Source organism: Plecotus auritus (genome assembly GCF_963455305.1).
Source record: "Plecotus auritus genome assembly, chromosome: 7".
NCBI classification, from domain to species: Eukaryota; Metazoa; Chordata; class Mammalia; order Chiroptera; family Vespertilionidae; genus Plecotus; species Plecotus auritus.
In genome coordinates this window covers 178,208,970-178,352,283 of record NC_137774.1, presented here as the reverse complement: position 1 = coordinate 178,352,283, position 143,314 = coordinate 178,208,970, and the positions used below count along the sequence as shown (strand labels likewise).

Below are 143,314 nucleotides of genomic sequence, written 5' to 3'. Positions count from 1 at the left end.
CAGGACACACGGTCGCCAGGACACCTGATCTCCAGGACACATGGTCTCCAGGACACCTGGTCTCCAGGACACATGGTCTCCAGGACACCTGGTCTCCACACGGTCTCCAGGACACAGGGTCTCCATAACACCTGGTCTCTGGCTCCGTGAGACAGGAAGGGGAGCTGCAGGCTGGAGGGACCCGTCAACCTGGCATGGGGACACAGGCAGCTTCTGGGACAGCTGGCTGCACTCCAGGTCGACTCCCCAAGACCCTGAGCCCAGCCCATGCTCTAAAGTGAGTGAGACCTTTAAATTTTAGGCGACAAAAAAGTATTTAACCTTTTCCAGATTAGCAATACATTCACATTTTAAGAGACATACAATTCCAATGAAATACATGTTCATTAACAGGTGCCAGGGGACACAGTGCCCGGGAGACACGGTGCCCGCACGGGAGACGGTCCGAGGCAGGAAGGTCCGAGGCGGGAAGACCGTGAGCGTCAGCACACCGTGTACTCCGAGGCCGGGAGTGACTCATGTGGAATCTGTTCTCAGAGCTGAGATGCTACGTAAGCCCAGAGCAAGCATCACTGTCCCTGCGGCATCACTGTCCCCGCGGCATTGCTGTCACCGTGTTTCCTGAGAGCCTTTGACACATCCCTGCCGCCTGATCAGGGGCACAGGCGGCTCAGCCGCTCGCTGACTCAGCCCCGGTCACCGGCAGAGTGGACGCTCTGCCCGAAGCCGGTGCCTGGAGGGAGGCCCGTGGGGCCGTGTCACCCACGTGATGTGACGCAGGTCCTTATGTCCCAGCCGTTTATCTGTCACCCCCGCTTCCTGCTGCCCTTGTGTGCCTGTTGCTAAGAGCCCTTCTCTCCCTGTTCATTTGCTGCAGGTTCATCCGGCAGCTTTGAGTGAAACCACGAGGGTGCCGGGAGCTGTCGCACACGCGGGCTCTCAGCTAATGAGGGTGACACAGAGACACGCAGAGATCATACAGACACACAGAGATGACACAGACACGCAGAGATTACAAAGAGACACACAGAGATCATACAGACACACAGAGATGACACAGACACGCAGAGATGACACAGAGACACACAGAGATCATACAGACATGCAGAGATGACAGACACACAGAGATCATAGAGACACAGAGAGATGACAGAGACAGAGATGACAGAGACACACAGATCATACAGAGACACACAGAGATGACAGAGACACACAGAGATCATACAGAGACACACAGAGATGACAGAGACACACAGAGATCATACAGAGACACACAGAGATCATACAGAGACACGCAGAGATCATACAGAGACACACAGGATACTGAGGGAGGCTCACAGCCCCTCGCAGCCGCATGGGGCCTGGCGCATGGCCGGCTCGCTGCCCCGTTATCACGTTCCCTGCGGGGAGAGAGGAGGGGGCTCGGAGACGGGGTGGGCGGGGAAATGGGGGGGTCGTCACCAGGTGAGAGAACGCGGTGCCCAGGGCGGCCCACAGACGGAGCGTGCTCTGTGGAACCTGAGTGTGCACACACGTTAGTTAGGGCCTTGGTTAAGTTACAGAATTGCCATCAGCAGGTCTGGGTGGGGCCTGAGCGCCTCCATGTCCCCGCGGCCATGATGGCTGACCCAGGAGCAAGGAGCTGCGTGCTCACTGGCAGCTGCTCCTGATAAACCCCGCTGTGCCCCGACCCGTGAGGCGGGAAGGGGAGCTGCAGGCTGGAGGGACCTGTCAGCCTGGCGGGGGGACACGGGGGGCTTCTGGGACAGCTGGCTGCACCTTCGCCGTGCCCGCCTGCCACTGGGGAGGTTCGGGGGGCAGGCTAGGGCTGAGCGGGACCCAGATGGGAGCACTGCACCGGCATCCCGCCCCTCCCGTCTTCCCCGTTCTCCTCCTCGTTCCTCTCTTCCCCTCCAGCTCACGGCTGCCACCCACCTCCCCCTTTCCTCCTCCGCTGCGTCGGTGTGTGGCTCCCATCGCCACGGCTCCCCCGCTCCTCTCTGGGGGAGGGGGCACCCACACCCGATGCGCCTGCCCTTTCTGTAGCGAGTCTGCCCACGTCTGCTCATCGCCCCGGGGGGGTGGCAGCGGGGGGGCGGGCATCCTGCCTGAGCAGCGGTCCCTCAGCCGACCTCGCAGCCATGGTCCCCGGACCTGCCTCTGCCTCCACTTCCCTTAGAGGAGGTCCCAGCGGACGCCAGGACAGACCGCCCTGCACAGAGCTCAGCTCGGAGACGGGCCAGGCCTGGCCTGGTCCTGCCGGTCACCATAGCCTGGGGCAAGCCACTGGCTGTCCCGGTCTCTGTCCATTCACTGGCCAATGGAGACGACGCCGGGATCACGGCGAGGACCGAGGACGCCCCGAGGCAGCGCGTGGCCGCTCGCTGACGCCGCAGCTGTGGCTGAACGCCTGTCCCCCGCTGAGCGGACACTGACCGTGGGGCGGCGAAGGGGCCGGCGGACTCTCCACGCGGGACAGTGCGCTCCCCCCACGGCAGCCCGGCCTTCTGCGCGCTGCCCTCAACCCTCCTTGATGAACATGCTGCACTTCAACGCGCAGCCGCGGGCGAGGAGCAGCAGGCCGGACGGAGCCGTTCACACGCGAACCCCAGGGCAGGGCCTGGGCCGCCTCCCTCGCACGGCCCGAGTGCTCAGCGCTGCACAGGCCCACACACCTCTCAGTGTTTCCTCGTCCTGTCTTAGTGCTGTTCACCTACACCCGTGGTCGGCAAACTGCGGCTCTTTGGCCCCTGGAGTGTGGCTCTTCCACAAAATACCACGGCCTGGGCCAGTCTGTTTTGAAGAAGTGGCGTTAGAAGAAGTTTAAAAAATTGGTCTCTCCAAAGCAATTTCCATCGCTGTGCTGTTGGTATTTGGCTCTGTGGACTGATGAGTTTGCCGACCGCTGGCCCACACGATACACTGAGGTGTTCACGTGACAGGTCAGCACCAGCCGGCGTTTCCAGGGTCATCGCCGGCTCACGGCCCAGGACGGAGCCTCCGGCGCCTGGCGCCGGCTCCTCTCCGGTGATTTTGTTGGTGGTTTTCCATCTGGATGTCGGATCCGTTCGTTGCTCAGGGATTGGCGGGAAAACGCTGCCTCGCCCCCATTTTCAGGGTTTTCTTTTTTTTTTTTTTTAATATATTTTATTGATTTTTTTTTTTTACAGAGAGGAAGGAAGAGGGATAGAGAGCTAGAAACATCGATGAGAGAGAAACATCCATCAGCTGCCTCCTGCACACCTCCCACTGGGTGTGTGCCCGCAACCAAGGTACATGCCCTTGACCGGGATCGAACCGGGGACCTTTCAGTCCGCAGGCTGACGCTCTATCCACTGAGCCACACCGGTTTTGGCCATTTTCAGGGTTTTCGGTGCCGGTCATTACGGGCAGTTACGACCATCCTGCTGAGAGCGGGCGGCGGCGGCGGCGGCCGTGCATTTCCCAGGAGGCAGGACTTGTCCGAGGACTGGAGATGCCCAGGTCCAGAGCCGAGCAACGGCTTTTGGAAAGCGGGATGTCGTGTGGAAGCAGAAACGAACCCAGAGCTAAAATATGAAGAGGTCCAGGGTGCCTGCTGCTCCCGTAAGCGTGAAACGGCTCTCCCACGCAAAGGGCAGCTTCGTGGGTGCTGGGAAGAGTCACCGCTGACGCCTCAATGCTTCTCGTTTTTAAGCTGTCTCCCTGCGGGCCTGTGAGTCAGCGACGCCATATCACAGATGATTCAGATTCAGAAACCCGCTCTCCGCATTTAAAGACACGTGACTTAGAGCAAGGTGGTGAGAATTCTCCAAATAATTCAGAGTTCCCGGAAGAACGTCTGCCTTCCACCCCTTATTTTATCATATCACAATTATTTGCTGTAATGACCTCCCATTATTAATACCATGTTGTCTTTCCGTCCCTTTAAGACAGAAAACGCACCGGCTGGTTGCTAACGAGCAGCCGCCCATGGACGCAATCGGCAGCCGGCAGGCCTGCAGGTGGCACAGGAGGACCCACAGCTGTGAGCACAGGGACCACAGCTCACTCCTGTGCTCTATGGATGGACGACTGCACCATCTTCCACACGAACAACTAACTGTTCCGTCAAGAAACAACACACACAGGTGAGCCGGAGGGTGAACGCCACCCGAGGCCTCGGAACAAACCTGCGACGCGGGCTGTGGAACCCATCGCCCTGGGAGAGATGAACCCAGTCACGAGACACCGCGTCCGTGGTCAGAAGCAAATCAGAGCCCCGGCCCGTGGTGCCCAGTGGTTAGAGCGCTGGCCGGTGCACCGCCCTGTACCGGTTTGCTCCCCGTCCCAGCTGGGCGTGTGTGGGAGGCAGGCAGCCGATGTCTCTCTCACACCCATGCTTCTCCCTCCCTCCCTCCCTCCCTCCCTCCCAATCTCTCTGAAAAGCAACGGGAAACACCCCCCAGGGTGCAGGCAGCGTCTGGACCACCTCCACGACAAAGAAAGAGCGACCCTCGCTGTTTGGGGTTTTGGATCCGGAAACCACACGTTCGTGGCCAGGGAAGGGATTGACAGCTGTTTAAAGATGCCGACCAGCCCTGACCAGTGTGGCTCAGTGGATAGAGCGTCGGCCTGCGGGTTCAGGGGTCCCAGGTTCGATTCCGGTCAAGGGCATGTACCTTGGTTGCGGGCACATCCCCAGTAGGAGGTGTGCGGGAGGCAGCTGATCGATGTTTCTCTCTCATCGATGTTTCTGACTCTCTATCCCTCTCCCTTCCTCTCTGTAGAAATCAATGAAATATATTAAAAAAAAAAAAAAAGATGCTGACCAGTCAGGCACGTGAAGGGAACTCACCCCCCCCCCCACACACACACACACACCCCACACACATACACCCACACACACACACACACACATACACCCACACACACACACACATACACCCACACACACACACACACACACCCCACACACACATACACACACAGAGAGACACACACACACCCCACACACACACAGACACACACTGCACACACACACACACACACACACACACACACACACACACACACGGCCATGTTGGGGCTGTCGCTGTCACAGGGTTCAAGTGGCCGAACACGAGAGAATACACACACAGGGGTCGGTGAGGCCTGTGGAGGCTCTTGCTGGGGCCCACGTCCAGGCGTCCGGCCTCCCCAGCTGCCACGGAGCCTCGAGTGAGAATGTGCTTCCCACGCGTGAGGGGGTGCTCAGCCGGCCGACGCCCCCGGGAGAAGGCCCGTCTGCCTGCGGCTGTGCCTCCCTGGGCCCCAGCGTCGGGCCTGCCCACCCTGGGGAGCCGGCACACTCCGGGCGGGGCGGACACGTCCACAGGAAGATGCACGTGAGACATTCTGCCGGGACCGGGGCAGTGACCTCCACACCACGTACCGTCAGTCAAGGTCAAAGTGCTTGAGGTTCAGTTCACACCAAACACGTTTCTCCTCCGAGCGTGCGGTCACAGATCCCTGCCAATGCCGCCACCCCGGCCGGGAGGCACTGGGCTTTATCTCTGAGGAGGAGAGGAGGGTGGACCTGGACGCGTGGCCGAGCCCCGGAGGGGAGCCACTTCCGGCCTGCGTGTCCGGGAGCACGGAGCGGGGTGTTTAGAAGGATCGGCACCAACAGGCAGAACCGCTTCCATCGCTTTCGGTCCACAGTAAACAAAGCGTGCTTTTTCCCTCCGACACTTTTGGGCACTGCTCATTAAACGGCCGTTAAAATGCACAGAAGTTACATGCATCTCAACAGCGTGGTGCCCCCAGCATTCCGTGGGAAATGGGAGCCCCTGCGGGCCGTGGGCTCCTGCATGTCTCCGAGCAATTTACGTCCTAGGGGCGTCTAACGAAGCTGTGAGAACTCCTCTCTCGTAAACCCTGCAAACTCAGGGCTTAAGTGCTTTAATGAGCGCATTAATAATTCACTCTAAATTACCTTTCGCTTCTCGGCGAGTTTCTGTTCCAACAGGGTTATTTTAAACAATTCTCTCAAAGAGAGCTCAGGGATGTTTTAAAAAGCATGTTTTTATTGATTTTTTTTTTAGAGTGAGAGGAAGAGAGAAGGAGAGAGAGATAGAAACATCCATGAGAGAGAAATATCTCCATCGGCTGCCTCCTGCACACCCCCTCCTGGGGATCGAGCCCCCAACCTGGGCATGTGCCCTTGGCCAGAATCAAACCGTGACCTCCTGGTCGACAGGCCGATGCTCAAACCACTGAGCCACGCCGGCCTGGCTTTAGGGATGTTTTTTTTTTTTTTAAATAAGAGATTGTAAACCTACAAAAGTAAATCAATCTTGCCATATTGCTGAAAATGAAACTTAAAAACGGTGATTCTCGACCCTTGGTCAAGGTCCAGTAAAAGAAAGTGACCCTTATTTATGGACTGAACTGTGCCCCCAAATTCCCGTGCTGAAGCCGTAACCCCCACGTGCCTGTCCCTGGAGACGGAACCCGTAGGGAGGCCCCAAATGGAGTCGCTGATGCTAAGCCCCACGTCACTACACCGAGACGTCATTTCAGTTCCCACACTCCCAGAAATGGCAGCTCAAAGCCAAGCAGTCGGGAATCTTGCCCGATCATCGGCCCCGTGGACCCTCCAGTGCCCGAAGGAAATGACCCTGAAAAACCCCCCCTTTCTCCCTTTATCGGCATAGCTCCAGGCTGCTGCTCCCTTCTGCCCGGAAAAGCCTCTCACTTCCCACGGCCCTCAGCGCTTGCTCTCTGAACGCTGCCCGATCCGAATCGGTTTGCTCACCTCAAATGGAGGGAAAATATCTGCAAATCTCAACCAGAACTCTCACCACTCAACCACAAAAAGACAACCCGGTTTTAGGATGGGACAAGAACGGGAATAAACATTTCTCCAGAGCGGTACCCCGACGGACAGGAAACGTGAGAAGATGCTCCACGCCACCAGGAAAAGGCAAACCACAGGAGCCGCCACTTCGCACCCACAGGAGACGATCGTTTTCCAAAAATGACCACATTCCAGAAACTAGAGCCCCAGCACGCTGCTGGTGGGATTATTGAACGATCCCACCTTCGGGAAAAGCCGTTTGGTGCTTCTCCATAAAGGTCGTCATCGGGAGGTGATGGAGACGAGACACCCATTTTCTAACAAAGAAATAAGGGTGCCCACACCTGTTCAAGGAATAGATATTCTTACCGGGAAAGCATGCCATTCACTGAAGAGTTTTCTTTTTTTTTTAATATATTTTATTGATTTTTTACAGAGAGGAAGGGAGAGGGATAGAGAGTTAGAAACATCGATGAGAGAGAAACATCGATCAGCTGCCTCCTGCACACCTCCTACTGGGGATGTGCCCGCAACCAATGTACATGCCCTTGACCGGAATCGAACCTGGGACCCTTCAGTCCGCAGGCCGATGCTCTATCCACTGAGCCAAACCGGTTTCGGCGAAGAGTTTTCTGAAAGACATCTTAATCAACTATTAATATTTCTCCTCTGCACTGTGTATCCTTCTAAAGAGGTATCCAAGGAAGGATCAAAATGATGCTATGATTAAGAGGGATTAAAATTCATCAAATTAAAAACAAAAAAAGGTAATCATAAAGTTACCTCGGCCCAGAAATGCTGCCCCGAGATACAGGCCCCCAAGCGTTGAAGGCGGGTTCTCAGATACACATCTGCGGGCGGACGGTCCTATCAGCGCTATTCACAGCGGCTGTTCAATGAGCTTCGGCAAGACGAGAGAGTTCTAGGGAAGCTCACGAATGGGAGCATACGCAAAACGGCTGAAAGGTCCCCTAAAAACAGCTACGGTGGTGAGTTGCACGTTATGTGTGTTTTACCACAATTCATTGTTTAAGTCAACACGCTGGTTTCAACCTCTCGTTTTAAACCCCTTCCTCATTTCAAGAAGCATTCTGGAAACATATCAAATTATTTAAGCGAAAAATAAGGATTCATTTCAGCCGACTGAGCGTTTCTACACGCGTCTTTGTCTGAACCAACCGGGAACCCGTGTGACTTGCCGTTAGCCCCCCGTGAGCTCCGCCTCGGCCTGGGAAAGCACAGCTCACTCAGGCTGCATCCCCGACGAGGTGGCGGCAGAGGCAGACCGCGTGCACAGAGCACAGAGCTGAAGGTCTCAGGGAGATTTATTTCCAGAGAAAATGAGATTCTGGCTCAGATCTTTTCTCTACGACCTGACCCGAAAATGGAGAGATGACAGACCCCGATTTATCTCCTTAAATCCCTTAGAGCGTCCTCTGCCCCCACCCCTCCGCCCCTCCCCTACCCCCCCCCACACACACACACACACGTGGGGTGTTCATGGGAAGCCAGGTGCTAGGACTGCAGCCTCGTTGTCATGGTAACACAGTTTATTCCGAGCAGCTAGAATTGACATATTTTTAGGATTCTCAAACAAAAGCCCCTAATTGCTTCACACAGACTCGAAGAAAGGTTAAGGCTGGAGTTCATAAGGATCGAAAATGCAGCCGCAGTTCCAAAGGCCCACTTTGTCCATAAACACCAGACTCGGCACCTGAGACACTAACCAGACCCGGTGTGCGGCTCCCAGGGCCTCGCCACGTCCCCTGACAGCCGGGAGGAGGACAGCACAGGGGTACCGACCCTCACAGGCTCCGTAAGGAAGCTCCCAGATCCCAGGTCAGACGCGCCTTCTCCGTCCCACTGTGGCCGCCCCAGCCTGCCACACACTCACACCTGCACACTCACACACTTGCTCACACTTACACACTCCATTCATATGCTCTCACACTCACACACTCACACTAACTCACACACACACTTGCACACTCCCATTCATATGCTCTCACACTCACACTCACACACTCACACAAACACACACACACTCACAAACACCTGCACACTCACACACTTGCTCACACTTACACACTCCCATTCATATGCTCTCACACACACACTCACACAAACTCACACACACTTGCACACTCACACACTTGCTCACACTCCCATTCATATGCTCTCACACTCACTCATACATGCACACAAACTCACAAACTCACACTTGCACGCTCACACTCCCATTCATATACTCTCACACTCACTCTCACACACTCAAACACTCAGTCACACTCATACACTCATATACTCACACACACAGCCACACACTCACACACATTCACTCACACACACACTCGCACACTCACACACTTGCTCACACGTACTCCCATTCATATGCTCTCACACACACACTCACACAAACTCACACACTCACACTTGCACACTCACACACTTGCTCACACTCCCATTCATATGCTCTCACACTCACTCATACATGCACACAAACTCACAAACTCACACTTGCACGCTCACACTCCCATTCATATACTCTCACACTCACTCTCACACACTCAAACACTCAGTCACACTCATACACTCACACTCACAGCCACACTCACACATTCACTCACACTCACACAAACACACACTCACACACTCACACTTGCACACTCACACACTTGCTCACACGTACTCCCATTCATATGCTCTCACACTCACACTCACACACTCATACACTCACACAAACACACACTTGCACACACACACTTGCTCACACTTACACACTCCCATTCATATGCTCTCACACTCACACACTCACACCTGCACACACTTACTCCCATTCATATGCTCTCACACTCACACACTCATACACGCACACAAACTCACAAACTCACACTTGCACACACACTCCCATTCATATACTCTCACACTCATTCACTCTCACACACTCACACACTCACACACATTCACTCACACACACACACACTCATACACACACACTCATACACACACACTCACTCACACTCACACTCACACTCACACTCACACGAGCACCTCTCAAACAGGTCCCTCATCCTCTCCGGGCTGATGGCCTCCCAGCAGACAGGTGTGCTGAGCCAGGACTGGCTCTTTCATGCCCTCCGTGGCGTGTGCACGTGGGAAGGGGCTCCTTCACAACGCTCACTCACACCAGGAGGAGGCGCCCCCCCGAACGGCCGCAGGAGGAGGTGTGGACGCGTGTGAGTACCACTCAGAGCACGTTCTCACCCCCCAGGCCTCGCCGCCTCCCCAGGCTCCCATTGCCAGGGCCGGGAGACGGTCAGTGCTGGGACCCGCGCCGGCCCTGCCCAGGCCTCGGTGCGGGAGCGGCGTGGAGCACCGGGACTCGGCGGGGCTGGCTGCTGCCTGCTTGTCCGCACTGTGCCTGAGACTCAGGGGCCTGCACTGCCCAGACTGAACACCTCGCTCTCGCAGTTCCGGGCACGGCGACCTCCGAGGTGGACAGGCGTGTTCCCCGGAGTTGGGGAGACGCCTGAGACTCAGGGGCCTGCACTGCTCAGCCTGCCCTCAGGGGCCGCGTCCTAGCTCTTAGAGAGAACGACAGCAGGTCGCTCGTGGAAAATACCCCGCCCGCCCAGCTTCAACCCAGGCCCCCCGGAACCACCTGCGGGCAGGGCCCGACCAGAACCCTCCGTCGCTCCCGGTTGAGACGGACGCACCCGGGAACTCTCCGCGTGGAGAGCCAGGCCGACAAGCAGCTCTCTTTACACTTTCGCCAACCGGGCGCTGGCTTTGTTTCCGAGAAAGCACTTCGGATCCCCAGCTGCCGAGCAGCTCCCCTGGCGCGTGGGGCCTCGCTGTGCAGAGCCTCCTGCCTGTGTGCGGGACAGGCGGGGCGGGCGGGGCGGCCACCCCAGGGACCGCGTTAACGGGCCAACGCCCCGGAAGGCTCTGGCGAGTTCGCTGCCCACGAAGACACAAAGTTAAAAAATAAAACAAAAGCTAAGAGGCCCTCTGGGCCTCTCCCGACAGCTGCTCGGCTCACCTCCAGGGCTCTCCTGGCCCAGGGCCTGCTCACCGTGCGAGGCCCCTGGACTGAGGCACCGTCTCTCTCCTCTCCGCCCTCTGCTCCGCCTCGGCGCTGGCCGTCCAAAGGCGATCCTGCTCAGCAGAGGCCTCCAGCCGCCCTGGGGTTGGCCCTGCGCCTGCAGCACAGCAGCCTGTGAGGAGCCAACTGGCTTGGCCTCCAAAAACCAACCCGAAGAACGTCCTGCAAGCGCTGGGCGGAGGAGGGGGAGGTGGCGGAGGAATAGGGGGAGGGGGGAGGGGGAGGGGAAGGGGGAAGAGGAGGAGGAGAAGGGGGTAAGTAGGAGGAGGAGGAGGGGGAGGAGGAGGAGGAGGAGGATGAGGAGGAGGGGGAGGGGGAGGAGGAGGGAGAGGATGAGGAGGAGGAGGGGGAAGGAGGAGGAAGAAGAGGAGGTGAAGGAGGAGGAGGAGGATGGGGAGGAGAGGAGGAGGAGGATGGGGAGGAGGAGGAGGAGGAGGAGGAGGAGGAGAAGGGGGTAGGATGAGGAGGAGGAGGCGGAGGGGGAGGAGGAGGAGAAGGGGGTGGGATGATGATGAGGAGGAGGAGAAGGGGGTGGGATGAGGAGGAGGAGGAGGGGGAGGAGGAGGAGGAGGAGGGAGATGATGATGAGGAGGAGGGGGAGGATGAGGAGGAGGAAGAGGAGGTGAAGGAAGAGGAGGAGGAGGAGAAGGGGGTAGGATAAGGAGGAGGAGTGGGGAGGAGGAGGAGGAGGAGGGGGTGGGATGAGGAGGAGGAGGAGGAAGAGGGGGGAGGAGGAGGAGCTAGGGAGATGACAGACGCACAGGACCTCATGAAGTCACATGGCGAATCGCTGGTAAGTGCAGACCAGGCACAGTCAAGGCCGGAAGAAGGGTCTGTGATGACGGGGTTCTGTGTGACGATGGTGAGGTGCAGAGGCCCCCTCACCAGACACGGGAGCATACGCCTCCTCTCAGTCACGGGGAAACAACGCTACCGACGCACTTGTAACCGGATCAAAGCCGAAAGGGCTCGGCCGGGCCCTGGGGACTCTCCTGGAACAGTGTGAGCTCCCGGCCCCCTCCGCCTGGAGGCAGGAGCGAGCACAGCTTTAAAGCCCCAGGACGGTTCGCTCTTAAAGAACCCACTCGTTTCTTAGCTTCACGGCTCCCCGCATCCTGGGAAGGCTGAGGGTGCCCAGCGCCTGCGTGGGGGGCTGGGATCCTGGGGAAGGAGCTGTGGCTACACGTGACCCCACGCCGCTCCCTCGGCGGTCTCACCGGTCACCTCTGCCAGGCCCAGGCCAGAGCCCCTGAGCATCCCCGCAGCTCCCTCGGTCCCCTCACGCTCATGTCACCGCCACCCTGACTGACTGGTCACGTGGAGGGAGACCTGGCACTTTCCCCATGGGGCCTCCTTGTTCGGACTAAGAGCTGCAGCTGGATCGGGTCAGCAAAAGCCAGAGGAACAACACGCCTTGAGGAGCGGGTCTCCCGGAAGCCACACCCTGGACTGCGCTGCCTGCAGCCCGCACACAGGAACCGCTTCCACCCGGGGCGGGGGGGGGCAGGGTGGGGGGCCACACCGCTTCGGGGGGAGGCCTGCTCCTTGTGGTGCCTTCCTTGTGCTCTGACTTCCTGCGAGAGCGAGCGGAGCACCGAGTTTGGCAGGAAATCTCTCCTTCCTTCTCCAGTTTCCTCGGATTTTGCAGACGTTGGCCCTCAAACACACAAACCAGACAAGCCCACCGGTCACCGTCCTTGGCCTGACCACGAAGAGACAGAGCAGCTCTGTATTCTCGCCGTCGTCTGTCGTCGACAATCGCAGTCCCCGAGGCGGGGAACCAGGTGAGAGCCGTACACCAGAACAAGGACCGTTCAGGCCGCGTGTCTGCGAGAAGATCCGCGCTGATGCCCGCGGCCTCCAAGCCCCTGTGTGCCGAGCACAGCTGAAAGCACAGCACTCCGGCCTCGCCTTAAGTCTCAGGCTCCTACCCCAGCGGTCGGCAAACTCCTTCGTCCACAGAGCCAAATACCAACAGGACGACGACTGAAATTTCTTCGGAGAGCCACATTTTTTAAACGTAAACTTCCTCTAACGCCACTTCTTCAAAATAGACTCGCCCAGGCCGTGGTATTTGGTGGAAGAGCCACACTCCAGGGGCCAGAGAGCCGCGTGTGGCTCGCGAGCCGCGGCTTGCCGACCACGCCGCGGGCCCCGCCCACGCCGCTTCCCAGCCCTGCCCCGTCTCCGTGGGCCCCGTTCCTGGCTCAGACCCCATGGGCACTGGCCATGGAACACAAGCACGCATTTTCACCTGAGCGGTTTTCTCCTTGAAAACCAACAGTCGCTGGCACCTGCAGTCATCCTAACTCCCTCAGGCTCATCCCAGCGCTACCACCGCTTACCACTACGCTGAAACATACACAATGGCCTTTCGTGTAGGTCAGACCAAGAGCGATCCGTTCTGTACCATTCCACACAGTCCAGCTTCACGGCTGCCTCGCCCTCTGGAAAAAGGGATTTCAACCGCTGCTTGGAGCGATTCAGGAGAGAGAAGGCTCTGGCCGCACCGTGAACCGTAACCCGAGCGGCAGGTAGTGAATGCGACGCGCTTCTCACACGTCCGTGGGCAACGGACTCGCCCCAGAGCTCGTGAAAGCGCACCTCCCGCTTCAGAGGCTCCGGGACGGGCCCGGGACTCTGCATTCCCCCCCAGGCCCACACGATGCGGGGGCTGCGCCCGGGACCGCGGTGTGAGCAGCGGGTGTTAGAGGAGCCCCTCCCCAGGCCCCTCCCTCCTGACCTCCCCGTGGCGGCGTCCGGATGAGGCCCAGGTACTTTTACGTAACAAACACCTGAGGGGGAGTCTCACCAGCAGGAACGTGTGGGAAGCACCTCGGGAAGACAGGTGGGAACCAGGTTCCACGGGAGTCCGTCCGTGGGGGAAGAGCTGTTTCAGCGGAGAAGCTGGAAAGGACTTCCCAGAGGAGCCCCGAGGGGCAGGTTCTGGAAAACGGGGGGACTGACTCTGGGGAGGAGTGGAGAGTCCAGAGCAGAACCGGAGAGGGCGGGCGCCGAGGGAGCTGGGCTACGGAGCCACGGAGCGGGGCCAACGTGCCTGGTTTACGGCGTTCCCTTCGCTGAGCCCCACGGCTGCTGAGCATCCTATCTAATAAAGAGGGAATATGCTAATTGACCATCACTCTGTCACAAAGATGGCTGCACCCACAGCTGAGGCCAAGTTCCCATAAGGAGCCTTAACAAGCAATCAGCAGGGACCTGAGGCTATGCCCTCCCCCGCCCCTGTGGGGCTTGACAGGGGACCTCAGGCCGCACCCCCCGCCCTGGCGTCAAGCTGGGGGACCTCAGGCTGCACCACCCCCACCCCAGTGCCAGGCCAGGGGACCTGAGACCATGCCCCCCACCTGGCAGGGCTTGACGGGGGACCTCAAGGTGCCTTTCCCGTCCTGGTGCTGGACTAGGGGACCTCAGGCTGCTCCCCCCAACCCCAGCACCAGGCCGGGGGACTTCAGGCCGTGCCCCCCACCAGGTGGGGCTTCACAGGGGACTTCAGGCTGTGCCCTTCACCCCGGCACCAGGCCAGGGGACCTCAGGCCACACCCCCCGCCCAGCTGGGCTAGACAGGGGACCTCAGGCCACACCCCCCGCCCCAGCACCGGGCCAGGAGACCTGAGGCTGCGCCCCCTGCCTGGCTGGGCTTGACAGGGGACCTCAGGCTGTGCCTCCCACCCAGCGGGGCTTGACGGGAGACCTCAAGTGCACCCCCAGTGCTGGGTCGGGGGAACTCAGGCTGCGCCCCCACCCAACGGGGTTTCACAGGGGACCTGAGGCTGCGCCCCTCCACCTGGCGGGGCTTGATGGAGGACCTCAAGGCACGTCCCCCACCCCGGTCTGGGCTGGGGGACCTCAGGCCACACTCCCCGTCCTGGGCCCGGGCCAGGGGACCTGAGGCTACGCCCCCTGCCCGGCAGGGCTTGACAAGGGTGGGACTGGCCTGGTCTGGATCTACCCCAATGCGGGGGGGTGGGGGGGGGTGCGGCCAGGTTGGGTCTCACACGATTTGCATGTGGGTGGGCAGGGACTTGACTCTGGATCCCGTGATGAGCCCCAGACTCTGACAGGAGGAAGGTTTTCATATACATTTTACTAATTTTCTTTCATCTCTGACACTTCTATTATAGAGGAAGGGCAAATAGCAATATTAAATTATTTCCTCTAATTAATCCCCTTTCAATGTGCACGAATTTCGTGCACCGGGTCACTAGTTTTTTATAAATTGAAGAATTGAAGGCAAGGCACACACACACACACACACACACACACACCCCACCAGCACAGAGGCCCGGGCCTAGCTTCCTGCGGTGGGGGGGTCTAACCAAACCCGCAGTGGATCCGAGGAGTTCCTGTCTAGGGTGCCAAAGGGGAAGAGGCCAAATAGCAAGTCAAGGTGCCAGGGCCTCACTTTGAAGGAAATCCGAAAGGCAGCAACCATGTCTGAGCAGAGGGGAGTGCTGACCACAGCGTAGCCGTCCCATGACGGAGGCCGCCTCCCAGCCCCACACTCGGTCCTGCGAACAGTCTCCGGCCCCGTGAGAGGCACAAAGGGTCCCCAGACAGTTCTGCACATTAAACCTCATGTTCTCGCCCTGACTGGTGTGGCTCAGTGGATAGAACGTCGGCCTGCGGACTCAAGGGTCCCAGGTTCGATTCCGGTCAAGGGCATGTACCTTGGTTGCGGGCACATCCCCAGTAGGGAGTGTGCAGGAGGCCGCTGATCGATGTTTCTCTCTCATTGATGTTTCTGACTCTCTATCCGTCTCCCTTCCTCTCTGTAAAAAATCAATAAAATATATTTTTAAAAAAATAAACCTCCTGTTCTCGGTAACATGAGGCATCTGATACAATGTACCCTCTTCCATTCCCTTTCCCACACCCCCGCCCCCACGTGGCTGAGGCCATGTCCGCACTCCGCGGACGTACTGCAGCCACCTGCTGGGTCCCTAAGTAATGCCTCGGAAGGGAGAGAGCACCCACCTGCCCGGCCATGTGCGCCCCGCACTGCTCACCTCACACCAACGCGCCAGCACAGGCTCATGATCGCGTTCATCCCACAGAGGAAGGAACCGAATCTCCGGGGCGCAGCCGCCTGCCCGCAGCCACACAGCAACTGGCAAAACCAAGAACGGAACCCCTTTTGGTCCAGTCCGGGGGCTCGCATCCCCAGGCCGCCCCAAAGGGCAGTGATGCGCCTCTTTCCGGGCAGCTAAGTCCAATGAATGAGAAGCCAGAGGGACCGAGCCCACGGCACGTGCTTGCGGGCCGGTCCTCGCGGGGACTCCAGCACCTCGGGCGCCGCGGTCCTCCCGGGCGTCATGCTCTCCCAGCCCCCACGGTCACGGGCGCGTGGCCACCTGCTCCCCTGCAAAGGGCTGGGAGGCACCGCGTGGGCGCTGACCCCGCCCTGCGTCCCAGCGGAACCCAAGGAGGAGCAGCACCCACCTGGAGGCAACACTGAGGGATCCCGGCCGGGCATGCGCATCGAGAGGACCACTTCCATCACAAAGCCCGTGATGGCTGTCACTCCACCAGGAAGGCAAATGCGAACTGTTTTTTCCTGATCACGTTTAGACATGTTTTATCAGCGAATAGTGACGTCACGTGCCTGTCCACATGAACGAGTTGCGGGTTTGGGAAAATACCCATGAACTTACTTCCTATGTGGTCCATATGCAGGTTCTCCTTCAGCTGCTGCGGGACCAAACGCAGCCCCTTTAGATAAACTCACTCCCGGCTATAGAGCCCTGGGGTGCGGAGACACCGATGACACGTGACCTGGCTCAGGCGGGTTCACCACAGCCAGCCAATCAGAGCCTCGCGGGCTGGCTCCGTGCACCACAGCCAGCCAATCAGTGCCTGCCTCGCGGGCTGGCTCCGTGCACCACAGCCAGCCAATCAGAGCCAGGCGGGCTGGCTCCATGCACCACAGCCAGCCAATCAGAGACTCGCGGGCTGGCTCCGTGCACCACAGCCAGCCAATCAGAGCCTCGCCGCGTTGACACGCGCTGCCTGGTGGCTATTGAACAGATCCCCGCAGACCAAGGAAAAGCTGCTTCACCACGTCCCTGCTCTCGTTCACGTGTCGCCCTGGTGTTTGCCCATCAGAGCTGGTTGGGGTCAGACTGGTGGTCACCCAGGGGCAGGTCCGACCCCACAGACCTCCCGATGACCCCACAGCACACGCATGAGACGGGTCGTCTGAGCCAGGCCTGGGGTCCAGAGTCGCGTGTCTCCAAACTCGGAGCTGCCCCGCTAACTGGCGGGGACCTTCGCCAGGGGCGGAGTTAACCGTTCGGAGCCCCGCTGTCTGTTTTCTTCTTAGGGTCAGAATAGGGTCGGGGCGAGGAAAGTGGAACCGAATGGGAGTGTCTCCACGCTCGGCCTTCTTTGCTCACAGCGTGTCTCTCTTGCAGCAGCCTTAACAGAATGTCCTCCCTTCCTTCCTTCTTTCCTTCCTCCCTTCCTCCCTCCCTCCTTCCTTCCCTCCTTCCTTATTTCCTCCTTCCTTCCTTCCCCCTCCTTCCTTCCTCCTTCCTTCCCCCTCCTTCCTTCCTCCCTCCCTTCCTCCTTCCCTCCCTTCCTCCCTCCCTCCTTCCTTCCCTCCTTCCTTATTTCCTCCTTCCTTCCTTCCCCCTCCTTCCTTCCTCCTTCCTTCCTCCTTCCTTTCCCCTCCTTCCTTCCTCCCTCCCTTCCTCCCTCCCTCCCTCCTTCCCTCCTTCCTCCTTCCCTCCCTTCCTCCCTCCCTCCTTCCTTCCCTCCCTCCTTCCTTCCCTCCTCCCTCCTTCCCTCCCTCCTTCCTTCTTTCCTCCTTCCTTCCTCCTTCCTTCCTTCCTTCCCTCCTTCCTTCTTTCCTTCCTACCTTCCTCCCTCCCTCCTTCCTTCCTTCCTTCCTTCCTTCCTTTCTTCCTCCTTCCTTCCTCCCTCCCTCCTTCCCTCCTTCCTTCCTCCTTCCTTCCTCCCTCCCTCCTTCCCTCCTTCCTTCCTTCTTCCTTCCTCCCTTCCTCCTGCCCACTCTGGGCCCAAGTGACAGTTTCACTGTTGACATGGAAGCAGAAGGAGGACCGGAGGAACAGCCTTAGGATTAGGTTCCGGGCCCTGAATAAGCGGTCCACACACGCACAACTCACGACTCACACGCATGGCGTTTCAGGATGCAGGTCTAGAGAGGGAGCGGTCTGAAGCCCACCGGACGTCGTGGGTCCAGGAGGGCTGCCTCTCTCTCCGCTCATTCTTCACCCAGGAGAGGCCATGCCTTCCCCGGAGATGCTGGAGAACTAGCCGGACCCAACAGGCTGCGGCTCACCCAGGAGGTGGCATCGCGCCTGGGGTTTCCCTTGCTTTTCACAGCCACCCCCATGTGGGGGGATGAGCATGTGTCAAAGGCCCCAGAGCCGAGTTCTGGGGAAGTGTGAGGAGGCAGGAACCAGCAGGGCCAGGTTCGCGAGAGGAGCTGCTCGTTCTGTCCAGGGAAGGTCTCCCCAGAGGAAATGCCCTTTCCACTCGGATGAAAACCAGAAATGGCGGAGGCTGCTCCTTAAAGACCTGACTCCAGGTTCTGTGACCCAGAGACCGCGTCTCCTGCTCTGGGGACAGCCTGCCCGCTGCCCAAGCCCTTTCCGTCCAGCGTTTCTCCACAGCAGCGGCTCCCATCGAGCACAGAAGTGACAAACCCCTTAACCACGGCGGCCCCCGTTTCCTGGAGAACAACACGAGGGGGGAAGGGGTGTCTGCGGGTCCCAGGGAGCAGAAGCGCGTTCGGCTGGAACCAGACAGTTCACAGAGTTTCACGACTCCAGTCCCAAACGCCACATGGGGAGGAGCCTGGGTTGGTGACACCCCTCGTGGGGGTTGGGGGGCTGGGGGCTGGGGGCAGGGACCCCGCTGACTGCAGGGACTGGAGAGAGAAGGAAACAGCGCTGCTCATGTAGCCGATCTCGTTCTTTCTGGGCCTGTGACATCCACTTCCCCTGGGGCCCATGGGGGCGTCTCGGGAAGAGACGAAAGGGAGACCATGTCCCTATTTCTCCAGAGTGAACAAGTGTGGGTTTCTTCCTTTAACAGGAACAACGAAATTGTGTCCAAAGTTTCCCTCTCAGGTCTTGAGTTACCTTGAAATGTGGTGGTTCTGTATAGACTTAATAGTCCAATTGTCCAAAGATTTCTCCTGAGCTGCTATTCAAAGAAGCACAAGGTCATCAGGGAGAAGCCCAAGGTCATCAGGGAGAAGCACAAGAGAAGCCCAAGGTCATCAGGGAGAAGCCCAAGGTCATCATGGAGAAGCACAAGGTCATCAGGGAGAAGCACAAGGTCATCCAGGGAGAAGCACAAGGTCCAAGGTCATCAGGGAGAAGCACAAGAGAAGCCCAAGGTCATCAGGGAGAAGCCCAAGGTCATCATGGAGAAGCACAAGGTCATCAGGGAGAAGCACAAGGTCATCCAGGGAGAAGCACAAGGTCATCAGGGAGAAGCATAAGGTCATCAGGGAGAAGCCCAAGGTCATCAGGGAGAAGGAGGGTGGAGGGAAAGGTCAAAAAAAGTGCATCAATTGGAGAAGCCCAGCCAACGTATCTCCACGGTGACCGGATTCCACGAGCCCCGAGCGAATGCCGTGACGGGTGGGACGAGGAAGATCGCCAAAGCGGAGGCAGAGGAGCATTCTTCCCGAGCTTGGCAAGACGCCCCGGGGGCCCCATGTTGCTCGAGCCCCCTGAGCCGACCCCTGAGCCGACTTTTTCAATGAGGCCCATCCTTTTTCTGTTTTTTAATCCTCACCCGAGGATATTTTTCCATTGATTTTTTTTTTTAGAGAGAGTGAAAGAGAAAGGACAAGACAGAGATGTCCATGTGAGAGACACACATCCACTAGTTGCCCCCTGCACGTGCCCCGACCAGGGCCCGGGCCGGGGAGGAGCCTACAACCGAGGTACATGCCCTTGACCGGAATCGAACCCGGGACCCTTTGGTCCACAGGCCGATGCTCTATCCACTGAGCCACACCAGCCAGGGCAAGGAGGCCCGTCCTTGGGCGTGTATCCAGGAGCCCGGTTTTAGCAGGAACCCCGCTGAGCCCAGTTAGAGGTCTCTCCACCCCCAGAGCCTGACCTGTCCGCCCTCCCCCTGTGGCATGGGACCACCCTGGCTTCCCTCAGCTGGAACCTGGGGGAGTCCGTTTAGCCAGAACCCCTTAGCCCCGGCCCCTCATGGTGGTTTTCCATCCCCTGACCCCCACCGTGCTCCGGGGCTACGGATTCCCCCTGGACCCGCTGTGTTCAGACTCGAGCCCATAGGAGAGACCTAGTCGAGGTCCCTCTTCCCTCACTGCCACCGTCTTGAATAAAATCGGGTTCTACCACGTTAGCCACTGCCCACTCTGGCTCTCCTTTGCCAGCCCGTCCCTTCCGCAGGCCTGGGTCTGTGTGGTGGTCTCATTTAGGTCTCTCCCACCTGCCCCATAAGGTCAGGTACGGTTTCCCTCTGTTTTGCTCAGTTCCCAGCACCGCAATAGGCTCTCCGTAAATATTTATAGAGGGAATGGAAGTCCTTGAGAAGAAAAACACGGTGACTCTCCAGACCGAGGCAGGAAATGAAACGTGGGAGTCCGTCAACGCAGATGCGAGCTGCGTCCCCTTACTTCTCCTGCAGCCGTGTCCACACCACCACAAGATGAACCTGAACCAGAGCCGGACCATGTTGTAGGCTGAGTAACAGCCCCCAAATACGCAGTCCTAACCCCTGCGGCCCCCTGCCTTACCAGCAAGATGGACTTCGCTGTGCGATCAAGTTGAGGGTTCGAGATGGAGGCGGTACCTGGATGTTCGAGGTGGCCCGAGTGTAGTAATCGCAGGGCCCTCCAAGAGGAGACAGACGGGGGGGCCGACAGAAAAGAAGGAGGTGGGTGATGGCATGCAGAGGTCGGAAGGTGCTGCCAGGATGGTGGTGAAGATGGAAGAGGGGACACCAGCCCAGCACCGTGGGGAACGGGATCTCGAGAAGCTGGAAAAGGCCAACCCCATCCCAGCCCCCGAGTCTCCCGGGGAGTGGGCCAGCCAAGCTCGGGTTCGGGGCCGTGAAACCGACTTGGGACTTGACCCCAGACTCTGAGAGAACAGGTGTGTCTCAGCCAGGAGGGGGTGTGACAGCAGCCATGGGAACGGAGGCAGACCAAAAACACCATCTCTCGGCAGCAGCCACAGCCTCGGACACAGTGCGGCTTTGTCCAGTGGTACAGGCACCGCTCTGCCAGGCCCTCTGCGTTTGGGCTTTTTATAAATATACTAGAGGCCCGGTGCACAAAATTCGTGCACAGGTAGGGTCCCTAGGCCTGACTGGCAATCGGGGCCAATCGGGCCTTCTGACTGCTGGCCGGGGCCTCCCTTTTCCAGCTGCTGGCTGCTGACTGGGACTTCCCTTCCCCAGCTGCTGGCCAGGGCCTCCCCCGGCTGCCAGCTGCTGCCTGGGGCCTCCCTTCCCTGGCCGCCGGCTGCCAGCCAGGGTCTCCCTTCGTTCCACACCATCCCCTGGTGATTAGCACACATCATAGCGAGTGATAGAACTCCTGGTCTCCCAGTCCAACTCCTGCAGGGATACCTTGCATATTAGCCTTTTATATATATAGATTTTTATTGATTTCAAAGAGGAAGGAAGAGATAGAAACATCAGTGATGAGAGAATCCTGGATTGGCTGCCTCCTGCACGCCCCCCCCCTACTGGGGATCAAGCCCACAACCCAGGCATGTGCCCTTGACCAGAATCGCACCCGGGACCCTTCCGTCTGCAGGCCGACGCTCCGTCACGGAGCCACACCGGCTGGGCTGTGGGCTCTTTGATGCTGAAATCGCGTCTCTGAGGGAAGGGCCCTGTAGACCCCGCTTCACAGGGTCTATGGATGAGCACATGCAAGTTGGAGGAAAACCAGAGTGTGTTCGGCCGACCTCCGCCTTCCATGTCTACAATGCACAGGGCTCTTTTATGCTTGGACATTTTGGGGAATGGGGAGCGGTGAGAGCCCCCAGAGGCAACTCCGTTACAACTCCTCCCATCTGTTCCCATCATATCCCTCCTCCAGAGGGCTGTTCCCGACAGTCCCTGCTGGGCGGCTGGAACCCCTGAGTCACAGATGGAGGGCGTCCGGCAGGCCCATGGCAGAGCTGGGCACGGAGCCAGGGGCAGGGTGGAGGGTGGACAGGCGGGGACAGGAGCTCCCACAGCGGTTCCCGCCACACCTGCCCCGGGAATGGCTGCGTCTGGAGGCCGCCGGCTGGCGTGGCTCAGGGGTGGAGCATCGACCTATGAACCAGGAGGTCACGGTTTCATGCCCCGGGTGGGGCGTGCAGGAGGCATCCAGTCAGTGATTCTCCCTCATCATTGATGTTTCTATCTCACTCTCCCTCTTCCTTCCTCTCTGAAATCGATAAAAATGTATTTTAAAAATAAATATTTTTTTAAAAGCTTGATGCAGTGCACCCCCAGGGATCCTGGTGCCTGACTGGAGGCCACCCTGAGCACCCACATTTCTCCGAGGTCCCCAGGCAATTCCAACACAGCCACGTGGAAAACCACTGTTCTAAATACTAGTTTCAAACCAGTATTAACCCTAACCCTCACCCTAACCCTAACCCTAACCCGACTTCGAGGCGAGAACCCACTGTCTCCACAGTCTCCCTCCTCCATCTGCCTCCTTTACCTCTGCTCTTTAGAAACTGCAGGTCAAGTCCCACCCACACCAGCAGGGGGGACGGGGGTCATCTGCCCAGTGCAGTGTGGCCTGGTCAGGGGTCGTCTGCCCAGTGCAGTGTGGCCGGGTCAGGGGTCGTCTGCCCAGTGCAGTGTGGCCGGGTCAGGGGTCGTCTGCCCAGTGAAGTGTGGCCGGGTCAGGGGTCGTCTGCCCAGTGCAGTGTGGCCGGGTCAGGGGTCGTCTGCCCAGTGCAGTGTGGCCGGGTCAGGGGTCGTCTGCCCATGTGGCCGGGTCAGGGGTCGTCTGCCCAGCACAGTGTGGCCGGGTCAGGGGTCGTCTGCCCAGTGAAGTGTGGCCGGGTCAGGGGTCGTCTGCCCAGCGCAGTGTGGCCGGGTCAGGGGTCGTCTGCCCAGCGCAGTGTGGCCGGGTCAGGGGTCGTCTGCCCAGCGCAGTGTGGCCGGGTCAGGGGTCGTCTGCCCAGCGCAGTGTGGCCGGGTCAGGGGTCGTCTGCCCAGCGCAGTGTGGCCGGGTCAGGGGTCGTCTGCCCAGCGCAGTGTGGCCGGGTCAGGGGTCGTCTGCCCAGCGCAGGGTGGCCGGGTCAGGGGTCGTCTGCCCAGCGCAGTGTGGCTACCTCAGGGTCAGCAGCTTGGACCGTGAGGACTGATTCGTTTCTATTCAAACATCTGCTGACGGAGCAATTCATCTACGAGCTCCAATCTGTCTTCCGACCAAAACAGGTGAAGAGACGCTACCGTTCGGACGCTTCGCAAGCATCAGCGCAGACGACCCCTGACCCGGCCACACGTGCGTTTTCTTCCTGACTCGTTCGTGCAGCGACAACAGAATGCCACGCACAGCGGGAGGGAGCGTGCCTCTCCCAGCGACGCCCGGGCCACAGCCAAGAGGAACACAGGGGGCCTTGTCCTCGCGTCTCTGCTCCCCACCTTCTGAGCGAGACGCCCAGGGACTGGGAACAGTCAGCAAACGGCGTGGCAGAGGCCCGGGAAGCCAGGCTGCTGGGTCCGGAGCAGGAATTAGGGGGCGAGCTGACCCGGGCCCGTCCCGGTCACCGCGGCCTTGGCTGACCCTCAGGCCTCAGCCCCGGCACCCACAGTGCTGTGTGCCTATGGTGCAGCCAAGGCCATCAAAATGCCCCGTGGAAGAGGGGGGACGTTCTCCGGGGGCCCCAAAGCCATGTCACGGCTGGGAGACCCCTCAGACTGTCTCCCTGGGGCCCGCTCCCCACGGGGTCTCTCTCTCTATGGCTGTTCAGCTGTGGGTGGAGGTCAGTCCTCGACTCGGTGAGAGCTTGACCCAGCAGTGTGAAACATTCAATTAAAACGTGACTGTCACCCAGCCCACGTGGCTCAGTGGTTGAGCGTCAACCTATGAACCAGGAGGTCAGGGTTCAATTCCCGGTCAGGGCACAGGCCGGGGTTGTGGGCTCCATCCCCAGTGGGGGGCGTGCAGGAGGCAGCCGATCCACGATTCTCTCTCATCATGGATGTCTCCACCTCCCTCCCTCTCCCTTCCTCTCTGAGATCAACAAAAAGATATTTTTAAGTTGATGTAAATTTGAGTGCGAAGACGGGAGAGGGGGACTTGCTTCTCCCTTGAATAGAGGCCGGGACTCCCAGCCCCCACGGAAGAACGCTGCTGCCCCCTAGGGCTGAGGCGGGACCCAGGAGCACATTCCAGTCCCGGCTCTGACAGGGGGAGGGGTGTTGGGGCCCCCGCTCGGCTTAACCTATGACCCGGCCTCTCTGGTCAGACCCACCTTCCTGCTCACCCGTTCTCTGGATCACAGCAAGTCAAGGGAAGTTCGAGGTAAACTGTAAACCAAGGCAATTCTTTTGTGTTTTTTAAATACGAAATTCTACAAATGAAGTCGACGCTGATGAAATGGGGTGTAAGAGCAGAGTGGGAAGAGGGGCTCGGCGCACCGCCCAGCAGGGGCTGGAGGAGCTGGGCCTGGGCTGGAGGGGGTCAGGGCCCCGGCGTTAGAGCTCCCCTAACATGTCGTCATTCAGCCTATGAATCTGGAAGATCCAAGTGTTCGTAAAGGTCAGGTCCAACATATTCTTTTAAAGCGGCCCGGCCGAGTGGCTCCGGGGTTGAGCGTCGACCTACGAACCAGGAGGTCACGGCTGGATTCCCGGTCAGGGCACAGGCCCGGGTTGCAGGCTCGATCCCCAGTGGGGGGCCTGCAGGAGGCGGCCGATCCGTGATCCTCTCTCATCATGGATGTTTCTCTCTCTCTCTCCTCCCTTCGTCTCTGAAAGCAATAAAAAAACTTCTTTTTAAAGTGAAATTGGTGGAGTCAGGTTTCCCATCAGAGCAGCGTTTGAGAAGGAGGAGTTAAACTCGGTGGAGGAAATGGACCCCAGGGCAGAGGGGGCGGAGCGGCTGTCCGCGGCTGCTCCCCCCTCCGGCCTCCTCCCGTCTGGCTTGGCTTCTGCGCGGCACACCCGTCACCAGAGGCTCCCCGAAGCATGTGGGTGGCCTAATTGCAGTGACTGCGGGGGGCCGGGCGGTAGCCCATTTTCTCTTTACGAGGAAGGCCCCCGAGGGATTTAACAACCATCGTCATCATTGATACCGCGAAGGCAACGCCACCCAGACATGCTGGGCCGGGGTGGATGGGACATGGGTGGGGCCGGCGGTGCCTTTAAATCCCTGCCATCAGCCCGGGGCCCCATCCGCAGGCCGCTCCGGCCTGGCCGTTCCCTCGCACCAGCGTCCGGCAGTCACTCCCCGCTCACCTGCCACCGGCCTGGCCGGCACTATGTCCGACGGCGAGCTCTCGGCCTTGGTGGTGGACAACGGGTCTGGGGTGTGCAAGGCCGGCTTCGGCGGCGACGACGCCCCCCGGGCCGTGTTCCCCTGCATGGTCGGGCGGCCCCGGCACCGGGGCGTCATGGTGGGCATGGGGCAGAAGGACTCCTACGTGGGCGACGAGGCCCAGAGCAAGCGCGGCGTCCTGACCCTGCGGTACCCCATCGAGCACGGCGTGGTCACCGACTGGGGCGACATGGAGAAGATCTGGCACCACACCTTCTACAACGAGCTGCGCGTGGCCCCCGAGGAGCACCCCGTCCTGCTCACCGAGGCCCCCCTGAACCCCAAGATCAACCGGGAGAAGATGACCCAGATCATGTTCGAGGCCTTCAACACCCCCGCCATGTACGTGGCCATCCAGGCAGTGCTGTCCCTGTACGCCTCGGGCCGCACCACGGGCATCGTCATGGACTCCGGGGACGGGGTCACCCACACGGTGCCCATCTACGAGGGCTACGCCCTCCCCCACGCCATCCTGCGCCTGGACCTGGCCGGCCGGGACCTGACCGACTACCTCATGAAGATCCTCACCGAGCGGGGCTACAGCTTCACCACCACGGCCGAGCGGGAGATCGTGCGGGACGTCAAGGAGAAGCTGTGCTACGTGGCCCTGGACTTCGAGCAGGAGATGGTCAGCGCGGCCGCGTCCCCCTCGCTGGAGCGGAGCTACGAGCTGCCCGACGGGCAGGTGATCGCCCTGGGGAGCGAGCGGTTCCGGTGCCCCGAGGCCATGTTCCAGCCCTCCCTCCTGGGCCTCGAGTCCCGGGGCATCCACGCCGCGGCCTTGCGCTCCATCCTGCGGTGCGACGTGGACATCCGCCGGGACCTGTACGCCAACACCGTGCTGTCCGGGGGCAGCACCATGTTCCCGGGCATCGCGGACCGCATGCAGCAGGAGGTGGCGGGCCTGGCCCCCGGCACCATGAAGATCAAGGTCATCGCGCCCCCCGAGAGGAAGTACTCCGTGTGGATCGGCGGCTCCATCCTGGCCTCGCTGTCCACCTTCCAGCAGATGTGGATCAGCAAGCAGGAGTACGACGAGGCCGGCCCGCCCGTGGTGCACAGGAAGTGCTTCTGAGGGCGTCCCGCCCGCGGTCCCCGGCCCTGTCCCCGCCTCCGTGACGGCACCGCCTTTGTCTGCGCCGAGGGGAGTCCAGGCCTGCCGCGTGCAAACCTCAAACTCAGCTCCACCCTGGCCGAGGGGCCCCGTCCGGCTGACCACAGGGCCTCTGTCCCCCCCGGAGGATTCCACGGAAATCGGGGCGAGGAGAGGGCCCCGGGGAAACGCTCTGTCGCCTGGAGAACGAGCATCTCCCAGCTTCCACGCTGGTTCTCACGGGACACAGAGCAGCAGCGACGTTGTGAGACGCGCTTCCGCGTAGCCAGCAAGTCCCGGGTTCAGAATTGGTGCTTCCGATTTATTTCACTTCTTTGTGCAGAGAATGCGCGATGTGGGTCAGTAACATCCATCCGCACGCGAGCACCAGGGAGGTAAAGGAGCTGAGGGTCCGATGACCCGGCGACCTGGCGGGCGGGTGTGATTCCCCGCCCCCCGCCCCCCAGCGGTCGCTGTCGTAGGGGCTCCATCGCTCCGTCCTTCCTTCTGACTAAAGCAGCATCATGAGAAGCAGTGTCCCCTCTGCTCCTCCATCAGCAAAGTGCTCGGCGCGGGGTGGAGATCCGCTGCTGACTGGCCTCCGTTCTGCTCGTAAAGCCGTGGGCCTCGCTTTTACAATAGGGAGACACTTCCTATCAGACAGCGACACAGCACTCTATCCGGACGTCCTCGCCGGAGAGCACGGGTCCTGGGTGGTCTCTGTGGGCCGTGACGTGGGGGTTTCTCATCTCAAGAACTTCACGGAAGGTCGTGTCACTGCTGCACCCCGTAAATCAGGGGTCCTCAAACTACAGCCCGCGGGCCACCTGCGGCCCGCCGAGGACATGGATCCGGCCCGCCGGGTGCCGCTGCCTGTCCTGCTTAGCAGCCGACTCGTCCCGGGCCCTCCAACGGTCTGAGGGACAGTGAACTGGCCCCCCGTTTAAAAAGTTTGAGGACCCCTGCATCATAAATTCTAGTCCCAGTAGCCATGCTGGTGTCGTCCCTGGGAAGATTTTGGAATAATTCTGCTTTCTTGTCCAGTAGCTAAACTTCCTTACGCAGATGCTCACACCTTAGAAAATACCACTGTGTCTTCTCTTAATGTCTGAAAATTTCTAATGAATCCAGTGATCATTTTCAACCAATTTCAAGTCCTAGTGCATTTATTTCAATATATGCCATGATTTCTGGTCATCTGGGTATCAGCGTCATTTGCGTTTTTCTGAAATTTTGAGATATTTGGGGGGTTTGCTTATTAAGGAATCATCAGATTCTTTTTTTTTAAATATTTTTTATTGATTTTTTACAGAGAGGAAGGGAGAGGGATAGAGAGCTAGAAACATCGATGAGAGAGAAACATCGATCAGCCGCCTCCTGCACACCTCCTACTGGGGATGTGCCCGCAACCAAGGTACATGCCCTTGACCGGAATTGAGCCTGGGACCCTTCAGTCCGCAGGCCAACACTCTATCCACTGAGCCAAACCGGTTAGGGCAGAATCGTCAGATTCTTAAGAGGAAAGAATTTCTTTTTCCTTCTAGGTGGGAAACAGAGCTGTGTTTTAAAACTCTACATTGGAGTTTTTAAGCATTTTTTCCTTAAGATAAAGTCATTCATTCAAAGTGATCATTCTGCACCTGCTGCGTGTGGTCACGTGCACACGAGGAGGAAATTCTTTTTAAAACGCGCGGTCGCCGGTCAGGTCAGGTTACACATCGCTGCTGCTCTCGGCGTGAAGGCTGGCGTCCGTGGGCGAACTGGTCTCCGGGTAATTAATGGGCAGAGGTGACAGCGACAACGAGAATGCTGGCCTGGATGGACCGGCTGCGGCATCTTCTCCACGCAGAGCAGTTCCCACAAACATCTGACCTACATCCTCACGTACCAGGAACACGTCCCCCCGCCCCCCAGGAAGCTCCGGGCAGAGGTGCGGGGTCCAGGAGAGACCGCTGAGCCCGCCTCAGCAGGTGGAAGTGAATTCCCTACCCCGTGGTCGGCAAACTGCGGCTCGCGAGCCACACGCGGCTCTTTGGCCCCTTGAGGGTGGCTCTTCCACAAAACACCACGGCCTGGGCGAGTCTATGTTGAAGAAGTGGCGTTAGAAGAAGTCTAAGTTTAAAAAATGTGGCTCTCCAAAGAAATTTCAGCCTAGCCGGTGTGGCTCAGTGGATAGAGCGTCGGCCTGCGGACTGAAGGGTCCCGGGTTCGATTCTGGTCAAGGGCATGTACCTTGGTTGCGGGCACATCCCCAGGAGGAGGTGTGCAGGAGGCAGCTGATGGATGTTTCTCTCTCATCAATGTTTCTCTCTCATCGATGCTTCTCACGCTCTATCCCTCTCCCTTCCACTCTGTAAAAAAGCAATAAAATATGTTAAAAAAAAAAAAAAGAAAGAAATTTCAATCGTCGTACTGTTGATATTTGGCTCTGTTGACTAATGAGTTTGCCGACCACTGCCCTACACAAACACATCCAAACCCAGGGCCCCTGGGTATTCTCCTGTCGGTCAGGAAAAGGAGGAGGAAGGGGAGGGAAAAGAAGAAGAGGGGGGGGAGAGAAAGAGAGAGGGGGGGGAGCCAGATCAAGAACCTCTCAGTGAGTGCTGGCTGGTGTGGCTCAATGGTTGGTGCCGTCCCGGGCACCAGAAGTTTGCCGGCTGGATTCCGGGCCGGGCACACGCCCAGGTTGTGGATTCGATCCCCAGCAGGGGGCGTGCAGGGGGCAGCTGGTTAAAGTGTCTCTCTCCCGCTTCCTTCCTCTCTAAAAAAAAAAAAAAAAAAAAATCAATAAAAATGTATCTGAAGGACTCTTTCCGTGAGCACCGCAGCGTATTCAGCTCTTCTGACCCGTTCACGTCCCTGCTGGTTTTTTTTTCCTAAACTCGGATCTGCTCCAGAGCTGAGCGCCAGGCCTCTGGCGCCCTATGGCCCAGGCACAGTCGCGGGGAAGCGTGTCCCTCCGGGAACCACGCGTAGGGCCTTCCCGAACTTGCCAAGGCTCCTCGGAAACTGTCTGGAGGGAGGGCCAGGCGTGCGGCGTGCCCAGCACTGCCTCCAGGTGCCCACAGATGCCACGGAGCGTGGCGGACCTACACGCACGTTCCGCAGAGACTGCTCGTTAGAACTAGTGGATACGTTCAGACTCCCTTCGTCAACACCAAAGGGCTTGTGTGGGCCATAAATGTCCTTTTCAGGCAAACACCCTAAGTACTGAAGCCACAGAGCCTCCTGGAGCGGCCGCCCTGCCCTCCGCCCTCCAGGCCGCTGCCCCCCACCCACCCCCCCGCATTGTCGTTTGAGGCTCAGCTAAACCCGCCCACACACACACAGTGTGACAGGTGACAGACACGCATCCAGGCTGTGCCGACACCCGGAAAACGGAAACCTTTTACTGAAAGGCTATCTGACGACACTACGACCTCTCCCTGTCGGTCCCCGGGCCGGAGTCTGGCTCCTGCGGGAAGGGCTGGGTGCTGCCTCCGGGAGGGGCGTGGGGTGCGGGCGGGTCAGGGCAGAGGCCCAGCCTCGGGGTCAGGCCCGCTGTGTCCCCCCCCCAACCCCTGGCTCTGCCGACCTGGACACGGGAAGCCGCTCACGTTCCCGCACTTGCTTCTGCCTGGGAAACGGGCCGAACACTGCCTGCCTCGTGGCGTAGACCCCGTGGGGGGCGTGCGGGAGGCAGCAGCGATCGGTGACTCTCCCATCACTGATGTCTCTCTCTCTCCCTCTCCCGTCCTCTCTGAAATCAATAAACATATTTTTTTAAAAAAAAGAACTGCTAGGTCCCTGCAATCCACGTGCCCCCCACCAGTCGCTTGCCCACTGCTCCCCCATTCTGTTCCACAGCATCATCTGTCACTCTCCCCGAGACGTCACGGGCACCCCAAAATGAACGAAGCACTTTTCCCGGAAGGGGATTCTCGTTGGACGGACACAGCGTGTACCAGCCCGTGACCTCCAGGAAGACGCAGCACCTGCCGAGGGCGCGGGCGGGTCTCCCCGGGGGACGCACTCCGATCAGGGCACCCCCTCTCTTTCAGGGCGCCACAGGGTCACCCCCTCCTTCACGAGGAGGCCATGTTGCTCCTAACCAGCTGTTCATGCTCTGCGTCTGCTTATAGCTGTGTTTCTCCCTCCTGCTTATTTATTCTCTAAGACAAAGCCAGCCAGCACGGCCGCCTGCCGGCCTGCACCCCCGGCCCGCACCCCAGGCCCGCGCCCTCGGCCTGCACCCCCGGCCTGCACCCCCGGCCTGCACCCCCGGCCTGCGCCCCCGGCCTGAGCCCTCGGCCTGCACCCTCGGCCTGCGCCCTCAGCCTGCCCCCTCAGCCTGCACCCCCGGCCTGCGCCCTCGGCCTGCACCCTCGGCCTGCACCCCCGGCCTGCACTCTGCGCCCTCGGCCTGCACCCCCGGCCTGCACCCCCGGCCTGCACCCCCGGCCTGCGCCCCCGGCCTGAGCCCTCGGCCTGCACCCTCGGCCTGCGCCCTCAGCCTGCCCCCTCAGCCTGCACCCCCGGCCTGCGCCCCCGGCCTGCACCCTCGGCCTGCACCCCCGGCCTGCACTCTGCGCCCTCGGCCTGCACCCCGGCCCGCACCCCCGGCCCGCACCCCCGGCCCGCACCCTCGGCCCGCACCCCCGGCCCGCACCCTCGGCCTGCACCCCCGGCCCGCACCCTCGGCCTGCACCCCCGGCCCGCACCCCCGGCCTGCACTCTGCGCCCTCGGCCTGCACCCCGGCCCGCACCCCCGGCCCGCACCCCCGGCCCGCACCCCCGGCCTGCACCCCCGGCCTGCGCCCTCGGCCTGCACCCCCGGCCCGCACCCCCGGCCCGCACCCCCGGCCCGCACCCCCGGCCCGCACCCCCGGCCTGCACCCCCGGCCTGCAGCCTCGGCCTGCGCCCCCGGCCTGAGCCCTCGGCCTGCACCCTCGGCCGGGTGAAGAGGAAGTGCTCTGTCGGGGTGGACGTGAGCGGACGTTGGCTGGCACTTTCTAAAGCTCTCGGTCTCCACCACAGACCCTCGGCAGGGGGTCCGAGGGGTCTAAACCCCGACACCAGGCCCCGAGAGGCGGGCAGACGCATCCTGGCCGCCGAGGTCCCGCCTGGGCCCCGGAAGCCAAGCGCAGGGCCCAGCGGCGAGGGAAGGGGCAGGTCCGGGTTCTGGCTCCGCTCTGAGCACCTCCGTGAGGACGCCGGGCCCTTCCCAAGCCTCAGACGTAGTAACGACCCTGCACGCGGGAGGGCGGCGCAGGCCTGGAGGTGGCAGGAGCATCGAGAATACTTGCCGAACAGGCCGTCCGCCGCAGACCCGCATGCTCCTCCGTCTCTCCCTCTGGGCCGTGAGGAAAGTTCAAGAGCAGCCGCCACCCCAGGCCCAGCGCCCAAGCCCCAGCCCGAGGCTCCCAGCCCTGCGCTCTCGCCCACCCCCTGGCTCCCGGCAGGGCTGGGGGTGTCCGTACACACGGGGATCCCCGGCTCCAAGAACAGGCCCAGCGCCTGGAGGGTGCCTTCTGGAGGCACCCGGCTCCCCTCCCGTTATCAGCACGAAGGGTGCCCAGCTCGGCGGAGGAGACGCTGGGTGAAAAGGCTGTGGTACGTCCCCGCCTCGGATACTGTGCAGCCGCCAAGAGGGACCCTCACCCTTGGGGACAGCATGGGGGGACCTGGGGGTGTTGTGCTGAGTGAAATGGGCCAGAGAAAGACAAGCGTCACATGATCTCACTCATCCGTGGGGTCTAATGAACAAAATGAACAACCAGCAACGAAAGACCCGAAGCAGGAGGCATGGGACGGACGGACACACCTCGGTGTGGGGTGGGGGGGCGAGGAGAGAGAGACCAAAGGACTCACACACTTACAGGCACCGCCCTCGGACACGGGCACAGGGCGGTGAAGACCGGGGGGAGGGGCGGGGGAGGGAGGAGGGGGGAGGGGGGGAAATGGGAGACATCTGTAATACTATAAACAGTGAAAAATACACTTAAAATCTATATATATATATATATATAAAAGCGGGCACAGGGCGGTGAAGACCGGGGGGAGGGGCGGTGAAGATCGGAGGGAGGGGCGGGGGGAAATGGGAGACATTTGTAATACTATCAACAGTGAAAAATATACTTAAAATCTGTATATATATATATATATATATATATATAAAAGCGGGCACAGGGCGGTGAAGACCGGGGGAGGGGCGGGGAGGGGGGGGAGGGGGAGAGGGGGAGGGGGTAAAGGGGGGACATCCGTAATACTATCAACAATAACGAACACATTCCAAGAAAACAGAGTGAGCCAAAACCGGTGTGGCTCAGTGGATAGAGCGTCGGCCTGCGGACTGAAGGGTCCCGGGTTCGATTCCGGTCAAGGGCATGTACCTCGGTTGCGGGCACATCCCCAGTGGGAGGTGTGCAGGAGGCAGCTGATCGATGTTTCTCTCTCATCGATGTTTCTAACTCTCTGTCCCTCTCCCTTCCTCTCTGTAAAAAATCAATAAAATATATTTTAAAAAATAATAATAAAAAAAAAAAAACAGTTCTCAGTTTTAAAAAAAAGAAAGAAAACAGAGCGAGACGCTGGAATCCATCCGGAGCGAGGAGAGCTCTGGGGATGCCCCTGGGAGAGGAATTCGGCGTTTGGCTCCCTTTGACCAGAGATGAGGGCAGCCCCGCCCCTTCCTCCATGGTCCCCTGCACGGATTCCAAAGGAAACAGAGCAAAACCCGGCACATGGAAAACGGTTGTTTTCCGTGGAAAATAAACAGCAGGGGTCACCGAGGAGCGGGTGTTTCTGGCGATTCTGACGACGCTGGACCCGTGGCCTGAGGCCTTCGCGTTCCTCAGGGAGGCCCGCAGGCCGGAGGCTCGCTCGGAGACCAGGATGGACAGGACGCTCTGCTCCCGCCACACCCCCCCGGACACTCACTAAGTGACCAGACCCTCTCCTCCCAGCCCCAGGCAGAGGCGGTGCCCCCCACGCCCGTCCTGGCCAGCGCTGCCTTCCCCGCGCCCACGCCCACCGCCTGCCCCCCGGCTCTCTTCCCCCAACGCCACCCCAACCCACCACTTCCTTTTATTGATGGTTTCAGAGAGGGAGGGAGGGAAGCATCCGTGATGAGAGAATCATGGACCGGCTGCCTCCTGCACGCCCCCCACTGGAGATCGCGCCCACAACCCGGGCCTGTGCCAACTGCAAGTTGAACCCTGACCTCCCGGTTCACAGGTCGACGCTCACCCACCAAACCACAGCGGCCGGGCTCATGGCACCCTTAAGCTCAGCCCTGACGGTGTCACTGAGCCGTGCAGAGCCCTTCCGGGGCCCCTCCTCCCCGCTGAACTGACACGTTGGCCCCCACGGCCACTCAGCCTCCAGCCAGTACGACGGCCCCCGTTTTCCTGACCCACCGGAAGGTTCCCACATCCCTGTTTCTGTGACTACGTGTTTGTCCGCGTCCCACCTCAGATCCTGTCACTCAGCAAGACTCGGGAGACCCCGACACCCCGCTACCCCATCGCTCCTCCCTCCGGCCCAGTGTGTGTGCCTGTCCATTTGCCTGGGACGGCGCTGCTCCCCCACCTAACCCAACGGGTTGCTCTGAGCTGAAGTGTGTGAGCCCAACGAAGCCCCAGCACCTCGGGGTTCCGTGCGAAGGTCTGCGAGGCGATCGAGCCACAGGGAGGTCAGGAGGGCGGGTGCTGGCCAAGGGCCACCCGGGTCCTTGTGAAAAGGCAGGATTTGGACAGAAACAGAGAAGACGACGTGAGGAAGCGCGGGGGAAAGGCGCGTGTGGCCGAGCGACCGTCTCTAACCATGGACACGGACGGCCGGAATCGCCCAGAGCTGGGAGAGGCTGGGAGAGGCTGGGAGAGGCTGGGAGAGGCTGGGGGAGGCTGGGAGAGACTAGGAGAAACTTGGAGAGGCTGGGAGAGGCTGGGGGAGGCTGGGGGAGGCTGGGAGAGGCTGGGAGAGGATGTGAGAGGCTGGGAGAGGATGGGGGAGGCTGGGAGAAGCTGGGGGAGGCTGGGAGAAGCTGGGAGAGGCTAGGAGAGGATGGGGGAGGCTGGGAGAAGCTGGGGGAGGCTGGGAGAAGCTGGGAGAGGCTAGGAGAGGCTGGGAGAGCCTGGGAGAGGCTGGGAGAAGCTGGGGGAGGCTGGGAGAGGCTGGGAGAGGCTTGGAGAGCCTGGGAGAGGCTGGGAGAGGCTGGGGGAGGCTGGGAGAGGATGTGAGAGGCTGGGAGAGGATGGGGGAGGCTGGGAGAGGCTGGGAGAAGCTGGGAGAGGCTTGGAGAGCCTGGGAGAGGCTGGGGGAGGCTGGGAGAGGATGTGAGAGACTGGGAGAGGCTGGGTGGGGGTCAGTCCTGCCCCCAGTCCTCAGAGAGGGTGTGGCCCGCCCACACCTGGGCTGCAGGTGGGGCTGTAAGCCGAGGCCAGACCCCGCCCACACTGTTCTCTTCCCGGGCCTCTGGCGGCTTGCTGCCTCTCCCTCATTCCTGGTGCACTTTCTCTCCTTCCTTTCTCTTTCCACACCAGGGACTGGCTACCTCAGGCTTCATATCCCACTCGCAGCCCACACTTGGGGGGGGCGGGGGGTCCCTCAGCCCGGCCTGCACCCTCTCGCAGTCCAGGAGTCCTCGGGGGATGTCCGACAGACGGCTTAGGCCCGCCGCTGCGCTCGCCAGCCGTGAGCCCGGCTTCTGGCTGAGCGTCGCTCCCCGTGGGAGCACGCTGACCACCAGGAGCAGCTCCTGCGTTGAGCGTCTGCCCCCTGGTGGCCAGTGCGTGTCATCGCGACCGGTCGTTCCACAGTTCAGTCCATTTGCATATTAGCCTTTTGTTATATAGGATTGGTGTTACTTACCTATGAATGTATTTCTACTTTAAAAGCAACTCCAACCATTCCCCCGATGGTTGTAAAAGAAACACCCACGTTACCACCTTTATGCCTTAACTCACACACGTCTGGCCCTCCCTCCGGGGGTGTCACCGTAACATCCTACGTCACTCAGCCCCTCTCACCCACCCAGCCCAGCATCTTTAACGGACCAACCGGAGGGATCTTCCGGAGGATCAGCAACCCCTGGCCCCTCGGAGAACCGGCCCAGCCTCCACGCTCAGGAGACCAGCCTCGGGGTCCTGTGAGCTTCACAAGCCAGAAAGGGCCGGAAACCCCACCAGCAGAGAGACGAAGAGGGAGGGAGGGAGGGAGAGAGGGAGGGAGGGAGGGAGGGAGAAGAAGGAAGGAGGGAGGGAGGAGAAGGGAAGGAGGGAGGGAGGGAGGGAGGGAGGGAGGGAAGGAGGGAGAGGGAAGGAGGGAGGGAGGGAGGGAGAAGGAAGGAGGGAGGGAGGGAGGGAGGGAGGGGGAGGGGAAGGAGGGAGGGGGAGGGAGGGAGGGAGAAGAAGGAAGGAGGGAGGGAGAGGGAAGGAGGGAGGGAGGGAGGGAGGGAGAGGGAAGGAGGGAGGGAGGGAGGGAGGGAGGAGAAGGGAAGGAGGGAGGGAGGGAGGGAGGGAGGACGGAAGGAGGAGAGAGGACTGGGCTTCGATGAGTTAAAAGCTGGGCTCTTGGGAGACCCACCCTCCCGGGACTGCTCACGGGCTCTCTTCCTTCTGATTGAGGCCAAAACAAAGACAAAGAGTTGGCTCTCCACTCAGGCTAAAGGCTGTTTCCACGTTCACTGAACAGAACCTGGCGAAGATAATAAACACGCGAAGAATAAATGCTCTATGTGGCGTCCACGTCCTCCCCCGTTACCCCCGAGCCGAGGACAAGGGCCCTTTGTGAAAACTCCTGTGGGTGCAGCGTCTCCAGGAAAACCCTCTCCCGAGTCCGAGCAGCACGGCGCTCCTCCGTCACAGGGACAAGGCTGCGCCCCCAGTGCCAGGGGAGGGCACAGGCCTCCCAGCTCCGGTGGGGGGGATCCCTTGTCTCCTGACCCCACCCCCGTGAAGGGGCCTGGACACCCACCCCCCGTGAAGGGGCCTGCACACCCACCCCCCACGAAGGGGCCTGGACACCCACCCCCCACGAAGGGGCCTGGACACCCACCCCCCGTGAAGGGGCCTGGACACCCACCCCCCGTGAAGGGGCCTGCACACCCACCCCCCACGAAGGGGCCTGGACACCCACCCCCCGTGAAGGGGCCTGGACACCCACCCCCCACGAAGGGGCCTGGACACCCACCCCCCACGAAGGGGCCTGGACACCCACCCCCCGTGAAGGGGCCTGCACACCCACCCCCCACGAAGGGGCCTGGATACCTACCCCCCACGAAGGGGCCTGGATACCTACCCCCCACGAAGGGGCCTGGACACCCACCCCCCGTGAAGGGGCCTGGACACCCACCCCCCACGAAGGGGCCTGGACACCCACCCCCCAGGGAGGGGCCTGGACACCCACCCCCCACGAAGCGGCCTGGACACCCACCCCCCACGAAGGGGCCTGGATACCTACCCCCCACGAAGGGGCCTGGACACCCACCCCCCGTGAAGGGGCCTGGACACCCACCCCCCACGAAGGGGCCTGGACACCCACCCCCCGTGAAGGGGCCTGGACACCCACCCCCCGTGAAGGGGCCTGGATACCTACCCCCCGTGAAGGGGCCTGGACACCCACCTCCATGAAGGGGCCTGGACACCCACCTCCATGAAGGGGCCTGGACACCCACCCCCCGTGAAGGGGCCTGGACACCCACCCCCCGTGAAGGGGCCTGGACACCCACCCCACATGAAGGGGCCTGGACACCCACCCCACATGAAGGGGCCTGGACACCCACCCCCCACGAAGGGGCCTGGACACCCACCCCCCGTGAAGGGGCCTGGACACCCACCCCACATGAAGGGGCTATGCTACGATGGAGTCCAGGCCGCCACATGGGGTCAGAAGAGAGCATTTCCCCAGCACCCACCCCCCTCCCTCCTGTGTGTGCTCACACCCACACCCCTCTCCCTCCTGTGTGTGCTCACACCCACACCCCATCTCCCTCCTGTGTGTGCTCACTCCCACACCCCTCTCCCTCCTGTGTGTGCTCACAGTCACACCCACACCCCCTCTCCCTCCTGTGTGTGCTCACACCCACACCCCCTCTCCCTCCTGTGTGTGCTCACACCCACACCCCCTCTCCCTCCTGTGTGTGCTCACAGTCACACCCACACCCCCTCTCCCTCCTGTGTGTGCTCACAGTCACACCCACACCCCCTCTCCCTCCTGTGTGTGCTCACAGTCACACCCACACCCCCTCTCCCTCCTGTGTGTGCTCACAGTCACACCCACACCCCCTCTCCCTCCTGTGTGTGCTCACACCCACACCCCCTCTCCCTCCTGTGTGTGCTCACTCCCACACCCCTCTCCCTCCTGTGTGTGCTCACACCCACACCCCCTCCCCCTCCTGTGTGTGCTCACACCCACACCCCTCTCCCTCCTGTGTGTGCTCACACCCAGGCACCCCCCCACACACCCTCTGGGTCATGCAGATGAGGCAGGAGGGCTGACAGGTGGTGAGGACGCCCGGGGATGCGAGAGCTGAGAGGGAGCCCTCGGACCCCACCTTCTCCGCACAGCACCCCAAGGACAGGCGGTGCGTCCCCACAGAGCAGCTGGTCAGGGGCTACGTAGGGACCAGGGCTACACGGGCTCCGAGCTGTTGGGCTGGCGGGCGTTTCGGTCCGGATTCGGGGAAGAGGATGGAGGCTGGGGGGAGGGGGCAGACGTGCGGAGTCAGAGGAGAGAGACCCTCCCCACGGAGCCGCCTCGGGTCAGTGCGGCTCTCAGACGCCAGGAGAGGGGTCACCCTAAGCCCAGCGGCAGCTGTGGCCACTGTCCATGGAGCCAGGCGTCCGCGCGGCCCCGGGGCCTCCCACGCCTGCCGGAGGCACTGAGGATACTGGGGTCTTTGCCCAAACATCTCCAAGACCCGCTGGGGGGCTACTGTGGCCCCCCAAGTCCGTCTGCCGAGCAGGGACTGCACGGCGGCCGTGTGCCGACACCCCAGGGCGCACGTGTGAGGGGTGGACAGACGCAGGAGGCGCCCGGGCGTGCCCGCGGGCCGCAGGGGTGCTGGGAGGGGAAGTGGGGGGCTGTCCGGGGACCGTTCTCCACGCCCCACGGCAGGCGGACGCTGAAAAGTCAGCTTCAAGCTGGCCCTGGCCTCCCCGTTCACCTCGAGGTGTGTCCTCGCCACGGCGTGTTCCTCGGGGCGGAACAGGGTCCCGTCACGCCCGTGGCCTGGCCCGAAACCCTGGGAGGACCTGGGCGTCCGCTCCGGCTCCTCCGCGGGCCCCACCCGGGTGAGGAGAGCCCAGAGGTTCCCCCAGGAGGAAGCAGACCCTCGGGCTGGACGTGAGGGCAGTGGGCTGCCCAGGGCCGTCCCCACCCCGTGCCCCGCCGAGCAGCTGCTGAGCAAGAGGTTCCATCAGGTTTCAGCTCAGGAACCAAGGGAACTGGTGCTCGGACAGAGAGGGTGCGGGGCTCTGATGGGGGGAGGGGGATGGGGGCACACAGAGGAGGCCTGGGGGGGCACACAGAGGAGGCCTGGGGGACACACAGAGGAGGCCTGGGGGGGGGATACACAGAGGAGGCCTGGGGGGGGATACACAGAGGAGGCCTGGGGGGGCACAGAGGAGGCCTGGGGGGCACACAGAGGAGGCCTGGGGGGGGCACACAGAGGAGGCCTGGGGGGGAATACACAGAGGAGGCCTGGGGGGACACACAGAGGAGGCCTGGGGGGGGATACACAGAGGAGGCCTGGGGGGGGATACACAGAGGAGGCCTGGGGGGGCACAGAGGAGGCCTGGGGGGCACACAGAGGAGGCCTGGGGGCATACACAGAAGAGGCCTGGGGGGGCACACAGAGGAGGCCTGGGGGGGCACACAGAGGAGGCCTGGGGGGGCACACAGAGGAGGCCTGGGGGGGGATACACAGAGGAGGCCTGGGGGGGGGCACACAGAGGAGGCCTGGGGGGGCACAGAGGAGGCCTGGGGGGCACACAGAGGAGGCCTGGGGGGGGCACACAGAGGAGGCCTGGGGGGGAATACACAGAGGAGGCCTGGGGGGACACACAGAGGAGGCCTGGGGGGGGGGATACACAGAGGAGGCCTGGGGGGGGATACACAGAGGAGGCCTGGGGGGGCACAGAGGAGGCCTGGGGGGCACACAGAGGAGGCCTGGGGGCATACACAGAAGAGGCCTGGGGGGGCACACAGAGGAGGCCTGGGGGGGCACACAGAGGAGGCCTGGGGGGGCACACAGAGGAGGCCTGGGGGGGGATACACAGAGGAGGCCTGGGGGGGGGGCACACAGAGGAGGCCTGGGGGGGCACAGAGGAGGCCTGGGGGGCACACAGAGGAGGCCTGGGGGGGCACACAGAGGAGGCCTGGGGGGGGCACACAGAGGAGGCCTGGGGGAGCACACAGAGGAGGCCTGGGGGGGGATACACAGAGGAGGCCTGGGGGGGATACACAGAGGAGGCCTGGGGGGGATACACAGAGGAGGCCTGGGGGGGGGATACACAGAGGAGGCCTGGGGGGGGGATACATAGAGGAGGCCTGGGGGGGGCACACAGAGGAGGCCTGGGGGGGATACACAGAGGAGGCCTGGGGGGGCACAGAGGAGGCCTGGGGGGGCACAGAGGAGGCCTGGGGGGGCACACAGAGGAGGCCTGGGGGGGATACACAGAGGAGGCCTGGGGGGGATACACAGAGGAGGCCTGGGGGGCACACAGAGGAGGCCTGGGGGGGGGCACAGAGGAGGCCTGGGGGGGGGGGCACAGAGGAGGCCTGGGGGGGCACAGAGGAGGCCTGGGGGGATACACAGAGGAGGCCTGGGGGGGCACAGAGGAGGCCTGGGGGGATACACAGAGGAGGCCTGGGGGGATGGGGGCACACAGAGGCCTGGGGGGATACACAGAGGAGGCCTGGGGGGATGGGGGCACACAGAGGCCTGGGGGGGATACACAGAGGAGGCCTGGGGGGGATACACAGAGGAGGCCTGGGGGGGATACACAGAGGAGGCCTGGGGGGGGCACAGAGGAGGCCTGGGGGGGGCACACAGAGGAGGCCTGGGGGGGGCACAGAGGAGGCCTGGGGGGATGGGGGCACAGAGGAGGCCTGGGGGGATGGGGGCACAGAGGAGGCCTGGGCTCCGCAGCCGCCCCGCTGCCCTCAGGGAGAGGGACCCGCCACCGGGAGCCCCGAGCTCGGCCGCCGGCCACATTCTTCTGTGATTAGCATGAGGGTTCCCGATAGGTACGTGTTTGCGCTGCCGAAACGGCTCCAAAAGTAATAGAAATGTTACCGCTTATCGCTCCCAGCAGGGAGAACAATAGGGAATGTGAACGCGTGTCTGGGGTGGGACCCGCCTACCGCCGTGTCTCACGGAGCCATCACAGCCCGGACGGCGTCCATCGGCACGCAGGGGTCGGCCTCCCACGGGGCAGCGCCGGAACCCACAGGGAATACGGGCCCGCAGCGCCTGGTGTGCCCGAGACCACGGCCCTCTCGTTCTCACGTCGGGGCAGAGGTGCTCCGAGCAGTGCGAGGCAGGGAGGGGCCGGTTAGGGCACGAGATAAACCACCTCGAGGAGAGGACGAGGGAACCTCAACACGGGCAGGCCGCAGGAGGCAGAGGGGCTCACCGACACGGCGACGGGCCTTCGAGGACACAGGGCCGGCTGCCGGGCCGAGGCGCTGGGGACCCAAGAGGGGGGCGAGGCTGGGCGAGGAGCTCGGATGTCGTATTAGAAAGGAGAAAACCACCCAGGACACGGGCCTAGGTGGCAGGAGAAGGGGTGCCCTGGGGGAGGGACCAGGGACCCGAGTTTATGTTGGGGCCGATGCTCAGGGGGAGCTGAGCCGTGGGTGTGGGGCTCCAGGGCCACGAGGGGAGGACAGAGTGGGGGCCGTGGGTGTGGGGTCCTGCAGAATCGGGATCGGAGATGAAACCACGTCGGCAACTGCATGACACGAGGGCGAGGGGAGCAGAGCCCGGCGGACGGACGGACGGACGGACGGACGGACGGGCGGGCGGACGCAGGCTCAGTCGCTGCCGCGAAACGGGAAGGAAATGGAGCCGAGGAGCTCAGAACAGACACTGGTCGTGGAGAGCCGGGGAGGCCCAGGAGGTCACGGTTGGATTCCCGGTCAAGGGCACAGGCCCAGGTTGCGGGCTCGATCCCCAGGGAGGGGCGTGCAGGAGGCAGCCGATCCATGGTTCTCTCATCACTGATGTTCCTCTCTCCCTTTCTCGCTGAAATCAGTAAAAACAATAAAAACACAGAAGCCAGAGGGCAGCCCAGTGAGAGGAGGAAGGAGCCCTCCTCTCGGGCCCCCCCCCTCTCTGGAGACCACCGGTCAGAGCTGGAGCCGGTCCGCAGGCTGTGATCAGCCAGGAACTGGGAGCCGCGAGCGAGCACCCCGCTTCGGAGACGTTTGGCACAGAAGGGACGAGGGCCAGCGGGCAGCAGCCAGGGGCACCGAGGGCGATGTTAGCAGCAGGAACCCCGGCCAGCACCCAGCACGCCAGGCGGCAGGTCACGGGGGCCGTCCTGGACCCGGGGACAGCAGACCGCGCCGGCCTTCCCGGCCTCTGGGCAGGGGCCAGGTGACCCCACATTCTCCAGTCGCACCCCCGTATCAGGCTGATTAGACCCGAGCGCCTGGAGCGTCTGGAATGCGCCTGGCTTTTCTCAGAGCGACGCCGACAAGCAGAACAGGCCTCCGGAACCGAGGCCGGCCGCCCGTCGGAGGGGAAGGCTGGCCTGGACGGGAACGGCCAAGCGTCCCCGTGGGTCGGTGGCAATGGGGCTCCACAGCCTCGCGTGCCGTCGGCCGTCAACAGGAACTGGGCACGCAGGCCCCCTGATGATGGTCCCGGGCGGCACCCCCCGGGGTGACCCCGACAAGCTCCCCAACCTCTGAGCTCCCGTCTGCTCAGGTGAGAAGGAGCATCCCTCCGTGGCCCGTCAGCAGGTGGGAGGTGGCGAGCGGGCAGTTACAGAGCTCACTCCGAAATCACGTGCAGGGATTCCTTGGTGGCACGTGGGGAGAAGTAACACTGTACTCCTCGTGGGACATTCTTAGACGCTTCTCTCCAGTCTTCCTTCCAGCCCTAACCGGTGTGGCTCAGTGGATAGAGCGTCGGCCTGCGGACTCCAGGGTCCCAGGTTCGATTCCGGTCAAGGGCATGGACCTTGGTTGCGGGCACATCCCCAGTAGGAGGTGTGCAGGAGGCAGCTGATCGATGTTTCTCTCTCCTCGATGTTTCTAACTCTCTATCCCTCTTCCTTCTTCTCTGTTACAAAAATCAATAAAATATATTTTAAAATAATAATAATAATAATAAAGTCTTCCTTTCAGTGAATAAAAAACATCAGGATTCTTCCCACTGATCAGGGGACTTTAAAATGTTTGAGGTTTTGTTTCAAACGGTCTGACAAAAGGCTTTGTTTCTTTCGTGTTTTATGTGGGTAGAGAATTGACTAGCAGGGGACTGACGGATGCAAGCGAGCCGTTGTGTTTGATGAGTTCATTCCAATTTCCTGACTCACTTACAGCTTCTTAATTCCGTCTTCTCCATTTACATTTTGGAGTTCTAAGTACGTTTCTATAGAGAAAACCTGTTTTTTTTTTATGGGAGCATTGGGTGGCCAAAAATAGGAAAATCAGTCTTTCATTTTAAGTTCAAAGAATTGGCAATCTTCATTCCTATGAGAGAGAGACAGGGAGACAGAGAGACAGAGAGAGACAGAGACAGAGAGACAGAGAGAGAGAGAGAGAGAGAGCGAGAGAGAGAGAGAGAGAGAGAAATTAGAGAGGGCTTAGGTAGGATGGAATACCTAGCAATGAAAACTGAAATAACTGATACAACAAATTTAAAACGAAGACTGCTTAAGATTTAAATAAGTATATTTATGCCCGCAGCCCTGGCCAGGTGGGTCAGCTGAATGGAGCATCGCCCCGTACAGGTGGCGGGTTTGAGTGAACCCGGTCAGGGCACACGCCTAGGTTGCCTTCGATCCCCAGTTGGGGCACCGATAAGAAGCAGGCCGTCGATGTTCCTCTCTTTCCCTTCCTCTCTCTGAAAGTCAATGAACACATATCCTCGGGTGAGGATTTAAAAGGTATTTTTAAATTTCTTAAGTATAAGCAGGGCCCACTGAACAGAACACAGCGGCCTCCTGGTTCCAGAGGGGCCGGTGGACGGGTGGGCTACGTGGGGGCACAGCTGTGAGGACACGGAACAGTTTGTGCTTGCCTTCCTAGTGACTAATTACCGGACTGTGTACGCATGTTGCCACTAAGCCTACTTTTTCCCACCCCTGTATATCCCGGCACTTAGCCGGAGGCCGGAACACAGCAGGTTCTCATAATTTTTTTTTTATTTTTTTAAATATATTTGTATTGATTTCAGAGAGGAAGAGAGAGAGAGAAACATCAACGATGAGAGGGAATCACTGATTGGCTGCCTCCTGCACGTTGGACTGAGTCCGCCACCCAGGCATGTGCCCTTGACCAGAATCGAACCTGGGACCTTTCGGTCCACAGGCGGACGCTCTGTCCACTGAGCCGAACAGTCTAGGGCTCATCACTTTTTAAAAGGACGCCGAGTTCCAAAGGAAGAGGGATTCCGGGGAAGGCGTGGCTGCCAGCGCTGAAGGAGGTTGCCGGGCGTGGGGGCGCCGCAGCCCCCCTGGGACAAACGCTGACCACAGGCTGATCCTTAACTCTCTCCCGTCTTTGCTTGCAGTTTTGTCTGCAGACGAACCATTTCTAGGCAGCCTACCAGCCCATTCCTCCGGGGTCTCCTGAAATGCCTACAGCTGACGGTGCACAGGCGACAGGATGGAAGGAATTCGTCCAGAGGGTACCTTCCTCCCTTAAAGATAATGTCTCGGGTCACGAACCCGCCCTTTGCCGCGCTGGGATGCTTTGGACCAGGGGTCCTCAAACTTTTTATTTATTTTTTTTTAAATATATTTTATTGACTTTTTACAGAGAGGAAGGGGGAGAGAGAGGGAGTTAGAAACATCGATGAGAGAGAAACATCAATCAGCTGCCTCCTGCACACCCCCTACTGGGGATGTGCCCACAACCAAGGTATGTGCCTTTCACCGGAATCGAACCTGGGACCTTTCAGTCCACAGGCCGATGCTCTGTCCACTGAGCCAACCCGGTTTCGGCCTCAAACTTTTTAAACAGGGGGCCAGTTCACTGTCCCTCAGACTGTGGGAGGGCCGGACTATAGTTTAAAAAAAAAAAACTATGAACAAATTCCCATGCGCACTGCGGGCCCGGGACACGTCGGCTGCTAAGCAGGACAGGCAGCGGCACCCGGCGGGCCGGATCAATGTCCTCGGCGGGCCGCATGTGGCCTGCGGGCCGTAGTTTGAGGACCCCTGCTTTGGACCAATGGGAACTGCGTTGTCTTCAGCATTCAGACTTGAAGGACTTCCTGCTTGAAAGGGGCCGTCTGCATCGCCGGACGGGGGGCACGGTGAGGGGGGTGGCCGGCCTGGGCTGACCTGCTCCGTGCTGACCTCCCCACGCTCCCACGGGCATTTACTGAGCGTCTGCAGGGTGCTCACTGCTCTCCCACTGTCCCCCAACAGCCCAGTGGGACTCACAGATAGAGCCCCCCCAGGACACCCAGGAACGCCTGGAGAATCGGGGTTTGTACCCCGGTGCCTGACCCCAGGCTTAGTGTAAGCACCTGTGTCACTGCAGCTGTGGCTCTGCGACGAGGAATTCGGGGCCGAGGATTCTCCCACCTCCTGCCCCTTCCTCGTGCCCGTGACCCCAGGGCCCCTGGGCTGCGAGGCAGCTCGTGCCCACCCCACCGGGACCTGGGCCGTCATTTCAGCGGCCGTGTGGCCAGGCCCGACACGGAGAAGTCCAGAGCACCCCCCCCCCCCAATGTAGGCCGGAGAGGAGCCATGCCTCCCCACCCGGTCCCTCTTCCCCAGGGAGTCTCCCCGTGAGCCCACGGTCCCGGGACGAGGCCACCTTGCCCCGTGTTCGCCGCGTCTGCGTCTTTGCTGCCTAATGCTCCCACATTGCCCACGTGCCTGCCCGTGGCCGTGGCGGGTCTCACATGTAATCAGTAGCTACAGGACACGTGCCCGCAGCTGCCTGCTGTGTGAGGTCCCATTCGGGTCAGGAGGGGGCTGGCCTGTCCCGCGCACAGGCCTGGAGGGCGTCCTTACTGGACACAGGAGGCGCCTGGACACGGGCCTTCCTCAGACCCTCCCTCAGCCCCAGGCAGGGTGCAGGGTGCGCCCCAAGGGACTCGGGGAAGGTTCCCAGGGGAGTTACAGCCGAGCTGGGCCCTGAAGGACGAGGAAGGGCATTCACGGGGGAGGGAACGGCATGTGCGAAGGCAGGGAGGCAGGAAACAGCCTGCCTGGTCTGGGAACTGTGGGAGGGCCATGGAGCCCAGGTCCAGGAAATCTGCTGGGTGAGGTTGGGGTCCCAGAACCCACTACCTGGACCCTCAGCCTCCTCAGCCTCCTTTGCCCCCGGCTGCCTGGTCAGGAAGAGCCGCCCCCCCCCCCCCCGCCGCCCCCCCTCCCCCCACACACACCCCTCTTACCTGCACAAAGGGAGGCTGTGAAGCTGGAGAGAGGGATGAGGAAGGAGGGGCCAGTCGGTGTGTATTTTGGATGGCTTCTCAGAAATCTCCTCCTCCTCCCCCTCTGACACCATGGCAACCAGGTGGCAGCTGGGGGAGCCGCCTGTGAGCTGGGCTGAGTGGAGGGGGAGGTGGGCTGGGGGGAGCGCCCTCTGCTCCCCTCTCTGAGCCTCAGTTTGGCCTCTAGAATATGGCACCACATGGCCCCGCCCCCTTGTGCTCAACCCAGGTGCCCCAGGAAGCGGAGGCCCAGGCTGGACTCAGGAGGGGGAAGGCCGGGAGGGGAGGGCGGGGCTGGGGGGCCTGCACCGTTCTGCAGCTGGGGGCTCGGCCCTGAGCCACGTGGCCTGCGCTGCCCACCCAGCAGCCTGCCTGGTGCGCCCACTGCACGGTCACTGCCCAGGAGCCCGGGGAGCGGGAGGCAGGGCCGAGGCACAGACACAGGGATGGGGCTCCCTGGGAGCCCGACAGGGAGGTCTAGGGGTCCCCCTGCGGGCACAGGGCTCAGCTGCTCCCAGAACCCGGTCAAAGCCCCAGGAGGAGGGGCAGGGAGGGGTCCGTGTCCTGGGGCTGCTGCTCCCATGACGACAGACTGGCCTCCACCAACAGGAACACGTGCTCTCCCTTCTGGCCCAGAACCTGAGGTCAGGGTGTCAGGGCTGTGCTCCCTCGGAGGGCTCCAGGGGGTCCTGCCTGCCTCTCAGCTTCTGGGGGCTCCTGGCAGCATCCCTTCCATCTCCACGTGGCCCCGCGCCCTTGTTCACGTGGCCCCGCCCCCTTGTTCACGTGCCCATTCTCAGGTGATCACGTGGCCCCGCCCCTCGTGACGATCCCGGCACGTGTGCCAGTTGTGAGCGGAGCCTCTCCTGTTGGCGGTGCCAAGGCTGAGAGGGTGAACCCCTAAAGGAGAGGCCTCTTCAGTGGAGCCCAGCACCTTCCGGCCCCAACTGGAGGCTCAGGGGAACAGGGGCCCGGGGTCTCTGCCTCACTCCACACAGTGCAGCCCCGTCGCCCGCACAGCCGCTCCCCCCAGCAACTTCCGGTCCGGGCATGACCTGTGTGCTTCCTCCTCCGTCCACTTTCGTCATCAGAGAACTGGGCCCGGGAATGTGAAAAGCCAATCACTGTCTAATGCAGCCGTGGGCAAACTAGGGCCCGCGGGCCGGATCCGGCTGTTCTATCCGGCCCGTGGAGCCGAAAGAGCGGAGGGTTCTCTTGCTCTCCCCTCCGCTCCTTTCCTTTGAATTTATATTAGTTCACACAAACACTCCATCCATGCTTTTGTTCCGGCCCTCCGGTCCCGTTTAAGAACCCATGGTGGCCCTCGAGTCAAAAAGTTTGTCCACCCCTGGAATGTCTTACACGGTGTTTCCCGTATGCAGGGTGTGTTTTATTCCACTTTGTGTCCTCCTTGCAAAAACTCACTGAGGTGTTTTTTAAATATGTTTTTATTGATTTCAGAGAGGAAGGGAGAGGGAGCAAGGAACATCAATGATGGGAGAGAATCCTTGATCGGCTCCTGGGGATGGAGCCAGCAACCCGGGCAGGTGCCCTGACCGGAATCGAACCCGGCACCCTTCAGTCCGCAGGCCGACGCTCTACCCACTGAGCAACACTGGCCAGGACTTCAGTGAGTTTTTATAGCAATTTTCCAGGTAAAGAAACTGGGGCTCAAAGAATTCTAGTTCTTTAAAATATATATTTTATTGATTTTTTACAGAGAGGAAGGGAGAGGGATAGAGTTAGAAACATCGATGGGAGAGAAACATCAATCAGCTGCCTCCTGCACACTCCCTACCGGGGATGTGCCCGCAACGAAGATACATGCCCTTGACCAGAATCGAACCTGGGACCTTTCAGTCCGCAGGCCAACGCTCTATCCACTGAGCCAAACCGGTTAGGGCAAGAATTCTAGTTCTGACCCAAGTTCCCACATGCAGTAAAGACTCCAACCCAGTTATATCAGAAGCACCGCCGTTGTCCCTAATACAGTGGTCTGCAAACTGCGGCTCACGAGCCACATGCGGCTCTTTGGCCCCTTGAGTGTGGCTCTTCCACAAAATACTACGGCCTGGGAGAGTCTATTTTGAAGAAGGGGCGTTAGAAGAAGTTTAAGTTTAAAAAATGTGGCTCTCCAAAGGAATTTCCATCGTTGTCCTATTGATATTTGGCTCTGTTGACTCATGAGTTTGCCGACCACTGGGCTAATACATTCTCTCTGTAGTTAGTAATAGAACTCAACCTTTGGCGGGGCACATGGCCAGCCAGGCAAAAAGACTACATTTCGCCCTAACCGGTTTGGCTCAGTGGATAGAGCGTCGGCCTGCGGACTGAAGGGTCCCAGGTTCGATTCCGGTCAAGGGCATGTACCTTGGTTGCGGGCACATCCCCAGTGGGAGGTGTGCAGGAGGCAGCTGATCGATGTTTCTCTCTCATCGATGTTTCTAACTCTCTATCCCTCTCCCTTCCTCTCTGTAAAAATTAATAAAATATATTTTTAAAAAATACTAATAATAAAAATAAAATTAAAATAATAGTAATAGTTGGGAATAGCAGACGGGAGCCTGGCCGGAGCCTCACTCGAGAGGCCCCAGGCTCAACACCCTCCTCCACACCTGCATGCCCTGCCCTGAAGCTTTCAGGAACATGCAAGGCCTCAGCTTACCCCGCAGCTTCCGCGTCCCACACGCCTGGGTCGGGAAGGCGAGTGCGGCCCGCGTTCCTTACACGCAGCACACGCCGCCCCGTGCCTGTGGGTCTCTGTCCGGGGTCTAGTTCTCCTCTCTGGGGAAGCTGCTCGGACACTCGGCGTCCTCCGAGTCCCCACAGGACCCGGTGCTCGCCACAGCATGAATGTGACTGCACTGAAATAGTCGGTTTGCTCCGATGTCTTCCCCATTAAAATGTAAACTCGCCCTGCCGGCGTGGCTCAGGGGTTGAGCGTCGACCTATGAACCAGGACGTCACAGTTCGATTCCGGTCAAGGGCACATGCCTGGGTTGTGGGCTCTGTCCCCAGTGTGGGGCGTGCAGGAGGCAGCCGATCCATGATTCTCTCTCATCATGGATGTTTCCATCTTTCTCTCCCTCTCCCCTCCTCTCTGAAAGCAATATAATATTTTTAAAAAATAAAATAAAGTGTAAGCTCGGAGGTGCCGAGACAGGGGGCTGGTGGCTCCGTGCGGGGCCGGCTCACATGTCAGGCCCAAGACGCTTTCTGGCCTCAAGTCTTCTATTGCCATGGCAACGGCCACTCTCTGTTTTCTGAAAAGTGGTTCATAATTAGATTTGGGAGAAAAGAAATTCTATTTCCAACTTCAATTCAGCTCACTCCGATCTCTGATAACACCATCCTGGGTGTTCTTCCTGGAAATTCAGAATGTCTTGGGAATGAACATCTGTGGAGAGGTGGGTGGTCTAGATCCGTGGAATCTACCCAGACCCGGGACCGGGCCTCTGCGGTATGACTGTGACGTCAGGATTCGCGTTTCAGTGGGACGTGGTCTCAGCAAACAAGCCAGAACTTGCATAAGAAAGCCTGCATGGCCCAGCCAGTGTGTCTCAGCGGCTGAGCGTCGTCGACCTAGGAACCAGGAGGTCACCGTTCGATTCCCGGTCAGGGCTCATGCTCGAGTTGCGAGCTCGATCCCCAGGGGGGGGACATGCAGGAGGCAGCCGATCCATGGTTCTCTCTCATTATTGATGTTTCTGTCCCTCTCTCCCCCTTCCTCTCTGAAAACAATAAAAATATGTTTTTTTAAAAAAAACACAGGCTACCAAGTTAAATTTAAATTTCAGGTGAGCCCTAACCGGTTTGGCTCAGTGGATAGAGCGTCGGCCTGCGGACTGAAAGGTCCCAGGTTCGATTCCGGTCAAGGGCATGTACCTTGGTTGCAGGCACATCCCCAGTGGGAGGTGTGCAGGAGGCAGCTGATCGATGTTTCTCTCTCATCGATGTTTCTAACTCTCTATCCCTCTCCCTTCCTCTCTGTAAAAAAATCAATAAAATATATTTTTAAAAAAATAAAAAAATAAATTTCAGGTGAACATCAAGATGTTTTCAGGACGAGTGTGTCCAAAATGTTGCATGGGACATGCTTACACTAAAAGTATCCCGTTGTCCACCTGGACTTCCCATGTCACTGGGCATCCCCTGTGTTACCTGGTCACCCTGGTCCCTGGGACCTGCCTCCCGCCTTTGCCCGCTGGCGGATGGGCAGCCTGTCGCTGCCTGAGTGCGTGCACCAGGTGAGCAGCACGCGGTGGCCAGGCCTCGGGGACAGAAAGCAGGATTCCTGGTTCAGTGGGATGTGGTCTGAAGCACAGGCCTGACCTTTTCCCCATTAGGCAACGGCCAGGGCGTCTCCCGGATCCACCTCAGCCCTGGCCTCGGCCTGGGGCCAGTGCTCGTCCATCTCCACCGCCGAGCTCTCCGTGGCCCGACGCCGGGCGGAGGCCCGGTGGACGCGTGACCCCTGCTCGCTGGTCACTAGATGCAGAGATGTCCCCGAGGGAGCTGGTGGCCGCGGCGTCCCCCGCTCCCGGTCCAGGCGTCTGAGATGGTTTCCGGGAACGGAGGCCGTTGTGAAACAGGCGCCGCTGACCTTTCCTGCAAACCCGTCCCCGGGTCACTCGACAGCCCGATCCGCCAGTGAACGCCGTGGGAAGAACGAGGCAGCCTCCACATCCACCTGCAGGAACGCAGTGCGTCCGGGCTCACGTGCCCCGGGCGTATCGGTCAGCTACCTCTGCCTCAGTTTCCCCACCTTTACGCAGGGACACAATTCCGTGCGCCGCTCGCACACACAGCCGTGAGGGTTGCGGGTGACACGTGTGGAAGGGCTGGCACAGGGCCTAACAGTGCAAAGCCCGCCGCCACTGCCCGCTGCCCGCCTGCCCGCCTTTACCAACCGCAGCTCACGCTCACTTCCTCCTCAGACCTCCCCACGCTCAGAATCGGCTTTCTGGACCGGAGGCTGGAGACCATTCCGTGTATCCCGCACGTGTGGGGCTGTGCGTGCACATACTACTGGACACGGAAAGCCCGCGTCCCACACGACCACCTGGCGCTGGGAACCTGCACACGCAGGTGAGCACATGACCCTCGAGCGCCACGTGTGGACGGGGCGGGTGCCGTGAGGACTGAGGCTTCCAAGAAGCATGTTTTCATTGCTAACCCCGGAGGCAAACACTGTTCTCTGACGTGGTGTGGCTAACACAGAGAGCACGCCCGGCCGCACGGCTCAGGGGCTGAGCATGGACCTGGGAGCCGGAGCTCACGGTCAGCACAGGCCCGAGCTGCGGCTCCACCCCCGGGGGGGGCGTGCAGGAGGCGCCGATCCATGATTCTCTCTCATCATGGATGTTCCTCTCTATCCCCGATCCATGATTCTCTCTCATCATGGATGTTCCTCTCTCCCCCCGATCCATGATTCTCTCTCATCACGGATGTTCCTCTCTCTCCCTCTCCCTTCCTCTCTGAAATCAATACAAATATATTAACAATAAATAACTTTAGCCCTAGCCGGTGTGGCTCAGTGGATAGAGCGTCGGCCTGCGGACTCAAGGGTCCCAGGTTCGATTCCGGTCAAGGGCATGTACCTTGGTTGCAGGCACATCCCCAGTGGGAGGTGTGCAGGAGGCAGCTGATCGATGTTTCTTTCTCATCGATGTTTCTAACTCTCTATCCCTCTCCCTTCCTGTCTGTAAAAAATCAATAAAATATATTTTTTAAAAAATAATAAAAAAATAAATAACTTTAAACAAATAAATTTCTATTTTTCTCTTTCTCGCTTACATCCATGCAGCTGTGACCGTGAACGTACGCAGACACGGGGCGGCTTTCGTTATCAATCCAAATCCGCCGGAGATAACCAAGTCTCGCCGTTTCCCTGGTGGGTTATTTGCTGTTTTGCGTTTGTTTGTGTGTTAAGCTGCCCACACGTTTACTGACAACTAAAAATGTCAACTTTCCCCACAGAAAGCCCACACAGCCCGCTACGAAGGCCTGAACCCTCCCCACTGGGTTTAGGCCAATCGGTGACATGTTCTAGATGTTGCTGTGTTGATGTTTTCCCTCAACCATTTTATTCCATAATATAATCACACTTCAGTTCTAAAACCGGATACTTTAAGTTGTTTACTGCTTTTCAAGGCATTTTACGAAAGGGGTGAGTGTTTTCTTGGGAAGAGGGAAGAGAAGGAGGGAGGGAGGGGGGAGGGAGGGAGGAAGTAGGGGAGAGAGTGGGGGAGGGAGAGGGGAGGGAGGGAGGGAGTAGGGAGGGAGGGAGAGAGTGGGGGAGGGGGGAGGAAAAGAATACCCTCCCAAACCAATAACACATAAATAAATGGTCAGCAGACCAGAATCGACAGGTGGAGGTCGAGGGACTTGCATCTAAGGTCACGTCAGGTGAACAGTCGGAGTTTCTCTTCCGGAACCTGTTTTGCTCCGTGAGGCACAGGGTTCCCCTTTACCTCCGCGTGGAAGTCAGCGCGGCCTCTCAGGTCGCCCTGGCGGAGCCACGAGGTCCGTGCCCACGCAGCACCCGCTGGGCAGGGGTCCCAGGCGGAACCCTCACAGCCGCCCACAGAGGGAGTGGCCCCCACACGCCCCGCAGGGCCCGACCTTCACCCTCGGACAGAACAGCGGGCAGCCGCCGCCCAGACAGACATGTTCTGCCTATTACGGGCGCAGGCACAGCCCCCAGGGTGCCAGCCCCCTCCCGGGCCTCCTGTTACACACGATGGTCTCCAAGCACAATCCCCTTCTCTCCCCCTCCCCCACCCTCCCTCCTCCCCAGGTGGCTCTGAACCTGCCCTCCCCCCCTCCCCAGGTGGCTCTGAGCATGCCCTCCCCCCTCCCCAGGTGGCTCTGACCTGCCCTCCCTCCTCCCCAGGTGGCTCTGACCTGCCCCCCCCAGGTGGCTCTGACCTGCCCTCCCTCCTCCCCAGGTGGCTCTGACCTGCCCTCTCTCCTCCCCAGGTGGCTCTGAGCCTGCCCTCCCCCCCCTCCCCAGGTGGCTCTGAGCATGCCCTCCCCCCTCCCCAGGTGGCTCTGACCTGCCCTCTCTCCTCCCCAGGTGGCTCTGACCTGCCCCCCCCTCCTCCCCAGGTGGCTCTGACCTGCCCTCCCTCCTCCCCAGGTGGCTCTGACCTGCCCTTCCCTCCTCCCAGGTGGCTCTGACCTGCCCTCCCCTCCTCCCCAGGTGGCTCTGACCTGCCCTCTCTCCTCCCCAGGTGGCTCTGAGCCTGCCCTCCCCCCCTCCCCAGGTGGCTCTGACCTGCCCTCTCTCCTCCCCAGGTGGCTCTGACCTGCCCCCCCCTCCTCCCCAGGTGGCTCTGACCTGCCCTCCCTCCTCCCCAGGTGGCTCTGACCTGCCCTCCCTCCTCCCCAGGTGGCTCTGAGCCTGCCCTCCCTCCTCCCCAGGTGGCTCTGACCTGCCCTCCCCTCCTCCCAGGTGGCTCTGACCTGCCCTCCCTCCTCCCCAGGTGGCTCTGACCTGCCCTCCCTCCTCCCCAGGTGGCTCTGACCTGCCCTCCCTCCAGCCTAGAGAGGCGGTCACCTTCCCTGCTGTGTTGCTGCCTCCCAGGCTCTCCTGCACCCGCCAGGCCCCTGCACGCGGCGCCGTGTTCATCTCTCCTCACGTGTCATCACCTGCAGGTGCTGAGCCCCTGGCCGATGCCTCACCGTCCACGTTCACTTAAATGTCACTTTCCTCAGAGGACAGCCCAGACAGCCCCTGTGTCCCATGCACCTCACTATCCTTTTTTTTTTTAGAGAGAGAGGAAGGGAGGGGGAGAGACAGGAAGAGAGACACATCGCTGTGACAGAGACACATCGACTGGTTGCCTCCCGCATGCACCCTGACCAGGGCCGGGAGGAGCCTACAACCCAGGTACATGCCCTCCACCGGACTCAAACCCGGGACCCTTCAGTCCATGGGCCGATGCGCTACCCACTGAGCCACATGGCGAGGGCCCGACTGCCGGCCGCAGCACCATCACGGCCTGCAACTGCACTGACTTCTGTGTTCCCTCCTCTCCGCTCTCCACACCCCGCTGGACACGAAGGCCCGTCCTCGCTCCTCCTCGCAGAGCCTGCAGCCGGCGGGTTAGGTGGCGACGCCTGCAGCCGGCGGGTTAGGGTGGCGACGCCTGCAGCCGGCGGGTTAGGGTGGCGACGCCTGCAGCCGGCGGGTTAGGGTGGCGACGCCTGCAGCCGGCGGGTTAGGGTGGCGACGCCTGCAGCCGGCGGGTTAGGGTGGCGACGCCTGCAGCCGGCGGGTTAGGTGGCGATGCCTGCAGCCGGGGGGTTAGGTGGCGACGCCTGCAGCCGGGGGGTTAGGTGGCGATGCCTGCAGCCGGGGGGTTAGGGTGGCGACGCCTGCAGCCGGCGGGTTAGGTGGCCACGCCTGCAGCCGGGGGGTTAGGGTGGCGACGCCTGCAGCCGGGGGGTTAGGGTGGCGACGCCTGCAGCCGGGGGGGTTAGGGTGGCGACGCCTGCAGCCGGGGGGTTAGGGTGGCGACGCCTGCAGCCGGGGGGTTAGGGTGGCGACACCTGCTGCACTGGATCCAAGACGCAGGCGCCATCTACTCGCGTAAGAGGATGGAGTGCGACAGCATCCCCTTCGGCTCAGGCGTGGGGCGACCACAGACCAAACACGCTAAGAACAGTGACCGGGCCATCGGGGGCGTGGGGGGTGGGGGGGAACACACACTGTTCTTAGAGCTACCGGAGATTCTTTTCTCTCTCGTCAACACACATGGACTTAATTAAGCTGAAAAGATTACAGTCCCTGACTACGCAGTTTCACAACGTCTTTCCCCAGAACTGATATCCCTCGGTGGTTTTATTTTATTTTATTTTTAAATATATTTTATTGATTTTTTACAGAGAGGAAGGAAGAGGGACAGAGAGTTGGAAACATCGATGAGAGAGAAACATCGATCAGCTGCCTCCTGCACACCCCCCACTGGGGACGTGCCCGCAACCAAGGTACATGCCCTTGACCGGAATCGAACCCGGGACCCTTGAGTCCGCAGGCCGACGCTCTATCCACTGAGCCAAACCAGCTAGGGCCCCTCGGTGGTTTTAATGGCATTTTGTTAAAAAAAAAAAAAAAAAAAAAAAAAAAGTCTTGTCTTGCTTGCCCTGGCCATTTGGCTCCATGGTTAGTGTTGGCCTGAGGACCCAAGGGTCAAGGATTCACTTCCTGGTCAAGGGCACGTCCCTGCTTGAAGGTTCCACCCCCAGCTCCGTCCGGGAGGAGCACGTACAGGAGGCAGCCAACCAATGTGTCCCTCTCACATGGACGTTTCTCTCTCTCTCCCCTCCCTTCCTCCCTCCCACGCTGTCTAAAAATAAATGGAAAAATTACCCTCAGGTGAGGATTTAAGAAAAAGCATTGTCAAATCTTACACCTATGGATGAAGACAGAGGTGGGGGGTAAGGGCATGGGGTGGGGTGGGGAACCAGGTGGAGGGGAGCTATGGGGGGAAAAAGAGGAACACCTGTAATAATCTGAACAATAAAAATTTATTTTTAAAAAAAAAAAGAAAAGAAAAAGCATTGCCTAGAAAGAAGTAGAGAAAGGGAAGTGAAATCGCATCCATGTGCAATCACGCCCGGAAAGAGACGCACAGCAACGGGTGTGGGAAGACGACGCTGCTCGGCTCAGTGCACGCAGCCGCATCGCCCGTTAGAAAGGGGATCCGTTCGAGGGGGTGCATTTCAAAGCATCTTTGTGAAGCAGCCCTCGTCCCCCTGGGGCAGCGCTGTAACTCAGGACCACGTCCTCCACCGTGCAAGGCGTGGCACACACACGGTCTAAATTCTCGCCAGCAACGCCAGGGACCAGGGGCACACGGGTGAGAGGCTCAAGCACTGGGCCCCAGCTAACCATGCAGCTGAGAAGATATTTTTCCCACCCTTTTACTTTAGAATCTAAAAAAAACAACCACCACCTCATCATGCACGATTTAGAAGGTCCGCGTGTCCTTAAAAAATACTTTCCGGAGGTGTTTACACAAATGCTCGTTTCTCGTGCGTGTGTTTGCAGGCAGGGAGTTTAAAATTGTACCCGTTGACATTACAGCTGGACTAAAAGTGGAGTTGTCCTTCTTCACAGAAACCACGGGGACATCTAAATATTTGTGTTCAGCGGGCTGGCGTGGCTCAGCGGTTGAGCGTCAACCTATGAACCAAGAGGTCACAGTTCGATTCCGGTCAGGGCACAGGCCCCGGTTGTGGGCTCGATCCCCGGTGGGGGGCCTGCAAGAGGCGGCTGATCTATGATTCCCTCTCATCACAGATATTTCTCTCTCTCTCTCCCTCTTCCTTACTCTCTGAAATCAATAAAAATATTTTTTAAAAAAACACAAAAAACCTGGGTCAAGACGACATTTACAAGTTTGCATCACCACTTCCACTGCCGCCTGCAGGCCCACCTCCAGCCTGGACTGTGGGTTTGCAGGCCACGCCCCGCCCCTGGGCCGGAGCTGTTTTGCGGGAGAACCCGTTTCGCCAACCCGGCCTATCTTTCAGGTAAAAGTTTACGTTTAAACTGTCAGAAATGTGTACCACACAGCCAGCGAGACTGTTGCTCTTTTCCCTACAGACCCTGCGATTACAAAGACCGCCTGCCGGCTCCAGCAAGACCATCACAGGCCCTGCAGTCTCCCCTTCCATCACCCCCACCTGGGGTCGGCCCCCCCCACGCTGCGCTCACAGAAACCTCCGGAAATCCCGCCTTAGCCCAGCTCACAAGGCCCTGGGATGGACTCAGTCGGCATCAGTGTCGCTGCCCTGCTTCGGGCAGGCCCTGGAGGTCAGGAGTGAGTCATCGATCAGAAATCAGTTTGGTACAAACGTTAAACATAAAGACTCCACCAAATAAACAGTTTTTATAAAGTGGTTTCCTGGGACAACAGCCCTCTCTCCGGCATCCACTCGCAGAAATGATGAAACGTGACTCATCAGTAGGGACCGTCACACGGCAGCCTGGCTGCTCTGACGTCCTTCTCTCCCCACGAGGCCAGCCTGGCCCACAGCCTCAGTGGGTCCTGGCTGATCAGCTTCTGCTTCAAAACGGGGCAGGTCATTCCTGCTCCGTGAGGCCGCGCCCAGCTCGCCCAGGCCCTGGGAGAGGGCCTCCGAGGCCACCCAGAGGTGGCCCCTCCTCACCGCTCACCATTATGCGCTGTCTCAGCAGTTAACGTCCTTAACGGTCTGGCTCTCTCCCTATAATGGAAACTCCTTTATTCCAAATCTATATACATAAAAGGCTAACATGCAAAGTGTCCCCTCGGGAGTTCGACCGGGAGACCAGGAATTCAACCACTTGCTATGACGTGCACTGACCACCAGGGGGCGGCGTGGAACGAAGGAAAGCCCCCAATCAGCCCTGATTGCCGGCCAGGCCTAGGGACCCTACCCGTGCACGAATTTCGTGCACCCGGCCTCTAGTTCTAATATAATCGGATCTATCACCAGGAGAGTTTCTTTTCTGGTTAATGAGAGCTATGGATTATGCAAGATGAAAATCCTTGTGTTGATAAAAATTAGCAAAAGAGGGAAAAGCACAGGAAGAACAGAGAAGCGAAGCAGGAGTCTGCAAGGGCTGGGGGACTGTAATGAACGTTAATTTAGGGCTTGCTATGCGCCACGCTCTGCGCTAACGTTCACCCATCACGCTCGCCCGGAGGGAAGCATGTTCTTCGCACTGAACCCATTTGCACAGAGAGGACTGGGGGACTGGGAAGGAGGCCGAGTCCCCAGCCAGGCTGCTGCTCTGGGCTCACGGCTTTCCTCAGGGGCTCTGCACCGCCCGCTGTGCCCACCTTTGCCCAGTGATGATGGAATTACCAGAGACCACAGGGAAGAGCCCAGTGTGGGTGCCGGAAGAGACACAGACCGCGAGCGGCCATGGGGGGCAGCAGAGGCTGGAGCTGGGACAGGACACTGGAGTCCCCTGGAGCCGCAGGGGCCATGAAGGACCCCAGGGCCTGTACGGGGCGGCCCCGCGGACACCGACCGTGGACGCCCAGCCTCCAGGCTGAGCGACAAGCGGCTGTGACCCTGAGCCCAGTGGGTGGTGGGGTGCTCCGCAGCCCCAGGACACGCATGCGCCCCTCCCTCTCCCGCCATCACCTCCACAAGCTTCCTCCAGGCAGCTCTGCCCTGGAAGCGGGGCCCACGAACCTCCGGGGAGCCGGGCCCACGAACCTCCGGGGAGCCGGGCCCACGAACCTCCGGGGAGCCGGGCCCACGAACCTCCGGGAGTGCACGGGGCCCGAGAGGCCAGGCCCCGCCCAGCCAGGAGCAGACACCTGCACCCCTGCGTGTGACACAAATGCTGCTCCACGGGCCACGGAGCGTGGGACGGCGTGTGAGGTGGCGGCGCTAGTTCAGCCTCTAACAGACGCGTCTCCCGCGCTCCCTCCAAGTCGGGGGGCCGCTTGCTAAGCCCTGGACAGTGGGAGGTGCACCCGAGTCCTGGCCTGAACCCCGCCCGTGGCCCACCCCCCAGGTGGACCCCTCCCCCCCCGCATGTGGACACCCCCAGGTGGACACCCCCGCACGTGGCCCACCCCCGCACGTGGACACCCCCACGTGGACACCCCCCACGTGGACACCTCTATGTGGGCACCCCCACGTGGACACCTCCATGTGGGCACCCCCACGTGGACACCCCCACGTGGACACCTCCATGTGGGCACCCCCACGTGGACACCCCCACGTGGACACCTCCCCCGCACATGGCCCACCCCCCGCACATGGACACCTCCCACGTGGGCTCCCACACTTTCCTCGCCCACGCGGCTTTGGAAACCGTGTCGAAGGGAACGCCGGCGCCCGCAGCAGCGCCCGCTGCCCAGGAGCCTGTTCTCTGGAAATGAGCTCCCGCTGGACCGGGCCGAGCTCGGGAGAAGCCCGGTTTCGCGGCCGGCTCCGCTGTAGCTAATACAAGAGCAACTAGTCCGCGGTTCTGCAGCGAGTGAACGACACCCAGGATTTGCACTCACCCCTGCGCGCCCGGCTCTGCACCGTGGCCATCAGCACAGCCGCCTCCCAGTCGCTGTGAGCCGGCGGGTGGAGGAGGTGCTGGGTCACCGGCCCGGGTGCCGCTCGTCTTCCAGCGGCGCTGCTGTGGCGGGGGGTGGGGGGGTGCTCTGGAGTACTCGGCGGTGCTCGGTGATGCTCAGGGGAGCTCCGGGGAGCTCGGTGGTGCTCGGCTTGGTGGTGCTCGGTGGTCCTCGGGGGAGCTCGGTGGTGCTCGGGGGAGCTCGGTGATGCTCGGCTTGGTGGTGCTCGGTGGTCCTCGGGGGAGCTCGGTGGTGCTCGGGGGGGAGCTCGGTGGTGCTCGGCTTGGTGGTGCTCGGTGGTCCTCGGGGGAGCTCGGTGGTGCTCGGGGGAGCTCGGTGGTGCTCGGCTTGGTGGTGCTCGGTGGTCCTCGGGGGAACTCGGTGGTGCTCGGCTTGGTGGTGCTCGGTGGTCCTCGGGGGAACTCGGTGGTGCTCGGGGGGAGCTCGGTGGTGCTCGGCGGTGCTCGGGGGAGCTCGGTGGTGCTCAGCTCGGCGGTGCTCGGGAGAGCTCGGGAGTGCTCGGGGGAGCTCGGCGGTGCTCGGGGGAGCTCGGAGCTGGCAGTTAATGAAAACGGGCACAGACGGAATCCTGACCCCCTTCTGACAACCGGGGCGGCCTCCTTCCTGAAAGACGACCAGCCGTTTGGGCAGCGATGTCCTCTCGGCAACGTGGATGCAGTCGTGGCTCCCGGAGGACAGACGAGGACCCGCCACGGGAAGCGCCGTCACCCTGCACAGGCCCTGACCTCACGCGGGAAGGCGGCAGCTGCCTGCGTGGCCTCCAGCCTCCCTCCCGCCTTCACCGCGGGCCGCCCGCTGCGGGGAACCTAAGGCCGCCGATACGACTCATTCAGAGACGCGCGCCCGCGGGGTCAGCTTGGAAGCGGACTCACGGAGAAGGGACGTGCGAGGCCGAAGGCGGACTCCCCACCCACCCACCGGGGTGCCCGGGGCTGTCTCTCCCTCTGTCCCGCCTGGACAGCGGGGTCCACAGCAGACAGGACCCCGGGCGGTGGTTGGAGGCGCTGAGTCCGCCCGGGCAGCCGCGGGGGGATTCTTCCCGGGGAGGAGGCAGCGCGCCGGCCTGGGCGCACCCACAGCGCCGGACCCCGAGTCTGATGGGGGGAAGGGGTGCCTTCTGTGCCCAAGGAACATGTTTCTGGGGGCTCTTCAAGCTGACGACTTCCCCCTTACCAGGTGGCCAAGGCCCACGAGCTCAGGGGCACCCTCGTGTGATGAAAAGGAAGGGCAGGCACCCGTGCCCACTCGTGTCTGTGTCATGACTGGCCTTCGCCCGCTGTGAGCCGCCACAGGAGACCACCAAGCACAAGCGAACCTGGACCAAACCCTAGGCCTCCTCCTCGCTCACCTCCAACACACACCGTCCCGGGGCGGGCCTGGCCCGGGAGCTGCCGGGACCTGCTGCACACGCCAGGCGGCTGGTTCCGTTCTGGGTTATCAGTGAGCAGCACCCGGGAAGCAAGGGCAGCACAGGCCCCCGTCCACCCCGTGCAGAAAAGGGGGTTTTTATTTGTCCCAAGGTTAAACCGTCCGCTTACTCCCCCATATCTTCTGGGGTAACTGGGTGGCACTTTAGCATTACAGGGCATGCCAAAGCCCTAACGTGCCTTCAGAATAATCCAAAAATATTAAATGTTCAGTGGGTTTTACTATTACAGTTTTATTATGTTCCTTTTCTTAATGTATTTTTTATTGATTTCAGAGAGGAAGGGGGAGAGAGAGAGAGAAACATCAATAAAGAGAGAGAATCATGGATCAGCTACCTCCTGCGGGGGATGGAGCCCACAGCCGGGGAATGGAACCCTGACCGGGAATCAAACCCTGACCTCCTGGTTCGTCGGTTGACAGTCAACCACGGAGCCACGCCAGAGGGCTTATTGTGTTCCATTTTTAGAAAAAACGCTGCCCCATCGCGCTGTAACTAACACTTCCTGTAGGCAAGGTATTTATTAACCAGGTGTGAGCTCAAATCCTCAACACCAGTGGGGGTATCATTTGTGTTATTACTAACATCATCGTTATTTTATAGGTTTCAACACTAATCAACGTCTGGAGGTCATCGCAGCTGCCAAATGGCGGCTCCTACGCTCACACCCAGTCTTGTGGCTCCGTGGCCCGGGCCCCCCGCATTATGACCCTTCAGCACCGGCCCCCCCCTCCCCGCCCCGCATTATGACTCTTCAGCAGGATCACCGGCATCTCCCGTTCCCTTCAGGCTGGTCTCCTGTGCAGTCCCAGGCCGAGTGCTCTCAAGGACCATCTTCGGCAGCCCCGGAGAGCCACCAATGTGCTGACCTGCGTACCCAACGCTGAGGCCCTAACCCAGGCTTGTCACCCCAATAAATATTCTCGGAACAAGCGGGTTTCTCAGAACCCAGACCGCACGTGCCCACTTGTAGGGCTCAATCACTTTCCAGGAAGGAGGAACACTCAGAGTATGCACACGTACATACATACATACATACATGCATACATACTGTATGTGCATGCATGCGTGGGTGTGTGCCAGTTGACCTCTCAAATCAGCAGCAAACCTCCCGGGGCTCATCGGGATCTCATTGGCGAGGAGTCAAACTCTAAGTGGGGGCCTCTGATGCTCATGAACCCACAATCACCTTCAGTGACTAAACTGGAGGTGCTGGCGCCCCATAAAAGCCCTGGCTCCGCCCATGTCTCTCCACCGTGGTGGAAGCTGCGCCTGCGGCTTGACTTCGTTCCTGGGTGGCTGCTTCCTGAGAAGCACGAGCAAACATCAGGGGGTGAGGGCGAGACTGCAGGCTGCCTGCTTCCCGTAGACCAGTGGTCGGCAAACGCATTCGTCCACAGAGCCAAACATCAACAGGACAACGATGGACATTTCTTTGGAGAGCCACATTTTTTAAACTTCTTCTAACGCCGCTTCTTCAACATAGACTCGCCCAGGCCGTGGTATTTTGTGGAAGAGCCACACTCAAGGGGCCAAAGAGCCTCATGTGGCTCGCGAGCCGCAGTTTGCCGACCGCTGCTGTAGACAAACGGCTCGATCTCCTGGCTGAAACCAGCAGCGTGTCGTTAGCCGGGCGGTCAAGCCACTGTGGACGGAGACCCACCTGTCTCCTGACGCACGTCCGTGCATAGCAGCCGGTCAGCTGGACCTGCATCGAGGAACCTCCTTTCACGAACCTTCCTCCCTCGGAGGGTTGGGGGGGAAGGCGAGCATTGGGGTGGACGCACTGGAGCAGGGCTGTCCCAAGAAACGTAACGTGGCCATGGACGTCATTTTTTAATTTTCTTCTCGCCCCACTTAAAAGGGCAAACGAAACAAGTGAAATTCATTTTAACCATCTATGTTACTTAACCCAATAGACCCAAAAGGGGATCAGCTAAAACATGTAATTAATATAAAAGTTATTGAGCTGTTTTACGTATGTCTTTAGTCCTAAATCTTTGAAATCGGTGATTTCACACACTCATCTCAATCTGGAATAGTCACGTGTCAGTGCTCCCGGCTCCGTGGTAGAGAGGCAGTGCCTGGGCCCAGGGAGGAGGTGAATGGCGCGTGCAGGGGGCTTTCAGGGCAGGAGAACTGCTGTGTGACACTATGGTGGTGGGTACAGTCCTTACATATGTGTCCAAACCCACAGGGTCTGCCGCACAGACAGGGAGCCTGATGCCAGCTCTCGGTGAGGACGTGTCAGGGAAGGTCTCAGTTGTACCAGGTGCACCCCAGGGGGGTGTGGATGGGGGGCTGTGCAGGTGTGGGGCAGGTGTATATGAAAACTACCTTCTGCTCAGTTTTGCCGTAAAACCACTGGAGCACCCCAATCACTCCATGCACCCCTAGGTGCCCTCTAGCCTGGAAGTCACATGCCCACACTCTCCCAGACCAAATCCCCACTTTCTCCAAAGCCCACGTCCAGGTCCCTCTCCTAGACGCTCCGGGCCTGCGTGGCCCGGGAGACACTCCCTCTGTACTTGAACCCCCTCTGTCTTCCTCATTTGGCAGGTGAGGTGGCGATGCCGGTGTCACCCACCTCCATGCCTGTGCAGGTGGCGATGCCGGTGTCACCCACCTCCATGCCTGTGCAGGTGGCGATGCCGGTGTCACCCACCTCCATGCCTGTGCAGGTGGCGATGCCGGTGTCACCCACCTCCGTGTGCATGAGGCGAACCCCAACCCTATGCAGAAGCTCCTTTAGGGCAGGAGCTCCCTCCTGACTCTCCACAGTCCTCGCAGCTCAGGGACCCGCCCATCGATGTCGCCGCGGGAGCCCAGTGCCACGGTCACTTCTCGACCTTCCTTAGACATCACATCCACGCGGCGGGAGGACTGTGCCACCTTCCCTCTGAGTCCCAAAGTCCCACCCACGGAGACGTGGTCTCTTCGCCTTTAACTGGCCCACAGCGCGGCAGGGCCTCACGATGGCCTGGAGCCTTGGGGGACAGGTGCTAATGCTCGCCCTCGCGATGTCGTCCGCTCTGGCACGTTTTGTGGGGAAGCAGACAGACGGCCTGTCCCTCCCACTCGCCCTCGGCGGTCACCCAGGACTCTGCCCTCACCAGCTGTGCCTCACGTCCACGCAGCCCGAGACGGACGGCTCACCCGCCCTGTCCTGCGGCAGCGCTCGGCCGAGCAGAGAACCAGCTGCAAAGTGAGGCACAAAGGGCCATCGAGACGCACCAGGAAGCACTCGGATCCCAAAGGTGGCGACCTGAGCCAAGGTCCAAAGAGGGCGGAGCCACATGAACAGTGGGATGGTCACGTGAACAAAGGGGCAGGGCCACTTGATCACCTGAGAGTGGGCACATAAACAAGGAGGCGGGGCCACGTGAACACGTGGGATGGTCACCTGAGAGTGGGCACGTGGGCAAGGGGGCGGGGCCACGTGAACACGTGGGATGGTCACCTGAGAGTGGGCACGTGAACAAGGGGGTGGGGCCACGTGAACAAGGGCGCGGGGCCACGTGGAGATGGAAGGGATGCTGCCAGGAGCCCCCAGAAGCTGAGAGGCAGGCAGGACCCCCTGGAGCCCTCCGAGGGAGCACAGCCCTGACACCCTGACCTCAGGTTCTGGCCCAGAAGGGAGAGCACGTGTTCCTGTTGGTGGAGGCCAGTCTGTCGTCATGGGAGCAGCAGCCCCAAGACACGGACCCCTCCCTGCCCCTCCTTCTGGGGCTTTGACCGGGTTCTGGGAGCAGCTGAGCCCTGTGCCCACAGGGGGACCCCTAGACCTCCCTGCCGGGCTCCCAGGGAGCCCCATCCCTGTGTCTGTGCCTCGGCCCTGCCTCCCGCTCCCCGGGCTCCTGGGCAGTGACAGTGCAGTGGGCGCACCAGGCAGGCTGCTGGGTGGGAAGCGCAGGCCACGTGGCTCAGGGCTGAGCCCCCAGCTGCAGGACGGTGCAGGCCCCCCAGCCCCGCCCTCCCCTCCCGGCCTTCCCCCTCCTGAGTCCAGCCTGGGCCTCCGCTTCCTGGGGCACCTGGGTTGAGCACAAGGGGGCGGGGCCATGTGGTGCCATAGTCTAGAGGCCAAACTGAGGCTCAGAGAGGGGAGCAGAGGGCGCTCCCCCCAGCCCACCTCCCCCTCCACTCAGCCCAGCTCACAGGCGGCTCCCCCAGCTGCCACCTGGTTGCCATGGTGTCAGAGGGGGAGGAGGAGGAGATTTCTGAGAAGCCATCCAAAATACACACCGACTGGCCCCTCCTTCCTCCTCCCTCTCTCCAGCTTCACAGCCTCCCTTTGTGCAGGTAAGAGGGTGTGTGTGTGGGGGGGGGCGGGGGCGGCTCTTCCTGACCAGGCAGCTGGGGGCAAAGGAGGTCGAGGAGGCTGAGGGTCCAGGTAGTGGGTTCTGGGACCCCAACCTCACCCAGCAGATTTCCTGGACCTGGGCTCCATGGCCCTCCCACAGTTCCCAGACCAGGCGGGCTGTTTCCTGCCTCCCTGCCTTCGCACATGCAGTTCCCTCCACCGTGAATGCCCTTCCTCGTCCTTCAGGTCCCAGCTCGGCTGTAACTCCCCTGGGAACCTTACCCGAGTCCCTTGGGGCACCCCCTGCACCCTGCACCCATGCCAGTTACAGCCGTTTTCTGGATGACGCTCTCAGGGGGCGATGAGGTCTTGGGGTACGAGCTTTGCCTTTGTGCCCCAGCGCCTGGCACAGACAGGTGCTTAGTAAATGCGGAAGGAAGGGAAGGAGGGGGGAGGGAAGGGAGCAAAGAAACACCTCTCATGGGATTGGAGCGGATCTGGACTGTGAGCACCTGGCACAGGGCTGGGCACGGAGCAAGCCCACTCCTTTCCTCCACCTCCACCTGAGCCTGGGCTCCAGCACCTTCTGCCTCCTCCCATTTGGAGCCGGCTCAGGGGTCAGGGGTCGTCTCCATACCCGCAGGCCTGTGTCTGTCGCCCATTTGGATGCCAGGTAATGACAACAGGAGGCAGACGGGTACTTGGCTTCCTAAGGAGCTGGTGTGTTAGGGAGAAATGCCTCCATTCTCGGAAATCCTGAAATCCCGCCTGCACAAACCTGCAGGGGCCTGAGGGCTGACCTTGAGCAGGGTGTTCAAATGGTTTTCACCCTGAATACTTTCTGCAGACAAAGCCTTGCCTGAGGCCATTAGATAAAACAGATGGAAACCAAGCTGCTTGGGCGAAGGGGTGGGTGTTGAAGGCGCCTGGGAGATGGGACCAGAGTCCCCTTTCCCCTGTAGCTCTGGGTCCTGGGGAGACGGGGGCTGGGGTTGGTCCTGGCGGTGGGAGGGGGCAGCCAGGAGAGAGGGGGAGCCCTGGGCAGAGTCCAGGGCTGACACTGACTAACGGTACAGAAGGGCGTCAGTATCTTCAGAACTGCGTGTTCGTGCCCGTGTGGCTGGGCCAACAAACTCACCTTTCACAGCAAGAAGTCAGTCTGTACACAAAAATGAAAATATGTCCTTGGAGAAAATCATAATGACTTCAACCTTTAATGTTCCCACAGTTTTGTTTTTTTTAATCTTGAAGGGAATTTTAGGGGAAGTAGCTCTTGTCTAGAGGAAATGTTTATATGAATTCAGCAATTCCGTCAACTTCTCTTGCTTATTTTTTTAAATATATATTTTTATTGATTTCAGAGAGGAAGGGAGAGGGAGAGGGAGAAACATCAATGATGAGAAAAAATCATTGATCGGTTGCCTCCTGCACGCCCCCTACTGGGGATTGAGCCCGCAACCTGGGCATGTGCCCTCCACCGGAATCGAACCTGGGACCCTTCAGTCTGCAGGCCCATGCTCTACCCACTGAGCCACACCGGCCAGGGCAACATAGTCTTTTAATCCGCTCGTCTGCTGATGGCACGTGGGCTGTTGCCAGATCTCAGCTCTTGTAACCGGCGCGGCCGTGAACAGAGGGTGCACACGTCTTTCTGATGGGTGCTCCGGGTTTCCAGGGACAGTTGTTCCAGCAAAGAGGCCCCGGAGCCGCACGTGTCCCCTTGGCGCCGGGAATGTGACGGCCTGGCCACGGGACGTGGGGACACAGGGACGTGAAAGACTTCAGGAAGATGCCCAGAGACACAAATCCACCCATGAGGTCTCACCCCTTCACCCCCTTCACCCGCTGAGCCCCGCATCCCAGCACCCAGTCGGCGGCTTTGTCCGTCAGCCTGGCTTCTCCCAGTCTTGCTCGGAGAAGGGCGCCTTTGAAGCCAGGCCCATCCCTCTGGGAACCAGTTTCTGAAGGACGTTCTAAGGAGACTCGGAGGAAGGAGTGAACCCCAGGTCTGACCCCCACAAGCAGCCGCTGCGGGAGGCCCGGCGGCTCCCCTTTGGGTGTTGACAGCTCCCGCCAGGTGCTCTTCGCGCAGCAAACGCACCCAACGTGCTGGCACCACGGGGCGCAGCTCCAGCCGCTCCTGGGCCGTGGGCCCCCCTCCCCCCCCCCCCCCCCCCCCCGGGCGAGAGGGACACGGGGCTGGAGAGAGCCTGCGTGAAGGCAGCAGGGCAAGGCCAGCGAGGGGCGCACCCCGCCCCCCTCCTCCCCAGGGAGCCGGAGCACCACTGTTTGACCTGAGCCCCTGGGAGACAGCTTCCCGCCCCCCAACCCCCCAACCCCACCCCCGTCCCGCTTTCACACACGCAGCCTCAGGCCTCACCAAGCAGCTCAGGCACAATCTCCCGTAAGCCGCTCCCTGGGCGGCCCCTCAACCGCCACCCACAGCCTGCCCCCCACAACCGGGCGACGTGGGGCTCCGTGGCCCCTTCTTGCTCCCACGGGCCCTGGTGGCGGGGCGGGGGGGACTACGTTCTCCTTTGTAGTGACCCCTTTCACGCTCTGTCCCAAGGTGAAGTGCAGCCACGTCACTCATGCCTACCCCACCTGTACCCCCCAGTCCTGGGTCCCCTGGCCCCCCCAGTCCTGCATCCCCCGGCCCCATCTGCCCCCTGCCCCCCCCCACAGTCCTGCGTCCCCCGGCCCCTATCTGTACCCCCGCCCAACCACAGTCCTGTGTCCCCTGGCCCCATCTTCCCCCCGGCCCCCCACAGTCCTGCGTCCTCCGGCCCCTATCTGTCCCCCCGCCCCCCCACAGTCCTGCGTCCCCCGGCCCCTATCTGTCCCCCCACCCCCCCCACAGTCCTGCGTCCCCCGGCCCCTATCTGTCCCCCCGCCCCCCCACAGTCCTGCGTCCCCCGGCCCCCATCTGACTCCCGGGCCCCCCAGTCCTGAGTCCCCATGGAGCTGCAGGACGCACACGGAGTGGCATCTCCGCTCTGCCTCCGGCGCTGGAGGCCCTGGCTGCGCGGACGCCCATCACTCGGGAACTGAGCGGCATCGACCGGCACAGCCCTCGGTGGAGACACCGGGATGCGCCCTCACTCACAGCTCCCCGCACGGAACCACCTTCGGGAGGGAGGACGCTGGCCGAGGCTGCCCGCCTTCGCCTGTCCCACCACCTGCCCGCCCGCCCGCAGCCCTTCGCCCACCAGCCGGACGGTGGACCCAGGCCTCTGGCCGGATGCTCGCCGTTACCTGCTGCGGCTCGGAGGGCGGGTCCCTCTGTTCCTCTTCCGGTTCACTCTCTTCTCTTCCGGTTCACTCTCTTCCTCTCTGTGATCACATTCCACCACCTGGCCCGGCCGGCGTGGCTCAGTGGTTGAGCGTGGACCTATGAGCCGGGAGGTCCCGGGTTCGATTCCCGGTCAGGGCACAGGCCTGGGTTGCGGGCTTGATCCCCAGTGTGGGCGTGCAAGAGGCGGCTGATTCAAGATTCTCATCATGGATGTTTCTCTCTCCCTCCCTCTTCTTTCCTCTCTGAAATCAATTTAAAAAGCTGCACCCTTGGGGACAGCACGGGGGGACCTGGGCGGCGTTGTGCTGAGTGAAATGGGCCAGAGAAAGACACGCGTCACATGATCTCACTCATCCGTGGGGTCTGATGAACAAACAACGAAAGACCCGAAGCAGGAGGCATGGGACGGACGGACACACCTCGGTGTGGGGGGGGGGTGGGGGGGCGAGGAGAGAGACCAAAGGACTCACACACTTACAGGCACCGCCCACGGACACGGGCACAGGGCGGTGAAGACCGGGGGGAGGGGGAAGGGAGAAGGGGGGAGGGGAGACATCTGTAATACTATCAACAGTGAAAAATATACTTAAAATCTATATATATAAAAGCCTAATATGCAAAGTGTCCCCTCGGGAGTTCAACCGCTCGCTATGACGCGTGCTGACCACCAGGGGGTGGCGTGGAACGAAGGAAAGCTCCAGCCCCAGCCAGCAGCCAGGGAAGGGAGGCCCTGCGGCAGCCGGCAGCCACGAGGGACCCTACCCGTCCTGAGTTTCATGCACTGGGCCTCTAGTAAAAACCTTTAAAAGTGGAAAAAATTGATCACTTTTAAAAGGCCGAGTAGACAATCCATGAACTGGAAGCTTCATCAGGAAACAGCAGGAGGTGCAGAAGCGAGGGGTGGGGATGGCAGTGCTTCAACCGGGGGTAGTTCCCTGGTCGTCCGAAGGGCCGCCGTCCGACGCAGGGGCAGGTTCTGGGGCAGCCGGTGCGAGGGAGTCGTGTCAGGGCCGCGCCTGAGGCAGACGCCGAGGGGCCTGGCTCCTCACACTTGGCGCAGGTGGGGCCCGGCACGCAGTTGGGGGAGCCGCATACTGGCTCAGGGCTCATTCTCTGGCACCTGTTTCTCTGCAGGTGGGCACACGCCACAGCCACAGGTGGGCACGCACCACGGCCACAGGGGGGCACGCGCCACGGCCACAGGTGGGCACGCGCCACGGCCACGGGGGGCACGCGCCACGGCCACAGGTGGGCACGCACCACGGCCACAGGTGGATCGGCCGTCTCACCGACTTCCCCGGGACTGAACGGGCCGCTGGACACGGTGCTGCGGCCCTGGCCTGCGCTCAAGTCCAAACCCGCCTGCAGACGGCGAGGCCTGACCCAAAGGAGCCGGGGAGAGGTGGGTTCACCGTGAACGGAACTTTCCCCACCGGTGGTTTCATTGTATTTGAGGGCAAATCTAACCGAGGAGCGTGGACGCTGGAACAGAGCACGGGTCTGGGCGGGAGGGCGGTGGGCGGTGAGCTGTGTGCCTGGCTCCGGGGCACAGACAGGGGGTACGGGCAGGTGGGGGGCGGGCAGCAAGGGGACACGTGTGATACTTCCAACAATAAAGACTAAAAACAAAAAGGAGCGCGAGGCCAGGGCGGGGAGGCCGGAGGCGGGCGTGTGGTGTGTGTGCCCCGCCGGCCAGGCCGAGGTGAGCCCGAGGGGCGCTGAAGGCCCCGGAAAGACCCACAAGACAAGGAAGCTGGGTCTCGGCGGCGCCGCTTCTCCGACGGAGCGACAGCACCGCCGCCCGCCAGCCGTCCGTGTGCTATCACCGGAGCCCAGGGCGGAGCGAGGCGGTCACGACGTTATCGATGTGCCCACCTACCCGTGGCCGCAGCCGGACGCTGTCAGCCCTCCTCACGCAGCCACTGGGACCGCAGCTCGGACCACAAGGTCAAGCTCACAGCCGCAGCCTTCGGCCGTAACTGTGCCGGGAGGGCTCTGCCACCAGAGGACCGTGCCCTCGTTAGCCCGAGGCTTGAACCCGTGCGAACGCTCCAGGGGTGGGCAAACTTTTTGACTCGAGGGCCACCGTGGGTTCTTAAACTGGACCGGAGGGCCGGAACAAAAGCATGGATGGAGTGTTTGTGTGAACTAATATAAATTCAAAGTAAAGGAGCGGAGGGGAGAGCAAGAGAACCCTCCGCTCTTTCAGCTCCGCGGGCCGGATAGAACAGCCGAACGGGCCGGATCCGGCCCGCGGGCCGTAGTTTGCCCACGGCTGCGTGTAGCCGCTCTCCACGTGGGGTCCTGCTGCGGGTCAGCGCCAGGAGCCTCCCTCCGTGTCCCCCCAGGACGTCCAGACCGGACAACGTCAGAGGGGCCGCCGTCCTGCGAGGGGTGGTGCACCGGGTGGGGGAAGGATGGGGGGGGAGTAGGTGGGGGGGTCCGGGCGGAAGGGCACAGGGTTCACCGAGGCCTGGCTGTTTTCCGTTTTGACAAAACAGTTTATTTTGGATCTAAACATCCCCCGCGGCGCTGTGAGCTGACATGGCTGTGTTTTCACTCCAAAGAGAGACTAACCAGAGACAGATTAGCAGAGGCTGGTGTTCCAAGCACAACAGCAGCCGGAGGGGAGAGGGCCGGAGAGCGGGGGTCGCCCGCCGAGTCCTGGGGCGCAGCACAGGCCGGTGTCCGTGTCGGCGGGACGGGCACCACGGGCCACGCTGCCCACCCCGCCCGCTGCGCCCAGCACCCGACCAGCCTCCGGCGCTGAGCAGAGGGTCAGGGACGTGGCACCCAGCACCCACCTGAGGGACAGCAGCAGCACCCCCCCAGGGGTCTGTGCTCCCACCGCCCAGCTCTCAGCCCCGCCCGGGGGCCGTCAGCGCCGTCCTTACCTGTCCCGCCTGCAGGGACGCCGCCGAGGTCAGCTCAGGTCCCTGCACGGCCCCTGGGGCTCTCGGGCCCTCGTGCGGGGCCCCAGGGAGCTGCTGTGAGGAGCCGGTTCAGGTGGCGATTGAAGCAGGTTCCGGTTTCACCGGGAGCTGACAGAGCCCCAGCCGGTGTGGCTCAGTGGATAGAGCAACGGCCTGTGGACTGAAAGGTCCCGGGTTCGATTCCGGTCAAGGGCACAGGCCCGGGTTGCAGACTCGATCCCCAGTAGGGGGCATGCAGGAGGCAGCTGATCAGTGATTCTCTCTCATCATGAATGTTTCTCTCTCCCTCTCCCTTCCTCTCTGAAATCCATGAAAATATATTTAAAAAAAGAAAGAAAGTGGACGGAGCCCCGGACACCGGCTCACACGACTCCTGGCTGACACGGGCTGCGGCTGCGCTTCTGTGATGTCACTTGTCACAGAGTGAACGTTCCTCCTCCAAGTGTCAGTCACACGGACAGGAAGGTTACTGAGCTGGCCCTGCCCCACCCCCAGCTCAGGGGTGAGGGGCCGACCCCCCAGCTCAGGGGTGAGGACCCGGCCCCCAGCTCAGGGGTGAGGGGCCGACCCCCAGCTCAGGGGTGAGGGGCTGACCCCCCAGCTCAGGGGTGAGGGGCCGACCCCCAGCTCAGGGGTGAGGGGCTGACCCCCCAGCTCAGGGGTGAGGGCCCGACCCCCAGCTCAGGGGTGAGGGGCTGACCCCCCAGCTCAGGGGTGAGGGCCCGACCCCCAGCTCAGGGGTGAGGGGCTGACCCCCAGCTCAGGGGTGAGGGCCGACCCCCAGCTCAGGTGTGAGGGGCCCGACCCCCAGCTCAGGGGTGAGGGCCGACCCCCAGCTCAGGGGTGAGGGCCGACCCCCAGCTCAGGGGTGAGGGGCCGACCCCCAGGAGCCCCCGCAGGACGCGCCACTCACACGAGGACAGACGCAGCCCGCTGGCCGGCGTGACGGCCTCGGAAGGTTCTAGTGAGACGTCACCCCGGGTCGCGGAGGACACGGGCCTGGGATTTAGGAAGGAATCGCCAGCAGCACAGCTTTCCCACCAGCGACACCCTGTGCCTCAGGGTCAGGGCCGGGCCCGCGGGGACACTCTCCGGCTCCGCCTCCGGGTCCGGTCCCCTGTGAGGGCTCAGCCGGCCCTGTGACCCGAGGGGCTCGGAAGGGGACCTCCAGCCCCTCAGCCTGAGGATGCAGCAGCCGCCCTGGCCCGTGTGGCTCCGTGGATAGAGCGTCGGCCCTCGGACTGAAGGGTCCCGGGTTCGATTCCGGTCAAGGATATGCACCCTGGTCGGGGCACAGGCAGGAGGCAAGCAATCGATGTGTCTCTCTCACATCGATGTTTCTCTCTGTCCCCCTCCCTTCCACGCTCTCCAACGTCAATGGAGAAAACCCTCGGGTGAGGGTGAACAACAAATAAGATGAATAAAAATCAGATCTCTGAAAAAAGGTGCGGAATCCACCGCCTCACTCACTTCTCCGCAGGTGTGTCCTGTCTCGGGAGAAGCCCAGGAGGCTCGGTCGGGCCCGGGGGGTGGTCTGCCCACGCGCTTCCCGGGAGGCCAGGCCAGGGACACCGGGGGAGACCCAGGTCCTGCTGAGCACAGTCCTTTGCCTGCGGAAGGGTCTGCAGGCCCTTGGGCGGGGGTTTGCTGCCCCCTGGTGTTCATTGTCTTTTATTAAAACAGTGGGAAGAACCCCTTATTGGGGTTTCCTTTCCTTCCCCGTCGGCCGGGGAGGGGAGTCAGGCTGAGCCAGTGACAGGCCTCCCTCTCACCCACAGGACAAGCTCGCTCTGCATCGGGAGGCGGGAGCCCCGAGGACCCAGACCAGAGCCCAGGCCCCTCCGCAGGGTCTGGCCCACCTCCACCAGGTGATCCTCCCCTGAGCGAAGCCGCTAGCGACTCGTGATTCCGGGGGGCAGAATTCAGTCAGTCCTGGGCCCCACTGCCCTGTCAGGGGCGAGAGCCGCTGAGCACGGGTAACGGGTCCAGAATCGGCCGGGGAGATAGGGTTCAAAACGTCAGGTCTCCTGGCAGAGACGGCGAGGAGGCCTCTCCTGGTGGGGCGGGGGGGGGGGGGGGGGTGGTACCAGCCCCACGCTGGGGTCCGTTTCTCCCTTGGGTCACGGAGCCACCGAGTGCCGTCAGAGCTCCCTGTCTCTCTAGAGCGAGAGCCTGCATCTCAGCTCCCACTTGAACTCGGAACCGAGGCAGGAGTGAGGTCACAGCAGGGCCTGTCCTCCGACCCGGCCAGGGCCAGGCTCCGGAGACGCTGCTGGGGATCTGCACCCTGACCCTCCTGACAGTGACGGGCGACCCCTTCCCCGAGGCCACCGGACCAGGAGGGCCGGGCCCTGTGGACAGGAGCGGGGACAGGACATGGAGACGGTGCCGGGCCAGCCCAGGAGGCAGCCTGCGGCCGGGAGTCCTCGACGCTGGCTTTCCCGAGCTTGAGGCGCTTACAGGCCGAGCGGGGTTTGCTTCCGTGGCCACAGGCACCGGAGCCAGCGCCCTCCCTCCCTGGCCTCCCTGCCTGGCCTCCCTGCCTGGCCTCCCTGCCTGGCCTCCCTCCGTGGCCTCCCTGCCTGGCCTCCCTCCCTGGCCTCCCTGCCAATCAGCACCTGCGGCCCAGGCAGGAGAGCCAGAGGGACAGGGAGAGGCACGGGGAGGGGAGAGCACGGGCTGCCTCCTGCACGCCCTCTACTGGGATCCAGCCGTCAACAAGGGCCTGTGCCCTGGACGGAATCAAACCCGGGACCCCCCGTGGGCAGCCCACGCTCTAGCACGGGGCACGCCAGCCGGGGCACGTGTGCGCCTGTTCCAAGCCAGGTGCCCAATCCCGCCGCCAGCGCGTGTTGGTGAAGCGCCTTCGTGAAGCCTGTGAGCAGGAGGCTGGAGACGGAGGAGCTGACGGCGAGGGTCCACTTCACTACGGTGGGGGGGCGGAGGTCAGAACAAGGGGTTCAGGACATGCCCTCGGCCCCTCACACGTTTAGATGAGCGCGTGTTCCGAGACCAACACCTCAAACACCTCCCAAGGTCCTCCACCTGCTGAGGTCCCAGGCCCTTCAGCCCGAATTCTGACTGTTCTAGAAGGCTGATGTCGTCAGCCCAACCTGACCATTGTCAACACTCCAGATTTGCTCCAACTGTAACAGAGACATTTACGAAAACAAAGATCACCCTACGAATACAACACAAAACCCACTTCTTGAAACGCTACGTCAAACCCATTCCATTCCCCCCAAAAACCGCTGGGGGAGGGGAGGGACTTTCAGGGGGGAGGGCACCAGACACCTTTTTGGGGTGAGACACGTTCACCCCCCGACGGCCGTGAGGTTTCACAGGTCAGCACTTGCCGAACGACAGCCTTCGATGTGTGTGTTGTGTGAATTGATGCCGCGGGAAAGTGGTTTGTGCTGAAGAGAAACTTGCCACGAACACTGACTTTCAAGTAAATGGGGCCTCAGGCCTCCGCGGCCCAGGGCAGCGTCTCCACGCGAGATGCACAGCTTCGCCGGCTCCCGTGCTGGTGGGCTCCCTCCTTTCAAGCCCGGTCCAGGCCGTGGCCACTCCCGAGACGGCGAGTCAGACGCGTGGACAGCCTGCCCTCTGGCCCGCAGGATCGGAGCCCCGCGTGCTCCTCAAGGCGGGGGACCAGGCCGCTGTGCGGCCGCCGCACCTGTGAGCCCCAACCACAGCCCGGCACCGCGCCCGGCACCCCGCGAACTGCTGAGGGGATGGGGGCAGAGAAGCCTGCAGCGAAGCAGGAGGCCAGAAACGGAGAATGACAGATCTTCTCCGGAAGCTGTTTAGAAAGCACACGGGTACGTTTTAAATGGAAGCCAGGTTCTCGGGGCCCTTCTGTGCTGGCAAACACCTGTTGCGTCGGGTAGGTTCATTAACCCAACAGGGCGAGCCGAGCGCACACGCGGTGCTGGCTGGGCCCGAGGAGCCGCAGCGGCCACTGGGCCCCGCGTGGCCAGCACTGCACCAGGGGACGGACTGGCGGCGGCCGGTGGCGTGTTCCAGAGAGAACTCAGTGACGAGCACTCTGTGACTCACCCACCCGAGTTCTGTGCGGTGAACCCGTGCTGTGTTGCTTTAATGCCCTCACCACCACCGCTCGGCGTGGACAAACAGGCCTGGCTTCTGGTGAAAACTGCGGAGCCTCGGCAGGAGATACACGTTAGAGCGAGTGGAAAGGGAGTGAGACCGCGGAAAGAGAGCATCGATGTCAGATGCACGGACTGGTTATCTAGGCAGGAGACTGAGGTGGAAACAGCAAAAACACAGAGTCTTCTGAAAACGCAATTTCAAACCAGAAACTCCGAGGATGAGCTCAACCTGACGAGCAACCTGGAACGTTTTCGCTGGAAGACCTGCTCTTTACGATGAGAACATACGTAAGCATGGATGGGCGTGGGGAGGGAGGCGAACAGACATGTGGGCACACAAAATAAAGAAGAAAGACAACCACCTCTCTCCCAGCAGCAGGGAACAGAACGGACTCTCAGATCGATGTGCGGGGGAAACACAGGGGCGCACACTCTTTAGACGCGTGAAGCCGCAACCACCAAAGGCCGTTTCCCGACCTCTTTCCCACGCGGAGGACGGCCGCGCCCTGCCCACGCAGCCACCGGGACCGGGACGGAGCGGAGCGCTGTGGAGACCGACCCGGACACCAGAGCACCACACGGTTCTGAAAATCCAGTTTATTTCCATGTCGGGACAGATCCAGTCAGCGTCATCAGCTTTTCTGCTCACGTAATAATTTATCAAAATAAGTTTTCCCACCACAACTCTTCCCATCAACTCTGAAAACCCTGGTCGCACAACGTCCCAAATAAAGCTCTGGAAAGCCACGTCTTAAAATCTGGAGGAAGCGTGGCGGCGTCCTTCCTGGGACAGGCGCGGCACTACCAATGGCTAAGAGCAACGTACGCTGTAGAAGGTGACGGGCACGACAGCGGGGCCGGGAGCCGACGTCCCCGTGCGCTGCCCGTTCAGCCAACATGCTACATTGTCTTTGGGGGGCTGGGGGGGGGGGGCACAAGGGGCGGAGGGTTGCCATGGTGCGAAGAGCGGCTCTGCAGGCAAACAGTGCGAGCTGCCTTTTTCTTAAGACCCGGACATTTTAAGACAGAAGCTTTGCAAAACATTACACAATTTTTTATTATTAAATGAGAACATCTCATCGTTACATCGTCACATTGCTAGTCAGAGAAATGCTGCGGCGAGGAGTCCACGCTGGGTCCACCGCAGTCCTCATTTCTACAACATCCACGTACAAAGAAAATGTCCAACACAGCCCCCACCACCTTCTCGGTTCTCTTCCTGCCGAAGTCCCAGACCTCCTCTAACGGGCGCTGCACGACGTAAGCTGGAGCTCCTCCCTGGCACTCCACCGGCCGGTGAGGGCGGCGGGCACACGGGGCCCCAGGGCCGGCCTCACACGTCGTCGTCGTCCGACGTGTCGCTGCTGCTCGTCTCCGAGTCGTCGTTCTCGATCGTGGGGTGGAAAGTGCTGCTTTTCCAGGGTCCGAACTTGAAGTCACAGATCAGGCCGTTTTTCAAAATACCGTTTTTCCTCAGACCGTTCTTCTGCAGCTAAGATGCCAAAAACAAAAAATTAGACACACTATGCTCCAGAGTTACCATCAAGGGAAGAACTGTGTGACAGCCCAGCTGGTGTGGCTCAGTGGATAGAGCGTTGGCCCGCGGACTGAAAGGTCCTGGGTTCGATTCCAGTCAGGGCACAGACACGGGTTGCAGGCTCAATCCCCAGTAGGGGGCGTGCAGGAGGCAGCTGATCCATGATTCTCTCTCATCATGGATGTCTCTCTCTCTCTCCCTCTCTCCCTCTCTGAAATCAATAAAATATTTTTTTTAAAAAGAATAGAGTAATAATTAAATACAATAAAGTTAAAACTGTGAAGTCCACAGATTACGACATCGTTTTTGGAAAACTAGCTGAATACAGCTAAGTGACTGATCCAACTGATCTAACAAAAGATCTGCTGGGAACGAATCCGCACCACCGAGCAGAGGGGACCAAACACAGCCGACGCCACCCCCCGCGTGGAGCCAGCGCCCCTCAGCTCCAGAGACTGACCACCTGGGCTGCGAGCACGCCCGTCGGCCTTGCTCACGCTGCAGAGTAAGCCGAATACAAACTGTTCGCCTACGTGGTGTCCAAACGAGGAACACAAAAAGGCGAACGAGAGTAATGAAGTAAAACAGAGCCGCCCTTTGCTTAACCACAGAGATTAAGAAACTAGAAAAATTAGTTTCTGTTTCTGAAAACGAGAGATGGGATCGCCTATGGGGCTTGGGAAACTATTTAAAGATACAATGTGAAATTAATAGTAACAAAAACAGTAATAACGGACAACAATAATAATGTACATTCTACTAACTGCAGTCTTTTGCCTTTCTTTCATAAAAACGTTGGACACTCTGGGAATGTCCATCAGAATCTCTACACACACCTTCACAGGCCACATCAGCTATGTCGTCAGTCACAGCCTGGCACTGTTTACAGGGCCCTCTTCAGAGGGAGAGAACTGATACGGGGGATGAGGAGAGACTTTGGGGAGGAGGGATGGCTATTCCACTATGTTCAGTCACGCATCAATGGCGGGATGTTCTCAAGAAGGCACCATGAGGCGATGTCACCGCTGTGTAAACGTCAGCGTGCACAACGCACCCAGGCCTATTGCTGTTGGGGGAGCAGCAGCCCACTGAGTGCACTGATCACTTGGTGCATCTGCTGGAGGCTCTGCTTTGAATGCGGAGAGGCACTGGGAGAGACTCACCAGGCGCCAACAGCACAAGGCAGTAGTTTCAAGGATTGTATCATATTGCCTGACCAGATAACTGGTTGTGAAATCGTGTGCTGACTAGGATGGGCAGATACAACCCTGCTGATAGCAAAATAACTAACTGATAAAACTTTGTGCCCGCTGGGTTGGAGAGCAATGGAATGTAATCGCTCTGTTCTTCTGATCTGGTGCCAAAGACATGGATGTATTTATACTGATGATGCCCTATAGTGTGATATCCAATAAATTCCTGAAGAAAACTGTGTGACACCCCCAACCCCCAAAGATGTGTTTAAAACCCACTGCTTTAAGAAAAGGCAATTGGGAGTGAACTGTTGTCTGACTCGGGTCTTCCTACCTGTTCACTAATCACTTGGAATTCTCTCATTTCATCCTCCGTTAAGGGAGCACACGTTTCATCGTTTTCACTGTCTTCTTGCCAGCCCATCTCCTTTAACAATCTGAAAAAAGGGAGGAAATGAGTAAATTTAGAGCTGCACCCATTTGTGTCAGGTGGGAGAAAACAGAACCATTCTACAAAGTCCTCCAAATACTAGTGCATTAAAGAAGGACTCGAGTTTATGCTTTGGAGGTCTCTCTGAAAATGAACAGACGAGATTAAGCCCAATTAAACATCCAGATATAAGACCAGAATGAACTGCTTAATTTCTGGTGTCCCAGGTTCTCTAGGCTGGAAATTTGCAAAAAGCACTCCAGTCTAGAAACGTCAAATTTGCTAAATTCGTGTACCAAAAGTAAACGCCATTTCTTACCCATTTGCTCTACAACCGCCACAGTTCATTCCATTCTAGCTCATCACCAGGTTTTCACTTTAAAAAGAAAAGACTGGGCTATCTTGCCCTCATCTGCACTTTATAACTTATCTGCCCGCTGATACCATCTCTTGTGCATGCAGTCACCCTTCCAGCACCCAAGCACTGGGCAAGGGGCATGATGCTCTGTAACAACAGAGAGGGCTGTCTTAAAAGCTTCCCTCCAGGGTCTGCACGACGACTAATGTGGATGTTCTCTTTCCTTCCAGTATTTTTTTTTTAATTTTTTTTAAAATATATTTTATTGATTTTTTACAGAGAGGAAGGGAGAGGGATAGAGAGCTAGAAACATCGATGAGAGAGAAACATCGACCAGCTGCCTCCTGCACACCTCCCACTGGGGATGTGCCCGCAACCAAGGTATGTGCCCTTGACCGGAATCGAACCCGGGACCCTTCAGTCCACAGGCCGACGCTCTATCCACCGAGCCAAACCGGTTTCGGCGACTTGTATGCCTTTTAAACAACCTCACAGAATATCGGGTCAGATTCTAAATGAAAATGAACACCAGACCTGGTTTTACAGAAAAAGAGTTAAGATCACGTAAGTGAACATCTTGCCTACTTGATAGCAGAGAAGGAAACAGCGATCTGGTGTTTTGCCTCTCCCGTTGGTATACACTGCCCCTGGGCCAAAAGGTCACAGTCATAATTAACTAATTACTATTTCTCTCATTCCTTTCCACCACTCAACATTTCCTTCCAACGCCCCTCACCTCTAACCTCTCCGCCATCCCAACGCCACCCAGTCCAGTCTGCAGATCAGACCACTCGAACTGCTTTGGCTGGATTTCACTTTCACTGGTTTCTCTGCTAAAACCTGAAAATGCAGATGGAACAACTTATTTCCATGTCACAGGAGTCCAGATTCCTAACTGTCCACTTTCTCCTGTGCCCTATTCCCAGACTGTGATTGGTAACTACTTCTGGAATAGCTTTCCAAGCAAATGATCTTGAAAGAACGAACGAACCAACAAAAACTAGTAATTAATAACCTTGTGTCCCCCCACAATCAGAACCCTATCTTAACAAGGTCATCTCCAATTCCGTGAAGGACTCAGAGCGTGGCCGGCTAGTCCATCCACGGCCCCTAGGACAAACGAGGCAGGCACTCACTCCACACACCCCTTCTCCCACATGAGAACCAGCACCCTTGCCCTGTCCACACCTTACCCTCAGCACCGTGTACCAGCGCAGGCAGAGGCCCTGCACCGCTGGGCGCTCCTTCATGTCGCGAAGCTGAGCACGGTGAGTGTTGGACAGAGTACTGAGCAAAACGGACCAAGTTTCTATCCTCAAGGAGCTTGGGTTAAGTTGAAATTAAAAAATAAATTTTTAAGAAGTTATCCTACCACAGGCATAGCCCAGTTCCCTCCTGCCCTAGAATTCAATTAAGTTCCAGGCGAACTGGCAATAAACCAAAAAAAGTCAAGTCGACTGGGCTTTAACGCGTGTCACCTCACACTGAGCCTGGTCCCAGAGGATCTAAGAATTTCCAGTGGAAAACAATTCAGTTTATACAAAGCAACTATAGTTACATAAATAGAAAATGTAAGTGCGTAAATTATCTTTTCATTGCTTTAGCAGTTATAGTTCTTCGGTTATTAAAAAGGAATTGGACCAACACACGTAAGAATTCTTCCTCGTGTTGAAAAAGCACACAAACGTCTGGAACAAAGCCCTTAAAAATGTTAACTGTAGAGTGAACAGGGATCTGATCAATCCGCACTGCAACAGAGGCGGGGAGTTTGGTGCCATGATTCCTCCCTTCACGGTGGTGGATATTTCTGTACCAATTTAACAACCTGATGTCCGTCCAGATGAAGCCGGTGCTGGCAGCCGGGGGAAGGAAGGCGTACTCCTGCATGAATTTCATGCACTGGGCCTCTAGCTATACTAGTATATGTAAGTAACTTATGTCCGAAATATATAAATAACTCGTAAACCCAGTCAGACAAATCATGCAATTTAACAATGGATAAAGAAGTTCAACAAATATTTCTCCCATGAAGATATACAAATGGGTAATAAGTACACATTAAAAAATGCTCAACACTGTTGGTCATTATACAAGGCACATTAAAAAACACAAAAAAGCCCTGACTGGTTTGGCTCAGTGGACAGAGCACTGGCCTGCGAACTGAAGGGTCCTGGGTTCAATTCCTATCAAGGGCACATGCCTGGGTTGTGGGCTTGATCCCCAGTAGGGGGCGTGCAGGAGGCAGCCCATCAATGATGTTTCTCTCTCCCTCCCCGCTTCCTCTCTGAAATATGTGTGTACACACACACACACACACACACACGTGCGCACACACACACACGATTATCGCTCCATGTCCGTCAGAATGGCTATGATAGAAAGATGGGCGGTCTCCAGTGTCCTGAGATCCTGGGGAAACTGGCCTCTCCGCACGATGCTGATGAGAATGTCAAGTGTGCGCTCGAACGAGTGGAAAAGTTTGGCAGTTTCTCAAAATGTAAGCACGGTCCCAGCGATTCCACGCCGAGGCGTCTACCCTAAAGAAATAGAAGCATGCCCATACAGAACTGTGACAGGGATGCTCACAGCACGATTCACAGAACACACCAAGTACCAACAGCCCAATCCCATCAGCCATGAACAGCAGAGCCGTACAGTGCACTGGAGGCAAGAACAGGAGCGTGGAAGTGACACGTGCTGTTGGGTCTATGGACCTAGAAAACATGCTAAGAAGCCAGACATAAAGGACAAATGTTTTAAGATTCCACTTATATAAAATATACAGGAAAGGCAGATGTGCAGATACAGGAAGTAGATCGGGCTGCCTACGACAGAGAAACGGAGGAGTAACCACTGCAGATGAGCTCGAGTTCCTTTTGGGGGCATGGAAAGTGTCTAACACTAGGCTGTGACGACAGCTGCACAATGTTGAATATACTCAAAAAGTCAGTGAGCTGTGCTTTTAAAATGTGTGAAATGTATGGCATATAATTATATCTCAATAAAACTGTTAAACATGAATCACAGCATTTCTGTAATATTGAAATCCTGAATAAAAAAATAGAAGTGAAAATACTAGCCTGTGTTCTGCCTCGAGGGAACTTGAGAGAACATCCGTCTGTGGGAAGGTTGAGGAACGAATGATCTGCTGGGAAATAACCGAGGCATTGCCATTCTCCTGTGGAATTTCATTTTCATCAAAGTTTCGGTTTATATCTCTGTCTTGGTGAGTACTATTGCTGTTATGCAAATTAAATGAGTCTTCATCCTGATTTTTAGGGAGTTAAAGAATAGTTAGAAAATACTGTTGTTAAAAACTTTAATAGATCCTAGTTCTCTTACGTTGATAATATATAAATGTAATACTTATCATCATCCTATCTAATAAAGAGGGAATGTGCCAATTGACCCTCACGCCGTCGCAAAGCTGGCAGCGCCCACAGCCAATGAGGGAATGTGCTATTTGACTGCCATGCCCTCAAAGATGGTGGTGCCCACAGCCAATAAGGAGGGAATATGCTAATTGACTGTCACACCCTCAAAGATGGCGGCACCCACAGCCACAAGATGGCAGCACCCAGTCCCCTCAGCCTCCTCAGCCCCCCCCAGCTGCCCAGGGCCACCCAAGCCTCAGGTAACCAGGGCCGGCCAAGGCTTGCGCTGCTGGCAGTAGAGGTGTGATGGGGTGTCACCTTCCCCTGATTGCCGGATCGCCTCCCACCCCTGAGGGCTCCTGGACTGTGAGAGGGGGCAGGCTGGGCTGAGGGACCCCCCCCCCCACCTCCAATGCATGAATTTTCATACACCGGGCCTCTAGTTAAATTTAGAAGACATTCTCATAAGATAAAATCTGATGGCCTGGCCAGTAAGGCTCAGTGGTTGAGCATCAACCAGAAACCAAGAGGTCACTGGTTTGATCCCTGGTCAGAGCACATGCCCTGGTTGCAGCTCAATGCCCAGTAGGGGGCAGGCCAGAGGCAGCCGATGAGGATTCTCTTATCACTGATTTTTCTCTCTCCCCCTCTCCCTCATATCAATAAAAAGGATGTGTATTTACACACACAAAACTAAGCTGTGATGGGTACACACAGATTATTAACTGTAATATTCACATTCTCCAACCAAGGCGAAAACCCAGAGGTGAAGGCAGGCAGCGTGGGGGAACAGAGACGTATTGGAACAGGAACTTTGTCCATTTATCTTGTCCAGGACTACGGAATGAGCGCTGTGCTTCAGGAGAAGCCACTGAAGTCGATGGCAGGGCCCTAACCGGGGCTGGCCCAGCTCCTCCAACGCCCGCCATCCAGCCCAAGTCACCTTCTCAGAGCCCGCGAGCCTCTCCTCCTCATGCTCCTCCTCCACGCGGTCCCGTTTCAGCGCTTTCAGGAACTCGCTCTTCTTGTCAGTGCGCATTCGCGTCAGCTTGGTGAGACGAGGCTGCTGACCAAGTTTGTCAACAGGTGAAGAGGAATTGGAGCGATTACTCTGAGAAAAAAATTCAGAAATAGTGACAATATGTCAACAGAGAACTGACGTCAACGTGACGTTCAAAACCACCACCACCACCACCTCCTCTTTCACCTTCACCCACAGTACGAACCTGATGTTAAGGTCTATGTCAAAGATTTTCCTCTATCCCAATGTTTTATCTACCCCATTAGATGAGTAAACAAAAGAATTTCTCAAAAAATAAAAAAAGAACTTTCTTATCCCAGAAACAGTTAAGGTCTGATAACACAAAGAACTAACTGACTCGAAGTTAGGAGTTTAAATACTATTTTATAAAATTTCTAAAGACCCTGAAAAGCATTGCTATAATACACAGAAAAGCAGAGTTGTCTGCTGACTTCCCCAGGGCTCTAAGTTTCCAGGTCCAATAACAGCTCCCATAAGATCTATTTACATGAATTTACATGCAGGCACACGAAGGGTTTTGTCAGGTAGGACTCCACCAGGGGACATTTGGACGAGCAGGAGGGAAGGGGAAAAGAATCATGTACTGACATCCTTTTGTGTTCAGTGTTTCGTTTTGACGGTGGGATACAGTAGGGCAGAGCGTCAGAACTCTGGATCAGGTTTCTAACCATGGAAATAAACCGTCATGCTTAACTGCTGGCAAACGTCCGTAAGACTGTAATGAATCTACGCCACCACTAACCAGCTGACAACGCCGGTCCTTCCACCAAAGCTCGGAAGGTCTACGATGGAGAACAAGTACATGAGACGTGTTCCCACACAGTGCCCAGAGCACTTTCAAGGACAATCACAGTCACAAGTGTCTTTTGACCCTAAACTGGTCAGAAAACTCCCTGATATTGAAGTTTCAGAACCTGGCCAAACGGCACAGAAATACTTTCCTTAGCAGGCATCTCAAGCCAGTGCAAGAATGTGCATTTCCCTCCCTCTGTCCCCTAAGTGTTACACTAACAAAGCTTCATCAGCCCCTAAAGAAGATGGTACCCTACAAACCCTCAATTTCAGTCCAGGTTCAGATATCCTATGCGTCACTTTATCAAAAATGTCTAAATGGTCATTTTCCTAATTCTTAGTCTTTCTGGTCGGTGGGTATATGGGTATTATTTTGTCTACATTTTGGGGTATTTGGAAATCTTCATTAAAACTCATTCCTACTTAATGTTCAAAAGTTTCAGCAAGTAGGAGAACTATCTCAATAAAGTTCTGTGACAGAACTTGTGGTACTGCTGTTAAGGAAACTCTCGTGATGACGACGTCACATTCCTCAGAAACAATTGTGAATGCCGCACCTCTTTCACTGTCGTCGTTGATGGACTAAAATTCTTGGCCGTTGACTTAAAAGCATTGAAGTTGCCAACACCGTATGTAGACTCATGAGAGAAAGAAGTCCCAACTTTATTTTCTTTAGTTTGGCTTTTCCATTGTGTGGGCTGAAGGAAAGCACACAAACATTAATAGATATAAAGACACAGATTACACAGAAGAGAGAAAAAGCGAACAACATAAAATAAAGGTGACTACATGTGGCTCATAAAGCAAGTATTTTTGTATTAGAGCATAATCATTACCACATGATTCTCTTGCATCTTTGTCTACAAATAAAATCAAAGTGTGGTATTCAAATAAAAACATCTGACTACATTGCAATTTTTTTCAGTTTTATAAACCTAAAATGAGATTTCTTTTACCTATTGTCAAGAAAACACTAGTGGGAGAGAGAAACCAAGATGGCGGCACAGATAAACACCTAAACTGCTGCCTCACACAACAATTTCAAAACTACAACTAAAAGACAAAACGGACACCATCCAGAACCACAGTAAGGCTGAGTGGAAATTCTACAACTAGAAGGAAAGAGAAAAGCACACTGAGACTCAGAGGAGCTGCAGGAGGCAGAGGTACTGAGACGTACGCGTGCGGAGAGGGCTAGCAACTGAGTACGCGCTGGCTTTCTCAAGCGGGAGGGAGAAGGAAGCTCCCGACTGCACTGCACTCCAATTCCGGGTGAGACTCTGGGGACCCAGACTCATTCGGGGAGAAACTGGACTGTCTGGCAGTGGGCGGAACTCAAGGGCGCCTTTCTCTCAGAGGTGCTTGCAGCGATTACCATGGGACGCTAAGACCCAGGGGCCTCATAGGGTAGGGCTGATGGGAAACCAATGCTGTCTGCTCCGCCCTGAGACTCCACCCCATCCAAGCTAAGCACAGAGGCTTTTGCAAGTCTTGTCTCATAAGGGTGTCTCCAGCACAGAAGTTCTCCCAGCGTATACACAGCTGATCCTCACAGCCAATTGGCCTGGAGGTCAATTCCTCCCAGTGATACCAACAACAATCAAGGCTTAACTACAACAAGACTGTGCACACAGCCCACAAAGGAGTGCACCAAGAGTGTCCACCTCAGGTAACTGGGGAGGCTGAGCCACTGGGCCCTAGAGGACACCTAGCACACAAAGCCACTCTATCAACTCAGGGAAGCAGCCAAAATGTGGAGACAAAGAAACAGATCACAAATGAAAGAAATGGAGGAAAGCAAATGACTGGATATAGAGTTCAAAACCACGCTTATAAGGTTTTTCAAGAATTTTCTAGAAAAGGCCAATAAATTTAGTGAGACCCTCGAGGATATGAAAAAGGACCAACTAGAAATTAAACTTATACTGACTGAAATAAAAAAATTATACAGAGATCTAACAGCAGACTAGAGGATCGCAAGAATCAAGTCAAAGATTTGAAATACAAAGAAGCAAAGAACACGCAACTGGAAAAGCAAAAAGAAAAAAGAATCCAAAAATTTGAAGATAGTGTAAGGAGCCTCTGGAACAACCTCAAGTGTACCAATATCCGATTTATTGGGGTGCCAGAAGAAGAGAGAGAGCAAGATACTGAAAACCTATTTGAAGAAATAATGACAGAAAACTTCCCCCACCTGGGGGAAGAAATAGACTTACAAGTCCAGGAAGCGCACAGAACCCCAAACAAAAGGAACCCAAAGAGGACCACACCAAGACACATCATAATTAAAATGCCAAGAGCAAAAGACAAAGAGAGAATATTAAAAGCAGCAAGAGAAAAGCAGTTAGTTACCTACAAGGGAGCACCCATACGACTGTCAGCTGACTTCTCAACAGAAACTATGCAGGCCAGACGGGAGTGGCAAGAAATATTCAAAGCGATGAATAGCAAGAACCTACAACCAAGATTACTCTACCCAGCAAAGCTATCATTCAGAATTGAAGGTCAGATAAAGAGCTTCACAGATAAGAAAAAGCTAAAGGAGTTCATCACCGCCAAACCAGTATTATATGAAATGCTGAAAGGTATTCTTTAAGAAGAGGAAGAAGAAGAAAAAGGTAAAGATAAAAATTATGAACAACCAATACATACCTACCAACAAGTGAATCTAAAAATCAAGTGAATAAAAAACCTGATGAACAGAATAAACTGGTGAATATAATAGAATCAGGGGCATAGAAAGGGAGTGGACTGACAATTCTCGGGGGGAAAGGGGTGTGGGGGGTACGGGAAGAGACTGGACAAAAATCGTACACCTATGGATGAGGAGAGTGGGGGAGGAGGGGGATAAGGGCAGAGGGTGGGGTGGGAACCAGGTGGAGGGGAGCTATGTGGGAAAAAAGAGGAACAACTGTAATAATCTGAACAAAAGATTTATTTAATTTTTTTTAAAAAAGGAAGAAAACACTAGTGGGAGTTTCAAAAACCTAAAACAGTACACCAAAAAACAGCATTATATATTATTAAGCAAATATACCATAGATGCATCTAGCAAAACAAGTTTTACAGATTTCATTTACTGCTAAACAAGAAGACACACACACGACAAACACATGCCATTTAAAGGATAATTAAAATCAATGACACACAAGTCAGTTCCCAACAAAACAATCCAATAATTCAGTGTAAATTTCCTAACACTATTTCCCCAAAATAATTCAACTGATATCAACTTAAAACTTGTAACGTTCTCAATGTGGAACTTACTTTTGTGGGCGGAGCAGCAGGCTTAGGGACCAAGCCCTTATAAACACTGGGGCCAGTCCCGTTCTTCACTGGCTGTGACGGGGGGTTCCCTCCGGCGGGGAACCCGGACAGCTGCAAGTCCTTGGCATTGCCTTTCTTAATGACCAGCATCCTGGGAGCTCTAGATGTGGGGTTCGGAGGGTACTCTGCACAGACAAAGCATGAGCCGGAGTTACAGTGTAAGTTTTAACATGAAATTAAACCACCAAAAGAACAGCATTCTCTAAGCCTTGACTGTATTTAAAACGTAACAGCTGCTTCCTGGTCAAGTAAGCTACGTAAGTGTAAGCTATACTCCTGCATAAGAAATGTAGCCAAACCTAACTGAACAAACCACAGGAAGAACTGAGCAATGTCAGGTAAAACAGATAATGAATTCAGCTGGACAGTAGCCTGGAGATGCTAACTATGACCAAAGCAAGATTAGCTCCTAATATATCTTATTTTAATGCAATTCTCATCCTAATGGCCCTTAAGACTTGAAATATAAAGCATATTTTCCGCTTTTCCATTTTGAAAAGAGAATTTTCCTAATTCCTTTTCATTCTCACTTATTTCTACCTGAGTGATGACTGATGCAAGAGCGAGTTCTATTTTGACATACCAATCAATTCATTCAAATATTTACTGACCACTGCGCTGAAGGCAGTTCTGAGGTGCAGGGTAACCGCCTCAATCCTACTTCTGAAGGCAGTGCTGGGAATAACCCTTGCGAACTAAAAGCTTCTCTCAGGACCACAGCAGTTACTAACACATGAAAACTGCTCCTGGAGCTTGATCGATGTCTGTATAATCACACAGTTACCTGTGAGCGAGTTCCCAATTATTGCAATGAAAATTTCTGAAAACATCAGTTTCATAATTAAAGAGTTCAGAATAAAATAATTAACTCGAAGAAAGGAATCCAAGAAAATCTAAATCAAAGTCAGCTCGTGTTGCATATTAAGAGAGAGATGATCCTGTGGTGCAGTAAGCTGCAGAGATGTTTTATGATGATGCTCCGCCTCAACCAACCAAACCCAACTTCCTCCTGGGTCATCTCAGAAACTGAGCCACCAGGACGCCCAGGGCAGGGAGAGGCTCTACGGTCCCGAGGCTGCCAACCCTCCTTCCCCGTGAAGAAGTGCTGAAACTACTGGATTCAAACCACACTCAGTGTCCCCTACGCTTCTTCCACTTACTGTGCCAACTGGTGAGCTGTAGGGAAACTACCCCAATTGTCGATTCTCTCACTTTTTATTAACTTACTGGGGGAACACTGGTTAACGGGACCTCACAGGCTTCAGGGCTACTTCTCTATGATACACGGTCTGTACACTGCCCGTGTGCCCACCCCCAAAGCCAAACCATCGTCAGGCACCATGCAGCTGGCCCGTTTACCCCCAGAACTCGCACCCTTCCCTGTGTGATGGCCCTCCTGCTGCCTGTGCCTGTGTGTCTCAGCGTCATGCCCCACATGATGCAATGGCATGCTTCTTCCTCTTGGTGACTCTTTTAAAGAGAAAGGGTCTGTGTTGATGACAGGCCCTACCACTGACCTAGGAGTCAGAAAGTGAGTGACCTCAGAGAATGACTCGTCGATCACATGGCTCACTGCACCCAGCTCATTAGCAGGTGTTCTCGTTCAAATTCAAGTTCAAGGCAGCTAAGGGCACACATGACTCTGAATTGTCATACTGTTAGTTCCCCGTTATCCTCAGAAACAACTGGAATCTACCAATAACTAATTTTCAGTGTCCTTTTATTATCCTGTTGGTCATGCTCCCAGTATCTGTGAATATAATAATTACTTTTATTCTTTCCATACAAAGTCAATGGTAGAAGAGGAGTGACTCAATTCTTTGGAAGAAAGATGAGAAATAAAATACTGCCACATCGCCCTCGCTGGTTTTGCTCAGTGGTTAGGGCGTTGACCTTCAGACTGAAGGTCAAGGGCATGTACCTCAGTTGAAGGCGCCAAGCACGGCCCCAGTCGAGGCGTGTGTGTGGAAAGCAACCAATCGGTGTTTCTTTCTCTTCTTTACCCCTGCTCTCTCTCTCCCCCTCCCTTCCACTCTCTAAAAAACTAAATGGGACAATCTGGGTGAGGAATATATAGTTACATGTAATACAAAGCAAACTGGCCATATGCTTAATTTCTCATCCTTTCTTTCATTATACTCTACATAGCTGCCATATGAAATTTTTGTTTCAATCACTTATTTATTCTTTGATACATCACTTAAAAATTTTTTTTCTTTTTGGCCTCTTAATAAATTTACTACAGTCTCCCTCGTTTACTAGATTTGGACAACATAACTAGCTAACATTTATTGAACACCTATTACATGACCAAGGGTTTTACATAGTAGACAGTCATTAATAATGCTTTCCTCATGAGGACTGTTGTGATCCTCCTCACCTGACACAGGACAAACTCGCTCTGAGCGATTAAGTGCCATCTCCCAAAGCCTAAAACCAACAGGTACAAGGCCTAACGTGAGGGCCCAGGTCCCTCTCACGCCAAAGCCGACGTGCTAACACGGCACTGACCACTGGAGGCACGGTGCTGCCGGCCAGACTCTTCAGAAGGGTCACCTCCCAACGAAAACTCTAAACCTGAGTCTACACTGAGTTGTCAGAGGAAGAGGCTTGTAAGTGGGCACTACCCGTGACAGCAGGGCCACCCCTGCCTTCACCACCACACCGATGCCAGTTTTAGTGGAGTTCCTCATTACCTTGACTCAGAAAAGAAACAACTTTATTCTTTTTTCTCTTTTTTTGCTGTTAATCCTCACCCTGAGGACATTTTTCCATTGATTTTTAGAGGGAGTGGGAGGGAGGGGGGAGACAGAGAGAAACATCGATGTAAAAGAGATACATCGATTGGTTGCCTCCTGCACGTGGGGCCAGGGATGAAGCCTGCAGCCGAGGTGCCAGTCCTTGACTGGAATCCAACCAGGACCCTCCAGTCAGCGGGCCAATGCTCTATCCGCCGAGCCAAACCAGCGAGGGTGCAAAGGAACAACTTTATGAGGGAACAACAGCACCCAGCCAAGCGAAGGGCCAACGGCACCTGAGCTAGGTCTTCACACTCACTTGGGGAGGCGCTGAGCCACACAGACAGGCTACAAACAGTAAACTCAGGAGCTGTGCCACACAGACAGGCTACAAACAGTAAACTCAGGATCTGAGCCACGGCAGAAAAACCAATTACTGTTGTGAACACTTCTTTCGATCCTCACCGAGGACATGTTTTTGTTGACTTTTTAGAGAGAGGAGGAAGAGAGGCAACATGATGTGAGAGAGAAACACTGAAAGTGGTTGGGACCCACCTGAGCCCAGCAGGGGATGGAACCTGCAGCCCAGGTGTCTGCCCTGACCAGGAACTGAAGCCACCACCTTACGGTGCCGGGACGACGCTCCCCCAAAGGGAGCCAGGCCAGGGCACTGTGAACGCTATTCGACTAAATAGCCTTTAACATTGTTTTTATAGAAACTGATGCTGTTTGAATTTTTCAATTTAATGAACAAATCTGCTTTGCTTTGCAACAACAGATTGAGAGTATTAACCAAAGGAGCTTAACTAACATAATTTATGTCGATAGCGGGGTAAGACACTTTCCCTTTAACAAAGTCCTCTATGTTACTCATTCGAAGGACAGGCTTAAAGAAATACACTTCTAAAATAAAAACAATTTCCACGATGAACAAGTAATACTTCTAACTCGGACCAAATAAAATTTACTTGTGGCAAGCTGTCCAATCAAACCCCCTTACCTTTCTTTTCTCAACCTTGATCCTTGGAATAATTTTAACTGTTTCCATATAAGAAGGACACCAAGGAAAGTGGAGTCATTTCAATACATAATTTACCCATATAATGCTTTTACAAAGATATTTGGTATATTATTCCCTTCTCTTAATCCTGCTTACAAAGTTCCTTAAAAAAAAAAACCAACCGTGCTTTTCAACATGGTCTAACTTATTTAATGGAGTCATGTCTGTATGCTTGTGGCTACTATCTTTGGAATTCTCTAGAAAACATCCCATCTTTAAAAAATAGTCACCAGCCCTAACCAGTTTGGCTCAGTGGATGGAGCATTGGCCTGCGGACTGAAGGGTCCCGGGTTCGATTCCGATGAAGGGCATGTGCCTTGGTTGCAGGCACATCCCCGGTGGGGCGGGCGGGGCGGGGGCGGGGGGGGGGGTGTGCAGGAGGCAGCTGATCGATGTTTCTCTCTCATTGATGTTTCTAACTCTTTATCCCTCTCCCTTCCTCTCTGTAAAAAATTAATAAAATATATTAAAAAAAAACTAGTCACCAATTTGCTTTGATTTTGAAAGCTAAACAAAATTCTTAAAAATGAACCTTGATGCTCTCAAGCAGTATATCAAATATGAGCAAAAAATCAGATCAGCCCATCAAGTTACAAACGAACAGACACAAGAATGCTGAGTTGAAACAGGACCAAGTTTTAAGTTGGTTCCTAATGACGAGTTTTCATGATTCAGTCTCTTAAGCACTGCATGTTTGTTAAGGCTCTACCAGTAACATATTGCTGACATGTTGTGTCGACACAAAAATAGCCAGGAGGAGTCCTGAAAACACAAAAATCAGTCCAAATTGCATACAAACCATAATAAACCTATCATTTTATCTCTTCTCACGCCCCAAACAAAACCACACAACTAAATTATTTTAAAATTCCCGCGGGCACACTGAAACACCCTGAATCTTTGCTTTAGTTTCACAGTATGAAGGAATGGAAATAAGATGGATCTAGTGAGCATTAACCCTGTGCACCAGCAACAGCGGCCCTGGTTAAGGTCAAGGGTACGAGCTGCGTGAAGGTTTCCCAGTAAATCCAATTAGCTTCTAAGTAGAATCAAGCTTATGTAACTATATTTTAAATGGCTTAATTACTTTCCCAAAAGGTCTTTTTTAATTTGAGATGTTATGTTTAGACTCTAGCAATTTTTGATCTATAAGAAATAATTTCAGGGACAAACTGACTTATTTTTAATAGGCATTACATGTCCATTATTAAATTTTTACTTACCTGGAAGGAAGCACTAGAAAAGGTTCAATTGAAGTCTTTCCTAAATTTCTCTCATGTCTTCCTCAGGAACATAATCGCTATTTTAAATGTTGCAGTGGGTAAAGCAGTATTTGGGAACCCGGGGGGAGCGAGAAAGGATAATAAAGTGCTATACAATGGAAGTTTCATTGTATTCCTACGGGAAGTACTGGGAATTTACCAATTAACCAAGCCACCATGAACCATTTCTTTCTAATGCAGACACACTTCTCAGTTTCCCTAAGACACAGTTAAGAGTACATCTTCCTTTTAAACATCTTTCAACTATAGTGCTCAAATCCTTTACACCAACCCTGAAATAGTAGAACCAAAATCCTTGCATTAACACACTGTATTCTCAATATTTTCAAAGATGTATTTGCCTTTAAATCATTTCTAAACTTATTAAATTAACAAAGGATCAATACCAATAGTATCTATAGGTAATTTTATATGACAAATGCTTGCTGACATTCTTGACTTTTTATGTACTTTCATTCTAATCAAATCCAAATCATTCCTAATTCCTTAGAGAATCTATTTAACACCTTCCAGGTGATTCTATATTCTTATGCAATCAGCTGTTCCCAGAAAAACTGAATAATAAGGAAACATACCTAAGAGAGGAGCGTGGGAGATTTTTTTGGTTGGGTATGTGTGTGTCTGGGCGTGTAGGCCTGGGGAGAGTGGTAGAAATACTAATTTGCAATACAGAAAAAACAATGCCATTCACATGGTTCTCACAAAAGTGTCTGACCGCCCCCACCCCCACCCTCAAAAACCCTTAAATCAATCTGGAGATGAAAAGAAACAAAGTAATTCCCCAGAGTATCACCCCATAAATACAACAAAGAACAGCACAGGAAGTGGCAAAGTTTAAAATAATGCCTTTATTGTTAGGACCAGTATGCCGCCACAGCCACAATCCTTGTTTTGATACGTTGTTGGTTTTCAGTAGAAACATACAAATGAACGTGTACAAGTTCCAAAGTGAATACACCGCCTTTGAATTTGGTATCAAATAATAAAAATTTATTTTCCGGATATCAAATCTTTATATTTTAAATTTTTCCATTATTTTAAACTTCACTTGAATCTTTAAAATGCTGTCTAATTTATACTAAGTGCAGTTTAAATCTTTTGTAAGATACTATTAAATTAAACTCTAAGCAGTTTAAAGAAAACGGAGTTATTACTAGAAAAACTGTCATTAAGCTTTGACAATCAAAAAGCAAATAATTTCAAACACAGACTAGTTCCATAGGCAAATTTGTACATATTTAATACTCTATGTGTAACCATTTTCATAGGTATGATTAGAAGTATGTATCTTTCCAGTTAACTAAGTTTTCAACTTTGAAAAACTAAAAATTAATTTAAAACTAAATCTTTTCTTTAGATGATGACTGGGGTACTCTCAAAATGATATTCATTCATTACATTAACTTATGACCATTTTTTTTAAATTCATGTGAGTATACTTAATGGTACAAACATGGGCAAATCAATTATTTTGACTCAAAAATCTATCTTGTTTTTAAAAGCTAAGTGCCACCCCTTTTGTAGCTAAGCACATCAAAACATATTTAAAAGAAACGGTTTAATTCTGGCCTATTTATTTTTAAAAACACAGAAAAGTAAAACCTACAAATAACATTTTATACCCCTCAAAGATAAATAAAAAATTACTTACCCCATACGCCCGCAGCTAAAGACTTATTTTGATTTGGTTCTCTCTCATATTCAGGATTTAAAGACGGCTGAAAGAAAGTTGGAATGAAAACAACACAAAAAAATGTTTAACCTCTCACATTAAAGAAAAATAAATCCTTTTAAAAGTAACCTCAAGATCATACTGAAAAAACTGACATCATCTCGGCGATTACAGAGCAATTATAATCACAGCCCTAACTTTCAACTTCGTCTGCTCTTATTAAATGATTACTCCCTATGCTCCCTCCCAGTAGGAGAACACAGGACGATGTCTTTAAACATGTCCCTCATCCCCGAATGCATGAGGAACGTGTCCACCAAGCACCCCCACCACACTCGAGAGTGCAGTCGGCATCCACCTGAGGACGGACCATCCTCTCTCAGCAGGAGGTCACGCGCCGGGGAGAGGGAAATCAAACTGCCCCAAATGCTGGTTCTCATTACTGGATGCTTTAGTTAGCAACTCGTTCTCAAAGCAAAGTGCAAATTCTATTTTAACAAGTGATGCTCAGGATATTAAAAAGAAATGGAGCCCTAGCTGGTGTGGTTCAGTGGATAGAGCATCAGCCTGCAGACTGAAGGGTCCCAGGTTCGATTCCAGTCAAGGGCACATGACCGGGTGGCAGGCTTGATCCCCAGTAGGGGGGCGTGCAAGAGGCAGCCAATCAATTATTCTCATCACTGATGTTTCTATTTCTCTCCCTCTCCCTTCCTCTCTGAAATCAATAAAAATATATTTTAAAAAAAGAAATGGAGTTGAGCACTGAATGTGTGCTCTAAAGCTAATCTTAGTAGATACATTTACCATCTAAAGTCCTAAATCTCCATTAGTTCTATCAGATATGTTTCATATTACCCAGCAACACAGCCTGCCATGCCATCAAGGTGCTTAACATGTGTTGAATCCTCTACTGACATTACCCAAAGCCCCAAAGGGCATGCATGCAAACCAGTATGGATTCCTTGATACAAACTCAAGACGACTGGTGGCAGTTACATGCGCTGTGTCAGGATTCCCCTAGTATAAGACAGCAGACTGTCGGTCTGTATGCCAGGACTAGGATTGTAATGGAAATGGGGGTGGGATATAATAATAATCGTAGCAGCAACTAGGTTGCATTGAGTGCTAGCTATGTGTCAGGCACTGTTTTATTAGAGGATGTATTTACATCACTCATTCAACCCTCACAACACTATGAGAGCACACTATTCCATTTCTGGTTTGTTTAGATTATAAAAATTCCATTTCATGGTAACTAGCGAGTGGAAAAAATGAGCTACAAAAATGGGAGGAACAGTGATTGCAAGGTGCCGGACTGCAGGACCTACACATAATCCTTGGCCTTCTCTCTGCCTCACCACTTCCCTGACCGAAATCCAATCTGGCATATTCTTTCACTTCCACCCTCGACCCAAACCATCAGCAAACTACATCTCAAACCACGTATCTTCGCCTGTCACAGCTCCTACCCAGTCAAGCTATTTTCTCCTGAGCACCTCACGCCGGCCACTTCCTAACTGGTCTCTCTGCTCTCAACGTAATCTGTTCAAGTTCTAACTACTGGGATCATCTTCAAATCAACTAAAATCAACTCACGTGGCTTCTCCCAAGAGGCGTCCTGCTGTGCTTGTCATTAAACTAAAAGGTTACGTTACAGGCCAGAGTCCTACTCAGTGAAAACCCCTTCCTCTCTCTAACGTGCCTAACACGACTCTCACCAGCTCTTCCGTCTCCCAGTCCTAACAACGCCCGCTCTCCAAGGCCCAGCTTAGAAGACACTTCCCTGCAGAAACCTCTTCTGATCTGCTAAACCAGAGCAGCCAATCACTTCCTGTCTGAATCCTCTGCAAAATACTAATTATTTTTTCTTTTTATGGTCCTAACGTCCCCAAGAGAATATAAACTCAGTATCAGTAGGAGACCTTGCCTATCTCACTCACCGATGTGTTCTGAAGGCCAAAGAGTTGGACTCAGAGCCACCCAAATGAATGCTGAACGGAGAATGAACATACACACAGAGAGACATTACCGGGAACGAATCACAAGCACTAGGGAAGAGTGTACACCAGATCCATTTTTATGTGACTTGAAACATAGTGTTTAGGTAAGCCAGCCACATGGTGAGTTTTACCAACAGGAAAAATTAAGAAAAATTTGTTTTTAATTAGTTCGTACTTGTTTTAGTAGTGGAGTTACTATTCCTAATTGTAACTGACCTAGGCTAACAATCAGTTTTCCTTCCCTGACCACAAAGAAACTTCTGAACAGAGCAAGTAGCTGAAAGAAAGGAGAGCTACCCTGGGACTCACGAAGAGTGACACGTAAGTAATCGTGTTAAGAGCGGCAATCTAAGTAAAACGCACTGGTAAACAGTCTTCCCACAAATGTAACAGCTTGTTAAGAATAACATCACGATGCACTTGCAAACAGGCCACTAGACTCAGCCATTATTTCTGAGGGAAACTGTTTAAATTTTTATAAGGAGCCCGACCGGCGTGGCTCAGTGGTTGAGCGCTGACCTATGAATGAGGAGGTCACGGTTCATTCCCAGTCAGGGCTCGTGCTGGGGTTGCAGGCTCGAGCCCCAGCGGGGAGCATGCAGGAGGCAGCTGATCAATGATGCTCTCTCATCATTGATGTTCCTCTCTCTCCCTCTCCCTTCTTCTCTGAAATCAGTAAAAATATATTTAAAATAAATAGGTTTCTCTAAGGAATAAAATGACAAACTATCAAAGGTTTTAAAGGCCATGGTGAGCAGGATCCGGGCATAAGGAGGGCGGGCGGGCAGGAAGCTGTGGACTGGACCTGTGTTCTCAGGGGAAAAGGGGCTTGTGCTAGAAGCAGCACTTGCAAAAACCACATTCGCACTAAAACGACACGACACTCACAAAATCCTCAGCCTCAAACTGTCTGCGTTCTCTCCGGTCTTCCTTCCTCGCGGGCTCGCTGTCAGGGATGCTGCTTTCGTGTGGCCCTTGGCTCCTTCCAGAATGGAAGACACTGCTCCGAGAACGGGAACTCCCACCATGGTGCCCCCCTCGATGGCTTATGTTCTCAGTGCCACTTCTCCCATGTGTGCGCCATCCGTTCTTTTCTTTCCTTCCAAAGTTACCTTTTTTGATAATGGTGAAGCATTACAAATTCAAAGGTGGTTACACTTAAAGTCTCAATCACAACCAAAACGTTCCTAAAAGAACATGAAAAGAAGTTTTCTTCAATTCCAGCATTCCTTAGCAAATCTCACCTCCACTGGGACGTCCAATACCGGAATCAAAGCCGTCTGAAGAGTTGTGTCGTCGACGACTCACATCATAGCGATTTTCTGTCCATGAAAAGTGTTCAGAATGCTTCTCAAAATTCAATGAGGACTGAAACAAATTGTAAGCATATACGTAAACATATACGTAAACCCTACATATACCTTTAAAAACTAACACTCTCTGGCTTTATCCCAAGAATTTGAACCGTTAGAAAGCTGCTGCAGTTATTTCAATGTCTGGTAACTTGTCAGACGGACCCACTGTGGTCCGTTTTCTTCCACCTCGTGAAAGCAGGCGCACCATGCTGAACGAGCGTGGCCACTACCTCTACTCACTCCACATTTGGAGGCTAAAACGGTATAAAGAGGACGAGGCAAAATATGGGTTTTATAGCAAAATGTAACACTCTGTATCATATAGTACTCGATTCAAACAGTTCAAGGTTTTCTTCAATATTGACAATTATGACAATTAAAGCTACAGTTCTATTTTAAGTGCTGTCCTCTTCCCCCAAAACAAATGTTCAAAAAAAGTATCAAAAGCATATATAGAAATGATTTTTAAAAATTAGAAGTGTGTAAAACAACTGTTTATGGAAGTTGCTGGTTTCCCCCACTACCAGCTGACTATCTGATAAAATCCCATCAACGCTGGGAGCTGTCTGGAGCGCCCTGGCCATGGCTCGGGTTGTATTACGTGAGCATTTCCTCAGGACAGGGAGGGCGTTCCCCAGTTCCAACGGCAATCCACTACCTACCCCCACCTGGTCCCTCTCTCACGTGGCCCCAGGGCACTTCCTGGTCCAGCTGCCTGCTACCTCAGGCCGCGTGCTGTTTGCCGTGCCCTGGAAGACCAAGTCCTGACTATCTGCTGTCTTCTGCGGGCATCCTGGATGCAGGCTCAGTCTTGTGGGAGGCAACCAATCGATGTTTCTCTCTCCCCCCCTTCCTCTCTCTAAAATCAATAAAAACCTATTTTAAAGATAAATAAAATAGCAACAAGTACTATAATGCACTTGCATACATATAGCCAAACACATGTCAGACTAAAAAAACAGCTATGTAAAACTGTAGGACATTTAAAATGACACGTACACACAAACATGTGTGTGTTTCTTAAGCCAACATGAAAACAAAGTGAGCCAACAGAAATAATGGAGAATGTGGACGGTCCCAGGGTTTGGCTCGGTGGACAGTGCTGGCCCTCAGACTAAAGGGTCCCAGTCCCATTCCAATCAAGAACACATACCTGGGTTGGAGGCTCAATCCCTGGCCCTGGTCAGGGTATGGGTGGCAGGCAACCAATGGATGTGTCTCTCTCACAATCAACGTTTCTCTCTCCATCTGACCCCCTCCCTCCCACTCTATCTAAAAATCAATGAAAAGATATCCTCGAATGAAGATTTAAAAAAAAAAAAAAAAGAATGTGAACAGGCAATTCACAGGAATGCAATCTAATGTCAAGGAACAGTGAAAATGCATCTTATAACCAAGACTGGCAAAAATGTTAACTCTGATACTCTGACAAAATTTTGGCAGGAGTATAAGTAAAAGGTTACATGCCGCATACAGGAGTATGAATGAGGACTTCACATGGGAGAGAATTTGGCAATATCTAATCAAGTCCCAGCAATTTTTCTTTTAACTGTAGGTTAGAGCCTTGTTATTGGAAGTTTGGTCCGTGGACAAGCAAAACCAACATCACTCGGAACAGTTTAGAACTAGGGTCCTATCTGAAACCTACTCTAATCAGAACCTGCATTTTAAGAAAACCCCTGGGTTATCTTACTACACATTGGAGTTTAAGGAGCACTGGCCTAGAAAATCTTATCCACATACCAGGAGACATGACAAGAAGAGAGAATGCAGGGTTCTCTGCAGCAGCCAGAGGTATAAACAACCTGAACTGAAATGGACAAACGCAAGGTGGCAGAGGCACCAGGCAGAATACTCGACAGAGTTGTCTATAATTACACTAAATCTGCAGACAGCAACATGGAAAAAACTCAAAGGCAGAATTAATGTAAAAGCAAGATGAAGACATATAAATGAATCATTTATATAAAAACCTACACATGCAAAACACTACTACTTATTAGCATTCACATAGCGAATAGTAATTAAAGAACATAAATAGAGACTGCCTGTGGGGGGAGAAAATTAAGACAAACAGGGTTATAAATCAGTAAACTGGACTTCAACTATACATTTAATGTTTCATTTCCAAGAGATCAAGCTAATACGGCAAAATATTAGGATATGGGTATTGTGGGTGTTAAGTGTTCACTCAATTCTCTCTACACTTCTCCATACATTTAAATATTCCACTAAAACCTACATTTTTAAAGAATTACCAAGAAAACAAGCTGTAGAAAAATATGTGCCATATTAATGGCAAGCAAATCCCACAATATGAAGAGCTATTACAAATCATTAAGAAATGGACTACATTAACAAAGTTCTTAGAAAATTTTCCTAGCACAAAAATATGCTCAATAAAGTACCATTTTCACAAAGACTTAAAAATGTGAAAACATCCAGTATCACCAATTTCACAAAGACTTAAAAATGTGAAAACATCCAGTATCACCAAAACTGAAAAAGACCAACAAAAAACCCGGCCCCTTGTAATATTTTGATGGAATTATTTATTGGTGCCATTCTTCCAGAGTAATTAGGCGCTATTTACCAAATGTAAAAACCTTCTGATCCAGTGATTCTACCGCTAGGAATTCCCTGTACAAATACATTCCTGCAATTCCGTCCATTAACAGGTACTGTGTTTAAGTAATCCCTGCAGACCCACTCAGTAAAGATCACACAGCCACTGAAAGGAGTTGGGTCCCTGTGTGCTGGCTAGACAAATGCCATCCTGGAGGGGAAGAAAAAAAGCAATCTTACTTATTCACTAAAACCAGGATAAAACTATATTCTGGTGCATGAGTAAAAGCATCCTGGTATATCATTCCTAAAAACTAGTCTCCTACCTAATAATCAAGAAAAGGAAGTTACTGAACTGATAGCGTTTAGAGTCAGATACACATGCATTCCTATCCTAGCTGAGGACTTTGGAACAGGTTACTCATCTCTCAACCTGTGCGCTCATCTGTAAATGAGGAAAACACCGGAGTATCTACCGCTTACGATTTCTGTCACAGAAAGTATTTTACACAGTGACTGGTACGCAGTAAGGCCTCAGGAAACATTAGATCACACCATGAACAAGGAAGAGACCGTCTCTCTCTCACACACTTTCATTCTTTTTCTGGATTCCTTAGAATATCTGAGTCAGTTACAAAAAAATTGTACATAGTAAACCGTTTGAATACTATACAAACTCTGATACTCTGAGTAAACTCAGCTACCAGTCTGACTGGATTTTCTGATTCTCTGTTGGCCTAAAGTTTAAATTAGCACATATTTTCATGCAGGCTCACATTGCTAACACTACTGACAAGTACAGTATTAATCATTGTTTTTTAAATGTTACCATGACAGAATCAATAAAGCACTACTGCTACACTTTAGCCATAGAAATAACTACAGAATACTGAATACAAATATGAAAATGTATTGACTGTAGCAGAATCTCATTTTTTTGCTTAAAAAGAAAAAGAATTCCCTGTTCACTTTCCTAGCACCCATCTACTCTTAATACCACACCCCTGGCACTTTCTTTTTTCAAACAATTACTGCAAGAAACCATTTGTACGCCATAAGCGTCTATAGACGCAAGCGGCAGCAATTCTTTTTTAAATTAAATTCAAAATGTTGTGGCAGTTAACTGGTAAAAGGACGCTTCAGCCTAATGACCAATCATTTTATTCTACTTCCTAAGGTAAGATGATGGGAAGGAAGTATCAATAACAAGGCTTATCTAAAAAGGAACCTAAATTTTTCAGTATCTATAACCATTTCAGTTTCGCATTCCTCCAATAATAAAAATATTATTTTTCCCAAACTGCAGGTCAGAACCTATTAAAAGGTGATGAAATCTGTAGCAGTTTGCATTTTTTAATGGAAAAAGAACAAAAGACCGTAACAGCCCAGCCGGTGTGGCTCAGTGGTTGAGCCTTGACCTATGAACCAAGAGGTCACCGGTTCGATTCCCAGTCAGGGCACATGCCTGGGTTGTGGGCTCTGTCCCTCGTGGGGAGGAGAGGGGGGCATGCTGGAGGCAATCTGATGGATGATGTTTCTTTCATCTGTTTCTATCTCCCTAGCCCTCTCCCTCTCTCTCTCTAAAAAAATAAAATAAAAGCGTATTTTTAAAAAGGAAAATATTAGTGCGCCACAGGTGTATGCTTTTTAGTGATACCTGCGTGTATTCAAAAACATTCTGTGACGTTTACTTTCGACTGGGTTCCAGTAAACACTTCAAAAGGCAATGCCCTGTGCCAGATACTTTCAATGCAGTTTAAAATCTCACCACATGATGGGGCTGAAACCCTACACACCTCAGAAAACGGCTGCGGTTCTGAAAACAGTTTACCCGTAGGTCCTCATATCATCCCTTCAAACGAACAAATGAAAGGCTTCCACTAAGTTCACACAGAGAGCCCAGCAGTAACTATTATTTAGTCCACTCATATAGCGTAAGATTTAAAAGGGCTCTGTAGAAACAGCAGGTTAATTAGAAATGAGAGGCCATACGTAGTGGTTCTGAGATGAAAGGATAAGACAGAAGGTAATAAGAATTCATATAAAAAGTTATTACTAGAAGGTGTGTGTTTATGTTTATCAAAACTACTTTGGGTAAAGTATAAGGAAATAGTTTCAAATACTGCTAGCTAAGAGTTTTAATTGATACCATTTCCTGGAGGCAATTTAGAATAAGTGAGTGAAAATTTAGAACAGGAAATCCCAATTCTCAAAATCATCATCACTGTTTACGAGGGCCTACATCCAGATCAAGAGTCAGGTTCTAGAATGCAGGATTTCACCAGACATAAAAGTCAGTCTCTGTCAACCGCAGACTAACATTTGAATGAAGAATTATTCTCAAACGTTTTCATGTTTTGCGACTAACTTTTCAGGTGCTGGTAATTTTCTTGATCTGCTTAAAAAAAAATAAAAACAGGTCTTACACTTATCTCAGAGAACATGCACAAAGGAGAAAAGAGGGAAGGGAAGCAGGAAATCCATACGTATCCAAGCTCTGCAGTGAGCCTGGGGGAAATGAGCCCACTACAGGGACAGATGAGAGAGCAGCTGAGGGGGAAATTAAACAGCAATTCCAGACACCAACACATCAGAGCTTGGGAAAGGCGTAAAGTTCAGAGAGTCTGTAACTAAGAGGTGATCCCAGTGGCTTAATCAGTAGAAGTCTCCATTCCTAACAAGTTCACATCCCACTTCACAGCATATGAAATGGAACGTGTTATCATTTTACAGAATGCCAAAAACAGTCCTATGGAAAGAGTACAGGAAAGGCATCCTGGCTCACACTAACTCATGACAACTGGCAAGTCAATGAGCTTCCAGTGAATCAACCGTATAAAAAAGGGTCAGTTTCTACGATTACTAAGATCCAATGTCAAACATTAAAATTCTATTGCCTAGGAATTGTCACCCCAGTGCAGCTTTTTCCACATATCATAGGCCAAATTTATTATGATCTAACAAGTCCTCATAAAATTGTTCCCATAAGAGCTGTTTTAAATACTGTTCATAAAACCTGGTAGAGCTTTATTAATAGGCAGCAGATGATCAAGACTCTCTCTTGATTTCTTCAAATTAAGGAAAGAAGTGGAAGACAGCTATTAAGCCAACTAGATTGCCTCTAACAATTCCAAAGTCCCTCATACAAACTATGCAGTTTTGGTATTTTAGTAAAATGAACAATTCTTAGATTAGTGAGTCCTGACATGTAACAGTATTGCAAACTCCTCAACACTCCTGAAATTTTAGTAATGTGCCAAAGTCTCACTGATTATATAAAAAACAAGTCTTCCAATTTTATGAGAAGACTTCAAAAACCTCCACTTAAAAAGAAAACAACAAACATTATCTATCTCAAAGTAAGTAAGGCAATCTATCAGAAAAATAATATAGAAAAAGGTAGGATGCAAAAGTAATATTCAGTATACTAACTGGTTTGAAATAGTGTATGAAACTTTGATTAGTACAAAAGACAACCTTGAAGTAAATGGTTTCATATGATGATGGTATACTGAAAACGGATTTTTTAAATAATGAAAACCAATAGATTAAATAAAAACTAACTTAAATGTTAATACAGAAAGTATTTCTCTGCAAAAATATTAAGCCTTCACGTTTTAACTACGCTTGTGTAGAATGTGAACCAAAGAGACAGACAAAGACAAAAAGGAGAGAGAAGATGCAAGCAGAGTACCTTTGTTGATGATGGTGGAGTGGGAAAATTAAGCCAGGCTGGAGCAAAGTCATGCTGCGCCATTTAGGTCCAGTCTCTCCGGCTCAATGAAACAAGGCTTCAACACCTCATGGCAAGTCCCTGTCACATAAAACGGAAGGAATTAGACCCGCAGCTCCTGGCCAAACTGATCTTCTTATTCTGGGTCCCTTTCAATTACAATGATCTTGCTACTTCAGGGTTCCACTTATTATGGGATTCTAGAAAAGGCAAGTGACAGAAGCTACCCAATGGGGTGGGTGAGGGCCTTGGGGAGGGGAGTGAGTGCGTCGGGAAGGAGGGAATTTCCGAGGTAATAGGGTATTATCTAGGATTGTGGTGACGGTTACATAAAGGTACATTTGTCAGAACTCATCAAATTGTACACTTAAAACTGGCTAATTTTATTGTAAGAAGTATCTCTCAATAAAGCTTATGTTTTAAAGATGAAAACGGCCTTATCACAGACTACACAGTCAGTGTCTCCTGGTATCATCACACAATAGGACGCACATAACACCATCTATGATGTACTCTTGCCCCACCCCAGTAGGAAATAAGAAATCTGATCTAATTACCAATCGGCAGGAGATTCAACCTAGATAAACAAGTTAAAGGACATCTGAAGGAAGCAATCCAACAAGTCCAGATCACAGGATATTCTACAGGTCGAATGATCTTCAACAAATAAATGGTTTTGAATAGGCAGATCAATCAAGTACAATGTGTGGACCTTATATATAGATCCTTACTCAACAAACCAACCCTTAAAAAATAAAAATTATAAAATAATAAAACACTTGAACATGACCTGAATATTAAATGACATTTAAAAAATTATCATTTTAGATGTCATAATGGTTAGTGGGATGATGGTATAAAAAAAGATATGTACGGAAGTTTTTACAATTAAAATTGATATAACTGGGATTGCTTTAAAATAAACCAAGAAATGATGAATAGGTTTATAGTTGAAATAAGGTTGTCCATGTTTATAAATTTTGGTACTAGGAGTGGTATAAATCCTCTTCTCTCTACTTACACAGTTGAAATTTTTCATAATTAAAAGGTTATTTTTATCATAATCATCACAATAGGTATCTACACTAATAAAAGAGAAAGATGCAAATTGGCCATCACTTCGCAACACCCACTGCCAATCAGGAGTATGCAAATTAACCCAACAAAGATGGAAGGTTAATTTGCATATGCGGGCGCCGAGTGGCCGGGGAGCCGCTTGCGCACGCACCGGCACCAAACGGCCTGCATCCCGGGACAGGCATCCTCGGGAGCCAGGCTGCTCTGAGCCTGTAGGCCCGCACGTAGGCCCGGAACACCCCAACCACTCCGGGCCTTCGCACGCAGGTGCTGAGCGGCTGGGGCAGGGCAGGAACATCTCTGGGGCTCAGGTGCTCCGAGCCGGTGCGCACACAAGCGGCCGGGGCAGGGCGGGAACGTTCCCCGCAGCGAGCAAGCAGTCTCCCGCAGCGAGCGAGCCGACAGCAGGGCCCTGCTTGCCCCTGGCCCCGGCAGCGAAGGCAAGCAGGCCCCCACAGGGAGCAGACACCAGGGCGTGCGGTGGCATCAAGCAGGCAGGTCTGCAGAGAGCAGAGAACCACGGGGAGCAGGCCTAAGCCATCAGTAGGACATCCCCTGAGGGTTCCCAGATTGGAGAGGGTGCAGGTCGGGCTGAAGGGAATTTCGTGCACCAGGCCTCTAGTCTTAAATATTTTAGCAACTTCTCCGCATTCTAAATTAAAGTTTTTGGGAGCCTCTCTCAATTGCATCAATAAAACTTTCAAGTTGCCAGTACAATCTAACACAGCAAATTTTATTTTTTTAAATAAGGCAGAAGCCAAGTAGACAACTGGATCATTTCAAGGAAGAAATCAGATTTTCTGAACATCAAGATGCCGAAGTTTAATAATAACAAGTGTTTTATATTCACAAATAATCTCAATGAAAAATTTTAAAAATGAAATGATCGATACCACCATTCATCTTCCTTTATCAAGTCACCCGGCCAGTGTGGCTCAGTGGTTGAGCCTCGATCCATGAACCCCAAGAGGTCGCAGGTTTGATTCCCAATCAGGGCAAATGTCCAGGTTTCAGGCTTAATCCCCAGTAGGGGGTGTGCAGGACACAGCCAATTGATGTTTCTATCTCTCTATCCATCTCTCTCTAAAATCAATAAAAACACAGGAAAAAAACAAGTCTTCTGTCAAATATAAGTGCTATGCCCATAATTTTTTAAAGCTATATCAATTCCCTATCCTACTTCTTAAAAGATTCTTAAAGTATTACAGAAATATTCTACATCTAGCCCTAATTGTGCTAGTCTATTAAAAGATAGGTTAAGAGTAGCCAAATAAAAGAAACAGATATAACTAGTTAACTCACTATAGTAATAAAAATGTTTAAATGCTAAATGCTCATGAGAGCCGGGGATAGAAAAACATTGATAAAATTAGAAAAACCTGACACAATTCCAAGAAAATACTTATAAAACAAATGTGAGATTTTTTTAAGAACATACCTATTCAAAATCTATATATAGAAAAGCTTTAATATGCAAACTGACCTCTCAGGAGTTCGATTGCTCACTATGACGTGCGCTGCCCACCAGGGGGCAGTGCGGAACAAAGGAAGGCCCCAGCAGGCAGCTGGGGAAGAGAGGCCCTGGCTGTCAGCCGGAAGGCCCCAATCGGCCCTGATCGCCAGCCAGGCCTAGGGACCCTACCCGTGCAAGAACTTCGTGCACCGGGCCTCTAGTGAACTACATAAAAATTCAGACATTCTAATTCCACTACACCTTGTTACTTCTTAAAGTCTTCTGAAATAAAAATGAAATCTAAAGTGTTTTAGAACGTATGAAGGGTTTTTATTATCTACTAGGGGCCCAGTGCACAAATTCATGCACCTTGAAAGGAACTGTGGGCTGCGAGGCTGTAGTAGGCACAGGGGCGGGTCTCGGCCCACCCTCCACACCCCCGCCTGGCCCCTCCCGCCACGGCCCCCAGTTCTGTCTGCCAGCAGCGGCGCCGGCCCCGCTTGCACCTGCTGACGGCGCAGAGCGATTGGGGCTGGTGCCAGCAGCGGGTGCAAGCGGAACCGGCGCCATCAGCGGGTTCGAGCAGCAGCTGCTGCCCCAATCGCCCCTCAGGAGCAGGGGAAGGTGGAGAAGCCCTCAGCAGTGATCAGGGCCAGCAGCCACCACTCGCACCCACTGATGGCGCCAAGCACCAGTAGCGGGTGCGAGCACCGGCAGGACTGCAGCACATGGGAGCAAAGAGTTTTCAGTAACCACCAGAGGCTCGCCCCAATGACAGCGACCAGCGCCCCGCCTTGGTCTGGTGCCCCGCTCACCTGCTCCACCATCCCACCACGGCCAACACCCGCCATGTTCCATACACGACCCCTGGTGGTTGGCACACGTCATAGTGACTGGTTGTTCAGTTGTAACGCCATTCAGTCTATTTGCATATTAGCCTTTTATTATATAGGATTTTGGCATGAAGCTAAATACTAAGCTGCTTTGTGATGGAGTGTTACTTTCCCAACAACTTTTTGTTGTTGAAACTCTCAAGATTATAAAACTAATAACTCAATAGGAATGAAAATTTACTTTTATAACTTGTACCAAATGACAATTCACATGAAACTCCAGAGAACTTAAATTAACCAATAATTTAAAGCTTATCATTTTAAACAGGGTCTCATCCAAAACGATGGTTAAGTGAGAAGTTGTGTACTGAACACTATCCCTAAGAGACAACCATCAACATTACCTACGCATTTCTGCAGTGTCTTCAATGAACTGTAATTTAGATCTAGTTCTTAAATGATATGACTGGCTAACGGCAGAAGTGTTCTCGTGCTCTGAAGAAAGCGAAGAGCGAATACTAGTTCGTATGACGGCATTTACACAGTGTTGGTGAGATCAGGATGTACCAACCCAAAATATACCACACTCTGACAAGAGAGTAGTTTTAAGCTGAAGGCATCTGAGTTCCCAAATCCCCTTCTACCTAAAGCAGAGCCTTCCAAAACAACGTATCAATCCCTGCATTGGAGCAACTCCAACCTTCTCTCTGGGAGACAAAAACAACCACAGTCACCCAAACACTGCCACAAACTATCATTTCTCCCATCAATTCTCCTGCAGGCCCATTTACCTGTCTTTCAAAAACAGTCATTTAACTTTTCATTAAGTTCCTTTATCCCTTTCTCTCTTTCCCCTATTAATAGAGATCGAAATTCTAACCACTCTTGACGTACTCATCTCTGAATACTCCCAACCGTGAGCACATGCGACTAAGAATATGCTTTCCCTTGTGCGCTGTCTGCTGTCAGTCTGACAGACAGGCCCAGCCACAGAACCTAGGAGGGTGCAAGGAAAGGAAACCCCACTCCCCTCCATGTGTTAGGGAAAGCGAGTTTCAAAAGCTCCACCCGTTCATTTTCCTCTCACCATGCTTTGGGCCATCTCATTTCACGCCATCTTTCTTTCCCTACATAAATGTTATGGGCTGAACTGTGTCCCACCCCCTCCACATTCGTGTTCACGTCAGAATGTAATCATGTTTGAAGATACGATCTTTAAAGAGGTGACTAACTTAAAGGGCACTGTTCGGGGTGGGGCCCTATTCCAATCTCGTGTGTCTTTCTAAAAGGAGGAGATTTGGACTTACAGAGAGACACCAGAGCAGTGCAGCACAGAAAACAGTATGAACAGGCAGCAAGAGGGTGGCCATCTGTGATCCACGGAGAGAGGTCTGAGGAAACCAACCTGCCTGCATCTTTCTGTTCAACCTCCTTCTAGCCTCCAGAACTGAGGAAGTAAATGTGTGATATTTTGTTGCAGCAACCCTTGTAAACTAATACAAATAGCAACATTAGAAATACACTTAAAACATTTAATATTTCCTTTACACATATATCAATTGGTGATTACTACCGAGAGGAAGGTTGCAAATAAGCAGTCACTCCTGTTAATACACCAGGGATTCAAGTTTGTTAGGAATCTTCTACCAGATTCTAGGTCTAAAGGCCCCATCCTATATATTAAAAGGCTAATATGCAAATCGACTGAACGGCGGAACGACCGGTCGCTATAACGCACAATGACCACCAGGGGGCAGATTCTCAAGGCAGGAGCTGCCCCCGGTGGTCAGTGCACTCTCACATGAGGAGTGCCGCTCAGCCAGAAGCTGGGCTCATGGCTGGCAAGCGTAGCGGCAGTGCCGGGAGCCTCTCCCGCCGCGGCGGCAGTGCTAAGGATGTCTGACTGTGGGTTTAGCACTGCCTAAGACGTCAGCTGGACAGCCCCGGAGGGCTCCCGGCCTGTGAGAGGGCATAGGCCGGGCTGAGGGAGTCCCCCTCCCCCCGAGTGCACGAATTTTGTGCACCGGGCCTCTAATGTAGCTATAGAACAGTTAAGATTTTTAAATGCTGCCAGTATGAAATCATACCCTAATTTACAACTTGTTCATAAAATCCATGTCTGAAGTTAGAACCATCTGCAATAAAAAAAATTCCTCAGAGAAAACTGGTTCTTTAAAAGCCGTAGTCTAAATTTTGTGCAGTTTTAAATGTTCATGCCTGACTTTAAAAAAAAAAAAATCATACCACTGTTTAATTAGAAGTCCAAAATATAGTTCTTCAAATTAAAAAACAGTACACTTTGATAAAAAGTACACAAATAGGCAATAGCTAAGGCATTCTAAATAGAGGCAGAGTTCAGATTTTTACTCTGTTCAACAGATCATTAGGCTGGATGGCCTTACCAAATTTACATCATAATCTGTTTCTTCTCTTCATTAAAATGGAGATGACAATTACTTACCTTGCAAGGGTCAACCTGAACACTGCTAAAGCTATTATTAAAAAGACAACTACCGAGGGGAAACCAAGATGGCGGTGGAGGTAAACACCTAAACTGCTGCTTCGCCCAACAATTTCAAAACTACAACTAAACGACAAAACGTCTATCACCCAGAACCACGGGAAAGCTGGCTGAGTGGAAGTTCTACAACTAGAAGGAAAGAGAAAAGAGCACTGAGACGTGCACAAGCGTTGAAAAGCTGAGGTACGGATGCGCGCGATCCGGGCTGGCGGCGGGCGACTGGGAGCGCTGCTTTTTTCAACCGAAGGGAGACAAGCTCCCGATTACTCTGAACTCCAGTTTCTGGGGAGACGCTGGGGACCCAAACTCCTACAGGGAGAAGCTGGACTGTCTGCCATCAGGTCGGAAAGTGGGCTGCGCGCAGGAATCATTGTTTACTGCGCTGGGGTGCGGGACGCGGGGACTTGGAAAGGCGGAGACGCAGAGATGGCTGACTGGCAGCCATCGCTGTTTGCCACGCCCTAGCCTAGTGACTCACTGAGAGCACAATCTACAAACCCACCCAAGCTCCACACAGCGGCTTTTGCATATAAATAGCCTGCCCAACCGCAGCTTAACCTAACAAACTGCAGCTCTGGTCAGAAAGCTCCAAAACCTCCAAACCACAAGCAAAGAGGAGAAAACTGTAGTTCTCGCTGTAGCGCCTGCTGGGTGGCCTCAGACAGTAGCTGACCTGCACCCCATTGGAGATCCAGAAGCCAGTGTACCTAGTGGTCAGTGTGAGATACCAGATTTCAACTCCTCACATCCATAAGTGACACATTCAAGACACAGACTCAGTGAGCACCAAAGCCCCACTGAAAAAAGTCCTGCCCCATAAGGGTGTCTCCAGCACAGCAGTTCTTCCATTATAGACACAGCGGGTCCTCACAGCCAATTGGCCTGGAGGTCAATTCCTCCCAGTGATACCAACAGCAATCAAGGCTTAACTACACCAAGACTTTGCACTCAGCCCACAAAGGGGTGCACCAAGAGGGTCCACCTCAGGTGATAGGCTGAACCACTGGTCACCTACCACAGAAAACCACTCCATCAACACAGGGAAGCAGCAAAATGCGGAGACAAAGAAACATGTCACGAATGAAAGAAATGGAGGAAAGCAAACTACTGGACATAGAGTTCAAAACCACATTTATAAGGTTACTCAAGAATCTTCTAAAAACCACTGAGGAACTTAGTGAGACCTTTAAGGATCTTAATGAGAATGCCAAAAAAATGGAAAAGGACCAGTCAGAAATTAAGCATACACTGTCTGAAATAAAGAATATACAGAAATTCAACTGTAGATGAAAGGACCCCAAGAATCAAACCAAAGATCTGAAATATGAGGAAACAAAAAACACCCAACCAAAAAAGCAAAAAGGAAAAAAAAATCCAAAAAGTTGAAGATAGTGTAAGAAGACTCTGGGACAACTTCAAGTGTACCAACATCAGCATTATGGGGGTGCCAGAAGAAGAGAGAGAGCAAGATACTGAAAACCTATTTGAAGAAATAATGACCGAAAACTTCCCCCACCTGGTGAAAGAAATAGATTTACAAGTCCAGGAAGCGCACAGAACCCCAAACAAAAGGAATCCAAAGAGGACCACACCAAGACACATCATAATTAAAATGCCAAGAGCAAAAGACAAAGAGAGAATATAAAAGCAGCAAGAGAAAAACAGTTACCTACAAGGGAGCACCCATACGACTGTCAGCTGATTTCTCAACAGAAACTATGCAGGCCAGACGGGAGTGGCAAGAAATTTTCAAAGTGATGAATAGCACGAACCTACAACCAAGATTACTCTACCCAGCAAAGCTATCATTCAGAATTGAAGGGCAGATAAAGAGCTTCACAGATAAGAAAAAGCTAAAAGAGTTCATCACCACCAAACCAGTATTATATGAAATGCTGAAAGGTATTCTTAAAGAAGAGGAAGAAGAAAAAAGTAAAGAGAAAAATTATGAACAACAAATACATATCTATCAACAAGTGAACCTAAAAATCAAGTGAATTAAAAACCTGAGGAACAGAATAATCTGGTGAATATAATAGAATCAGGGGCATAGAAAGGGAGTGGACTGATAACTCTCAGGGGGAAAGGGGTATGGGGGCGTTTAGGAAGAGACTGGACAAAAATCATACACCCATGGATGAGGACAGTGGGGGGGAGGTAAGGGCAGAAGGTGGGGTGGGAACCGGGTGGAGGGAAGCTATGGGGGGAAAAAGGAGAAACAATTGTAATAATCTGAATAAAGATTTATTTAAAAAAAAAACACAAAAAAAAAACACAAAATAATCCTTAATGCTCTTTATAGTGAACCTGTGGAATACTTCTTCAGTATAAAAACTTAGTTTAACAGGTTTCATTTTTTAAAAGTGGGTCTCTGGCCTAAGGCAGTATATGGGGCAGAGCAAAAAAAAACAAGGGGTGGTCCTAGCCAGTTTGGCTCAGTGGATAGAGCATCGATCTGTGGACTGAAGGGTCCCAGGTTCGATTCCAGTCAAGGGCACATACCCAGGTTGTGGGCTTGATCCCCAGTGTGGGGCGTGCAGGGAGCAGCCAATCAATGATTCCCTCTCATTATTGATGTTTCTCTCTCTCCCCCCCTCTCCCTTCCTTTCTGAAATCAATAAAAATATATATTTTTTAAAAAGCCAAGGGATGCAAACCAGGTGTTAAGAGTAGGAAGGAGAAGTAACAAGTACGTGGAGTGCCCAGCTCAGCATGTCAGCATCACAGCAGGTGAGACAGGACATCCATGCAGAGGGACAGCGAGGGACCAGGCATTGGACCCACAAGAATGAGGAAGGCATCCATGTGGGGAGAAAACAGCAGCTACAATAGGGAATCAAGAAATCAAGGTGTCCACATCAGGGGAGAGGAGGATGTTAAGATAGTAATGTCCATATACAAAATAAAGGTAAACACTTCTGTTTACATATATGTATTTTTCCCTCTCCCCGCTCTAATAGCAATAAGCATATTTACCATCTGGGTCTTGGCTTCTGAAAACCATTTTTCACTAAAAGAAACCAGGGTTTTTTAAAGAATAGCTGATTCCAAGGCTGGGAAAAGATGACAAAATAAGCCTGGAATATTTTGTTGTAGCAAAAAGCAAGGAGTGTTCAAATAATGACTGCAAAATTCCTAAAGGACATAGAAACCAGTTCCCATTCCCCTTGGCCAAAGCAGTGACAATTTGAACATTAAAAATGAGGACAGACATGTCAAGGGCATCAACAAAAATGGTGAAATATAGAATTCCAAAAACCTACCCTTCCACAGAAATGCCAAAATGTCAAGCACAATCTGTCAGAATCAACTCTCAGAATTCTGAAAAAGTCCAAGGTTTATAGCAATCAAGCAAGCAGAGACACCTTAAACCGGCGGAGAAGCTCTGTGGCATTTTTACGTGCCTTTGACCCGCATCTCTCTCTCCCTGGCACAGTGGAAGTCTAACACCCAGGTGGGACCCTGGTCTCTGGCCCCAGAATAAGCAGAGTAAACCTAGTCCCACAGAATCACGTGTGTCCGTGTGAACTTGCCTAAGGCTACCGGAGAAATGACCAGGGCACTTACCTTTGCTTTGCCTGATAGGGAGGAAAGCTACTGTGCACAGGGCACTCACCCAAACCTTGTACGGCATGAACCCCTGCCTGGGACAAAGGTTCCAAACGATTAAACAACTAGTGACCCGGTGCACGGATTCGTGCACATTGAAAGGAAATTAATTAGAAGGTGGCTAGTGTGGCGGGACTGGGCAAGACGGGCCAGACACGCCCTGGAACCAACCTTCCGCGGCCCCTCCTCAGGATCTGCAGAGTGAGCAAGGTCTCTCCAGCAGGTGGGGTCCCTCAACCTGGCCTGCGGATACTGGGCCAAAACTGGATCTCCGACATCCCCCGAGGGGTCCCGGAGTGCGAGAGGGCACTCTGCCAAGTTGCTGTCGTACAGGGTGTGGAATGCAAACGCAAGCGTGCAGTAAACCAGATTCGGGACCGACAGTGCCCCAGCAACACATAACCCCCATGGCGAAGGTGGAATTGCACAGCCCCGCAAGGAATCTGGCTCCCTCCTCTCTGGTTTTGGGGTGCGTCACCCGAGTACTGTCGCTGCCAAGTCACTGCAGCTTGTCAGCTCCTGCATTAAGCGTCTGCCCCCTGTTGGTCAGTGCATGTCATAGAGACGGGTCTGACCGTCGGACACTTTGCATATTAGCCTATAGATAAAAGGCTAATATGCAAAGTGTCCCCTTGGGAGTTCAACCAGGAGACCGGGAGTTCGATCGCTCGCTATGACGTGCGCTGACCACCAGGGGGCGGCGCAGAACAAAGGCAGGCCCCAGCCAGCAGGCCCCAATTGGCCCTGATTGACAGCCAGGCCCAGGGACCCTACCCATGCACGAATTTCGTGCACCGGGCCGAGAGAGAGAGAGAGAGAGAGAGAGAGAGAGAGAGAGAGAGAGAGAGAGAGAGAGAGAGAGAGAATGTGTATATATTAGCATACCCAAAGCCTGGGAGGAAAGGCTAAGAGAGTATTTCTTGGGGAAGTTATTTCATTGCCAAGTACTGCCTTATACCAGGGAACTTAGGAAACCACACAAATGCACAGGACAAGATACATGCATGGGGGGGGGGGGGGGGGGGGGGACAGAAAACCCCCCGTTTTCATCTCTCCGGCTGATCTTTTAGGTTCAGCAAAAACAGGAAGTGAAGGCTAAGACAGAGTTTAAAGTGGCTAAACACTAAAGAAATGCCCCCAACGAAGACCCAACAGGTAAAAAGACTGGAGAGTGTGGCCCTTATCGAAGCTGCAGCTGCTTCCACGTAGCTGCTGCGGTCAAAAAGGAGCCCAGAGTGACATTTTTCCTTGACGGTCGCCGTTCTGTTTGCTGTAACCGATCTGCAACATTTCAGGAAAAGACAATGCTCATTAAAAAAAAAAAAAAAAAGACTGGAGAGTTATGTTTCCTTTCACTTTATTCCTTTTGGGCTCCAAAAAGGTATCTGCCATGGAACTCAAACTGAACACGTAAAGATGGCTCTCACTCCAAGAGCTTCAGAGCAGCAGTTCCAGGGACAGCTGCAACAAAACCGCTCGCGGACGGCGCCGGGATTACTTTCTATAAACCACGGACCCTCTGCATGTTTTACTGAAGGCTGCAACCGGGGGTATAAGGGGGATAAATGGTCACGGATGGAGACCTGACTTGGGGTGTTGAGTACAAAATACAATATGCAGATGAAGTATTATAGAATTGTACGCCTGAAAGCTATCCTATATAATAAGCCCAATATGCAAATTGTCCTCTCCACCGGGGTTCTGCGGGGAGTTCGACCAACCAGTCGCTATGACACGCACTGACCACCAGGGGGCAGACACTCCAACCAACAGGTTAGCGTGCTGCAGGTGCTGGTGGGCTGGACTGGAAAGTGAGGTGAGGTAAGGCCCCGGCGGAGGTAGCCGGGCGCAGCCAGGAGGGACGGGGTGGCACAGGGGCCGCTATGCGTGACCCGAGAGCGGCGGACTGCGCAGCCCTCTGCAGCCTGCGGCGTTCTCAGTGTGCCGTTTACAATCTCAGAGCCACTTCTTTTTATTTAGGTCTCACTACCTACTCCAGGAGGGCGGGCAGCACCACTGTGGGGGGCGGGCCAGGCGTGCCTGCCCAAGGCCAAAGGGCGGCCTCGGGCTCCCCAGGGACGCAGCAGAGAGGGGGGCGGGGCTGAGTCGGAGAGACCAAGTCCAGAACTTGAAAGGAAGCGGGAGGCAGCAGGGGGCCGAGGGCAACAGCTGCGCAGGGGCTAGAAAGGCTGCTGGGTGGGGGCAGCCGAGGAGCCCGGTGCCTCTCCCATGGGACAGGCTCCATGTCTCTCCCTCCTCCTCCCCGTGACCCGTCACCCCAGCTCTCCTCCGAGGCCCCGCCTCGGCTACCCTACACAGCTCTGCTCGGCCTGCACAGCCCCGTCCACAAGGCCTCTGGGGTGCTCCGCCCCCGGAGAAGGAAGGGGGAGGCTGCAGACAAGAGGTTGCAGGAGGGGGCAGAGCAGGGCTCACCAAGTTAGATGGAGGACAGGGAGGGAGAGACCCCACAGGACTGGGGACAGAGATGGGCGGGAAAGGAGGGCCGTGCGGAAGCGTTGCCCTTGGTTGAAGTAGAAATCCTGACCCCATTTTACAGATCCCAGCAGTGTGTGTGTGTGTGGGGGGGGGGGGGGGGGAGGCGTGCAAAGACAAAAGAGGGTGTGAGGGGACTGGATAGATGGAGAGCAGCGACATTTGATTAATGGCCTATTTACTTTTATTTTTGTTAATATATTTAATAATTATTGATTTCAGAAAGGAAGGCAGAGGGAGAGAGAGAAACATCAATGATGAGAGAGAATCGATCTGCTGTCTCCCGTACGCCCCCTACTGGGGATTGAGCCCGCAACCCAGGGATGTGCCCTTGACCGGAATCAAACCCAGGACCCTTCCATCCGCAGGCCGTGGCTCTATCCACTGATCCAAACCATCCAGGGGGGCCCATGGCCTGTTTAAAACCGCTGCAGTAGGCTGAGCAGGGGTCTCACCACGATGGTGTTACCTGATCATGAGGGTGTCTCTCCTCATGGTGGGTAATCGGAACTGCAGACAAGTAAGACACACCCATGGAGCCTGCCAAGGGCTTCAATGCACACGATGCAATTTACTTCCCGTGGCAGCTGAAGAGGTGAGCAGAGCCTTGGAAGGACACGAGGTCTCCAAGACGGGCGGGAGGGGAAGTGCGGGGCGAGCCTTCCGCACCGGGAGTTACAATCTGTATACAAAACCCTAATATGCTAAGTGTCTGACCCAGTGGTCGACTCACTGGTCGCTATGACGTGCACTGACCCAGGGGGCAGATGCTCCGACCGTAGGTTAGCTTGCTGCTGGGGTCCAGCCGATCGGGACTGGGTGAGAGGAACCGGACATGCTCTGGAGCCCTCCCACGGTCCTTTCCCAGCCACCGGCCCAATTGCGTCTGGGCAAGATGGCCCTGATCGGCCGATCGCTGGCCAGGCAGAGGGACCCCACCTGTGCATGATTTCATGCACTGGGCCTCTAGTATAATTATATTAACCAATGTCACCCCAATAAATTCAATAAAAAGGTTAAAAAAAAAAAAGGCTGCAATCTGTTTCAGCTGTGAGGATTTGCACACTTTACACAAGATAATATGCTAATTCTGCTGTACTTAAACTTTTATTTTTTGCATTAATTTCTTTAAATTTTTCATTAAAATATCCTTGTTAACAAAACAAAACAAAACAGCCCTGGCTGGTGTGGCTCTGAGCGTTGTCCCATGCACCAAGAGGTCAACAGTTCAATTCCCAGGCAGAGTACATGCCAGGGTTGTGGGCTCAATACCCAGTGGGGACGTGCAGAAGGCAAAGATCTATGTTTCTCTCCCATTGCTGTTTCTCTCCCTCTCCCTTCCTCTCTCTCTAAAATCAATAGGAATTTATTTTTTAAAAACAACAACAACAAACCACTAGGTGACCACAAGCTAAGAGTCAGAGGCTGCCCAAGCCCAAGAGTACAGGCTGTGCCCTGGCCAGTTTGGCTCGGTTTGTTGGACTGTTGTCCTGCGCACCAAAAGATGGCAGGTCTGATTCCTGGTCAGGGCACATACCCAGGTTGCAGGTTTGTCCCCAGTCAAGGCACCCAAGAAAGGCAACTGATCAATGCTTCTCTCTCACATCAATGTTTCTCTCTCTCTAAAAATTAAAAAAAAATTTCTTTTTTTTAGAAAGGATACAGGCTTTACAAAAATAACTTAGAAAAGTCACTGAATGAACAAACTACAAACCACAGCAAGCAACCCTGAGGATTAGAGGCAGAGGGAGACTATCCCATTCCCAGAGTCTACAAATTACAATATTCAAAATGTTCAGTTTTCTACCAAAAAAAAAAAAAATCATGCAAAGAAATAAGAAAGCATGGCCAATTCACCGGCAAAAGGAATTGGCAGACACGGTCCCTGATGAAACACAGCCCTCAACTGTCTGGAATACAAAGAGCTGAAGAAAACCAGAACAATGTCTCAACAAACAGAGCAGCAATAAAGACAGAGGAATTACAGAAAAGAACCAAAGAAAAATTCTGGACTCAAAGAAAACAATAACTGAAACGAAAATTTCACCGGACAGTTTCAATAGCAGACGTGAGGCAGAGGAATCAGAGAACTTGAAGAGAGGTTGCTTAAAATTGTAAGTCTAAGGAGCAGGGAGAAAACAAAAAACTCAACAGGCTGGAAAGACCTGCGGGACAGCACCCACACCGAAGTCCCAGGAGGAGAGAGAGGAGAAGGGGCAGAAAGAGTTACCTAAGGGAACCATGGCTAAAGGTAGTTAAACACACAGATGTACAGACGTATCCGAGAAGCTAGCCAAACCTCAGCAAAGATAAACACAAAGATTCGCCTCTGGGTGCCACCCTGCATGCCCACGTGGGCACTTACTGGGTGGCCCCTTTCCTCTCCAACACGGCAAACGCCATGAGCCAAACGGCACGCACAGGTGCCACTGGTGGGGAAGAAGCTGCCCACGAGAAGAAGATGGCTCACACGCAGCGACGGCAGGTGACGAAGAGGTCAGTTCTCCTCATCATCGGCGGTAACCAGTATCCCTGGTACCGAGCAGGTGAGTAGCACGCACAGGCCTAGGAACTGTGGTCCATTTGAAGAACCCTAAAGTCCAGGCCACCCTGGCACCCAGCACTTGCGCCAGGACCGCCATGCTGAGACACAGCAGCTGATGGAAGTGCGGCCCAGCGCATTAAACCAGCCTGGGACAGACCGTCTGACTAGTTTAAAGAGAATGACATGATCTTACAGTTAGGAAATCATAAAGAATCCGTGGGGGAAAAGAAAAAAAAACTACTAGAGCTAATACATTCAGCCACGTTGCAGGATGACAGATAACACAGAAAACTCAGGTGTACAAATGACAATCCAAAAGGAAAATTTAAACAATTCAATTCTACTCACAACAACATGCGAAAGAATAAAATATCTAGAAATAAATTTAACCAAAAGGTATAAAACTTGTTCACTAAAAAGTACAAAACACTACTGAAGGAAAATTTAAAAGACCAAAGAAATATAAAGACATCCCACATTCAAGGATTGGGAAACTTAATATTGTTAAGATATCAGTATTATCCAAAGTGATACACAGATTCAACAAAATCTCTATTAAAATTCCACCAACCTTCTCTGCAGAAACAGAAAAGTCATTCTCAAATTCATTTGGAACTGCAAGGGACCCCAAATATTTTTAAAAATATATATTGAAAAAGTAGAATTGCAGGACTCACAGTTCCCTATATCATAACTTACTGCAAAGCTACCGTGATCAAAGCAGTGTACTACTGACATAAGGACAGATATATAAACCAATGGAATAGAAGTGAGAGTACAGAAATAAACTTATACGCATATGGCCAAATGAGTTTTCAAAATAACTTAAGATGATTCAATGGGGGAAAGAACAGTCTTTTCAACAAATGGTACTGGGACTCCAAGTGACACCATATACAGATATAAATGCAATAATGCATCAAAGACAACTGGAAAAGCTAAAACTATAAAACCATCAGAAAAAAACATAGAGGTAAAGAAAGCTTCATGACCTTGAATTTGGCAGTGGATTTTTTAGATATGACAAAGAAACACAAATAGCAATAGGAAAAAACTTTTATCAGACAAAATGGACTTTAAAACAAAGGCTATAATAAGGACAGTTCATAATGATAAATGGATCAATCCAACAAGAGGATATAAACCTCGTAAACATTTATGCCACCAACAAAGGAGCAAATAAGGATACAAAGCAAATACTGATGAACATAAAGGGAGAGATAAGAAATACAGTCATAAAAGATGATTTTACCACCACACTGACATCAATGGGTAGATTTTCCAGAATGAAAATCAACAAGGAGTGTCTTTAAATGGCACACTAGAGAAGATGGATTTAATTGATATTTTCGGAGCATTTCATCCCAAAGAAGCTGAATATACATTCTTTTCAAGTGAACATGGAACATTTTCTAGGATAGACTACATGCTAAGACAATAGCTAAAAAGACATACTGAATACACACACACACACACACACACACACACACACACACACACACACACACCACCCCCCACCCCCCTGCAAGGCAATTTGCTTAGGGCTTTGTAAGTTTTATCTCATTCAGTCCTCACTGCATCCCAGGAGGTTATTACCTTTTCTTCAAAACAAGAAAAACAGGTTTATACAGTATATGTAGACATATAGATATATACAAATACATATATTATACATATACATATACGGCACATTTTAAAGTTCCTAAGGTCGCAGTCCTCATCAGTGGCAGCTGAAATTCTTAAGCACTATACACACACACATACATACACTATAAATAACACAGGACACATTAGGTAGAGACCTTTATCTTATAAAATACTAACTTTAGCATCAGATACTTAAGCATTTCCCTAAATTCTGACTAAGATTTACTCTCACAACTACCTCAAACTACACAAAGTACAATCTCAATCTCCTCCTAGGCAGGGAAAAGACAAGTGGTTTGAGCTACCACTGCAGTCACAACTGGCTCTCCACTAACCTAGCTAACGTTGTCCCCAAATAGCCTCTTGTACGCGTTAAATTCAGTCCTTTGAAGGATAATTTAAAGGAGTAAGGTGTAAACATTTTCACTCCCTTTTCTCTGGTTCCAAGTTCCTATAAAAGGAACTCCTATTAGTGGAGGAGAGACCAAAGAGTAATTCATGTGAAAAACCTGAAACTATCAGTTGAGTTACAGGAAAAAGCTAAGGCAACTAAGCTTGCATCGCCATAGTCCTTAAGCCATCTTATCAGGTGAGTCCCATCTTTCAAGTCGTTTTCAACATAGCTAGTAATCCATGAGGCTCTGATTTCATCATTCACCTGATATTACTGTAACTGCCCCAAGTTTAGTCTTCTTCAGCTTTAGTAAATAAACCCTCCTACATGCTCCACAATTCAGAATTCAAGGACTCCATTTACTCCGTATTCACAGAACTTCAGAACAGACAAACTACATGAATTTAGGAATCTTAGTTTTGCCTGGTTTGCTACTGAAAGCCCAACCCCAATGAAAGTACAGCACAGCAGGCACTTAAACATCTGCTGAGGCAATGACCATCACTAACACAGGCCAGCTCAAGAGATAAGAATCCTACATCCATCGCTGAATCATGTTTCACAGTAAATAAGCTGGTACTTTGGACCTACTTCCTCATTTCCAACACAGAAATAGTCACTTGTTTCCCATTATGCTCAGGTACAAATTAGGTAATAGTAACATTTCAAGCCACTGGAAAGCAGATTGCTCTATGAATTCAAAATGACATTTTTTTGCAACAGGTCTTTCTTCTCCCTGCCTCTCTGAAATCAATAAAAATGTATTTTTTAAAAAAATGTCTACTCTTAAACACAGTTAAGAAAATGAAGACAAACCACAGACTGGGAGAAATTATTTGCAAAAGATTTGTATGATACACATACCCAAGTAGTATATAAAGAGTTCTTTCCAAAAAAAAAAATTCTTTCAACTCAGACAAGTGAATTTTTTTAAATGGGCAGAAGATGTAAACGAACACCTCACCAAAGCACGTAAAAAGATCGATGCTCAACATCATCATTAGGGAAATACAAATTCAAACTACAATGCAAATTCAAACTATACACCCACTAGAATGGTTACAATTAAATTCTGTATCATTGATTGAAAGTCGTGCTGTCCATTATGGCAGCTAGTAGCCATATTTGTTATTTAAATTTAACTGAAATTAAATAAAACTTAAAATTCAGGTCCTTATCTGCACAAGCCACATTTCGAATACTCGTTACTGGCTAGATACCACAAGGAGCGGTGCAGACACAGAACACGTCCACTATCTGACAAAGCTGTACTGTGCAGCACTGCTCTACGACTTACAACACTAGGAAGTTAACTCTAACAGAATACAGATAACACAATTCAAATTCTGGCTCCCTCACTTACTGAGGACCGTGAGTAAATTATTTAATCTCAGACTAAGTTTCTTAAAACCATTAAATAGCATTTATTTCACAAGGTAATTGGGAAAAACTGAGATACTATACAAACATTAGTTGTGCCAAAAAGAAAATACTTCTGAGATCAAACCCATTCAAAGGGTGTATTTGAAGCAAGTCACAACTATCATCATAAGGGAAACAAAATGTAGTAGCTAAGAATATTTTCTAAGTTCCTAAAACAGAATAGTATTGTACTTTCCTCCAATCACCGCCTTAAAAACTGTAACTATGAACCATAATGGTTAGGAGTCTAGACTGTGGATACAGAGTGTATGCATCCAGAAGTATCACTTACTGGCTATATGGGAAGTCCAGAAGTATCACTTACTGGCTATATGGGAAGTAACTTAAAATCCCCTGACTTCCTTTTCTCATCTGTAACATGAGGACAATAGGACCTTCCCACACACAGTGTGTATGAGGCTTAAATTAGTTAATATACTTAAAAGACTTAGAACACTGCCTAGATTGGTAAGTATTGATAAATATTAGTTATCGAGATCTGCTCATTATTATAGGTCTTGATATCCAGAACACAAAAAACTCCTACAACTCAACAACAAAAACAAAAAACAATCTGATTTAAAAAATGGCCGAAGGACTTGAACAAACTTTTCTCCAAAGAAGGTATACAAATTGCCTAAGCACATGAAAAGACATTACTAATCATTAGGGAAATGCAAATCAAAACCACAATGCCCTAGCTGGTGTGGCTCAGTGGAACTGCGAACTGAAGGGTCCGGAGCTCGATTCCAGTCAAGGGCACATGCCCCGGTTCCGACCTCAATCCCCAGTAGGGGGCGTGTAGGAGGCAGCCGATCAGTGATTCTCTCTCATCATTGGTATTTCTATCTCTCCCTCACTCTCTGAAATCAATGAAAATACATAGTTTTAAAAACCACAATGAAAACCAAAACAAAACGATACCACTTCAGACCCATTAGGATGGCTATTACCACAAACACAGAGCCCCAGGCTCAGTAGCTCAGCTGGTCCAGATAAGCCAAGGTTGCAGGTTTGATCCCAGATCAGGACACATGCAAGAATCAACCAATGAATGCAAAAAAAATAATTGAACAACAAATTGGTATTTCCCTTTCTCCCTCTCCCTCTCTCCCCCATTTCCCCCGCTTTCTCTCTCTAAAAATCAATCAATAAATTAAAAAATATTTTAAAAATACACACACACACAAAAATAACAGCAAGTGTTGGAAAGAATGTAAAGAAATTGGAACCCTTGCAGACAGTTGATGGAAGTAAAAATTGGTGCAGCCCCTATGAAAAACAAAGTTCCTGAAAGCATTACATAGAATTACCATATGATCCAGCAAATTTACTTCTGGGTATATAACCAAAAGAATTAAAAGCAGGGATTCAAACAGATATATGAACACCAATGTCCACAGCAGCACTGTAAGCAACCCAAGTGTCCATCAACAGATAAAAGGATAAACAAAATGTAGTATATACACACATTAAATTATCCTGTCTTAAAAAGAAAATTCTGACACCTGCTACAACATGCATGAACCTCGAGGACATTGTGCTGAGTGAAATAAGCCAGTCACTAAAGAACAAACAGTGCACAATGAGGTACCTAGTAATCAAAAATTCATAAAAACACAAAGTAGAATGGTAATTGCCAGGGGCTGGGAAGAGAAAAAATTGGCAGTTAATGCTTAATTGGATGCAGTTCTGGAGATGCATGGTGGTAATGGCTGTACAACATTGTAATGATGCCACTGGACTGTATGCTCAAAAGTACCATAAAATGGTCCATTTTATGTTTATTCCCCTCATACACAGTTTGGGAGATCAGTGTGAACAGGGGGGAAATCCCTCCATCTCATACATTGGTTAGAAAGGTAGAAGGATTTAAACCTTCTAAATTCATTTAAATTTAGAACACACTTTCTTCTCTAAACTTATAATAGTTCACTTCCTATTTGTGGGGTGAAAACTTCAGCTAGTTATATTGACAATTATGGGGTGTGAAGGATTACCTCCTACTGTGATTTTTAAGATGTCACAAATAACTCTGAAAGAAGACAGTGTCTATCTAACTCCACTCCCCTGAACGCAGCCTAGATTTAATGATCTGCTTCTAATGAAAAGAATGTGACTTCTAAGAATAGGTAGGTTGTAAAGGGCACCACACCTCACCTATCCCTTTTCTCAAGTCACTTGCTCTGGGAGACACAGCTGCCATGCTGCAAAGAAACTCAAGCAGCTGGCCAGGCCAGCGTGGCTCAGTGGTTGAACATCGACCTATGACCAGGAGGTCACGGTTCGAATCCAGGTCAGAGCACATGCCCGGGTTGAGGGCTGGATCCTCAGTGTGAGGCATGCAGGAGGCAGCCGATCATGATTCTCATCACTGATGTTCCTATCTCTCTCTCTCCCTCTCCCTTCCTCTCTGAAATCAGTAAAAAAAATATTTTTATAGAAAGAAATAAACTCAAGCAACTGGATGGAGAGATCCACACAAGGTAAAGAACTGAGTCCTTCAGACAACAGCCAGCATCAACCTGCCAGCCAATGAGAACACCACTTGGAAGGAGATCCTCCAGCCGTCAAGCCTTCCATTGGCTGCAGCCCTGGTCGATGTCAAGATTCTATGCAAGACCTGGAGGGAACCAGAACCACTCAGCAAACTCCCCTATTTCTTACCTACAGAAACAATGTTGAAAAAATATTATTCTTTAAAAGCTCACTCATTAAAAGGATATATATTTATGTCCACTGAAAAGCAAACTAATTTCTTTAACTAGTATGCATGTATAAAAGTAATTTCCTGACGATTTTTCATTTTTATAATTTTTAAAAATCTATTTGCAAGTTCTGTCTTTCAAAGGAAACAACCTATTTAACTAGGAGGTTAAAACTCTTGTTCTTGCTAAAAAGATGCAGAAACTAGCAATTACTTGAAGGGATACAGAGCAAAAGTCTGTAACTGATAGGTGGGACAACTGACAAAAAGGAAAAAAGCAAGCAGATAAAACTTAAAAAAGCAGATAAAACTTAAAAAAAAAGAGAGATCCAACCACTAAAGGTTTATCAGTAATTCTAACTTTTGTTTCTCGTGAGGGTTCTATTGAAAATTATGGACCTGATCCGCAGGAAAATACATAAGCACCCCTAAAATTATCCATTTCAGAGAATTCTCTAACTATACTGCCTTCCACACCCACCCACACAGCCAAAAAGAATTCATGTTAGAAATTCCTGACACACAAAACATTGGGAGGTTAGGAGAGGCAGGGAATAATCTCTCCAACCTACTCTCCCTGAGCATGCCAAACACACAACTCCAAGGGCTGCTAAAATAACAAACCAAAAGCTACACTTTAGACAGGCGCTCTGGCCACAGGAGACACTATGGGGACAAGAGAAAGGAACCAAAGGCAGAAAGGTGAGTTAACAGGTGATTTCCTTGGCCAAGGACCAAGCCAGAATAATAAATGAAACTGGAAATGAGAAGGCAGGGCCCGAGTAAGTATTGCAGGTCAGGCAATTAAATCAACAAGAGCCCTAGCCAGTTTGTCTCAGTGGATAGACGGAAAGGTCCCGGGTTCGATTCCAGTCAAGGGCACATGCCTGGGTTGCAGACTCGATCCCCAGTAGGGGGCGTGCAGGAGGCAGCTGATCAGTGATTCTCTCATCATTGATGTTTCTATCTCTCTCCCTCTCCCTTCCTCTCTGAAATCAGTAAAAGTATTTTAATAAATAAATGCAACGAAGTAAAAATATTTTAAAAAATAAATAAAACAAGAGAATAAGTAATTTCAGAGACTATGATAAATACTGATCTGACATGTAAAATGTATTAAGCAGAATCTTAACATATAGAATAAAACTTTACATCTATATTACAGTCCGTAATTAACAAAATCAGTTTAAGAACTAAGGCCAAAAGAGGTTACGTGAATATACAAGGTCCCATGGGCCCTTTTCTAGATATTCCAAATCCTAAACCAAACACCTTTCTAACTCCCAGACACTCCTCACTTCCTACATCACTGCCTTTCCTGGATCTAAATTGTCACCTAAACATTTCATCAGAAAGTTAACAGAAAGGTGGCCGCATCTAACACAATCAGATAGTCTGGCCTGGGTTTAGGTTCCATCCTCACTTGCTAATTTTACTTTCCGATTAGACATTTCCATCTTTATTCCCTTTGTAACGTCCTAAATTTCATTTTCTTCTTTCTGTTCACTCCTGTTCTTTCCTTATTATTTCCCATTAGTCTTATTTTCCTACTAGTCCTCCCTTTCCCAATTCTGAAGTGTCAACACCTACAGACACAAAAATCCATGTAGTAATCTCAATTCAAAACCAGAGAAAAAGGAAAGAAAGCAAAGTTAACATGCATTTAGCTCCATACCTGGGCAAAGAGGCAAGGGTGCATGAGATCTCAATACAACCTGACACCACACTTTAATACTTTGCTAACCCAAGTTATCACTCACAGCTACTAACAACAGCAAAACCAACAATAGTTTCTCTTTTATCTTTTAGCTTGTCTCCAAACAGCAATCAAAATTAACTACAAAGAAGCAGCATATGAAAAGAAAAACAAAATATCAGGATAATGCACAAATAAAATTGAGTTAATAAAGTAAAATCCACGAAGCAGTGCTAAGTATGGTACAATGATTACTAGCATAAGCATGGGGCTTGGAGATTTGGTCAAGATGCCAATCTATCCTTGGCCCTAACCAAGTTAACTTTGCACCCCCCCCGCCCCCCCCCCCGTCTCAGTCTCCCTAAATCTTAGTTTTCTCACCTAAGCCACTGTAATAGTACTTTTCTCATACGATTATGGTAAGAATTAAGATATACCATGTAGCCCTAACTGGTTTGGCTCAGTGGCTAGCGTCGGCCTGCGGACTCAAGGGTCCCAGGTTCCATCCCGGTCAAGGGCATGTACCTTGGTTGTGGGCACATACACAATAGGGAGTGTGCAGGAGGCAGCTGATCGATGTTTCTAACTCTCTATCCCTCTCCCTTCCTGTCTGTAAAAAAATCAATAAAATATATTTTTTTTAAAAAGATATACCATGTAAAGTACAACGCAAAACATGACACAATCACTACCTATAAATGTTAGCCGTTGTGACTGTTATTTTTAGAGCTATAGTCTAGGCACAAGAGGGAAAACCGGGAGACGAGGTAGGAGAAAGAGGTACTTATGGGGGATAAGCAGCGGCTCAGTCACTGTTCCAATAACTACTGATACTGTATGTTTCAATGCCAAGAAAATACCTATCAAAACAATCAAGTAAGGCCCGGCTGAGCGTGGAACTGTGAGCCAGGAGGTCACAGTTCCATTCCTGGTCAGGGCACAAGGGGGCGTGCAGGAGGCAGCTAATCAATGATTCTCTCTCATTGATGTTTCTCTCTCCCTCTCCCTCTCTGAAATCAATCAAAATATATTGAATTAAAAAAAATTCAATCCCGTAAGATAAATATTAAAAAACTAGAGGCCCAGTGCACAAATTCGTGCACAGGTGGGGTGCAGCTGGCCTGCCCCAATCAGGGCCAATTGGGTCAGGCCAGCCAGTGGGGAGGGGAGGGGCCATGGGCGGTTGGCAGGCCAGCCCCCCACCTGGTAGAACTCCCAGTGGAACTCCTGGTCAAGGGGACAATTTGTATATTAGCCTTTTATTATATAGGATACTTCATGCCCTAGCCAGGTAGCTCAGTTGGAAAGAGCTTCATTCTGATACACCAAGGTTTCAGGTTCAAACAGGGTCAGGGCACATACAAGAACCAAGCAATGAATGCATTACTATAAGTAAAACAACAAATCCGATGTTTATCTCTCTCTCTCCCCCCACCCTTAAAAATCAATTTTTTTAATATATTGTATTGATTTTTTACAGAGAGGAAGGGAGAGGGAGAGTTAGAAACATTGATGAGAGAGAAACATCAATCAGCTGCCTCCTGCACACCCCCGCTCCTGGGGGGACATGCCCTTGACCAGAATCGAACCTGGCACCCTTGAGTCCACAGGCCAACGCTCTATCCACTGGGCCAAACCGGTTAGGGCCAATCAATCAATTTTTAAAAATAAAAGGTAATTCACTCACAAAAAAATTCTAGTATGGCAATTAATATTCACATTTTTAAATATATTTTTATTGATTTCAGAGGAGGAGGAAGAGATAGAAACATCAGCGATGAGAAGCACTGATCAACTGCCTCCTGCACGGCCCCTACTGGGGATGGAGCCCACAACCCGAGAATATGCCCTTGACCAGAATCGAACCCTGGACCCTTCAGTCCACAGGCCGACTCCTCTGTCCACTGAGCCAAACCAGCTAAGGCGGAGCTAAGATCTTAAGGAATAATTTGAAATAAAACCACTTCGGCAAGTTTAAAAAACTAAATTTCTATGATAGATTTAAATGTTGAAACTTATGCCTTAAAACAAGCTACTTCATGAAACATCATATTAAAAACCAAGCCCTACAAGGTTTTAAACATTAATAATGTTTTGGGGTTTTTTCTACCTATCTAGGAATCCACAAAGCCCAAGGTAAATATTACCCATATGTACCTTCTTACTTTAGGAACACAAATTAAAATTTGAACTGTTTGATCTGAAATAGTCTTAAACCTTAACTCTTTCTGCACTTAAAATTGATGGTTGTTTTCAGATTGTACAGAGCAATATTATTGGGAGAAACTGAAAGGTTCCAAGAATAACAAAGGATAAATTGACCCTTATTACATTTTACAAACATCCATTTGACATGCTCACCATATAGTACTTACAAATTCCAACAGGACCGCACAAGAAGGTGCTGGGTTTTTCTCTATTATCTTTATGTTTTCCAGTTTGTTTTTTTATTTTGTATCCTCTGAAATAAAATCCAAGTTCTTTGAAGATACTTAACCTATGACTATTTGACATAGAGTTACTTCAAGTCAGCTACCCATACTTCAGTTTTAAAGTTTTCATATGGCTATCTCCAGAATTAGCCAAGTTCCTTGGATTTAGGATTATGAAGTCTTCTTTATTATTCCATGTACTTGTCAGTGTTGTACTTATCCACTCGAGATGAAATATCCAACTTATGGCCCAAAAAGCAAAAACGAAAAGAAAATTTCACATCTGAAGAGCATTCCTGAGCAGCATTTACAGGGACGCAGCTATCTCAACACTGCCATGCTGCTGGGAAGCCGCAACATCTTAAATTTCCGCGTAAATAAAAGATAAAAGGAAAAAAACTGTTCCCTTTCAGTGTCTTCATTTAGAGAAGCTGTCCCATTGTGACATGAAAAGGGCTGAGGTCAAAAACGCCTAAAAGTTTTAGTAAGGGTGAAAATAAACCGCCACGGAACTTCAGCAATATTCAAGCAGGAATTGGAAACTTCCCAAACTACCCAACGCGCAAATCAAGCATATCTTACAGTTTCGGCTGAAAACACCGCAGGGGTGGGGAAGGCCCCCCCCCAAAAAAAAAAAAAACACAAAACACAAAAACACACAAAAAAAACAAACCAGCGGCTGAACCACGTTAACCGGTTATATAATCCGTTTGAACCAAAACACTGACGAACGCCCGGGCTTGTGTGTGAGCAGCGTGGGGGGCCGTTCGCTATCAGCTCCCTCCAGAGATGATTCTCGCCGATTTCAGTAAACTTCTGGGGCAGAATGATCCAAACGCATTGTAATTCCAAAATGGCCACTTGAACGAGCCGGGGCCTGGCACACCAACCCTAGAGGAGGATCTTCACACCTGAGTAATTTCCATCACCTGTAAAAGTTGTGTAAAAAAAAAAAAAAAAAAAAAACACAAACTCGCATTACACCGAGGTCTGAAGTGGAGCTGGAAATTCACCCGAGAGAGCGGGGTCTGGGAGCGGGGGAGCCCGGGTCTGGAGGGGGCTGAGCCGAGGCCAGAGGGGGAAAGGGCTCCCCGGTGGGGGCGGGGGGCGCGCGGAAGGCGGCGTCGGTGGCCACGGGAAGGGGCGCGGTGTCACGCGGTTATGTAAGGAAACCCCCACTTCCCGGCGCACGTTAGCACCGGGGAGGAGCGCCCCGCGCAGGAGACCCGTCCGCGGGGTCCGCCCCAGGCACCGGGAGGAGGAAGACAGGTGCGGGGCCACCGCCGTCCCTGCACCTCGGGGAACCCGCCCCGCGGAGCTGCCGGGCCGAGGGCCGAGGGCCAAGAGGGGGACCAGGCCGACGCCTCCCCGAGCCGGCCTCCGCGGGGCACAGCGCGCTCCGGCTCCCGGGACGCAGGACACAGCTCCTTCCGGCGCGCCCGCCACGCAGGGCCGCTCAGACCCGGGCGGGAGCGGGGAGCGGCCGAAACCGCGGCCGAGGCCCCCGACCCGCCCCGACCGCCCGGCCCGGCCCGGCCCCGCCGGCCCGCCGCCCGACCCACGCAGCCGCTCTCAAGGCCCCGCGCCGGCCCGCTCTCGACTCCGCGCTCCCGCACCCCGTCCGCGGGCACCTCGCACCGCGCGCCGCCAACGCCGCCCCGACCCCGGCCCGACGCCCACTCGGCACCCGCCGACGCCGGCGTGGGCCCCGACCCCCGTTACCTTCTGCCCCCTCAGGTGCCCGGCCTGGGGTGCGGGCGCTGGGTCCGGGACGAGGCTCTCGGTACTTTGAATAATCCCCTTTTGCCGCTTTTCCCTCCCCCACAACCAGTCTCCGTCCCAAAATGGCGCCGACCCGGTCCGCAATATTCTGGGACAAGTCTCGCGAGATAAGGGACGGCGGCGAGGCAGGGACGGAACTGGAGGGCCGAGGGGAAGGGAGGGGAGGCGGGGCGCGGACCAGCAGGAGCGAGGCCGGGTGTGGAGACAGCGCCGCGAGCGCAGGAGCCGACTGGGCGGGGCCGCACGGGGAGCTCCTCCACCTCGGAACCTTCCGGCCCGCGCAGCCGCACACGCCCCGCCGGAGACGCCCCGCCCTCTACGCCGGCGGCGGGGGAGGGGCGGGGCGCGGTTACGCCCGGGGGCGGGGCTACGCCGGGGCGGGGCCGCGAGGAGGCCCCCGGGGCTGGCGCGGGAGGCGGGGCTCCGCGCGGTGACGTCAGCAGCAGCTGGAGCGGGGATTACCCCCTGCTGCTGACGTGCGCGCCGGGAACAATCGGGAAGGTTCGGTGGAAGGGGGATTCCCAGCCCCCCCTTCCAGCCTCTCCGCGGGCCCTTGCCCCGCCTGGGGCCGCCCAGGGCCTACACGGTGGGGACCCCCCGAGGACGAGGTCGGAACGCCGCGCCGGGAGGCGGCCGCGCAGCCCAAAGTCGGGGCAGCCGCGCGCGCCTCCCGCCGGGTCCGGCGCTGGGCCGGGCGGACGCGGGTCACGTAGTCGCGATGCGCGGTTCCACGCGGGGAAGCGCGAGCGGTGCTGGCCCGGTGTCCCGGCGCTGATGCACAGGCCCTTCGCCCGCGGGAGCCGGTGCTGCCGCCGCAGGACGCTCCTGGGGCGCTGGGCGCAGACTCCAAGGATCAGTGGGCCCCGGGGCGATTGCCGTGGGTATGGGTGCTGAGCCTACAGCCTCTCTGTCCCGCGCCGCCCACGCCATTTTAAATGAATGTCGTGGTAGTCGCTTCGCGTTGTAAGGGAAAACCCTTTAGACACCTGAGAAGTTCGCCTTGCAGGAGGAAGGCGAGCGCTGGTGCGCCTGGGGTAAGGGGGGAGGGAAAGCCCAGAAAATCAATATGTATGTGTATATCCATAATAATAAAAGGGCCATATGCTAATTAGATCAGACCGCCCAAGGTCCTTCCAGTAGTCCTTCCGGACAAAGCCATGGTGGCTGCCAGGGCCCAGGGCAGCAGCAGCAGCCCTGGGGTGATGGGGGCAGCGCCCTCCCCTGATAGGCCCGGTTGCCTCCCGCAGACAGAAGCCAGACTGCGGCTTAGGCCAGCTCCACGCCCGGGAGGGGGCCTAAGCCGTCAGTAGGACATCCTCTGAGGGTTCCCGGAGGGTGAGAGGGGGCAGGCCGGGCTGAGGGACCCCCCCCCCAGTGCACAAATTTACGTGCACCGGGCCTCTATATAGATACAGAGATATAGATATAAACTTAAAAAAAAAAAAACGAATCTAGCAGCCATTTCTGCACAGGGGCCTCTCATGCAAACTGCAGGCGATAACCCTAGACCAGTGGTCGGCAAACTCATTAGTCAACAGAGCCAAATATCAACAGTACAACGATTGAAATTTCTTCTGAGAGCCACATTTTTTAAACTTGAACTTCTTCTAACGCCACTTCTTCAAAATAGACTTGCCCAGGCCGTGGTATTTTGTGGAAGAGCCACACTCAAGGGGCCAAAGAGCCGCATGTGGCTCTCGAGCCGCGGTTTGCCGACCACAGGCCTAGGCTAGGCCCTAGCCAGGGGTGGGCAAACTTTTTGACTCGAGGGCCACCATGGGTTCTTAAAGTGGACCGGAGGGCCGGAACAAAAGCATGGATGGAGTGTTTGTGTGAACTAATATAAATTCAAAGTAAAGGAGCGGAGGGGAGAGCAAGAGAACCGGATAGAACAGCCGGGTCCGGCCCGCAGGCCGTAGTTTGCCCACGGCTGCCCTAGACCAAACTGCCTGCCTGCATGGTGCTCCTGCCACCTGAGCCAGCTCTTATAAAGGCGTTCCTAGAATTCTACTTCTCCCAATAGGACTGAGGCCTCCCCCAACCAATGGAAACTTTGCAGCTCCAACCAATCACGTGTCTGTATTCTGACCAATCAGGACAGTGCCTTTTGGATCCATCATGAGGACAGACCAATCAGGGATCAGGAGTGGGGACTTCTCTCTGTATAAGTCAGCTTTCTGATGGCTGTGAGCGCACACTTTGCCTTTCCTCTACCCTTATCCTGGGAAGTTGTGCAGGACCCTCTTTATCACTGTCCCTACACTTACTACCCTAGATTGAAATTGCCAATTTTCTTATCTGTCTCTATCATTGGACTGAAAGGTCCTTGAATACAGCCAGTAGGTCATCTTCATGTCTATTCATAGCAACTAGTACACTTTTAGGCAGCGTAAATTATCCAGTATTTATTATTATTATTATTATTATTATTATTATTATTTTGTCAATCCTCACTGGAGAATATTTTTCCACTGATTTTTTTTGGAGAGAGCAGAAGGGAGGAGGAAAGACAAAGAGAGAGAAACATCAATGTGAAACAGACACATCAATTGGTTGCCTCCCCCATGGGTCCTGACCAGGGCTACTATCGAGCCCGCAAGGGAGGTACTTGCCCTTGACCGGACTTGAACCTGAAACCTTCAGTCCACAGACCAACGCTCTATCCACTAAGCCAAACGGCCATGGCTCTCCATTATTTATTAAATACATGACTTCCCCACCTTTAATCTTGCTTCAGTCATTCACTACCTGTAGTTCTCAGAATTTCCCTTGTTGAACATTCTGCACCGTTATTATTCCCTTTCATTATAAATTGCCTTTCCCCTCCCCACTCTCTACTTTGAAAAGTCTTATTCTTATCCCTAGAGACCCTGTTCAAAGAACACTCATCCAGTAAAGCTCAGAGCTTACTCCTCTGGACTCTCACAAGGGTCTGCACTCACTCTCATCACTATTTGTTCTTCCTGTTCCCCTTTCTATATACTGTATATATGTATTTTTTAATTAATTTCAGAGAGGAAGGGAGAGGGAGCTTAAGTTAGAAACATCCATGATGAGAGAGAATCATGGATCGGCTGCCTCCTGCACACTCCCTACTGGGGATCAAGCCTGCAACCCGGGCATGTGCTCTTGACCGGAATCGAACCCGGGACCCTTCAGTCCGCAGGCTGACGCTCTATCCACGGAGCCACACCGGCCAGGGCTGTTTCCCTTTCTAGATGGTGAGATCCTGGCCAGGGACACTGCCCCTAGGCCAAAGCTCAGCCTGTGAAAGGCTGGATGGGTGGCTGAAGCATCCAGAACCCACTCGGCTCCTGTCCCCGTGCACCCGCCCAGCCCGGCGGCCTCTGGGGCCCCTGCCGGGTGCACAGGTTCTTTCCTACTCTCTGTCCACCCAGACGGTGGTCCTGCCTTTGCCCTCCTGGGTCACAGGTGACCCGAGCTGATGCTCTGATACCCTATTTCAGGAGAAAACCAGAAAGTGACACAGCCTTTCTCCTATAATCAACATATTTGCATGCTCCTCTTTCTGGCAAGTTTCACAGTTCTGTGCCTATCTCTTTAATGGGTCCTTCTCCTCAATGGGTTTCAAAAGGGGAGAGCCCATGCCCTTTCGTCCCCTGCTGTGTCCCCAGGGCCTGGCACCATGCTGGGCACACAGGTGTCCCATCAGTACTCCCTGGATGAACAAAGGACCGGAGGGAGGCAATAAAAACATTCTGGAGAGAAACGTTTTAGGAAGAATTCCGCTCTACAAGATAGAAAAATATTTTCTTTTCAATTAAAAAGACATTGTGTAAAAAAAAGTGAAAAGTGATAGAGTGTCATTTTAACTTTGACAAGATGTGTGTCACCTTGCCCTCACCGGTGTGGCTCAGTGGATAGAGCACAGGTCTGGCGGACTGAAGGGTCCCAGGTTCGATTCCGGTCAAGGGCATGTACCTTGGTTGCGGGCACATCCCCAGTGGGGAGTGTGCAGGAGGCAGCTGATGGATGTTTCTCTCTCATCGACGTTTCTAACTCTCTATTCTTCTCCCTTCCTCTCTGTAAAAAAAAAAAGAAAAAAAATCAATAAAAAATATATTAAAAAAAGATGTGTGTCACCTTTAATCATGACGACATCTGATGATACATTTGATCAATAAATTTGTTATTCTTTTATTTCAATTTTTTAAGCATAGAAGTAGTATGTGCTTGGTAGAGAAAGCTTCACAGACAGAAAAGCATAAGCAAATGGAAATCGCCTGTAATCCACCACCCAGCAACGATGGCCCTGAAATGTTAATGCGTCCCTTCACGTGGTCCTCGCATATTTCTGCGTCATAGTGGACACACAGCTTCATATCCCTTTTTTATTTCATCTGTTCTAAAGTTCCCCCTACTTAATCTGTTTTCTATTTTGTTTCTGTTCCACTTTAAGGATGAACACAGCATTGGGTTTCTCTCCCTTCACTGATGTTTCTATCTCTCTCTCTCCCTTTCTCTCTCTGAAATCAGTAAGAACATTTTTTTTAATATATTTTATTGATTTTTTACAGAGAAGAAGGGGGAAGGATAGAGAGTTAGGAACATCAGATGAGAGAGAAACATCCATCAGCTGCCTCCTGCACACCTCCCACCGGGGATGTGCCCACAACCAAGGTCCATGCCCTTGACCGGAATCGAACCTGGGACCCTTCAGTCCGCAGGCCGATGCTCTATCCACTGAGCCAAACCGGTCAGGGCTAAAAACATTTTTTAAGTAAAGATGTGATGGTAAGAAGGAAAGAGACATAGCTGTCCGACATCCACTACTGCTGCAGCAACGGGCAAAGGACAAAGCGGACAGCTGACCGCATAAAAACGGCGGCGGGTGCGGAGGCCATCCTGAGACCATGGAGAGGGACGTGGGCAACACGGGACACCTGCCTCAGGCCCAGTCTCCAGGCTGCCACGGTCTTTCCTGGCCCCACAGGTAACTGAGCGGCTGTGTTGGGAACGGCCCCACCCAAGGTCAGGTCCCCAGTGAGCCCTGATGATGTGTCCTGGATGCAGGCAGCCGGGCTCACCCGGGAGGACGCCTGGCGGGGTGTAGTGGCTCCAGCACAGGTGGGTCCCTGGGAACCTGATGCCGCCCCAGGCAAACACGGCCGACAGGAGTGGGCAGGACAGACTGCAGTCAGCGTGCTGTCCACAGGGGAGCGTCCTGGGTGGCCCAACTGGACGCCCATTGATGCCGAGGTGACCGGGCGTGGCGAAGGGAGAATGCGGGCTGGGGAGGCACAGGAGACTCAGGGAGTCAGGGAAATGAAAAATCACAAGAATCTGGAGGGGCTGGTCCATGGGAGTCCCAGCTGCGTGTGGAACTGCCCTTATCGCAGTGGGACTCCTACCTCCCGGAGCGGCCAGCTCTCCTGGGCACACTGAGCTTTCTCAGGCCGGCACTGGGCCATCCTGGGGTGCGGCCTTGAACGTGGGAAACAGCCGTCAGTGTTCGTTCGTGTCTTTATTGGCCAAGGTTGAGGCCGAGCCAAGGAAGGGCTCCGAGGCGGCTGGCTGGAGTCCAGTCAAGGGGGGAAGCGGTCAAAACCAGGGGTGGAGGGAGGGGCACACGTGGCCAGTACAAAAGCCAGTAAGAGCCTGCAAATACGGTTTCTAAAGTTAGACCTGCCCTAGCTGGTGTGGCTCAGTGGATAGAGCGTCGGCCTGCAGACTGAAGGGTCCCAGGTTCGATTCCGGTCAAGGGCATGTACCTTGGCAGCGGGCACATCCCCAGTGGGAGGTGTGCAGGAGGCAGCTGATTGATGTTTCTCTCTCATCGATGTTTATGGCTCTCTATCCCTCTCCTTTCCTCTCTGTAAAAAATCAATAAAATATATTTTAAAAAAATAAAAAATAAAAAAATAAAGTTAGACCTGTTCAGGGTGGTTTGGCTCCGTGGATAGAGCGTCAGCCTGGGGACTGAAGGGTCCCAGGTTCGATTCCGGTCAAGGGCATGTACCTTGGTTGCGGGCACATCCCCAGTAGGAGGTGTGCAGGAGGCAGCTGATCGATGTTTCTTTCTCATCGATGTTTATGGCTCTCTATCCCTCTCCCTTCCTCTCTGTAAAAAATCAATAAAATATATTTAAAAAAATAAAAAATAAAGTTAGACCTGTTCAGGGTGGGACGGGTTATGAAGCCTCTAGAAATGGACCAGCCTGTGGCCTCTGTCTGCTCCGGAGGGCACCCTATCAGGTCACAATCCCCGCAAATCCCCTCCGCCCCGCAGCCAGGCTTCCTCGCCCACCCCCTCCGAATTCAACACCAGGGGGCAATGCAACCTCACCCCCCCCCCCCCCCCCCGGGAGGAGCAAAATGGAGAAGAAACTGACCTCGCCCTCCTCCCACCACAGGTTTAACACCTGGAGGAACGGAACGCGAGGGAGGAGAAAGCTCGAGTGGCTGAGCTCGGGGATATAGGTTATGGAGCAGACTGGCCTTTGTCGTAGCTGAAAGTGACTGAAGATGCGACAGACCCATTCTAGAGAGAGGGCTTCCCCGCACAGATCTGGGACGGAAGGGGGTGGTTTCTGTTTGCACTCTACCAAGGCCCCTGCATTTACGTAACTGCTCACGCAGCCTCCTCCACCACCTCCTCTTCCAAACATCCCCTGACGATGAGCCCGTTGGCATATACAAAACACAGGTGCTCCGGCAAATAGGTACGCTCACGTGCAGCCGGGAGCTGCCTGGTGTTCATGATGTTCTGAAGGGGTCTGTGAAAAGCTCCGGCGGGTCCTAGCCCTCCATAGCCACACCCTCCTCCCACGTTTAACAATAACTATGTGGTGGTGCCCCTTTACTGTAATAAGCTGGAAGTGATTTGTCACGAACACACAGTCCAATGTGTACCTGCGTAGCCCCTGGAATGCCGAAGGGCAGGGTCCTATGTCCGTGCTGTTGCAAAATAAGCCCAAGAGGGCGGCGCTGAGGCTGAGCCTCGAGGCACCAAATGAAGGCGTGACTTGGGGTCGTGTTGGCTTCTGAGAAACGGACTCCGAAGCCAGAGGTCAGCACTGCCCTGGTCCGCACCAGGGAGGTCACTGGGCGGATAGCCCTGCCGTCCCCTGAGGATGGGACTTGTAACCACCAGCCCGCTGTTTTCATCCGTGTCCAGGGGTCCTCAAACGTCGGCCCGCGGGCCACAGGCGGCCCGCCGAGGACATGGATCCGGCCCGCCGGGTGCCGCTGCCTGTCCTGCTTAGCAGCGACGCGTCCCGGGCCCGCAGTGCGCATAGAAATTTGTTCATAGTTGTTTTTTTTAAACTATAGTCCGGCCCTCCAACGGTCTGAGGGACAGGGAACTGGCCCCCTGTTTAAAAAGTTTGGGGACCCCTGGAACCACCTCGTTCCGCTCGCTCTTTCCAGAGTCTCCCTTCGCACAGCTCCCCAGAGCGCCGACTCTAATCAAGTTTGCGCTCAAATAAACTCTTAACATGTTGAGCATGCCTCTGTGTTTGGAGTCATCGACGGCTAAAGCTCCCAAGGCGGATGGTAACAATGTGTGACACTGATTTCAACAGCTCTGGGCGAGGTGGCACAGCGGTTGAGGGTCGACCTAGGAACCGGGAGGTCACGGTTCGCTTCCCAGTCAGGGCACATGTCCCGGTTGCAGGCTCGAAACCCCAGTGTAGGGTGTGCAGGAGGCAGCCCATCCATGATTCTCTCTCTTTATGGTTGTTTCTATCTCTCTCTCCCTCCCTTCCTCTCTTACATCGATAAACATATATTTTAAAAATTCTGCATGTTTCTTAGTACTTCCACAAAGGAAGTACCTTGGTTTTTTTGTTTGTTTGTTTAAAATATATTTTTATTGGTTTCAGAGGGGAAGGGAGGAGAGAGAGAGAGAGAAACATCAATGTTAAGAATCATTGACCAGCCCTAACTGGTTTGGCTCAGTGGATAGAGCGTCAGCCTGCGGACTGAAGGGTCCCAGGTTCAATTCCGGTCAAGGGCATGTACCTCGGTTGCGGGCACATCCCCAGTAGGGGATGTGCAGGAGGCAGCTGATCGATGTTTCTCTGTCATTGATGTTTCTAACTCTCCCTCTCCCTTCCTCTCCATAAAAAAAATCAATAAAATATATTTAAAAAAAAAAAAAAAAAGAATCATTGACCAGCTGCCTCCTGCACACCCCACACTGTGGATCGAGCCCACAACCGGGGCCTGTGCCCTGACCAGGAATAGGACTGTGACCTCCTGGTTCATAGGTCGACACTCAACCACGGAGCCATGCGGGCCGGGTGGAAAGCACCGATTTCCTTCGCTTTACCAGTACTTGCTTTCCTAGCAAATCCAATGTCCGTTACAGCCAAGCAAGAAATACTTAGTGTCTATCTTTTAGAAGAAGGTGGGCTGACTGAATGTCAGCTTACTAAATGCTCTCTTTGTGACAATCGGAACGCCCTCACAGTTCCCAGACTGCCCTCAGGGCAAGTCCGTGAGCTGCTGGCCTTGGCGAAGGTGGTGAAGGTCAGGGTCACCTCCCGCCCCCTCCCACCCACCTCTCCCTCAGGCCCTGGTTCCTGCCTACCCCGTCCTCCACTCCCTCCTGAAGGGGAATTCCCGGAGGGAGAGAAACCTCCCCACAGAAATGCTAATGAATTGAGATCTCCTGATCTGATTATCGGAGAAGGCCAAACCCTGATGGACGGACGCTCCGATGCTCTGAAACTCAGCAGTCACCACGCCTTCCCTTGTAGGGACCTGGCGTTCGGGGGACCATCTCCCTGCGGGTGGGAACTCTCCTGCAGAAAGGCCCACAGCCAGGCTGAGAAGGAAAACGCCTATTTTGTAAAAAAAAACAACTGCTGTTTAGAATTCTCTGCTGTTTTTCTTAGACGGCCTCTTATTCTAAAAAAATAACTTTGCTTTCTAGCCTGCTTTAGCCTGCTTGAATAATGAGGAAGATAAACTTAAGCTGTCTGACCTTGTAGGCCAGAGACTAGGTATGACCATACTCTCAATGCCATGCCAGGTGCATTTTTCAATTGGATAGAACTGTGTTGTTTTCAAGGCCAGCAGCGAGATAACCACTAATTGCACAGAGGACTGGCTCCTTCATAAAAAGGGAAGTCCTGCTTGTAGCTTTGCTTAAAATTTGAATTCGTTTTCTCTAAGCCCACCACGGTGAATAAAGTGTGACTCCAAACTCTCCTGCCTTGTTTGATTATTCCGGTTTTCTGCAACAGGCTGATGGCCCAATCACAGATGACAAGTCTCCAAACTCGGGGATCTCTGACTTCTGGGCCCGCTCCCAGCCCTCACCCACTCTTTAGGCCTCTGACCCCCCTCACAACGGCTCCCAGCCCAGGGCCCAGCTCACTGAGATCCCTGACGCGACACGGTCCTTCCATCCTCTGGCCCCCATCCCTGGCCAAAAGAGCTTTCCAGAGCGGCGGCAGAGACTCACCACTCCGGCCGCCTTGCAAGCCTGTAGAGTGTTTTTATTTGAGCCAAACGCCGAACGGAGGACATGCAGGAAAGCAGGATCGCAAATGCTCCGGACAGTGACCTTAGAAGGTTACATGCGCCAGGCCCGTGTCGCTCAGCGGCTGAGCCTCGACCTATGAACCAGGAGGTCGGGGTTCGATTCCCAGTCAGGGCACGTGCCCAGGTTGCGGGCTCGATCCCCAGTGTGGGTCGTGCAGGAGGCAGCCGATCCGTGATTCTCTCTCATCATGGATGTTTTTCTCTCTCTCCCTCTCCCTTCTTCTCTGAGATCAATAAAAACATGAAGAAAGAAGAAGATTCCGCCCTGGCTGGTTTGGCTCAGTGGATAGAGCGTCAGCCTGCGGACTAAAGGGTCCCGAGTTCGATTCCAGTCAAGGGCACATGCCCGGGTTGCGGGCACGATCCCCAGTCGGGGGCATGCAGGAGGCAGCCGATCCATGATTCTCACATCATTGATGTTTCTATTTCTCTCTCCTCTCTTCCTCTCTGAAATCAATAAAAATATATTTAAAAAAAAGAAGAAGAGGAAGAAGAAGATTCCATGAACGTGGGAGAAGGCAAGGAGGGTGGGGAACAAGATAATGGCTCTGTGGAGGGTGGCCATGCCCCGAGCGGGTCTCAGAAACTGGTCTCTCAAAGGTGTGTTAACCTCCAGGCACAGGAATAAGGGATGGGGCTCACTCAGTGCAAAGGTCACCTTTCCTCCCCATGACCTGCCCAGCTAGGAATTTATGGATCAGCTCTCCCAGTGAGGTGACGGAAGGCTCCAATTACTCCTCTGAGCCCCTTCTTTCCCAGGTGCCTCTGCTGCCTGCCCCGTGGCCAGCCCAGAATCTGCTGAAACCCCTGCCTCCTGGGGATAGCCACACCCTTCCCCCATCATGTAAGAACCGGGAGTACAAAGCTACTCACCCAGGAGGTGCACCTGGGTCAGAGGAAACGGGCAGAAATTTCTGCAGAGACTTTATGGCCCATAAATTGGGCGAAGAAATAAATTTGCCAAAAGCATTCTGCTACCTACAGACCCAAAGGAAAAGTAAAATTGTTTTATGGGAGTGAATAGTTTTTGAAGTGAATGGTTCTGTTCATTAAAATGGCCAAGTCCCAGAAGATGTTCGTGTGAATTAAACGTGTTGCGTATGTGATCACCGTTTGTGTTCTATGGATCTGATTATCCTAAAATCCGTACCCTGGGCCTCTGTGCCAATATCCTTTGTGGCCCCTGACTGATCTGGGAACCTGATGTCGCCTGCTTTCTTTCTGTTCTCTTCTTTTATAGCAGAATGACGAGCCAGCGTATAAGAATACTTGGGGGGAGATTAGAAAGATTGATATTAATAATGTATATATTTTTTTAAATAGCTATTGCCTGTCATCTAATCAGAACACTGTCTGGCCTTAGCTATTCTTTTTTTTTTTTTTTTAATATATTTTATTGACTTTTTACAGAGAGGAAGGGAGAGGGATAGAGAGTCAGAAACATCGATGAGAGAGAAACATCGATCAGCTGCCTCCTGCACACCTCTCACTGGGGATGTGCCCGTAACCAAGGTACATGCCCTTGACTGGAATCGAACCTGGGACCTTTCAGTCCGCAGGCCGATGCTGTATCCACTGAGCCAAACCAGTTAAGGCTATTCTTTTTTTTTTTTTTAAATATATTTTATTGATTCTTCACAGAGAGGAAGGAAGAGTGATAGATAGTCAGAAACATCGATGAGAGAGAAACATCGACCAGCTGCCTCCCGCACACCTCCCACTGGGGATGTGCCCGCAACCAAGTTACATGCCCTTGACCGGAATCGAACCTGGGACCTTTCAGTCCGCAGGCCGACGCTCTATCCACTGAGCCAGACTGGTTTTGGCAATAATGTATTTTTAAAGTATATTTTTTATTATTTTATTTCAGAGAGGAAGGGAGTGAGAGATAGAAACATCAGTGATGAGAATCACAGATCAGCTGCCTCCTGCACGCCCCCTCCTGGGGATGGAGCCCACAACCTGAGCATGTGCCCTGACCACAACGTGAACCCTGACCTCCTGGTTCATAGGTTGATGCTCAACCCCTGAGCCATGCCGGCCAGGCTGATGTCTCTTGTTTTCCAATGAAATACTTTTCTGAGCCCTAGCTGGTTTGGCTCAGTGGATAGAGCGTTGGCCTGCGGACTCAAGAGTCCCGGGTTCGATTCTGGTCAAGGGCATGTACCTTGGTTATGGGCACATCCCCAGTGGGAGGTGTGCAGGAGGCAGCTGATCGATGTTTCTCTCTCATCGATGTTTCTAACTCTATCCCTCTCCCTTCCTCTCTGTAAAAAAATCAATAAAATATATTTTTTTTAAAAAAAAGAAAGAAATACTTTTCTGAGCTCCAGATGCGAGCTCCTTAACCTTCATAAACCCTGGAGGAGATGGGCCAGTCCCCATCACTGGGAAATGGGTTCTGACATTTTCAGGGAACTGCCGCTCGATTGTGAAATTATGGAAGATTACTCTTTGTATATTTCAGATTTGGAACAATAAACATGTACTGCATTTTTTTTCTTTTTTTTTAATATATTTTATTGATTTTTTTACAGAGAGGAAGGGAGAGGGAGAGAGAGTCAGAAACATCGATGAGAGAGAAACATCCATCAGCTGCCTCCTGCACACTCCCCACTGGGGATGTGCATGCAACCAAGGTACATGCCCTTGACCGGAATCGAACCTGGGACCTTTCAGTCCGCAGGCCGACGCTCTATCCACTGAGCCACACCGGTCAGGGCTGTACTGCATTTTTTTTCTCTTTTAACTTTGAGGCACGTTAAAAGTACAGACGCCTGCAGAGGAAGACGAAACCAAGACCTGTGTTCCCACCCAGAGCTCATCTCTAGTCTGTAACTGAACCGCGCCAGCACGGCCAGGGGCGAACCTGAGGGGGGCGGCGAAGGATTACAGGAGACAGACAGGAGAATACAGCTGGGGCCAGGGGGGACACTGCTCTCGGATGGGGAGACAGCGCCACCGCCTGCGAGCCGAGTCTTTATTTCAAAGCCGGATCCCACGAGGCAAAGCAAGGGCGTGGTCGAGACGGTTACAACGTTCTCGCGGGTTTCGAATCCACTCATTTCCATGCACCTGAACCAAGCTTTGTAGTGGCAGTACTCGCTGTCCCTCCCGCAGCCCACATCACTCAGGCACCGGGGACCACAGGTTCGGACCATAAGGTCAAGCTTACAACGATAGCCTTTGGCTGTCATTGTGCTGGGAGGGCTTTGCCCTCCACGCTGGGACCTGCACGTGGCTTTACCACCAGAGGACGGTGCCCTCTCATTAGTCTGAGGCTTGAACCTGTCCAAACGCTGTAGCCGCTCTCTACAATGACCAGCAAAGCAACACCGGATGGCCCTAGCCCAGGGGTGGGCAAACTTTTTGACTCGAGGGCCACAATGGGTTCTTAAACTGGATCGGAGGGCCGGAAC

At 53.8% G+C, this 143,314-nt stretch overlaps 2 protein-coding genes across 4 annotated transcripts; one reads left to right on the top strand and one right to left on the bottom strand.

Moving 5' to 3' along the window:
* Positions 1–25,381: 25,381 nt before the first annotated feature.
* Positions 25,382–26,512, top strand: ACTBL2 (actin beta like 2; the record flags this gene model as incomplete). The annotated part of the gene is made up of 1 exon (XM_080680184.1): positions 25,382–26,512. The coding sequence occupies one exon, from the start codon at positions 25,382–25,384 to the stop codon at positions 26,510–26,512; it is 1,131 nt and encodes a 376-aa protein (XP_080536310.1).
* Positions 26,513–75,890: 49,378 nt separating this feature from the next.
* On the bottom strand, positions 75,891–130,702 carry GPBP1 (GC-rich promoter binding protein 1). 3 transcript variants are annotated; one of them, XM_080680989.1, is made up of 13 exons: positions 130,323–130,702; positions 128,544–129,529; positions 103,733–103,852; positions 97,363–97,486; positions 97,007–97,230; positions 94,098–94,164; positions 93,022–93,081; positions 87,306–87,490; positions 84,596–84,736; positions 83,148–83,315; positions 81,911–82,098; positions 78,377–78,479; positions 75,891–76,804 (listed from the first exon to the last, which is right to left on the bottom strand). In XM_080680989.1, the coding sequence occupies exons 3-13, from the start codon at positions 103,793–103,795 to the stop codon at positions 76,646–76,648; spliced, it is 1,482 nt and encodes a 493-aa protein (XP_080537115.1). In that variant the 5' UTR covers positions 103,796–103,852; positions 128,544–129,529; positions 130,323–130,702; the 3' UTR covers positions 75,891–76,645. The 3 variants fall into 3 exon arrangements, with proteins under 3 accessions (XP_080537115.1, XP_080537116.1, XP_080537117.1); XM_080680990.1 differs by lacking the exon at positions 93,022–93,081 and having other exon boundaries at positions 130,323–130,699; XM_080680991.1 differs by lacking the exon at positions 103,733–103,852 and having other exon boundaries at positions 130,323–130,467.
* Positions 130,703–143,314: the final 12,612 nt, after the last annotated feature.

Bases quoted from the DNA above. Each gene is read 5' to 3' on its own strand.
- GPBP1 (XM_080680989.1), bottom strand. From the start codon at position 103,795: ATGGCGCAGCATGACTTTGCTCCAGCCTGGCTTAATTTTCCCACTCCA. The intron at 97,231-97,362 runs GTGAGATTTGCT...TTATCAAAAAAG, and splicing joins TATTGGACGTCCCAGTGGAG to GTAACTTTGGAAGGAAAGAA. The intron at 94,165-97,006 runs GTGAGTGTCGTG...ACTTTCTTTCAG, and splicing joins AGTTTGAGGCTGAGGATTTT to CCGTCTTTAAATCCTGAATA.